Source organism: Puccinia triticina, chromosome 2A (genome assembly GCF_026914185.1).
Source record: "Puccinia triticina chromosome 2A, complete sequence".
Lineage (NCBI taxonomy): Eukaryota > Fungi > Basidiomycota > Pucciniomycetes > Pucciniales > Pucciniaceae > Puccinia > Puccinia triticina.
Window position 1 is genome coordinate 5203762 of NC_070559.1, and position 141610 is coordinate 5345371.

At 45.8% G+C, this 141610-nt stretch overlaps 23 protein-coding genes across 23 annotated transcripts in view; 14 read left to right on the forward strand and 9 right to left on the reverse strand.

Moving 5' to 3' along the window:
• Positions 1–619, forward strand: part of PtA15_2A568 (uncharacterized protein) — a gene marked incomplete at both ends in the record, with an annotated part of 1252 nt that extends 633 nt beyond the window's left edge. The window contains 2 exons of the mRNA XM_053166600.1: positions 1–156; positions 221–619. The exon at positions 1–156 is cut by the window's left edge and continues 273 nt beyond it. Coding sequence (XP_053017806.1) covers positions 1–156; positions 221–619 — 555 coding nt within the window. The remainder of the gene's footprint in view (positions 157–220) is intronic.
• Positions 620–759: 140 nt separating this feature from the next.
• Positions 760–5270, forward strand: PtA15_2A569 (uncharacterized protein; the record flags this gene model as incomplete). The annotated part of the gene is made up of 8 exons (XM_053166601.1): positions 760–985; positions 1049–1262; positions 1334–1803; positions 1887–2747; positions 2833–3750; positions 3818–4153; positions 4223–4588; positions 4660–5270. The coding sequence occupies 8 exons, from the start codon at positions 760–762 to the stop codon at positions 5268–5270; spliced, it is 4002 nt and encodes a 1333-aa protein (XP_053017807.1).
• Positions 5271–27523: 22253 nt separating this feature from the next.
• PtA15_2A570 (uncharacterized protein) lies at positions 27524–44474 on the reverse strand (the record flags this gene model as incomplete). Its single annotated transcript, XM_053166603.1, has 5 exons — positions 27524–27733; positions 27812–28064; positions 28144–28232; positions 28543–28599; positions 44451–44474. 5 exons carry the CDS (start codon positions 44472–44474, stop codon positions 27524–27526), a joined length of 633 nt encoding a protein of 210 aa, XP_053017808.1.
• A 705-nt stretch (positions 44475–45179) lies between these two features.
• On the forward strand, positions 45180–45710 carry PtA15_2A571 (uncharacterized protein; the record flags this gene model as incomplete). The annotated part of the gene is made up of 1 exon (XM_053166604.1): positions 45180–45710. One exon carries the CDS (start codon positions 45180–45182, stop codon positions 45708–45710), a length of 531 nt encoding a protein of 176 aa, XP_053017809.1.
• Positions 45711–47332: 1622 nt separating this feature from the next.
• PtA15_2A572 (uncharacterized protein) lies at positions 47333–50156 on the forward strand (the record flags this gene model as incomplete). Its single annotated transcript, XM_053166605.1, has 4 exons — positions 47333–47459; positions 47551–47599; positions 47680–47952; positions 48014–50156. The coding sequence occupies 4 exons, from the start codon at positions 47333–47335 to the stop codon at positions 50154–50156; spliced, it is 2592 nt and encodes an 863-aa protein (XP_053017810.1).
• A 1151-nt stretch (positions 50157–51307) lies between these two features.
• On the reverse strand, positions 51308–52337 carry PtA15_2A573 (uncharacterized protein; the record flags this gene model as incomplete). Its single annotated transcript, XM_053166606.1, has 2 exons — positions 51308–51627; positions 52124–52337. The coding sequence occupies 2 exons, from the start codon at positions 52335–52337 to the stop codon at positions 51308–51310; spliced, it is 534 nt and encodes a 177-aa protein (XP_053017811.1).
• A 253-nt stretch (positions 52338–52590) lies between these two features.
• On the forward strand, positions 52591–64778 carry PtA15_2A574 (uncharacterized protein; the record flags this gene model as incomplete). Its single annotated transcript, XM_053166607.1, has 9 exons — positions 52591–52789; positions 52857–52931; positions 53033–53143; positions 53210–53284; positions 63337–63410; positions 63562–63672; positions 63745–64072; positions 64156–64479; positions 64573–64778. The coding sequence occupies 9 exons, from the start codon at positions 52591–52593 to the stop codon at positions 64776–64778; spliced, it is 1503 nt and encodes a 500-aa protein (XP_053017812.1).
• Positions 64779–65609: 831 nt separating this feature from the next.
• On the forward strand, positions 65610–66592 carry PtA15_2A575 (uncharacterized protein; the record flags this gene model as incomplete). The annotated part of the gene is made up of 5 exons (XM_053166608.1): positions 65610–65691; positions 65830–65889; positions 65966–66109; positions 66241–66384; positions 66486–66592. The coding sequence occupies 5 exons, from the start codon at positions 65610–65612 to the stop codon at positions 66590–66592; spliced, it is 537 nt and encodes a 178-aa protein (XP_053017813.1).
• A 7063-nt stretch (positions 66593–73655) lies between these two features.
• PtA15_2A576 (uncharacterized protein) lies at positions 73656–78996 on the forward strand (the record flags this gene model as incomplete). Its single annotated transcript, XM_053166609.1, has 9 exons — positions 73656–76541; positions 76617–77017; positions 77103–77298; positions 77378–77524; positions 77607–77679; positions 77754–78279; positions 78405–78569; positions 78645–78809; positions 78900–78996. 9 exons carry the CDS (start codon positions 73656–73658, stop codon positions 78994–78996), a joined length of 4656 nt encoding a protein of 1551 aa, XP_053017814.1.
• Positions 78997–79465: 469 nt separating this feature from the next.
• PtA15_2A577 (uncharacterized protein) lies at positions 79466–80660 on the reverse strand (the record flags this gene model as incomplete). Its single annotated transcript, XM_053166610.1, has 4 exons — positions 79466–80194; positions 80278–80384; positions 80445–80526; positions 80595–80660. The coding sequence occupies 4 exons, from the start codon at positions 80658–80660 to the stop codon at positions 79466–79468; spliced, it is 984 nt and encodes a 327-aa protein (XP_053017815.1).
• Positions 80661–80985: 325 nt separating this feature from the next.
• On the forward strand, positions 80986–85122 carry PtA15_2A578 (uncharacterized protein; the record flags this gene model as incomplete). The annotated part of the gene is made up of 19 exons (XM_053166611.1): positions 80986–81039; positions 81143–81377; positions 81497–81605; positions 81690–81897; positions 81967–82071; positions 82152–82173; positions 82259–82356; positions 82440–82477; positions 82554–82574; positions 82655–82696; positions 82781–82836; positions 82909–83001; positions 83076–83328; positions 83414–83636; positions 83709–84169; positions 84269–84348; positions 84427–84643; positions 84725–84891; positions 84998–85122. The coding sequence occupies 19 exons, from the start codon at positions 80986–80988 to the stop codon at positions 85120–85122; spliced, it is 2607 nt and encodes an 868-aa protein (XP_053017816.1).
• Positions 85123–85466: 344 nt separating this feature from the next.
• Positions 85467–90188, reverse strand: PtA15_2A579 (uncharacterized protein; the record flags this gene model as incomplete). The annotated part of the gene is made up of 18 exons (XM_053166612.1): positions 85467–85620; positions 85717–86021; positions 86110–86161; positions 86233–86356; positions 86432–86549; positions 86621–86834; positions 86922–86950; positions 87032–87986; positions 88057–88300; positions 88363–88420; positions 88500–88632; positions 88701–88824; positions 88896–88968; positions 89040–89133; positions 89205–89373; positions 89446–89518; positions 89818–89927; positions 90044–90188. 18 exons carry the CDS (start codon positions 90186–90188, stop codon positions 85467–85469), a joined length of 3174 nt encoding a protein of 1057 aa, XP_053017817.1.
• A 696-nt stretch (positions 90189–90884) lies between these two features.
• PtA15_2A580 (uncharacterized protein) lies at positions 90885–93305 on the forward strand (the record flags this gene model as incomplete). The annotated part of the gene is made up of 4 exons (XM_053166614.1): positions 90885–91778; positions 91844–91915; positions 93127–93203; positions 93290–93305. The coding sequence occupies 4 exons, from the start codon at positions 90885–90887 to the stop codon at positions 93303–93305; spliced, it is 1059 nt and encodes a 352-aa protein (XP_053017818.1).
• A 2649-nt stretch (positions 93306–95954) lies between these two features.
• On the reverse strand, positions 95955–96544 carry PtA15_2A581 (uncharacterized protein; the record flags this gene model as incomplete). The annotated part of the gene is made up of 2 exons (XM_053166615.1): positions 95955–96046; positions 96106–96544. 2 exons carry the CDS (start codon positions 96542–96544, stop codon positions 95955–95957), a joined length of 531 nt encoding a protein of 176 aa, XP_053017819.1.
• Positions 96545–98172: 1628 nt separating this feature from the next.
• PtA15_2A582 (uncharacterized protein) lies at positions 98173–110117 on the reverse strand (the record flags this gene model as incomplete). Its single annotated transcript, XM_053166616.1, has 3 exons — positions 98173–98190; positions 98295–99014; positions 109191–110117. 3 exons carry the CDS (start codon positions 110115–110117, stop codon positions 98173–98175), a joined length of 1665 nt encoding a protein of 554 aa, XP_053017820.1.
• A 90-nt stretch (positions 110118–110207) lies between these two features.
• On the forward strand, positions 110208–113118 carry PtA15_2A583 (uncharacterized protein; the record flags this gene model as incomplete). The annotated part of the gene is made up of 4 exons (XM_053166617.1): positions 110208–110578; positions 110646–111288; positions 111383–112609; positions 112708–113118. The coding sequence occupies 4 exons, from the start codon at positions 110208–110210 to the stop codon at positions 113116–113118; spliced, it is 2652 nt and encodes an 883-aa protein (XP_053017821.1).
• Positions 113119–113525: 407 nt separating this feature from the next.
• Positions 113526–115401, forward strand: PtA15_2A584 (uncharacterized protein; the record flags this gene model as incomplete). Its single annotated transcript, XM_053166618.1, has 8 exons — positions 113526–114042; positions 114109–114167; positions 114261–114268; positions 114365–114510; positions 114673–114694; positions 114773–114958; positions 115119–115243; positions 115322–115401. 8 exons carry the CDS (start codon positions 113526–113528, stop codon positions 115399–115401), a joined length of 1143 nt encoding a protein of 380 aa, XP_053017822.1.
• A 557-nt stretch (positions 115402–115958) lies between these two features.
• PtA15_2A585 (uncharacterized protein) lies at positions 115959–117747 on the reverse strand (the record flags this gene model as incomplete). The annotated part of the gene is made up of 8 exons (XM_053166619.1): positions 115959–115988; positions 116095–116208; positions 116289–116557; positions 116627–116719; positions 116803–116889; positions 117008–117259; positions 117381–117509; positions 117672–117747. 8 exons carry the CDS (start codon positions 117745–117747, stop codon positions 115959–115961), a joined length of 1050 nt encoding a protein of 349 aa, XP_053017823.1.
• A 1791-nt stretch (positions 117748–119538) lies between these two features.
• On the forward strand, positions 119539–121277 carry PtA15_2A586 (uncharacterized protein; the record flags this gene model as incomplete). The annotated part of the gene is made up of 4 exons (XM_053166620.1): positions 119539–119549; positions 119630–119772; positions 119843–119998; positions 121249–121277. 4 exons carry the CDS (start codon positions 119539–119541, stop codon positions 121275–121277), a joined length of 339 nt encoding a protein of 112 aa, XP_053017824.1.
• Positions 121278–121454: 177 nt separating this feature from the next.
• On the reverse strand, positions 121455–123412 carry PtA15_2A587 (uncharacterized protein; the record flags this gene model as incomplete). The annotated part of the gene is made up of 5 exons (XM_053166621.1): positions 121455–121877; positions 122129–122751; positions 122937–123173; positions 123268–123313; positions 123380–123412. 5 exons carry the CDS (start codon positions 123410–123412, stop codon positions 121455–121457), a joined length of 1362 nt encoding a protein of 453 aa, XP_053017825.1.
• Positions 123413–124267: 855 nt separating this feature from the next.
• On the reverse strand, positions 124268–124984 carry PtA15_2A588 (uncharacterized protein; the record flags this gene model as incomplete). Its single annotated transcript, XM_053166622.1, has 4 exons — positions 124268–124450; positions 124534–124588; positions 124684–124865; positions 124976–124984. 4 exons carry the CDS (start codon positions 124982–124984, stop codon positions 124268–124270), a joined length of 429 nt encoding a protein of 142 aa, XP_053017826.1.
• Positions 124985–132921: 7937 nt separating this feature from the next.
• On the forward strand, positions 132922–133845 carry PtA15_2A589 (uncharacterized protein; the record flags this gene model as incomplete). Its single annotated transcript, XM_053166623.1, has 4 exons — positions 132922–132958; positions 133025–133272; positions 133390–133486; positions 133562–133845. The coding sequence occupies 4 exons, from the start codon at positions 132922–132924 to the stop codon at positions 133843–133845; spliced, it is 666 nt and encodes a 221-aa protein (XP_053017827.1).
• A 7013-nt stretch (positions 133846–140858) lies between these two features.
• PtA15_2A590 (uncharacterized protein) overlaps positions 140859–141610 on the forward strand; it is a gene marked incomplete at both ends in the record, with an annotated part of 1335 nt that continues 583 nt past the window's right edge. The window contains 2 exons of the mRNA XM_053166625.1: positions 140859–141136; positions 141218–141610. The exon at positions 141218–141610 is cut by the window's right edge and continues 583 nt beyond it. Of these exons, the coding sequence (XP_053017828.1) occupies positions 140859–141136; positions 141218–141610 (671 nt within the window). The remainder of the gene's footprint in view (positions 141137–141217) is intronic.

Here is a 141610-nt window from a genome sequence, read left to right on the forward strand (position 1 = left end):
GTCCACAGTACCCCCGGGGGAGTCCGGTCTCTTGCCGAGAAGTGGGAAGAGCGTGCTGCCCCCGATCGGCTGAGCTTCAGCCCCCGGGGCTCGAGTCTGATAGTCTCCACCCGGCTGCTCAGGCTCCCCCCGAAGGAGCCCGAGCCCCGACCGACAGCGCTAGGGAGGACCGAGGGGACCAGCCCAGCACCAGCACCAGCAGCACCAGCACCAGCAGAAGCCCAACCAGGCCAACCTCACGCCAACTCAGACCACCACCACCATCATCAACAGCGACAGCCTGCCCTCGAAGAAACCACCCTCAGCAGCTCCCCAACCTCGTTCACCCGCCATTCTGTCCATCAACAACAGCTCCAGCACCATCAAATCCAGCCGACTCGCTCCTTCAACTCTCCCCACCACCAGCCTGACCGCCAGCCTCTATTCAAGTCCCGCTCGGATCCCACCTCATGCTTGGATGACACTCACTCCCTCCACCCTGTCAGCCGCCGTCATCATAACCACCACCCCTCCGTCATCCCTCAGCCGAACAAGCACTCCGACCCACCCAGGAACCAAGCATCCATGGAGTCCTCCCAATCAACCCACTCGACCCATCAACCGTCATCTTACAACCTAACCGAATCCTCCTCCTCCTCCTCATCCCACGCTCCCCCCTCTTCACTCCACGCCACCTCACCCAGTCTGCCTCCCAACACACCCACCACACCATCAGCCGGATCCAGCCCTCGCCAACCCTGTGCAAAATGTCGGCAGTCGATGACCGGCCAGTTCGTCCGAGCTCTCGGCACCGTCTACCATCTCAACTGCTTCAGATGTCAGGATTGTGGCAAGGTGGTTGCTAGCAAATTCTTCCCTGTCGACAGCGGTTCGCCCGATGGAAAATCTCAGTATCCACTCTGTGAGACCGATTACTTCCGGCGCTTGGGTCTTATCTGTGCCAAATGTGGCGGAGCCCTCAGAGGAAGCTATATCACCGCCCTGGGTAAGCCATTGATGATCATCCTCTCTTGCGACGTCCTATCAACTGACCCGGCCAACCTTGTAGACATGAAGTTTCACGTCGAGCATTTCACTTGCTCGGTTTGTCCAACCGTCTTTGGACCTCAGGATAGCTATTACGAGCACTCCGGTCAGGTCTACTGCCATTTCCATTACTCGACCAGGTTTGCAGTCAAATGTACCGGCTGTCGGACAGCCATCCTCAAACAGTTCGTAGAAATCAACAGGAATAACACGGACGAACATTGGCATCCAGAGTGGTATGTTCATCCATCTGCTGCCCCACTTGCGATTCTCGTCTCTCTTTTATTGAACACCTCTACCTCCACAGCTACATGATCAACAAATTCTGGAACATCAAACTCGCCGTTTCCTCCTCGCACCCTCAAAGCCTCCAACCTGCCGAAAATGATCCTCCACATAGCCACGATACCAACTCTGATTCACACTCAATTGATCCCTCCTCATCTACCGCCGTCTCAACTCAAACCATCAAAAGCTCACAAGCCTCTGGCCAACCTGAATCTCCTGAAAACTGGCGAAAACAGGAAAATTATGAAACACCTCAAACTCTCAAGGAGAAACAGAAACAGATGGAAGAGCAAGTCTATCGGATCTGGACCGTCCTATCAACCTTTGAAGAAAGCTCTGCGGCCTGTATCAGTGAGATGCTCCGTCATGTCAGCAGCGGTCTCTACCTCGAGGGCGTTCGGATGGCTGGCAAGTTTGTCCTGCATGTCGAAACCCTCTTCGCTGCTATCGATGACCTAGACGTGATCTTCCGAAGTAAAAATGCACCGGGTCTGTCCCAATTATCCTTTGACTACTTCTCTCAAAACATCTATTCGGCTGACCGGTAGATTCCCGTGTACATCATCATTCAGAGATCTCCCACGTCCGAGAAGCCAGGATGCTTTGTAAAAAAATTGTCAACTTCTTCTCCCTCTTATCACACACTCATGAAACCGGGGCTCGCAAGATGAGCATCACCAAGGAGCTCCTCTCTCTCGTCACCGGACTGGCGCATTACCTCAAGATCTTGATTCGAATCGCTCTGACCAGTGCACTCAAACTAGAGCGCGAATACTCTGACCGGAATGGTATCTTGCAATTCTTGAGTCGGCTCGACCGTCTAGCAAGAGATCCGGATGCCTCGAAAGCCACGACTGGCCAACCATCTGCTCAACCCGAGCGCACCGGCGCTGCCTCAAGCCAGAACCCCAACCCATCATCGGCAAATGGCAAACTCCGACCATATGGCTATAAAAGCTTGACAAGAGCCGTTGGGACACTGGTCGGAAAGGGCGAAGCAACGACTGACTTGTGTGAGGGGTGTAAGCAAACTGTCGAGGAGGAATGTGTTCGATTCGGGACCAGTGCCCGATGGCATACGGCCTGTTTGAAATGTTCGACCTGTCACCGATCTGCGAGTAAAGCCGACAAGCCCGCCAACCAGCTCACCTCGACCGACCATCCTAACTCGAGCCAACTACCCCCACTTCCTGTGAAACGATTCAAGGCTGATGTCCAACCCCCTCGTGAAGGCACTCGGCTCAAATTTCTCCATATCTACTGCGACGAATGCGCTTCGATGGCCATTCATACTCAGAACCCCCCCTCTATCAACTTGAAGGACGGCTTTGAATCTGTCACTCGTCTCGAACAATACGCTTTCTTACTCTGTGTTGCCCTGAATAAATTGTATGGCTTGCTCAAACAGCGGGGCATTTTACCAGCTTCAGCAGGTGAGCTCTTCCTTTCAATCCTAATTTTACGCTTAAAACCAACTCATCTCATGACTGATCGACCAATGCATCCTCTTTCTCTCAGACGATCCCCGTTTCACCCAAATGAATGGCGACGAGAGATCATTATATGATGCTTATCGGAACTCAACTGACATCAAGCGGATGAAGTCTGTAGATCTAGATCGGAAGCTGTCGACTACAGCGCGTATACCCCAGCGGTCAACTGTAGTAGAGAGCCCGTCAGGACGAGTAGCGCAAGCAACAAGCGAATCACAACAACAGCAGAACGGTGGTGGACACGGCTCGACATCGCTAAGGCCGAATGAACCGACGATTCGGCAATCAACTAGTCGCTCCCCCGTTGGTCCCACCCGTCAGCTTCAGGAGCGACCACGCCCCAACATGACACATCCCACTCGAGATCGTGATTTCGTGAATCTGCCACGGACCGAGCCCCCTCCTCGCCCACCGCCCACTCACCTCAACCTGATACCTCAAGGCAATGGCGCCCACCCAAATTACCCCTCTTCGTCGACCCTGGTGACCTCTCCTCCAGTGTATGGGGATCTGAGTAAGCAACAGTATGCTTCTGATGTCCGTCCAGCGCTTGCCCGGAACCTGACCGCAGTCAGGATCGTCGACGACCATCCGCCGAACGAGTTGATAGTCCGAGATGAACCCCGACTGGGTAGCTCGACCAGTCCGGTCGGCCGAGAGCAGGGGATCACCCTCGCAGACTTGCCTCGGGCTATGGAGGCCGAGCAGTTTAAAGAACAGCGAAAACCTCTGCCCACCCAGGTCGCCACCCTTTCTGAACTCTCAGCACTCGAGTCTGTGATCGTCAAGCACGTCGCCGCGCTGACCCTTGCGAGCGAGAGCTCGGCTATCAAGGACGACACCTCACTCGACGAACTCTTGGAAATCATCGAGGCTCGAAAGGGTAACTTTTGGGGTAAACTGTTCAAGGGTGGTAACGACAAGGCTAAGATTAAGAAAAAGGGTAAGCAAATCTCATCCGAAGTTATTACGAGCAAGTGATTAACCGCAGGTTTTACCGTGCAATCTAGGTGTTTTTGGCGTGCCATTGGACGTCTTGATCGAGAGACATGGGGTAGACTCGCTGCTAGGGGCCGGAGCAGGCCAACTACGTGTGCCAAGTTTTGTCGACGACTGTATCTCGGCGATGAAGCAGATGGACATGTCGGTCGAAGGGGTGTTCAGGAAAAATGGGAACATCCGCCGACTAAAGGAGCTCACCGACGCTATTGATCGCGACGACTCTAACGTTAACTTTAGCGATGACAATGCCGTACAACTCGCCGCCCTCTTGAAGAAGTTCCTGAGAGATCTTCCCGATCCTCTTTTGACCTTCAAGTTGTATCATTTGTTTATTGCATCCCAACGTAAGTCTTTGAGATAATTTTCTTGAATTTATTATCGAGAGTTTCTTATTGACTCTCTTGATTCAACAGGGGTTGACAATGATGCCGCTCGACGGAAGACATTACATCTGATATGTTGCTTGCTACCGAAAGCGCATCGAGATACAATGGAGGTGCTCTTTGTCTTTCTAAAGTGGGTGGCGTCGTTCTCGCACGTGGATGAGGAGACGGGTTCGAAGATGGACCTGCAGAACCTGGCGACGGTGATCACGCCGAATATTCTCTATGCACGTTCGAAGGATCCGACAAGAGATGAATCCTTCCTAGCCATTCGGGCCGTCCATGAGTTGCTGGAATATCAGGACGAACTGTTTCAGATGCCTCCAGAGGTCCATTTGATCATGCAAGACCAAGAGCTCCTGAGCTCGAACATGAATGAGATCACCTCCAAAGACAGTCAGTCATTCGTTTTCACTCGAAGCTTTCCATCGACTGTGCTAACCTAGCCCACTGCTTGATTGACACAGTATTGAAGCGGGTCGAAGCTCTGTTAAAAGCCAACCATGGCAAACTGCGCCCCGCGGGGAAAGTGGGCACGGAACATTACCGGGGTAGGGGAGAAGTGCAGCCACACCGGCCGGACTTGCATGCCTCCTCGGTGCACCCGACAGATGGGACGCGGGCCGAGCAGCAGCAACAGCAGGGCCCTGGCCGGCCGGCCGGGGCCCAGTTTGCCAATGGCCATCTTGCGGAACCGAACGGCTACCCCGGCTCCCCCGCCCTCGGCCCTTCCACACCGAGTCGACCCCTCGACCCCGCCACACATCTCCATCATCAGCTGCGAGAATCTGCCATCAATTCACCCTCTCACCAACGCCTCAGCTTCCATCGCGACCAGACCGCTCTCCCTCCCTCCTCCAACGCCCCCCATCCACCCTCAAACTCTTCCTCTAAACTCCCCTCACCCGCGTCAATTACTAACCTGCCTCACCCTTATCCCCCTCATCCGCCTTCCAATCCCAATTCGAATTCTTCCTTTGTCCCTAACGATCACTCCTCGATTGCGCCTTCTTCTTCCTCCTCCGCTCCTGTCAATCAACGGCCTACCATTCCTCTCGATCAACGCTCGATCAGTTGATCTCCTCTTTCTCTCTTTTATCTATACACATACATATATATATCACCCCCTCAACTCCTTTCTTTTGTCTTTTTTGATGATGATTGGCTACTTTTACTCCAAAACACACATTATATTATTCTTATTTTGTTTCAACTTTATTTCCTCTTTATTTGTATGTCGTCTTTTTTTTGCTCTTCTTTCATAACTCCTTGTTTCCAATAATTTCCCTTCATCCTTGTCGATTTGCCCCTCTTTTTTTGAATAAAATACAACACTGTTACACAACACAACACCTTCCAAGATACAAAACAGCTACACAAATACCTTCTGTTTATGAAGGTTCTTGAATATCTTTTTTTATGGTGGATAATGCTGTTATGAGTTTCCTTGAGTTTAGATATCTACTATCCGTGGTCACCCAGCACCTTTCATTTGCCACTTTATTTGTATGTTTTTGCTGTTGCTGGTCTGTGACACAATCTACAGCCATTCCAAATAAAGCTTGGCTTCCTAAAGCTTCAGAATGAATTTCTGCTGGTAATTCCTATTAGCCCGGTTCACATTGGACTTTTAAGGCCATTGTTATCCATTTTATCATTTTTTTCAAGTTGGTCAGATTCTTCTGAAACCACTTTTTCTGATGATTGAAAAATTTGTCAAAATTTTATGATAAAATCAGATAAAAATAGGTTCAAAGTTGCCAACCTGAACCGGGCTATTGGATTTGCCAACCTGTACATGCACCAGGGGGGAATCTGTTGCACTTCCCACAGAGTGCCATACTAGGACGGTTCACGTAGGGCCGGAATCAGCAAGACCAAAATAAAGTTTATCCCACAGTCTCAGCCAATTTGGCTGGGAAGGCTTGCTGATTTATAACATCAGCAGGGTTAAAAAATCCCTATGTGAACCATCCTACTATGATTTCTTACGGTAAATGTTCCAGAAGTTAACTGCTTGTGCATGTGTAAATGATACCTGAAAGATTTCTCATCTCCTGTTGAACTCATGGTGATGTCTTATCTAACCATCATGGGGTAGATTTGGTTTCAATTGAACCAACCAAACAACCAGAAGATGGGGGAGGATAGGTAAAAGAAAGTCATTTTACATGAACAATAGAAATTTTTTGTTGCATTATCCAAGCCGCTTGTAATCTGAGCCAACAGTCCCGTTGCTAGGAATTGATCATCCCCTTGGCATACACAGTTACAGTGCAAACAATCAACTTCTTCATGATTTACTGTAAATTTCATCTGTTATTTGTGGCATAAGCAGAGAATCTAAGCAGTGTCTGTTACAATCACAAGATTAGATTCAAAGACAAAGGCAACCCTCCAACCTGTTTTACTCGATCCCTGAAAGATTGGGAAATCACCAAAGGAGAACTTTGCCCCAATGTTTTATAGTGTTCATATGGTGGCCATGGTCGGCTGATCTCTTTATGATTGGGCAAAATGACCATTGACCTCTGCCGGAATGCTGCTTTGGTGAGGACAGGTCATGACATGCAAGGGGGTCGCGCCCTTGCACAGCCATGTTCTCTTAAAGTTTGCCATCAGGGGCTAAAGGAGCTCTGCTTCTCAGAGGCATCCTCAGATGTTGTGTGTGTGTATTGAAGGGGAGCTGCATTGACCCTGTGACCTAATCTTGGCTGGCAACAATGTCCAGCATGTGTGGCAGATGATTACCCCCTGGTGAATGGAAAATAAGAGGTTTGGGTAGCTTGGGGGAACCTGTCCCAAAACCCACTGTGTGGCTGTGTGATGGATGTCCACCCTGAAATTCATGCAAACGTCAGGGTGGAAATCAGACAGTGTTCATCAACCATTCAAGCTCCTCCCTGCATGCTGGATCCACTAATTGAGACAAATCCCATGGAATATTGCCGGCTCTCCCCGAGCCTGGCAGCCCACCATGGTTTGGTCCAGCAGGCATCAGTTTGGTTTCAGCCCCCACACATCAATTCATTTGGACCAACATATCTTTCAGCGCATGCATTGCACAGCAGACAAGCTGCATCAGCTTCCCTTTGTGCACAGAACATAACACATTGTCTTTCAGACCAAGGGAAGGCACAATTACAGAAACAAATAATAACCCTAATCTACATTCATGGACCTGCCAACCCCCATGCTACCCCTGGCCGTCATACTGCTGCTTGCAACAGGCATGTTGGGCCAGCAGCACATTTGAAAGCGGAGGATGTGACACTGAGCTGGAATTACACTTGCAGAGCTCTTCAAGGTTACACAAGATGACATCAAGGCCACATTCTGGTGCCTTTTGAAATGGTTTTCTGCTTGTATTGACTTTATTCCAACAAGTCAGACTGTAGCAATCAAGCAGCAAGCCACAAGGCATATTACTTTGGCAGAGCAGTTTGTGTGTATTTGTTGGTTCAATCACAAATCAAGAAGGATTGCATCTTACCCAAATTGGCCCAGAATTGATCTTATCACAACATAGAAATGGCCATTTTCATGACTTGGTTGGGTCCCCTTCAACTGATCACTGATTCAATATTTGATCAACAGAGCAATTGATCATAGGTTAGGCTACAGTTATCCTTGCAATACTGTGGAAAGTTACACAAGAGTTAAGGTCAACTCTAGCTTCACATCAGCACAAGTTTCTGATGAAATTACGGTGTGGCACTCTGTAAGAAGTGTGACAATTTCCCCCATGGTGATGACAGCACTGGTTTGTGTGTAAACAGTGCAAAATTGGCATTTTTCACACGCTTTGTGCAAATGATCTTGTCTCTGGATGTTGATGCTGAAGATGAAAGCATGGATGCTAATGGAAAATTCAGGAATAGTAATTCCAGCACCATTGCTGGCTAGAGAGAGACATGTTTTGCCACTGATTTGTGTGGAAATAGTGCAAAATTGACAATTTTTGCATGTTTTGTGACAATGATGCTGTCTTTGGGTGTTTCTGATGAAGAGAAAAGCATAAAGATCAACTTGGAACCATTCTTCAAGAGAGAGGGACCTTACCCTCTATGGAATTTTGTGTTAATATGTAGTTCCAAACTTGCAAATATCTAATGTTTTTTGAGAAAGATTCTGCCTTTGGATGTTTCTTATGAGTATTCTAGCATTAATTTTGATCAATAATTACATGAAGTGATGATGAAACAAAAAAATATACATGTGTCCTGTATACTTGGCAGAAGTGCACTCACTGCATATATGAAATTCTTGGACAAGACTGTCCAGAAGTGCTTGGAGGGCACAAAAACAAGAGGAATCGCATAAAATAAAGATTGAGAGAGAGACTAACTGGATATATTAATGTTTTTTCAAATATTCAGACCAGCAAACTGCAAAAAAGTTGTCCTCAGGATCCACCCCAAATTTTGCTGCTTGATCCCAAGTCGCTCTGTAAGCTAGGGAAAGGGCCACTTGACTGGCCCTCAGAAAAAATGAACTGATTTTTTTTAGAAAAGTTGCTTGGTCTTGTTTCTAGCTTCCAAATTCAACTCACATACACTGCATAAACTAATTGCTTGTACAGCACTCTCAAAGCAGTTGTTGGAACAAGTATATCCAACAAGTTCCACAAACCAGACCCAGAAAGATTACTGAACTCCTTGGAAAACATCTGTCCAACAAATGATTGCACTGTTTTGCCTGAGCAGTTATACATTTCTGCAGTGATAGGGGATTGGTAATTTGGTTAAGCTTGGGTCCTCCTACCTCATTTCCACAGAGTATATCTGGGGCCCATGTAGGTTAAAAGACCGGCCACATAAATTGATGCAATCATTTTGCTTGCATCTCTTGAGGCTGAGGATACAGGTAAGTTCCAAAAACAATTGATGTACAAAATTGGAGACATTTTCCAGTGTACCAGATTTAAAAATTTATTGTCTGCTGATCCAGAGTCTATGTTGGTTTAAAATTTTTGAGAAATAAATAGAATTATAGCTTGCAATGGAAGGAGTTTCTAAGGCTTGAGTAGATAGTCAAATACACACCTGCAATCCTTTTTTCCCCATCAAGGATGTGAAACTCTTGGTTTAAACATTTTCAAAAACCTCAGCACACAAGTGTTTAAAGCCCTCATCATGCAAGTTTTAGGGGAATACATTAGCAGGTATGACATCATATGTAAAACCAGGAAAAATCAGTGCTTACTAGATATGACAGGTGACATTTTGTACACAACATTGATAATTTATTTTCTGCAGCTCAAATTGCACTGCAACCCAAATAATGCAGCCCTTTGTGTGCTAAAGGTAGCTGAAACAAAGTTGAACTGGACACATAAAGTAATGGGTCAAACGTTGATTTTCCTGGTCATGTGTGAGATTATCTTATGGTAAGTAAAGTTCAAATATATAATACAGAAAAGGGTTTGTATCTTTGACAACCCCTTGTGGTAAGGTCAAACAGGGGCAACCAATATAATATTGGTCTCCCACACCAATATTATGTTGGCGGGACCCACCAATACATTAGAGCAAGGGGATAATGTATTTTTGGGCCCAGCCCATATGACAGTGGTCTAGGAGACTGATTTTATGTTGCTCACCCCCAGTCAACCTTATTGTGGGAGGTTGTAACCTATACAACCCCCTTGAAAATGTGATATCCATCAATTGCAAATACATAGCAATGATCCACCATCAATGCACAATACATTACCTTGGGCTGAAACTGGAAGTGCCAATTTTTATTCTGCCCAAGAGTGAATAGAGTACATAGTGGTAATGAAAATAGGGTTAGGATTCAAAATAGCTCTGTAGTTAACATAATATCACTGCACTACATTTATCTCTTCATCATTATCATCCTCCCTCAGGGAGGGAATTTTCTAGCCAAGATACCCAACCCATGACCAAATAACACAGAAAGATTTTGGTTTTTCTGCAGCTCTTACATAACTAAGGTGTTTCAGCACATATTCCCAGTAAAGGGAATCAGTGACATTCATATGCCAGCTGAAACAACAATATGTTAATGTTTGAGTATAATCTGATAATCCCACCAGTGAAAAAATGATTCAATAATTGAACATTGGTATGAAATCATAGTCCAAATGATAGTCTGGGTAGAGAACGTATTGGGGTCTTCAATGTCAACTTCCACCGGTTTCAGTTTTAATATATCACAGTTAATAATTATGCAGGGATATTTTGAGTTATTCCAGTTTTATGGTCATCTATGCCACAATTGTTTGAGGAAAAAACTGGGCCCCATCCAGGAACAAAACATGTTGTGCTGCTAGCTGTGTCTCAGCCTCACATTTCATCAATAAATTTTGTGCCACTGTCTGTAACTCAGACTAAAACAATTGAAATACAATTTGTGCCACTGGCTGTGTCTCTTTTTCTTTTAAACAGAGTGAATGAGAGGTAAGATTATAAATACCCCTTCAAATCAGTGTTTCTCCCACTCCCAGGGACCAAATCAGTTCCTTTTTACATTTTTCACCCTGAATTTCCAACCAGAAATTCTATCCCTCCAACAACCATGCTACTTGTCAGCCTTGTAGTGGCCCTTCAGGTTGTGAATTACTATAGAGTTTTATCAAAACAAATTATAAGCACTCCAAGTCTGGTAAAAAGAGCCTATGTTGAAGATGAAATTGAACTTGAAAATTTCCATAATGTCCCAAATGGAAAGAATAAGGCAGAAAGTATGTGATTTTGAGGTGGTCTTTCTTCTCAATGGCAGAGTTGTATTTGGAAACTGAAATTATACTTTCTAATTTTTCCAATTCTGCAGCTTTTGAACTAGGTGATAAGGCTGCATGTATGTACTCATTTTCTGCATTTTGCCTTAGTTCCAACACCCAGATTCAAAATTTACCATTTTTTTACCTTTTGAATCCTGATGGGATTCACATTTTTAAGCTTCTACACCAGTTGCTCATTCTGATGAATATGGTAAGTGACTATACATGTGATTGGTTTGATCAGCATTTTCACTAAGATCTGACCTTTCATGCACTACCCCACTCACCAAACACATCAAATCAGCTGAATTCAAGGACTCATTGAACAACATGAATTGTAAGTGGTTCCAATATACATTTTCTTTTCCTGATGAATAAAAGATGTATATTATGCTGATTGGCTTGGAACCACCTTTGAAAAAAAAAACCTTTTTTGAAATTAAAAAGTTCAACCCAAAGAGTCCACTTTTTTCCAGGAATACCATGACCTCAAGAAATATCTTGACAATGATGAAAAAAATTTGTTATGTAGAATTGTGGAAAGAAAATTTCCCATGAATATAGAGTCACCCCAAGATTCTCAAGACATAATGAATGTTTTACTTGCAATTATAAGTGATTCCAAGAAGGAAAGGCTTTGGAAATTCATTGGGAATCATCAGAAGACTCTCTATTTCTTGCCTTCTAAGCCTGTCATATTGCCATCAAAATGCAAATTACCATATTTGCTTAAAAAGTTGCGCAGTGAGTGGTATTTCAATTTCACATATATCTGAAAATGAATCAGATTAAATATAAATTTGATGATTGCATTTAAATTCCTCCGCAAAAAAACAGATGTATTTCAAAAAGATACTTATATAATAAGAAAGATGAAGTCAAATATAACAGAATCAATGAAAGATTTCCTGAAAGAAGTAAATGATTCAGAGTTCAAGATGCTCTCAGATTTGGCAGAGAGCTGTAAAAACTTGAGAAAAACTTTTAATGCAGACTCAATCAAGGAATTCTTGAATGAGATCAATGCTTTGCTGGCAATTTTGAATGATTCACAAAAGAAAAAATTGTGGAAAGTTGGAATGAAAAAAGAGGGGCATTTGATATCATTTGAAGACAAGGATAAGGAAACTCACTTCAACCCTTACCTGAATGAATTGAATGGAACTGAGAAAACCCATTTTTTGATGGTGATGGATGTTATTTTCCCTCAATCATCTAATAAGCTTGAATTTTCAAGTGAAAAGTTCCATAGAAACATGATTTTGTTCCTTTCAGGTTCAAGCAAGGAGCAAGAGAAAATTGTTTTGAAAGGTATGGAACTCTATATGAAGACTCAAGAACACAAGATGTTGACAAAAAACAAAATTGCTGGGAAAATTGTGAATTTTATACTCAATGCCATCTAAAGGTGTAAACACAGGTTCTAGATGGAATCTGATTACCAAATCAGCAAAAGATTTATTTTTGTAGACAGAAAAACAACAATTTTATTCATAAGTATATATCCAACTTTTCAATCACCAGTTCCAATCCATCATCTTTTTAAACCCTCATCCTTGTTGGGGCTCACGCTATGTTTTTTCTTTTGGATTAAATAAGTCATGGTTCACTGGTTACACTTGGTCCTTGAGCTACTCTCCTGGCTCAGCAGTGAATACCAGTCTGATCCATTTTCCCTGAGCCAGGCCAACATATCTTTCTCAAATATTTCTTCTCTTTTCCTTCTCATCTTGCATATGTCAGAGAAACCAGGGATTATCCCTTCTCTCCGAGCCAGCACAATCAAAAACTAGTTTTTGGTTCTAGAGATTTTCCAAGAGTATTGCAAGACCACTCCTCTCTCCTGCTTCTCTATGAATACACCAGTGAGAGGTCAAGATGTTGAAAGGAATGCCTCTCTGTTAGAATGCTGTAAGCTCTCAACGAGGAGAGCTTCACTGTGCGATGACGAGGGCAAGGGGACAAGGCTGAGGACAAGGCTGAGGCCTTGGGAGGACTTCTGGAACCAATGTTTCTTTTGATTGCGCAATCCTAGCTCAGGAGAGATGGAAGGAACATCTCTGTTAGACTATGTACAAGCTGAGAGGAAAGGAGAGAGAAGAGGAAACTGGGCGGACTCACCTAGCTCAGGAGAGATGGAAGGAACATCTCTGCTGAACTAGGAGGGGCGGGGGAATGGTTGGACTAAGTATGGGTCTGTTTGGGATCCTGTGATCCATCTTGTGACACCCCGAAGGCGGGGGGTTACAAATGCTCATATTCATAGTACCACATGCTTCTACTATAGTTTCTGCTTTTGGCTTTGTACTTAGTTTGTCATATCAGCCTGACCCAACCTATTAAGTGCCTATGACCGCCTACTTCACTGTTGGAAGTGTTGTATTTGGGTCTGGGGCCAACCCAATTAGCAAATAGGCTGCCTGAGCTGAACCTGACAATTTTAGAAGTTGGTTCAGGTTGGGTTTGGGTCATGTGATTTTCTTTCAAAATGTGCTTAAACCCAACCTGCTACCCAAAAGGTCTTGGGATGGTTTTGGGTTGGCCCAACCCATTTACACTCTAAGCATCAGTTACAGTATTTTGAGCTGAAACACTTCAAGTGAAGAGGCATAGCAGCCTTGAGCTCTACTCAGAGATATAAGAAAAGGAAAGAACCATTCAAGATTTGAGCTGTATCTAGACTCATAGGATTGGGATTTTTTAGGTAACAGGATAATTAAAAAAAAGAGTAGATTAGAGAGAAACCAATATGAAAACACCACAAATCTCAGAAACAGAGAATGTAAAAAGAACAAACCATCACAGGATATATTATGAGGCATAGAAGAATAAAACAAACAAGAAATTAATCACCACAACACTTGAGTCTTGCAGCAGGTTTATATTGAGGTTTGATGTTGAATGATTCATGATTCTATTGGCCAGCCTTTGGGATGTGATGTTTCTGAGCAAGATGGAGAAAGATGAGGTGAACTTAGAGAATTTTGAAATGGACCTGGGTACCTGTTGCACCGCACATGTTTTTTCCCAAAAATCAGGTGGGCCCTAACTTTATAACAAAAGTCCCCCCTGGTGGGAGGCTCGCTGTGGCTGTCGCAGGGAGGGACTTGCACATTATCCCAAATTTTACGCGGGAGCAGAAAGTTCATTTGGCTGAGAAATTTTCAAAATTTTTATAGCTCCTCCCCCAGCCTCTCCAACAATATGCCCTATGTGTACCCTATGTTACTTTTCTTTATCTACAATTTGGTCTACTCATTTTTTTTCTATCACAATCTGTTGACCTTTTCAAAAGATCAAAAATTAGAGATGGCACTTGGGTACCCGGTACCCGCTTGCAGGTACCTGGAACACCCACTCAGCACCTGCTGGCGGGTGCGGGTGTGGGTATCGAGATTTTGGGAAGGAAAAAAAACGGGTACCCATCCGGGTACCCGCCCCTCCTGGTGGGCCATTTTGGCCAGAGATATTGTGCACAGCACATATGTATATGCATCATATATATACATATTACATAATATGCCCGCCCAACCTGGTCTCGGAGTTCTGCTGAAGCTCACCGCTGCTACATATCAACCTCAGAACCTCGCCATGGCCACCCACACCAGGAAGCGTTGCAAGTCCCCAGGATCATCCAACTCCTCAAGCCCTAGCATTCCTTCCCAATGCCAAAACCTCCCCCACAGGAACAACAAGCAAGGAAGAATCTAGTCGTTGATGATTCTGATGAAGACCCACCAGCCACCAATTGTTCAAAGTCTCAGGGAATGACCAATGAGCAAGAGCTAAGTAGGTTTTATTCTTCTTTAAAACTGTCATTCATTGGAATATAAAATTCATGAAACAACAAATGGTTTTTTTGCAGAAAGGGCACTGAGAGTGCATAGCAACCAACTCAGCTTGTGTTACGCTTCCTATAATCCACCGCAACTGTTGACTCAACTCAACAAAAACAATCACAGGATGATATCATACTCTTGTAAGATGTCAGTAGGTATTTCTAATTGTCTCTGGTTGATCAATTGGCAAACTGAATCTGCTGGATTCCTTTCAATTTGAAGGTGTGGTAGTACCATTCACCGTCCAATCCATGACACGTCTCCGTCTAATCTCTTGAAGCATGTTGCAACTTGCCTCAAGAAACAACAAGATGCCAAGGTTGAACAAAATCTGGCCGCTGTGGGAGTCTTGGGCACTGGTGATATTGATCCGCGGGAGGCAAGTCTGGCATTTTGTTTTATAATCCATTCCCCCATTGAAATATTCTAGTCTGACATGAAAAACCTCACAGGTGCCACAACTCTGTGCAATCTGGTGTGCTGAGGCTGCTCGACCGTTTTTGGCTCTCACTCAAACCTCACATCAAGCTCTCTTACACCCCAAGGTTGTCAAGAATTTACCAACAAGAAAGACAGTATCTTATGAAATTGGCAGGTTATATACTGCAGTTCAGGAATCATTCATCAAAAAGCTTGAGGTATTTTTTCTTTTCAATATTTGCATTTATCTTCCCCACCTGATTTAATCGACAATTCTTTTAGAAGCACAAAGGGGCACTATATTTAGGTCTTGACTGTTGGCAGTCACCTAACGGTTTTGAAACTTTAGGGACAGTTGTATATTGCTTGGTTGAGGATGGCGCAGGTGGTTATGATCTAGAGGCAATGCCTCTTGACTTTGTGTTGTTAAAAGAAAGTCATACTGGATTCTATCTCGCTGAAACCGTCCAGCTTATTGTGGAGAAATTTGGGTTGCAGAACAAGGCAAGTTCATTACTTCACATTTCTACTTGCTGCGCTGCTGACTTTGCAATTGTTGTGTCACAGATATGCAGTTTTGTCATTGACAATGATTCCAATAACCAGAAAATGATTGACAAGATCCGAAAATTCAAATGGCCCCAAATCAAAGGTGAGGGGCAGTGGATTAGATGCTTTGCTCACATAATGAACTTAATCGTTCAGGTGGTATTGCGTCTGTTTGGCAGCTACAAAAAAATTAAAAAGAACAACTACTTATTGATCAATGATGTTTCCAACAAAGACAAAAACAATGAGGCTGACAAGCAGATCAAAAGGTATTCTATTGGTTCTTTCTTCTCACTTGATCTCACTTCATAGTTTTTTGTTTACTCATTGCTCACAGGTTTAACATAGACAAATATAATGATGAAGATGACGACAAACCAGGCAATGACAACAACATATCCGTGGATGACTCAATGCTGGCATGCAATCTTATTGATTATGATGATATTGAATTGGAGGAAAGAAATGTCATCCAGATGAGAGATGAAGATGAAGATGACCTCTACATGTCTCAATCGTGTAGAAAAACCCTAGCTAAGGTAAGTGCCACTAGGGGGGGATGTGTGGCACTCTTCAGAGAGTGCCGGACCGTAATTCTGTCTGTCACAGTGTCTGAAGTCAGTCTGATGTCTGCCCGGCATCAGCAAAAAGTAACTTCTATGCTCATGTTCAAGCATTGCCAAAGGCAGGAGCAATGTGAGTATATGTTGATCTGAAATCAGTCTGAACTCATCAAGATTTTGTGCTGACATGAGATGTGCGTTTAACCAAATGTCATTTTACTTCCAGTGCATTGTTTGCTTCATCAACATCACCCCATTCTGCCATACATCACTCTTTTGTGGTGTGGCGGTTCCATGGTTCAGTGTACTCCTTGAGATGGTTGGGTGGATACTATGATTGACCACTCACCCTTGAAGTGTCTGAATATATTACTGGCAGGTAATTAGGGACAATTCTTGGCAGGTTTAGGACAGCTTTCACCACACAATCCACCATAATTAGGCTATTTGGCTTGCATTCACCTCCAGATCACAGTGAAACAGTTGATAATGTAATGTAACCTGGTAGTTCTATGGCTTGATGAGTGCTTCTCAGCAATGTGAAAACCAATAAAGCCTCTTTGAACTGTGGCCAAAGGTGGATTAGTTAATTTCCCCTGAGGCGGACTGGTTCACCAGATGTCTGGCAGCTCCAGCATATTTTTCATCTTCTGAAGAAGTGTTTGCTTGTGCCACCTCATGAGAGGTGATGGGGAAGATGTGCACCACAATGAACAGGTCATTGGGATTCCCTGTCAACATTGAGTTGTGTGCCCCCACTGACACTTGGGGTGACTTCCACCACCACAGCAGTCATCCAAAATGATACACAAGCTACAAACTTGTCCAGCACATGATTCAACAGCAGGAGAATCTTGCAGGTGGGAGTGGAGCCACTGTGAAAAAAGAACCTGGAGACAATGAAAAAACTATTGGTGTGAGCATGTATTATCAAATTTTGCTCCTGGCATGGTCACAGCACTGCCTGGTGTTTGGTGATGTATGTGCTGTTGGCCAAACAGGAACCTATATGATCCTCAGGTTTGTTTTTCTCCTTGGACCAGATTTTCACTGACTGAGGTGAAGTTTTCAGGCTGTGGAGTTGAACAAACTTCACACAATTTTCAAGTGCCCCCAACACACATATGCCCGACCTGGCCAAGTTTGGGAACTAACATCTGCCACCCCCAACGACTCGGACTTTCAGAAAACTTCCCCAGAGGCCTAGTCCAACCAAATCACCTGCCCAATCTTCAATCGATCTGTAGCCATGAGAAGTTATTATTGTCTTGGACAATTCATCGCACCGGTGTCGCCGTCTCTGCCCTCTTCTTACGCAGACCATCACCCCCAGGTGGGCTTCCTCCAACGAGGTCATCAAGAATTGCATGTGTATCGTGCACCGCGGCAGAAAATTGGTCGCCTCAGCTCTCTGGCGAGTGAGCACCTTGGTCCCTTGCTCGGACAGATATCTTTGTGTTTGACCCCAGTCACAAGTAACAAAGTCTCATCAAGCAATCCCGAGATCATGAAGGTGCGCGCCTTCGTAGTGAGCCGTCGTGGTGTTCCACCTGAGCTGTGAGGTTGTGTTTTCAGCCGTGCCAAAGATATTCACCGTGTCCAGATGGCCTTTAGGGCTGCCAACATAGATCTGACCCCAATATGGAACTACAACCCAAGTGCCTTCTTTGACATCCCGCAGGTTGAGTTTGTCAGAACAGAAGCGCACGAGGTCACAGCTCGACAACCCTGGGTCACGAGAGCTCTCTGCCAATTCCGCACGGCCTTGAAACCCCATCAGCTGACTGCCCTCTTGTTCCTCCGCAATAACGAGACGGCCAATGCAGATCCAATGGTGCTCTGGAACCACCCTACAAACGCATGGATTCGCAGTTGCGTGGATCAAACCGGTTTCAATCCGCTTGGCGACTCAACATCACCAAGAGCCCAAGGATCCATCCTGGCAGACAACATGGGCTTAGGGAAGACTTTGACGGCATTAGCATTCATCCTTTCAACCTTTGATTCCGCTGTGCAATTTATGTGGGAAAGTTGGTCCCACCGGTGTGGTACGCAAAATGTGAAAAATCAAAAGTTTTTCTCATGTACATACAGAAGGCCTCAAGATACCATCCATTGGACACCATAAATGGAATCCACAGCTAAATTAACCCCTATTCCCCACTGGAAGCATCACTGGAGCCCCACTACACTGGAAGTTAGACCCTCTGGACAACCTGTAGCACCCAGTCAACCACCTGTCAGGCGCCTCAAGTCACATTCCCAGCACCATTCTATCCCCACTACATATATTGGTTTGGTTTTGTTTGTTATGTACATGACATCATGCAGCACTGCCCCTGCAGGCTGTGCCCCTTCAACTGAATGGTTCCCCGCATTCTAGTTCCTTCTAACTCCACTTTGTTTGGTCTTATTACATCACCTGATCATTCCCTGCACAGCTTATGCACCCCTTGCATAAGTTATGACATCATCTGGCACAGCCCCTCCTCATGTATGCACCCCTTGCATAAATTGTACACAGCCACTCCCTCTTAACTCCCTCATGTTGTACAGCCCAGGCCAGCTAAAATACCTCACTCAGGGGCTGCCCTGGAGCCAAAATCCCTCACATTTGTCTATATAAGGAGCTCTCTTCCCCCCCCATTTTTAGTTCCTCAGTTGATTACTCATCAGTGATTTACTCACCACCTATACTCACAACACTTACAACTTACTACTACACTCACAACAACCCTTACATAGCAATAAAACCTTATACTGTGTCTCAAACAAACTCATCTTGAGCATCCACTCCTATCACCTTATTGAAACTTGTCAAGCGGAGCTTGGTGTGTCTTGTAGCTGGTAGTATAGAAGGGCAGAGCTTGCAACTCCTTCATACCCTTCTCCATTCAGCAAAAGGGTTTCACAACCACTTTTGAGTCTTACACCGGTCATCTGCAACATTGGTTACCTGCCCACTAGCAACACTGACCAACTGGGAAAGTGAGATCAACATTCAATTTGAAGATCAGGCAATCACCTACCATGTGTTCCACAGACCCCATCGGAACCAACTTACTCAGAAGGACTTTCAATTGGCGCACATAGTTCTTACAACGTATGAAATTATTGGCACTAGTGGGAACAGACACCCAAACCAGTACACCATTGAATCCCTCAATCTCTGCTGGTACAGGATTGTCCTGGACAAAGCGCAGTGAGTCAAAAATGTCCGTTGTACCTCAGACACCACACAATCTGATTGATTTTTATTTTGAAAGCCTGATGAGGAATCCAGCAGCGAACCGCACGCTCAACATCCAGCAACTCAACTACCAGTTTTTGTTGTGTCTAACTGGAACACCGGTCCAGAATTGTCTGACAGACCTCCAAAGCTTGATCACCACATTGAAGATGCCGCTGTGGGATAACGATCTCATCTGGAAGAGTTACCTTATTCCCAGAATGAATGTGGGGGCACCTGAAGCTATTAGGACTCTGTCGTTGCTGATGCAATCACTCTGCTTGAGAAGGACAAAAGATGTTCTGTTGCAGCTACCACAGAAGGTCGAGCAGGCAGTGGTGGTGCAATATAGCGCGCAGTGGGAAAGACACTCACAAGATTTGCATGAAAGCTTCATCCAAAACTTTGGAAGACTTCGAACCTCCAAAGAGCAATGGGACAGGGCCAAATTTTTCCGCCAGTTGACAATCCTGCGTCAATTCTGCAATCATCCAGTCTTTGCACGTGCGGTACTACCCATCCAACCAACATGGCGATGGCAAGATTCTGGAAAGATCGTCCACCTGATTGACAGTCTTTTGGTCTTTTTCAGCGGAGGCTAAGAGATTGAGCATCCAAAGGCAGTTGTCTTCTCAAGTTTTGTTGGTTTTTTGGAGATGTGAGCATACAAGCGAAGTCCTACTGTGCATAAATAACTCATGGTGATTCCTCTATTCATAATGTTGAGTGCGCTCTGCAAGAAAGCCACATTGGATTCACTTGGCTGACCGGGAACTTGAAGGTGCAAAAGCGTGATGAGAACCTCAACACATTTTGAGGCAACAGTAATTGCAAGGTCCTGCTTGCGTCCCTGCAGGCAGCGGGGGTGGGGATTGACTTGCGATGTGCTCAGAATGTGTACTTTATGGCAAGTCCACATCTCTTTTTATGAGCAAGACCCAGGCTGATCAGCCTCATTGAAACTTAGGAGCCTAGTTGGAACCCTGCAATGGATTTCCAAGCAATTGATTGACTCTACCGCTTGGGCCAGAGAAACTCAGTTTGGGTGTATTGGTACTACGTACAAGGCAGCTTGGAGATGAAAATTTTTCAAGTACAAAGACGCAAGTGCAAATTGGCATTGTGAGCTCGGGAGACAATAGGTTGGAGTATTAGGCGGAGCTCTCATTGCGCTCGGACAAGTCCTCATCAACCTCCAAACAGGATGGACGGCCCACCTCCAACTTATTATTTCCCTCTGCCGCCTTGACCTCCCCGGTTTCTCCTGCCTCTTTGTCCAGCAGGGACATGAAAGCGCTCCCAACAGCCACGCCAAGCACAATGTCCAGACTAACCAAAGATTTACGGATGCTCCCTTTCAAGAAAAAAAACATCTTACCACACATTTGTCCCTCATCTTGACATTTCTTGTTCCATCTCCATCTGAAAGAATCTTCAGAAAGGCAAGCACACCACAAATCCTCATCCTGCACCACAAAACAGACAAGGAGAAGAGGCACAAGTCTCTGCCGGGCTAATTAGGTGCTCCAGCATGAGCCCCGGATGGAGATCAAGGAAACCCAAAACCATAGCATTCACAAGAGTTGTTTGAACAATGTTTTTCCCTCATATGGAAGATCCACAAGGATCATTTGTATTATCCTGCCACCAATGATCCAATTAGCTAAGGGTAGGGAATTGATTGAACGCACATCAGGGCCCAATGTGCCATGAAATTGTGAATTTCATGGTCCACTTGTTAATTGAGATGATGGGCAGTTAAGCAGAAGCTGAGAACAACTAAATTTTATGCTTCAGTCTGAGTGTCAATTATGATTGGGGAAAGTTTGAAGTGGAGATCTACAAAATAATGCAACTCCAAGATGTGGAGATCATATCTTTGGGGTTGTGATTTGTATTCCTGAAAGATTCAGGGGGAGCTGTAAAGGTTGGACCCCTGAAAGTTTGGCGGTGTAGCCGCCTTGAACTCTAGTCTTTAATAAATTTGGATTATGTTTCCAAACTTGCAGGCCTCATCCAGGCACAAAACATGTTTTGCCACTGTTGCCTCAGCCTAATCTTGTCACAAAATGTTTTATGTCACTGGATCTGCCTCAAACTCATACCATCAAAATATGTTTTATGTCACTGGCTGTGCCTCTTTTTTCTTCTGGATAAGAAACAGGAGTGAAGCCCCTCCTGAGATTCAGAAAAACTGCCGCCAGTTTTACATAGTTGTAGTACTGTATCACAGTTAAATAAAACTTTTGTGGTGATATTTATTTTGCATGTTTTGCCGACATCTATTACACAATTTCTTTGGTTCTGAACTTGGTCTCATCCAGGCACAAAACATGTTTTGCCGCTGTCTTTGCCTCAGCCCAATCTTGTCACAACAAGCTGTATTGTGTTACTGGCCCTGGCTCAGACAAAAACCATCAAAATAAGATTTATACCACTTTCTGTGCCTCTTTTTTCTTCTGGGCAAGTGTTACAGAGAGGTAACATTTTCATAACCCTTCAACTCAACTTTCTGCCCACTTTTAGGGCCCAAATCAGTTCCTCACTATAATTTTTCACCTTGGAGTGCCAAACATAAAGTCTCTCCCTTCAATAGTCATGCTACTTATCAGAATTTTAGTGGCCCTTCAGGGTTTGAATTACTATAGTGTTTTGTCAAAAAAAACGATAAGCACTAAGTTTCTGGTAAGAAGAGCCTATGTTGAAGATACCATTGAACTTGAAAATTTCCACAATGTCCCAAATGGAAAAAACAAGTTAGAAAGTATGTGATTTTGAGGTGTTCTTTATTCTAACTGGTAGATTTTTAATGGTTGTATTTGAACCCGGAAATTCTACTTTCCCATTTTTCCAATTCTACAGTTTTTGGACTAGGTGATGAGGCTGCATGTATGTACCTCAATTTCTCTATTTTGCCTCAGTTCTACCTCCAAGATTCAAGATAATTGTTTTTCTTTTTTTCACTTTTGAATGCTGATGGGATTTGCATTTTTAAGCTTCTTCACAAGCTGCTCGCCCTGATGAATATGGTAAGTGACTACATATGTGATTTGTTTAATCAGCTTATTCACAAAAATATGAATTGTCAATACACTACTCCCCTCCCCACCAAACAAATAAAATCAGCTGAATTCAAAGACTTATTGAATGATCCCAATTGTCAGTGGTTTCAATATACATTTTAATTTCCTGCTGAATAAAAGATGTAAATATTCTTCTGATTGGCTTGAACCCACCTTTGAAAAAAATACCCTTTCTTTTCAAATTACAAAGTTCAACCTCAAGAGGCCACTTTTTTCCAGGAATACCACACCCTCCAGAAATCTTTTGAAAATGATGAAAAAGTTTTGCTCTGTAGAATTATGGAAAGAAAATTTCCCATGAATGCAGATTCACCCCAAGATTCTCAAAACATAATGAATGTTTTACTTGCAATTCTAAGTGATTCCAAGAAGGGAAGGCTTTGGAAATTTATTGGAAATCATCAGGAGACTCTGTATTTCTTGCCATCTAAGCCTGTTGTATTGCCAGCCAAATGTAAATTACCATATTTGCTTAAAAAGTTGCGCAGTGAGTAGTAATAGTATTTCAATTTCACATATGAAAATGAATCAGATTACATATAAATTTGATGATTCCACTTATATTCCCCCGCAAATAAACAGATTTCTTATCAAAAGATCATTATATTCTAAGGAAGATGGAATCAAACATAGCAGAATCACTGAAAGATTTCCTGAAAGAAGTGAATGATTCAGAGTTCAAGATTCTCTCAGATTTGGCAGAGAGCTATAAACACTTGAGAAAAAATTTCAATCCAGAATCAATCAAAGAATTCTTGAATGAGATCAATGCTTTTCTGGCAATTTTGAATGATTCACAAAAGCAAAAATTTTGGAAAATTGGAATGAAAAAAGAGGGGCATTTGATATCATTTGAAGAGAAGGATAAGGAAACTCACTTCAACCCTTACTTGAATGAATTGAATGGAACTGGAAAAACCCATTTTTTGATGGTGATGGATGTAATTTTCCCTCAGTTATCCAATAAACTTGAATTTTCAAGTGAAATGTTCCACAGAAACTTGATTTTATTCCTTTCAGGTTCAAAAAAGGAGCAAGAGGAAATTGTTTTGAAAGGTATGGAACTCTATATGAAGACTCAAGAAAATAAGCTTTTGACAAAAAACAAAATTTCTGGTAAATTTGTGAATTTTATACTCAATGCCATCTAAAGGTGTGAAGAAAGGTTTTAGATGGACTCTGATTACCAAATCAGAGAAAGATCTAGTTTGGTAGACAGAAAAACAACTGTTTCTTTCATAAATATGCATCTACCTTTCCAATCACCAGTTCCAATCCACCATCTTTTCAAACCCTCATCCTTGTTGGGTTTCACAATAGATTTTTGTTGATTACATAAGTCATGGTTCACTGATTGTACTTATTTCTTGAGCTACTACCTCTCCTGGCTCAGCAGTGAATGCCAGTCTGATACATTTTCCGAGATACACCTGTGTCCATGGACACAGGTGTATCTCAGGGAAGGCCATCCAATTCTTCAGCTTTGAACCAAAGATAAATTTACCATTATCTTTGGTTTGGAACCAATGGGAGGGCGGAGATGGATGGAGCTGAGCAGAGCTGGCTTGGGTCATAAATTCTCCCAAACAGCCCTTGGCAGAAAATGTTTCATAGCCAGCTAGTGGTTCTGAAAACAAGCTGAAAGGCAGGTTGCCTGTTCAATCCCCCCTGCCCACATCCCCCATTTGGGGGTTAGGGGGCAGGTTTCAGGGGTTAGGCGCTAGGGGGGATATGAAAAAAAAACTTGGGCACTACTGGTCAGAAGTGCGTGGTAACCTTGTTTTCCGCGGTTCTGACACAGCTCCTCCCAGATCCATCCAGCTCCGTCCTCCCATTGGTTCCAAACCAAAGATAATGGTGAATTTATTTTTGGCTTAGAACCGATGGATCAAATAGCCATGTCTCCTGAGCTAGGCCAATATATCTTAAATCTTTCTTCTCTTTTTTGTATCATCATGCATGTGTGAGAAAACCCAGGGATATTCATGTCTATCTGAGCCAGCAAAAGCAGAAACTAGTTTTTGGTTCTATAAATTGTTTTCAAGACCACCCCTCTCTTATGCTTCTGTATCAATACTCCTTCAATGGGTAAATATGTTGAAAGGGATGCCTCTCTATCTATATTCTTGGAGAGTACTGTTAGAATGCTTACATACATATTTCCACATGCTTCTACTATAGTTTTTGCTTTTGGCTTTGTACTTAGTTTGTCATATCTTTGATCCTGGAGCTCTTTACCAACTGAATAAAACACCATTGTTTCCAAGTTTAAACAGCTTCCTCTGTCATAAGAAAGTCTGATATCTGCATTCCTGAGAGAACTTTTCCCCTCAGCAAGCATAAGGGACATTCAAGCATTCTAGGCTCTTTCACCTTCTCCACACATTCTGGGCTGACCTCTGCTGTATTCCACACAGCTGAGAATCAATCTGTATCAGAGGTAGTTTCTCAGCTGGTTCAGTGTTTGGGTATTGGCACTGGGCTTCCACAAGCCTATCATGAGTCTTTATCACCAAAAGGTGCTCCAAATAAGGATAATCCTTTTGATTTGAATTACTGGAGAAAGATTAATCAATGAGGCAGAGGAGAATCAGAACTCCAGGGACCCTTTTCCTATGCTATTCTCCCTCAATGAGTCTGGAAATGTTTTCCAGGCATGTAAGGTTTTTGTGAACCCTCAACTAAAGACAACATGGAAAAGCAACAAGGCCTGAGCTTTTGGGAAATTTCTGGATCCAAATGCTGGGCTATATAGGAGAGAATGCAAGAAGGTCCGTCTATGTAATAAAACTAGAGCTGAAGAGAAGTATGAGAGAAGAAGAAAGAAATGTGGGCTCAACTCACTGGGAGAGAATGCAAGAAGTTCTCTTCCAGACCAGGAGATCAGGGGACCAAGTATATGCACTTGCCTGTGAGAGGGGTGCAAGCCCGGCGCGCACCTCGCGTGTTCACAAACCAATCACAAGGAAATCACACTTTCCTTTTGGCTCGAATACTTAAGCCGCCTCGCCTCCACCTCCTTCCTAGCTCAGTAGAGATAAGCGCTGATTCTTCTACTGAGGTAGGTAAGCTTTTCTTTTCATTTCCTCTTTCTCATTTTTCATCATCATCATTGTACATAGTAGAGACAAGCGCTGATTCTTCTACTGAGCTAGGAAATGCAAAGTATTTTTGGGTTCTATAAAATCTCTCCAAGACATTGGTCTTGTCTCAAACCCCGCCTTGGTCCATTTGGTGGACCCTACCCTTTATCCTGAGTCTTGAGTGAAGGGTCATTTCAGACTCTTACAAGGGGTCAATTAATCTGGTTGTAGAACTAATTTTGGGATGAATAGAGATGGAGAGGGAATGGTGCTTTAATGGGCTACCTCTTTGGGGAAAAGAAAAAGAGATAAGAGTATGGATTCTCATGGGAAGCATCTCAACTGCTGGCATTTTGAGTTTTACTTGTAGTGACTAGAGGCCAAGGCGGCTTTGCCGCTGCAAGAATAGTCCCCTGCTCAGATGCTCCCTGCCTTTTAGTAGCCAAAGCTTTGGTTTTTATCTCTGTTAGACACTGAAGGGTTTGTTTTTCTTGTGGAAATCCCTTCAAATAAAGTTTGATGATGTGCTGAATTCATTTATTACTCAAAATTCATCCACAATAAATGAACAAAGTATACAATATAATTCAGTACTTGTGGTTCATAGGAGCTAATGGTGAGGTTGAGTTGCACAAATTTTTCTCATTTCCCAGGAGAGATTTATAAAGTACTTAAGCTTTGAGACAAGCTGAGCCATAGAATAGGCAAGAAAACAGGAAGATGAGAGGCCATCACTGCAGCAGAAAAACAAAAATGGTGAAACCAAATAATTGGATGAAAGTATGAGTGAATCAAGATTAAATATATTTGACCAAACATCAGTCACTCACACTATCCAACTGTTAGATGATCTGACTATCACTGCTTGTCCCTGCACCAGTAAGTAATATTCCCCAATATTCATCACCACTATTAACTCACCTCACATTATTAGTATCACAATGCATCTGCATTTTTTATTAAACGCACTGCTTTTCACAATGTCCCACCTCTTAAACACCAATAAACTCATGGTGCAACACATTTTTCACTTGAAAATCCACAAAATTCATAATTCAAAATATGATTTTTTTTCATTTGTTGCATCATTACCCTCTAATTGACAAGATAGTTAAAAGTGTAAACGCCTGCATCACCACACAGTAATGTGGGACTTGCCATCCCTTCAATCAATAATATACAATTGTGCAACTGAATATAAATTGTTCCCTGCAATGGGGAAGCTAGCTGAATGTCTGCCCCATACTCTTTGGCTGATCTATAATGTCAGGGTTTGCCAGCTGAGTGGAAAGAAATGATAGTTAGCTAGAAAACTTGAGAAACAAACTGAATCAAACATCAGCAAGTAGGAGAGATGAAGGTTACCTTTTGCCAAGCGTGTCTCAATAGTTGATAGATCCGTTGGCTGCTTGAAAATGTTGAATTAGTCAGGAATGTTGAGAGCCACAGGATCTATGGGGGCGAGGAAAGGACCTGCAGAATGGTGCTTCTTGAGTTGCTTGGTGAGACTGGTGTCAAAGCAATGCTGATCCTTGGTGAACCTGGTGCCAAGGGTCCCCGGAACAAAGCCCACATGGTCTCTGTTGTTGATGGAGTTGGGTTAGTAACTGTGGTTGGAAGCGGCAGTACAGATGGATACAACTTGATTGCAGTTTGTGGTACATCGGATAGAGGCTTTGAGTGCGAGGAGTTCATTTGGGGATTGACAGATGACTCACTGTCTAGACGGGGTTTCTTGGGCGCACTTTGCCCATTAGGATCAGTTCTGGATCCGCTGATGTGATTGGGCAATCCGGGCAAGGGTCAAGCGAGCCGGTCTAGGCTTCCTCAGGACCTGTAGGTGGGATGACTGGAGGCAAGGGATTGGCTTTGTTGCTATTGCTAGTTGGGTCAGTTGGGAACAGTGAGGGAGGGTTGTCTGAAGGTTCGGGTAGTGGAAGGTTGGAGATCAACCGTGTATTCAAGGCTGCAGCGGCCCCTGCGACCACTTTGAGTTGCTTCAAGTTTAAACCTTCGAAGACCGCGGTCTACAATAAGGAATGCACGCATTGATAAAGTCAGGGGATTGGTCCCAAGCTTGAGTTGAGATGGTAATAATGACATACCACAATCCCTTTGGCTTTATCACCATCAGCTTCGGACATAGCCCATTCTAGCAGAAACTCAATCGCGGCCTCTCGTGTTCCTTTCCGAGTGCTAGTAGCAAAGCTTTTGTCAACTAATGGTGTGATGCAATCCAGCTGACATCTGGAGCCCGCTCGACCAGCCAGTCGGATGTAAATCAAAACCAGCAGGACACCTTTTTCTTGAGCGACGGCGTTAGAGTCTGTTACAGCTTTATGAGGCCACTGATGATCACTACTTGGAATGAATGAGACACTCAGAAACAATCAGCGCGGCATTCTCGCACGATATCAATGGGGCGAAACAGACGAACCAATTCAATTCAGTGAACACCTCATCATCCTCTGCCAGTTGGAATTGTATGATAAGAGTTTCATATCCGGCGAGACGTGCTTTCCAAAACTACAGAATTACTTTTGGGGAAGAATTTGGTTGTGCAAAGATAATCGTGGCTAGGGATCAGAGTTTTTCTGGGACAAGAGCGATGAATGAAACGGCGGGCCTTATGGTTGAGCTCCTCTCGGGCAGACAAATTTTGCCAATCCGATTCCTGCGGGGGCTCGGCAATTTGAAGAGGAGCAACAGGCGGTTTGGATTCTTGTCATTTTTGCGCTAAGACATCTTCGCCGTTGCAGGGAGGGGAGCAGGTTTGAAGGCCAATGGCCAGGAAGTGTCATGTCTTGACTACTGTTGGCTGGGCATCTAATCTGACAAGGGCCACGTGTATCGACGGTCGTTTCAAATTAAACAATGTGGCTTGTTTGAGAAGCTGGAGGGTTTTGGTTGGGGGGAGACTGGGTGGCATGGCGTTGGCGAGGATACGGTGGCCCTGGCGCCGGATGCGGCTAGAGTCTTTAAGAGCGTCACACAGATGGGCTGACTAGAATATTTAAAGGAGGGGCGCTGGTGTCGATTGTGTAGCGGGGCTCTACAGTAACTGGGGGACTGGTACGAGCAATGTGATAAAAGACGAGAAATGGCACTCTGGATTTCGAGAGGCAAAAAGGAACTGGGGCACAAAGCCCTACAAGAGAGAGCGCCTGATATAGGTGCCTCAAAAGAGAAACGGAAACAACAACAACCACCCCTGAATACAGGGGGACTACCGGCTACAGCCACACAGGGGTACTCCTGGCAGCTGTAGCGGGAAGGAGAAGATGGTGTGATAGCCTAACTCCGGGTCTAGCCCAATCTAGGCAAGGGAGGCGCAGGGGCCTCCCGCCTCTCTACTACGTGGCGGGTGGTAACCCGCCCGTACTATAGTAGCACGGCTACAATTGTCCCCCCAGGGGTTCCGGTTTTGTCCTGGCCTCTCCCTGCAGGCCCCCTACTTCGCTTGGATAGGCCCCTGCTTGATTTTAAAAAATGCTGGCCCTTTTTTGCTTGTTGCAATGTCACAAGCTGGAGGGTCTACCCATGGCACATAGTGTTTGGGGGTAATCTATTCAACAGTGGCCATCATGTGGCTACACGCCAAAACTTAGATTTTTTTTGCCATGTTTTTGTGAATTTAATAAACTTGGATGTCTAGGTTTTTTACTTTTCTACTAATCTAACGTTTTTTACACAGATAAAAAGTGTTTCCAATTCCCTAGTGGTGGTTACTTGGCTAATGATAAGTGAGCCACCAGGGGAGAATTTGACGCACTCTCCAGACAGTGCCTGACTGTAATTTTATGCTGTTCTGGGTCAGATGTCAGTCAGATGTGTATTAGGAAATGATTTATAAATTATTCAGAAGTCAATTGGAAGTCTATCATAATTTATGAGGAAGTATCACAGGACCTCATACAATGTTGTATAGAAATGTTTGATTCTTTAAGGATAACTCAATTACAACCTATAATGAAATGATATTTACTCAATGCCTAATTATCAATCATTGCTGGTGAATTTATGTTGATCAATTTCTCTATGTGCAAGGAGTTTCACACAACATAAATGTGACTAGCTGGGGCTTTAATGGCTTTCTGACCAGTTTTTACTTCTCATGGAGCTGTGAAAGTCCCCTCTGGTGATCTGTCACCCCAATGTACGCGCGTACACAAAGGTGACATTGTCAAAATGCAAAACAGCTCACATGCATGTGCATGGAGACATTGGAAAACAAAAAACCATAAAAACGACTCACAAGCTTATAGGTGTTAAGAAGCCAAGTTGTTTGGCTGAAATCTGGTACCACAAACCTCCAAGTTTGGCTTGAAACATACTTTCACCCTATTTTCATCCTTTTTTGACTCAATTATAGATGATACCTGCCTGTTTTTAGGGAAATATGAAAATTAAGGCGGGCCTTTCACATCATTCTTACCAGTGTGTATGTGTTGTTGATCTGAAAGAGGCCCAGCCTGCAATTTGTAACAACCTTTTATGAGTGCACATGAAGGAAAAATTAGCAAAGTGAAAACAATGAACACCTTCATGAGTATGTGAATAATATGAATTGAACCCCAAGAAATCATCCTGATCAACAACCAGGTCAAATTGAGTTATGATTTAATTGCGGTCATTGTGTCTTAGTGGTTTCAACTGTGTTCTGATTGAGTTCCAGTTGAGTTCTGCATGACTTCTGGATGATTTATGGATGAATCCAGGATCAGTTTCAGAACAGTTGTGGATGAGTTCAAGCATTGTTCATTATTTCTTACACTCTTTTCACCAAAAGCATCCAGCACAGTTCCGGAAAAAGGGTATGGTATGGCACTCTCTCAAGAGTGCGTCAAAATCACCCCTGGTGAGCAGTGATCTGAATTGCTTGGACAGGATTTGATGGGAAAAAATTGAAGAGGACCACCTTCACATTCCAAACACCATGAAAGTATATTAGCCTCATTACTGTGTGGTGGACAGACTGGTACACGCTGTGGAACTACTCTTGGGATGAATAGAGCTGGAGAGGGAATGGTGCTTTGATGGGCTGCCTCTCTGGGAACAAGAAAAAGATATAAGAGTGTGGCTATAGAGGATTCTTGAGGGTTACTTTTCTACTAATCTAATATTTTGTACACAGATAACAAGCTTGTCCAATCTGATTTATTGGCATAAGCAAGGCTAATGATAGGTGACCAGTGATCTGAATTACTTTGACAGGATCTGATGGGGAACAAATGAAGAGGAAAACAACCCAGTTTATATCCACAAGAAAGAGGAGCCATGAGGAAACAAGGATAACCTGAAGGGAAGCATAGAACATTCTACTTCTATAGGATGAAACAGCCATGTGGTCAGAGTAGTGGGTCAAGGAGTCACATGATGGTGTAATAGTGGGTGGGGATGATGCCATCTTCTGGGGGCTATGGTTCAATCTTCCTAGTTAGAGGAGGGGATATGTGAGACATAACAGGGGTAGAATATTCTATGATCTAAGATAGGAGTAGTTAGGCCTTTCAGGAAGTGTTTCAGGAAGAAGTCATCTAGGGATTGAAGATAGGAGGAGTTAGGTGTTTCAGGAAGCGTTTCAGGAAGCGTTTCAGGAAGTGTTTCAGGGAGAAATAATCTAGGTGGGGTTTGGGGCTATGTCTAGTATAATGTGTATCATGTTGGGTTTGGAGGGTGAAGGGTTTCAAGGTTGCTTATACATCTTTGAGCACATGGTTCTAAGGAAACACTAGAAGAAGGGGGTAACATGTGATCTGGGTAGATGTTTGAGACTAGGGAGAGGGTTTATCCAAGAGAGGGGGAGTGTGGGAAGAGGGAATACTATTATCCAGGGTATGACCATTGAGTGGGGATGTTGAGGACCTTGGGCTTTGCTGACAAGGGGGCCAGAGGTATGGGATTTAGTCTTGAGGTGTGACAGCCTTGTGATTGATGGTTGCTGGTTTTCTGGGTAGATCAGGATTGGCTTACCACAACGCGTGGGATCAAGTTTTGTTGCGCATGGCGCGCGTCGGCGGCCATCATTGGGTCCTGCAACTCAATCAATTATGATTAGGTTATCTGATTGGGTCACGTGACTCAATCAATTATGATTGGGTCCTGCGACTCAATCAATTATGATTGGGTCCCGCGACTCAATGAGAGTTATGGCAAAGGTCTCAGCCCTCAAGGCCTTCTCAAGTTCAACGGCGCAGCGCGGCGCATCCCCAAGGCGTTTCAGGATTTCTTTTCTTATTTTTCCTTCCCCCCCTTTGTCCCTGTGTTGGTTTATTTATTTTCTCAGGTTATTTTCTTTTCCATTATGTTCTATTATTTTTCTTTCACTCTGCGCGCTTTGGATAGGTTTTGGATGAGGAGGGTTGGTTGTTTGTTTTGTTTTTGTTTTGTTTTGTCCTGTTTCTGTTTCTTATCTTGTTTGTTGTAGCGCGCGCGTGCGCGCCAGGTTGTGATGAGATGTCTGCTAGATGTCACAAACTCCAAGGTTTGAGTTCTGTTGGAACTCAGGCTTTTATGGTTTTCAAAGTTGGAATTCATGCATGCATAAATGCGTAAATCATAAATTCATAAAAATTCTTTGGCTGGGAAAGCCAAAGATTACTTAAGCAGATTGGTGAGATCCCCTGCAAACAAAGTTTTATGAATTTATGATTTATGCATTTATACATGCATGAACTTCAACTTTGAAGACCATATTTGGAGAGGCATGGACCCACTCTGAACCATAAAATTCTCAGTTTCATCCATCCATAAAATTCTCAGTTTCATCCATCAAAATTCAAAGTTATAAGTCTTGGCAACTGTCTGCCTGAAGTCTCAGCTCAACAGTGGGTCAGCTACGCTAACATAGCTGTTAGCGTAGCGTAGCGCAGCGCAAATGCGCTATTTTTTAGCGTAGCGTTAGCGCAATTGCACGCATCTGCGCTAACGCTACGCGCAAAGGATGCAAAGCTATTTTAGCTTTTAGCGTAGCGTTAGCGTAGCGTTAGCGTAGCGTTAGCGTAGCGTTAGCGTAGCGTTAGCGTAGATGCGCGCAATTGCGCTAACGCTAAGCACGCAAGGCGCAAAAGAGCGCACGCTATGCTGCGCTAAAGCGTTTTTTGCGTCAAAAAAGTGCCTTTTTTCCGCTAAAAGCGCCTTAGCGCAACGTAGCGTAGCGTAGCGCTAACACTAAACAAAAATTGGTATGCTGTTAGCGCCGCTGAAAATTAGCGAAGCATAGCGGCGCTAACAGCGCGCTAACGCTATTCAAAAAAGGTTGGCGCTTTTTGCCGCTACGCTAAAATTTAGGGCTAAAATGGCGTAGTTTAGCGTAGCGGCCCACTGTTGCTCAGCTCCTTAAAGTTCAATTTCCCCGCAACACCGATCTCCTCCAACTCTCTGGTTTAGATCACAACCCCGCCGGCAGTATCCCCGGCTTCGTTCTCAACACAAAAATCGCCAACACGCAACTCCAGCTGTCAGAAAATCACCCCCCCCCCCCCCCCACTCTTACATGACTCACTGCGCTCATTCACGGCCAATCACCCCGGATGGCATACACACCTCAAACTTTCTTTTTCTCATTCCCCTCCATGTGAGCCCCCTCCTTTGGGGTCTCACAAAGATGTCACATAGCTATCACTAGATTAGATAATCCGCCTGATACTCAGTCTACACTCTCTTCCACGCTCTAGCCAGTAGAGATCTTGCCCTTCACATCTCTCCCGGCTAGGTAAGCTTTCCCCTTTTCCTTCTTCTCTCTCCTTTCTCTTTTGATTCCCTGAGTTGTATATACTGAGAGATCTTGCCCTTCACATCTCTCCTGGCTAGATTGTCTCCTTCATCTGAAATATATAGCCCCGTGAACTAGAATCTCATCTCAAGGTTCCCCCTCTGTGCCCCACTTGATGGACAGTGAAGGACTCCCAACTGGAGTCCTTACACTCCACCAACTGCCTACCGCCTGGCATGGTAGGAGTTCCTCAACGGAGGTGGGATTTTGCGCTTGCCCCGCCGCCTAGAGAGTCCAAGAAACCAGCATTTGGGGTACGGCTCACAGCAGTGGCATGTAATGCTTTTGACAATGATGAAGTACCAAACCAGAGGGAAAACTACGGGAGGAACTTACTTTTACATCTCCCAATCTCCGCGGCATACCATAATCCTCCTCAAACGCCGGGGAATAAGACAACCCTCCAGCCTACGGCGCGTCTTGAGGACCGGAATTACCGGGGTTGTCACGCGCGCGGATCATCCTGAAACAAATCCATCTTGACGTTGTGGTGCTCCATTGGTGTGACAATGCCAAAAGCACATTGCAGAGGTATTGGGACATCATAGATACAGCTATCATTCATTATAAGAGGAGGAATTTATATAGAATACAAGCAGAGTATTTTTACATGGGAGGGATGGAGTCATTACAGACGGATGGATGATGGATGGTGTTATCACGGATGGAACAGCAGACTAGGATTATGGAGGATGGACGGCGTGATTGAGGATGGAAGGGAGGACAATGACTAGGTAGGATGGCAGGGAGGTGGAGGGATGTTATCAATAGAAGAGGTGGAAGGTATTGGGAGCACATGTCTCAACCAGGAATGGAAGGGAGGATGGTGTGGTGTATCAAGTAAAGCAGTTTTATAAGGGTATATTACTTGTATAAGGGTATATTATCTTTATAAGGGCGGTATATTACTTTATAAGGGTCTAGGATTCAGTATGATGGGATATGGATGGAAGTATTAATTAGGTGAGGAGGAAGAAGGAATGAAGGAGCAAGGTGGGAGGAGAGGCTTTGACCCCCAATATTCTGGATGTAAAAAGGCAACAGCTGGACATGCAGGCATATGGTAGGTTACGGAAGGTTGTTTGGGTCACCTAGCAACACATGATATCATGCAGTGCAGCATATGCAGGCAGATAAGGGGTTCAAGGAGTTTTCCTGCAGAATCAATTACATCATTGTTTGGCAGGCAGTGCAACACATGCATATATTGCTGTGCAACTGATATCCCCACCTGCAGAATCCATTACCTCATTGTTTGGCAGGCAGTGCAACACATGCATATCTTGCTGTGCAACTGATATCCCCTGCAGAAAATAGCCCTCACAAGGAGTTCCCCTGGGGCTAAATTCCCTCACCCTTCAAGATATAAGGAGGCTTCTTTCCCCCCCTCATCAGATCTTTTCCCCATCAGCCTACAGAGGTTTGGTCACAGTGGTTAGTTTAGTTACAGTGGTAGTTTAGTGGTAGTTTAGTGGTAGTGGTACTGGTAGTAGTAGTGTAAAGTTTGAGTCAGTAGTAGTAGTAGTAGTCAGGAGCTCTGGTAGTAATTAAAGTGCCTTATCAAGAGATTGTTAAGGAAGAGATTATTACCAACTTCATCAACAACAATTATAACAACTAGTAGTAGTCGTGTAGTAGCAACCAGGAGCTCTAGTATTGATTAAAGTGCCTTATCAAGAGATTGTTTAAGGAAGAGATCATTACCAACCTTCTCATCAACAACCCAACGTCAACAACAATTGTATATTACATAATTAATCCCACTGGATTATATTATTCCCCATCATCAGAAGATGTAACAGATCTGCAAGATTAGCAATTTGAGGTATCTAGATCTGAGAGAGATTACTATACAAAAGTAAGATCCATCTTGGAATCAGCCACATCTTTATAAATATTGATTACAAGACTCTTAGTTATTTGTGTAGTACCATTAGAGGGGCAGGTCTTTCAAACCATTTGTAATTTGTAATAGCCTTTCAACCTATTAGCAATTTATTTCCCCCTCAGATGATATTTCACCAAATTATATTTAGTGTCCCACAAGAGTCCCTACAACGTGAAACAAGAGTAGTTTATTCTCTTCTTGGAGACAGGATTGAAACGCTAGTTTATTCTCTTCTCAGAGATGGGATTGAGATGCTAGTTTATTCTCTTCTCAGAGACGTGCCAGATGGGATGAAAGGCCACCTGGAATGAGGAAAGGGATTGGAATGTGGGGGCGGCTCACAAGTGTGGCTGAAGCAGAGTTTTTGACTGCAAAGGCGGCATCCAGCCGGGAGGTGCAATCATGGGAGGAACTTACTTGTACACTCCTATGCCTCCGCGGACCACCTTTAACCTCCTTTCCCGCCTGCCCGCTGTGGTGGCCCCTCTTGTGGCCAGCTATTCAGGATCATCGCCATCGCCAGGATCATCAAGAATCTGTGCTCAAGATCTTATCATCAAGGCATCAAGATGTTGAGGTTCACAGGTTGTATGCTTTCACACATTCTTTCTTTCTGTGACATCCATGTTGTAGTGTAGTTCTGGAGCAGCGGGCGCGGAAGATCTTTTCCTCATCCTTCCTCGCCCATCCTCATCTCAACACCGCATCGTGTCTCGCTGCTCCAGGTTAGTTTCTCTTTCCTTTTCCTTTCTTCTCTTCCTTGTTCTTTCTTCTCTCTTCCTTCTTTTCTCTGAGTGTGCAATGAATGACTATCCTTCCTCTCCCATCCTCATCTTGACACCGCATCGTGTCTCGCTGCTCCAGTCATCCACTGCAACACAAGAACCCAAAACCTCAAGATCCCCTCTCATCCCTTCTCATCATCTTTCCACCTTCAACTGGCTCCCCCTCTCTCCTTTTCCTTCTGTCCATTTTCACATCTCCTTTCCTTCTCAGCTCCCCATCCCTGTTCAGTTTTCTTGGTCCTAACACAGCGCCTGCTGTGGGTTTATTTCCTTGTTTATTTCTGGTTTCTCCCCTTTCTGTTTGGTTTGCCTGTCTTTGAGTGTTTTCTGGCTTTTTCTTCCTTGCTTCCTTTTCTGTCTTCTCTCCGCCTCTTTTCTTTCTGTTTCATTACACTGTGTCTTCCTTTATTTTTCCTTGTGTTGTTTCCTTTCTTCTGTTTCTCTTGTTTGTTGTGAGTGTGCGCGCGCGTAGCGCGCGGAGGATGTGATGAAATCTATGTGACATGTGGCTCTCCCGGAGTCCAAGTGCGCCAAACTTAGATGATGGGGGAGGCATGGCATTCTGATCCCCAGAATACGGTCCATCCTGAGTTTCTAGATCAATCATCAGAGTTCAAACCTTTGAGCTCAGCTCGCCAATCACCCCTTCATCCAAAGCTTCAGATCTGTTTTCCCTTTTTCCTCAAGATCACATTCCCAACTTCCTCAAAACAAACAACCGCCGCCGAGGATCCAAACCCCCCGGCAAACATCTCAAAACCACCACACCCACGAGCTATCCCAATTCCTTTCAGCGCTCTTCTCTACGGACCATCACCCCAAGGGCAGCCTAAACAGCAGCCATCCCCTCACACGACTGCCACCGCTCGTACGGACAGGAGTCCCTCACCGCTTGATTTGACGGACCGCCGCAAGGGCAGCTTCCCAGCACCATCCCCTCAAAGCGCTGCCTACGGTCTGAAACCGTAGGAGCTCCATAACAAAAGAGTCATCATACACCTGCGCGCACAACAATAAGAAAACTACACACCAAGAGAACCAAGACAACCAAAAAAAACAAAAACAGAAAACCAAACTAGAACCCTCCACATGACCTCCCATCCAACACGCGCAGAAAAGAAATTGAAGAACCAAACAACAACAGAAAAGAAAGCCCAAGGGAAAAAAACCATGGTGGCGTGCCGTTGCGCGCAAAGAGGATCCTGAAACGTCTTGACTCTTGCGCCTGTGCTGCACTGATTGGTCTTGATGTTGCGCGCATAAGGATATTGGGTCTTGAGGATTGCTCTTGATGCTGCGCCAGAAACTGAAGCTTGAGGTTTCTGGCGCTTGGAGCTTGACGGAAAAACCTGTGCAACCGCGGCGCCACAAGTATGATCACCACAGCGGATATACCCAAAAAAACATGAAAAACCAGCACCCGCAACGGGTACCCGTATGGCATCTCTACTTTCCAAAAGGCCTTCAGCTCAATTGAGCATAAGTTAAACATAAATTGATCATGAATTCAGCATACGTGGAGGCTCAAGCTCTAGGATATATCTAACAGGGTTCTTGAAAAGTATTGTGCAATGGCACTTTCATGCAAGTGCCAAGCAAACTCCCCTGGTGATCTAGACTCAGAGGATTGGAATTTTTAGGTAGCAGGATTGGAATACAGAGAAACCAAGTAAAAAAATAGAACTATCCACATGTACAAATCTCAGAAAAAGATTAAGTATCACCAAGTGATACCCGTTTGACAGTACCGGCATGGGTGTTGACATTTGGTGGAAAAACTACCAGGTACCTGTGGGCAACACCTGCCACCTAGGTGGATAAATGTGTCACAGCACCCCTCTAAATGACCGGTTGGTGCCAGTCATGGAGAGGATTCATCCCTCTTGATGATGGGTGCAGCCCAGTCATGGAGAGGATTCATCCCTCTTGATGATGGGTGCAGACCAGTCATCAAGAGGACTCAACCCTCTTGATGAATGTTCTGTCCCATCATCAAAAGGTTAGGGTACCCTGCACTCCGGTCATTGAGGGTATTGAGTCCTCTTGATGACCAGTCTGCGCTGTGGTGCTCCATCCCAAGCCACATGTAGTATTTTAGTGTCTTCTTTTACATATCTTCATCATTACATTACCCATTACCCCATAAACCTTCACAAATAATTCATTGTTATTGCATATTCAGATTTTAAGCCTCATTTCACCTAGAGTCAGTCACACATAGTACCCCTTTATCTTCAATGGCTCAATAGTTATAAAGGATATAAGATTTACAGAAAACCTACAGTCTTTGTTAGTGACAATACTCATTTCATTGGTAACTTAGTTAAATCATTGTATTACATTCCTTTTACAGATATTTTCTCACATATTAAACCTTTTACATACATTGCTCATTATGGACTATGCCTATTGTACACATTACATCATTGGGTCTGTGCTTATCTCTTTCAGTAGTGCTCATTATTACAAGTTGTTACTATGTTCACATCACCTTCCCCATTTTGTACAGTCTTTCTTCCCATAGCCAGAATCCTTCCCCATTTGTACAGACTTTCTTCCCATAGCCAGAATTCCTCCAGAGAAGATCAGTGAAGATTTTACAGAAATTATAGCAGAAATTCCTCATCACCCATTGCTTATTGAAATCATTGCTATTGCTCCTGAACCCATTGCTCTTGAAAATTGCCCATTGCCCCCTCTGAAATCACCATTGCTATTGAATCATTGCCATTACTTCCCCTCCTCAATTATTGCACCAACCCTCTCATCCTCAGCAGCCAAACAGTAGTTAAGCTCATAGTACTAGTTCCTAAGATCAAGTAGAAATCAGCCACACCTTTTTCTTCTTTTCTTAGTGTTACTCTCATCCCCTCAGCATTAGTCAGGAAGGCAGCCTCATCAGCATGTTTGCATAGCTTAAATTAGTACTAGTGTTGCTATCCATATCCCTTCCAAGCTCTATTCCCCCTTTTGAGTAGTTCCACAGCTCCTGTCATTGAGAGGGTTGTTTCCTCCCAATGAACAGCACCAACTGGTTGTTGAGAGGATCAAGTCCTTGTGATTTCCTGGTTGTAACAGTCAGCAAGAAGATTAGTCCTCCCAATGACTGGTCTGTACCGGTCATCAAGAGGCTTGAGTCCTCTCAATGACTGTTACAAATTGGTCATTGGAAAAAAGAAATGTTACCTGCCGGCGGGTGCCGGGTGAAGTTGCGGTTGTCCAGAATTGCTGAAAGACACAGGCAGTACCTGCACCCGCCATGGATACCCAGGTTCACTTGGCAATCCTTAAAACAGATACCATAAAGTAAAACACCCATCACAGGATATGAGACAGAGATGCAGAAAAGAAACAAGAAATTAATCACCACAACACTTGAGTCTTGCAGGAAGTTTATCTTGAGCTTTGATTGTGAATGATTCAGGATTCCTTTGGCCACCCTTTGGGATGATTTGGGAATTTGTGAGCCTGAGTCTCTATAGTGACAGCAGGACACAAGAAAGAAGAGGCACCAGGGGAGGATTTGTTGCACTCTCTAGAGGGTGCCAGACCGTAATTTCTTTCTGTAATTCTGCCAGATGTGAACCATTTCCCCTGTGTAACTCAATTGTGGGCCAGCTGTATGTTGATACTGAACTCGTACTGATTTGTTCCATACCCAATCTTGGGTGTTCCGGTGAGTCAAGCTCAACTAATGGATGTCTCTAATAAATTGCTGATATAAGCAGGGACCCTCCGCTGGCCAGTGTGTACTGTACATCAAGTGGAGACACCCTCAACTTGAGTACCAGTATGACCATGCATTGAGTGGGGACAAACTCCACGCAATGGTGGTTTGGAAGGTCATCAAGTCAAGACATAATCCAATTGATCACTCTATGTACTGGCATTGGATTGGAGGCACTTGATGATGATGTATACTGGCAATTGAGTGGAGACATCCTCTGCTCAATGACCAGTTTTTAAGGCCATCATGTGAAGCGTTTCTCCTCTCAATTTCCAATTTGTACTGGCCATCAAGTGGAGACACAGTCCACTTGATTAAAGGGCACCGGGCTGTGAAAATCCCAGCTCAATGACCAGCAAATAATGTTCATTGAGTGGAGCCTTTCTCAGCCTGGTGAACCAGCATGCACCACACATCGCGCTGGGAGAGTCCCAGCTCAACAGCCAGCATGTACTGTCCATTCAGCTGGGCTTTTCTGAGCTCGGTGGACAGTATGGACTGCCTACTGAGCTCGTAATTTCCCAGATCAATGACCAACATGTGCTGGTCATCGCGCAAGGACTTCCCTGGCTTGATGACCAGTATGTACTGGTCATTGCGTTTGAGCTCAGAGACCCAGGGGACTGATGACCAGTGCATGTTGGTCATCAAGCGCGGGATCTGCCAACTCGATGACCAGTTCGTGCTTGTCATCGAGTCGGCAAAGCCCTAGTCCAATGACCAGCACATGCTGGTCATTGATCTGGGCCTATCCAAGCTTGGTAGGCATTTTATACTGCTAAAAAAGCTCGGATAGGCCCAGCTCGATGGCCATCATGTACTGGGCGTCGAGCCGGGACTTCCCTAGCGCGATGAACAGCACACACTGTTCATCGAGTCCCAGTACATGTGCAAGCGACTTGCCAATGTCCACCGCAACGTTCGGCCGAACGTGAGGGTGGACATTACATAAGCAAATATCACTCCCCGGGGGACACAGGGGGATAGGAAACCAATCCAAGTTTCCCCGCGCGGCCATATTTCACTTGTGCCCACCTTCAACCCCAGACACAAGTTTCTTTAACGCTTTTCCTCACATGTGTGTGCCACTCCTGCTGTTCCAAGGCCAAACATTTTGAGTAGTCTGGATACAGTAGGTCTGCAGTACCAAAGGCTTATATAAAATCATGTGCTACTTCAGTGACCTGTGATAAGAGTAATCAACACCACATTGTTTCACCATGCACATGGAAACAAAGGTACCCGTGGTTAAGTAATACTACTTAAAGGAGAAAATTCATGGTAAATATGTATTGAGAAATACGTGAAGAAAATCAATCTAAAAGAAAAAGGTGTACATAACCCAAGCTTAGATGTGCCTGAGAATTTAAGAATTGACTGTTCACCTTGTAGCTCTTAGACAAGCTATTGAATTCTTTCTCCATCTGGTTGCAGAAACAAGAGGATATTGATGCACCAGTTACTATCCATGGATCTAATCCTTTGCCTTGGCAATTTGTCTTTGTGCCTCTAGAACCTGCATTCTTCAGTAAGTTGTAGGTAAAGGTATGAAAATTGTAAAATGAGTAGTCCTGTAATACACAAGGTGTATATTTCCAAATGATAATGTTGGATTTCTGTCTTTCCACTCATCCCTAAAACCCCTTCTTCACTTTCTCCTCACACCATCTCCGCTCACTTTATCCTCCTCTACGGGCTTGTTTTCAGATCAAAGATATTCTACACTTATGAGTCCACATATTATGGTCTGTTTGTATTTAGTGGTCATGTTTGCTCGCCGTACTAGCCTTGTTGACTTTGCTCCTTGCCTAGATTAGTTTGTCAAACTTTCCCAAATCCTTCTTATCCTCTTGTGTGCGCACTCTCTGCTGGGGATATTGATGTACCTTTTGACATGTTACAATGAGTCGAGAAGTTTCTTATTCATTATCATTTTTTATTCATTTTATTCTCACCCACAAGTTGATTCCATGTACATAGTCTATATAACCATAGCCTAGTCCAGAGTAATCAACTCATTGGTTCTCTCCTTCTTTTTCTGCTCCACCTCTGAGCTGCATCCGGTGATTCATCCATCATCACCGCCCCTTTTTCTTGAGCACCCTCAGGAGCTCTTCTCTTTCTCCTCACCGGTGAAAAGTCGAAATCCCAACAGATAAGCTATTCCCACTTCAGAATTTAAAATTCTTCAATTTTCCATAACTTAGTAAAAGATGTAGGGAAAACTGAATCCAGTATATTCACATTTCATATTGCTGGGAGTCAAATTGCATGTTAAACAGGTTTTTGGTTCCTAGCTTTGACACTGTTTGATACTTGAAGAATAAAAATTTTATGTCAAAACAGTTTCCTCCCCAATTAATATCATGACACAAATATTTCACTCACTAGGATTCATCCAGCAGTTGGCCAATCCTCTGAAGTTCTTATACTTAGTATTTTTCATAATGTGGTGTTCTTTGTTTTTTGAATTAAAACAATTCAACAATGCAAAATATTTCCTGTCACTTGGTTAAAGATATATTTCAGAATAAGGATAGGTTTCTTGGAAACACTTTTGTGCATTGACACTTGTTTCCAAAATTGTGATCATGATGAACCAAACACAAAAATTCAACAGAGAGATGTTGATGTGTTGACATTGGGTGACAGATCATTTCACAACAAATTTGCCTACAGTTACCCCTGTAGTTGGGCAGAAATTTTAACAAAGTTACTGCTGACATTGAACTCACATCATACCATTTTACAGACAAAATTACGGTCTGGCACTCTCTAGAGAGTGCAACACATTCCCCCCTGGTGAGGGGAATATTTGGATTTCTTCGGATAAAGAAAATACAAATGAGAGAGAGAGAGAGAAAGAGAGAGAGAAACTGAGCAGATTCAAGATAAGCATATATTCAAGGTTATTCTGGTGGGAATGCACGTCCACTGGCAATGCTACCTCTTCAGAAGAGTGCTGCCAAGCTGTGCTAGAGAGTGCTACAGCCTCCTCTCACCAAAGAAAGGTGGAGGGATCCTGGATTAGACAAGTTTAATCCAGCCACAATTTGTTAGCTTCCTTCTGGATAGTCAAGGTTCTTTAAAGGGAAACCTATGTGGTTTGTTTCTTGCAAAAACCACAGGAAAAGAATGATGTTAAGCAGGGACAGCCCTGTGATCAATGATAAGGCAAAGGCCAGCAAAGAGGAGCAGATCAAGCAAGACACAGAGTTGTACCTCTGAGATAAACAAGGTTCAGTGAAAGAGGTTACTTACTGTCAATATCCTAGGCGCCTGTGACGGTAGGTATACTGGGAGTGTTGTAAACTCTTTGGTGGTGATCCTGGGGTTATCTGGGGTGTGGTTCTGGTGTGCTGAAGTCTGTAGATCCACCTCAGGCAAGGGGAATCCTGACTAAAAAAATTTTCACAGTTTGCTTATGTAATTTACATATGTACATGTGGTTTGGCGCGCCTGGTAGCGCTGACACGTCACAACTGCGCATGCGTGCTACAACTCAATAACTCAGGGAAGGAGTAGAGTTACAAAGAATTGGTGAGTTGTAACTAAGTTTAAAATTGCATGAGGAAACAGAATATGAATTCAAAACAAGGTTATCTCTTAAGATGAAAAAGATATGAAGTAATTCATATGTAAAGAGTAGAAAAAGGCAGACTTTAGGTCAGCTGAGTTGACTCTAAGGCTGACAGAATTGATGTTTCTGAGCAAGATGAGGAAAGATGAGGTGGACTCAGAGGGGCTGGACTAATAAGGGAAGACTGTCAAGAGGGGCTACATAGAAAACAGGAGTGAAGCCCCTCCTGAGATTCAGAAAAACTGCCGCCAGTTTTACATAGTTGTAGTACTGTATCACAGTTAAATGAAACTTTTGTGGTGACATTTATTTTGCATGTTTTGCCAACATCTATTACACAATTTCTTTGGTTCTGAACTTGGTCTCATGTTTTGCCGCTGTCTTTGCCTCAGCCCAATCTTGTCACAACAAGCTGTCTTGGGTTACTGGCCCTGGCTCAGACAAAAACCATCAAAGAAAGATTTATGCCACTTGCTGTGCCTCTTTTTTCTTCTGGGCAAGTGTTACAGAGAGGTAAGATTTTAAATCACTCTTCAACACAGCTTTCTGCCCACTTCCAGGGCCCAAATTAGTTCCTCATTATAATTCTTCACCCTGATTTGCCAACCAGGGTGTCTATCCCTTCAACAGCCATGCTACTCATGAGAATTTTAGCGGCCCTTCAGGGCTTGAATTACTATAGTGTTTTGTCAAATAAAACTATAAGCACTACGTTTCTGGCAAGAAGAGCCTACATTGAAGATACCATTGACCTTGAAAATTTTCACAATGTCCCAAATGAAAAAAACAAGTTTGAAAGTATGTGATTTTGCGGTGATCTTACTTCTCAATGGCAGAAGTTTGATGGTTATATCTGAACACTGAATTCTAATTTCTCATTTTTACAAATCTTCAGTTTTTGAAATAGGTGATGAGGCAGCATGTATGTACTTCAATTTATCCATTTTGCCTTACTTCCAACTCCCATATTCCAGATGAGCACTTTTTTACCTTTTGAATGCTGATGGGATTCATGTTTTGAAGCTTCTTCAAAAACTGCTCATCCTGATGAATATGGCAAGTGACTACATATGTGATTGGTTTAATCAGCTTTATCACCAAGATCTGACTTGTCATGCACTCCCCCACTCACCAAACACATCAAACCAGCTGAATTCAAGGACTCATTGAATAATCTCAATTGTCAGTGGTTTCAACATACATTTTAATTTACTGATAACAAAAAAAACAATGTAAAAATTCTGATGTCATGACTTGAAACGACCTTTGACAAAAAACTTCTTTTAAAATCACAAAGTTCAACCCAAAGAGGCCACTTTTTTCCAGAAATACTGTGCCCTCCAGAATTCTTTTGACAATGATGAAAGAAAATTATTGGGTAGGGTTATGGAAAAAAATTTACCCATGAATGTAGATTCAGCCCAATATTCTCAAAACATCTTTAATGCATTGCTTGCAATTCTAAGTGATTCCAAGAAGGAAATGCTTTGGAAATTTATTGGGAATCATCAGGAGACTCTTCATTTCTTGCCATCTAAACCAGTTATACTGCCATCTGAATGTGAATTATCATATGTGCTTAGAAAGTTGCGCAGTGAGTATATCTTCAATTTCATACATACATATATACAGAGTATTAATCTGCTGAATATTGATGCATCTGAATTCTGCAACAAAAAAACAGATTTGACTCAAAAAGATTATTACATAATAAGAAAGATGAAATCCAATCTAATAGACTCACTGAAAGCTTTCCTGCAAGAATTGACAGATTCAGAGTTCAAGATGCTCCATGACCTGGCCACAAGAGGCAAGAGTTTGCGAAAAAACTACACGCCAGATGGGATCAAAGAGTTTGTGAATGAGATCACTGGATTCCTGGCAATTTTGAATGATTCCAAAAAGCAGAAGTTTTGGAAAATAGGGAAGAAAGCCGAGGGACATTTGATATCATTTCAGGAGAAGTATAAGGGACTTTATCTGAGCCCCCACCTGGATACGCTGGATGAGGCTGGGAGAAAAGCTTTTGAGAAGGTGATGGATGAGATCTTCCCCCAATCATCCAACAAGCTCCAATTTTCTGGTGAGCAGTTCCATAGAAACATGTTTGTCTTCCTCTCTGGTTCCAGCCAGGAGCAGGAGGCAATAGTCTGGAAAGGCCTGGAGCTCTATGTGAAGACTCAAGAATATAAGGTGTTCAAGCTCAAGATCACTGGTCAGATTGTGAAGTTTATAATCAATTTGATCTGAAGGGGTCAACCAAAACAGGTTCTTCAGTAACAGATTTATGTTTGACACCAGCCAACCACCCTGTGTTTTTTCCTCCCTTTAAATTCTTTCAATCTATACTTCACCACATGATTTCCATCACATTGTGATTTGTAGAATGCTTGGACTGATGGTCCTGTTTCTGTGCACAAATCATGGAATTCTGTAATCAATGGTGGGCTGCTACGCAAAACTATCTGCAGCGTGTGCTATCCGCTAGTTTAGTGTTGTGTAGTTCCTGACGCAGTGCGTTTAGCTGTAGCACCTGCTATGGGTCACTATTCTACACTAACGGGCGCTGTGGTGATTAATTCTGGAACATGTGTCAAATTGTCCACGGAGCACGGGCAGAGCGGAGCGCACAACTGAAGGCGGCGTGCAGAGCTCGACGGCGGAACTGGACTCAAACTGAGCAGGCTAGCAGAGGTGGTGATTGGGGGAATCTGTGGCAGCCAGAAGGGCGGCGTGTGGGATCCTGACATCATAGGCTAGACAGGGGTGTGGAAGCTAGGGAGAGGAGTTTGACGGCGTTTGAAGGCAAGCAGCGGAGACGACAGGAGTTAGTGTGAGAGTGGAGCTTGGCGGATGACCTGTGTGTGTGTATAGTGCTTAGCAGATTACAAGTGTGCGTGTGTGAACAGAGTTAGCGGATGGCGTGCGTGGGAGGCAGGCGGAGGATGTCTTTTAGTTCTCTTCCTTTTCTCTATAAAACCATGATGGAGGAGGGAGGATTCTGCTGGATACTCCCCACAGACTCTCTTTTTTACGGTTTTCAGTATGCTTTACTTGGCAGATTGTTAATTGTGCTTCTTTTACTTTTTGTATGTTGCGGAAGCAGAGTTTTACGCTGCGGACTTGCTTTGTGTGTTACGATTGTGATTTGTGGAGTTTTTGTGCTTGCTTTACGGCTGTCTTCTTGTGGTTTTGCGGAGTGATCTTCTTTATTATGTGGCGGAGCTGTATGTTATGTTTTACGTCTGCAGAGTTTTATTATTTTCTGTGCATTACTTTATTTATCCCACTCAGAGCCCTATGTACAATGCGGCAGAGCTGCAGAGCGGAGTTTCTCCAGATCACCCGACTTTACCCGGGAATCATCTTGGAGCGGCGGGGTCCTGCCAGTTGTACGCAGGGACCACATGGAATTGGATTGAATGGGGTTTATATAGGGTACGCACCATGAGACATGGCATTTATGTATGAATTCCTGCTGATACTCAGTTAAGCACAACCCTGCTTGTCTTTTCCCGGGGTGATTTGGCGCCCCATGCAAGTATGAATCAGCCAATTGAGAAAGCCATGTAAGACCCAAATCTTGGGTTTTAAGCCAGCTCTGTCGGGGGTTTCCATCCAGCAAATGTGATTGTCAGTCCTTGATTGGGTTTGGGTTTGTGAGCTGTGTGTTAATATAGTTTGCTCAGCTTCTCTGGCTTGATCTTTACTAGTGATTTTCATCTTTTGGGGCTTGAGTGTCCCAGCCAGGCTGCTTGATGATGTCAGGGTGGGTTAGTCTGGGCGGTGGGGCTGCTGTCTGGGTGTCGGTATGGCTGCTTCGGTGTTTCTGGGGAGAGAGCACTGACCTTGAGCAGCGTCTTGTTATAAAGATGGCTGAGCCGATAGTCCAGCCAGACTCCCCCCTGGCCGCCTACCTCGCATCTGTCGACGCCATGCCCCTCAGCCTGCTCACCACCATCCTCAGCAAACTACGGAGCTTCCTCAGCCTCAGCCTCAGCCTCCGCCGAGAACCAGAAACAGAACAGCCCCAGACCGAACACCTCTCCGAACGACTCAAGTATCTCATCTGTTCCTCCTTCCTGCTCAGCCCAGGCCTCCAGCCAGACTTCTACGACGCCCACCACACCCCCCCCAGAGTATCCGAACTCACACCCCCACCCCCACTCACCCGCACCACCCTCCGCCTCCTCAGACCCCACCCACGCACCATCCTCAGCATATCCACCCTGCTCATCCTCATCGGATACCACCTCTCCCCCCGCTGGGCACTCTGCTCGGCCCCCCTCATCGCACTCGCCCTCTGCCGCCCCAGAACCCACCTCCGACACATCCCCCACCGCAACCCACGCACCCGCCAGCTCCACATCCAGGCCGCCATCATCCCCGAGATCGCCAAGCTCGTCAACACCAGCCAGGCCCTCGACCTGCGCGTCAGCCGGGCCATCGGCGCCGTCAAGGAAATCGAATGCGTCGCACTCGGCCTGCGTCTGTCAGTCTCTCTTGCTCTCTCTCCCAGAAAAACATACACTGACTGACCTCCGCCCATCCAGATCAAACCCCATGCCCCCCGTCTCCCGCCTCGAAACCGCTGCCTTCCCCTTCGCCGGCCCCTCCGCCGACCCAGCCCCAGAAGACAGCCTGCACGCCCTAGGCCTCCGCAAAGTCCTCCAGCGCGTCCTCGACCAGGCCCGCCACCAGTTCGAGAACACCGCCGCCGAGCTCGAAGCCGTCATCCTCAGCCACATCCACAACCCCTCCCCCACAAGCCCCTCCTCCAACCCCTCAACCGTCTCCCCCGCCGCCTCCTCCTCCTCCTCCTCCTCCTCCGCATCCTCCTCCACCCTGGCCGCCCTCATGGAAATGTACGGCTGCTCCCGGCTCGACCCCCAAACCCTCAGGGGCTCGACCAACGAGCGCGCCCGCCGACAGGCCTGGCGCGCCAGCCTCCACTCGCGCATCCACGACAGCGCACCCCTTCTCTCGCCCGTCGCCGCCTCGAACGACCCCTTCCAGCTCGTCTCCACGCCCCCCAGCGCCAAGCGCCTCTCGCTCCAGCAAACCCCGCTCTCGCCCAGCCCGAGCCCCTCGGCCTTGGAGCACCATCTCGAGGCGCGCAGGCTGCTCGCGGCCCGCAAGCCGCGCTGCCGGAGCAGCTTCGGCACGCCCTCCCACTCCCACGAGTACCACCAGCTCAGATCCATCGACGCCAGCAGCAGCAGTCCGACGGAGCACTCCGCCCACCGCCGCTCCCCGCGCCCGGTCTCCTTCCACGCCGCCTCCCACTCGCCCACGCCTGCTGGCCCGGCCACCGCCCCCGACGGCCGCCGGGCCTCGCTGCTCATCCCTGTCGGCCGCTCTCCGAAGCCGAGGCCCAGCTCGATGTCCGCCACCTCCTCCTTCCGCACCCTCGCCTCCTCGAGCCCGATCAGCCATGCGCGCCGCTCGCCGGACCTCTACCCGGAGATCCATCTGCCCAGCAGCCCGCCGACGGCCACCGGCTCCGAGGAGCCCAGCTCGCCCCTCGTCGACCGAGTCGTCCCCTTCTCCCTCCTGGCGCTCCAGAACAGCTTCGAGCGCATGCACGTCTCCCGAAAACGTCTCATGTGCTGTCTCCTCGCACTCGACTTCACCCTCTTCACCCCACACACCCTGCCCATGTGGCAAGACACGCTCGAGACCGTCCAGGGCCTGCTCAAGACCGTCGACGCCCTCGCCGGCGAGCTGACCGCGGGGATGTCGGTCGAGTTCGGCCCGGGCTCCTTCGACACCGCCTCGCCCGACCACCGGCCGGCCACCCGGGACGACCCGAGCCACGCCCGTCGCAGGGACTCCCGCAAGCTGCAGGAACGCGGGCAGGAGGAGGATAGCGGCGGGTCGTGGGAAGGGCTGCGCGACTTCGGCCCGCCGATGGCCGAGGCGGACAAGAAGACGCGCAGACAGAGCGAGCTGATGGGGCAGATGCAGGCCATGGACCTCGCCCTCCGGACGATCGCGGCGAAGATGAAGGTGTGTGTGGAGGCGCTGGGCAAGGAGGGTCCGCGGGCGGTCGGGGTGCACGAGTCGATCCGGGGGGACCTGGAGCTTCTTGCGCGCGAATGGGACGCCAGTCGGGCCAAGATCCGGCTGCTCGTCGACGGCGACACTCCGCCCCCCGCTGCCGCCTCGGCCCGTCGGTCCCGGCTCAGACCGCACTCGCTCGACAGCAGTCTCAGCATCGAGTCGTCCGGCCCCGCCTCGTCGATCTCCTCCAGCGAGGCCCTCACGCCCGTCGGCGAGCACGCCCCGCCCGCGCTCTACGCCTCCAAAGCCGACGACAACGACGAGGAGGAGGAGGAGGACGAGGGCGCGCCGCTGTTGCGCACGGGGCCCCGGGCCTCCATGGCGCCCCCGCCGGGCCTCGAGGCCATCCTTGCGGGCGCCCTCCCCGCCGCCGTCGCCACGCCTCCGCGTCGGAGCCCCGACACCCCCCCGGCGCCGCCGACGAGGACGCTCAAGTTGTCCGCCGCCGAGCTGGCCGAACTCACCCGGTGCAGACGCCGCGAATCCGCCGCCTTCGCCCCCCGCCCCGCCTCCCTCATCGCCCTCCATCCCCCCGCCATCCCCGCCACCCCCCCGCCCGCCGTGGTGACCGAACTCAAGGACGTCCTCCTCGCGCTCAAGACCCGCAGGTCGTCCACCATCGACTCGCTCTAGTGTTTTGTTTTTCGTTTTCCTCGCGGCTGCTTGTGAACGGACCCGAGCCTGCTTTCGTCTTCGCCCTTTCTGCTGCACCCCTTTCTGTACTTACACCCCCTTACATATCCACCCTCTCTTCGCGCACAGCCTCTCTATCCACACACACACATATATATATGCTTATTTGTCTCGTGCACGCGTGCTGCTATGTTAACTTATCCGTCGTCTTCGTCATTAACGTATATATACCCGCGCTGCTGCTGAGTGCCCGACGGCCGTATCCTTGTCTGTCTGTGCGCTCCGATCCGCGTCTGGCCATCTGTGTCCGTCGTCACCCGCAGGCCTGAGCCGCCCGTTGTGTTCTTTTGTTCTCTTTCTTGGCGCGCGTGTCGGGCCCCGGGCAACCCACTTGTCCTGGCTCTTCGCGTGTGTGTGTGTGTGTGCACCGTGTGTGGGGGAGGCCGGCTGCGGCGCCCTCTCGGGGCCTCCGATTCAAAGCGTGTATTCCCACGAGACACTCTCAAAACCATGCAAAAAAGCAGCCTTGCATGCAGAATGGGAGGTGTTTTTATCATTTGTTGGCGGTTTAAGGCTTAGACCGGCCCCCTGAGAGTGCTGCACGAGGACAAACGGCGGCCTGTCGGCGCGCACGGTGTGCCCACAAAGGGTATTCCCAAGCAACACTCTTCGAAACATAATAGGAAAAAACTCTTGCCTTAGATGACTTGCCGTTGGCATTTAGAGAGCTCTAGATGCCCCTCTAGCTCCTAAATTAATACACCTACCAAAACAAAGTACAGCGCACATGAAAGCAATGAGCTACACTGTAGCTCATTGCTTTCATGGCTACAGGCTGATGAAAACATTTTCCTTGTTGCTGAAAATTGAGAGGTTGGGTGTGTGGATTGAGATCTGGGAGGCTCCCAGACTCGAAGAGAAGGCATCCAGTGGCAGGCCATCTTTATCATTTGCTGGGGGGTTTAAAGCTTAGACCCGCCGCCTGAAATCACTGCACAAGTACAATTATCGCACAGTCTGCATCTTCCGCAGCGCCCACAGACACTTTGCAGATGGCAGCCATTTGCAGGGGTTTCTTGAATGCAAAGGCTGCACGAGGTGGCTGTGGGCGGGTTGTGAAGAGATGAGCCTGTGGTGGATTCGGGAGGACGTCAATGGACCATGTTGCTCTGGGCGGTGAACCTGAGGACCAAAGGGAGACCGCGCGCCTCAGCTCCAGGGCGAAGCGAGGCGGACACACCTTCAGCGAGTGAGGATTCTGCTCGCATGGACGAGCCGTCCCGCGGGACGAATGCGCCCGTGCCTGCTTGGCCCGAGCAGCACACCGCCGCAACCCACAGCGCTGCCAGGCTCATGAATGGAGGCCGCATTGCATCTACTTCTGTGATGAACAGGTTGTTGTTTGCAGCAATAGAGCCGAGCTGGGTGGAATTGTAGTAGGCTGGCGTTCTGAGGATGGCGGACAATGATGCTGAGGATAGCGGGACAATGATGCTGAGCTTGTAGGCTCTATTTATATCCTATGGTTCGCCATGGCCTCTTATTTCCGAATGAGGTGGCCATGAAACACCGCCACTCGGGCGGAGCACTTTCCCCGCCAGGTTCTGGCACAATCACGAGCCGAAACTTGGAGAACCGCTTCATGAGGGTGTTTCATAGGATCCCTCGCCAGCCTTCCTTCCAACCGGCTCGATAAGGCTGGGAAGCGGGCGAATGGATTGGATCCCCGGCCGCTAACCCCAACCGTGATTCTCACCTCGGGGAAAACTTCAGTCCCCAATCGACTGATCCCCGGAATCTTCTTGATGTAAGTCTAACTTTGACCCAAGTGCAGACACGATTTTATTCTTCCCACTCCTGATGTAGCTTCATTATGCATAACTACCTGTTTTTTTTCCTTCTCGGCCCTACGGAAGCCGTTGGCTGTACTAGTCACCTGACAACGTGATTTCCCGAATCCTAGGGACTTAGCGAAGTTCGGCGCCATGGGGCCGCTTGCGATCCCAGGGCGCCGGACGGCTGCCGAACCGAATGGGCGTCCCCCTGCCGGTCCGTCCCAGTGACCATGACGGCCCGATGGCGGTAAGGCCTGTTTGCGTCGCGGGCTGACCTCACCTTGGTGGCCCCAAGCCAGGTGGTGACCCGGGATGTGCGTCGGGGGACGTCCATAACCGGTGGCATCCCTGTGTATGACAGGATACTGGATAGGCGCCACCGTAACTCTGGATCATCGTTGCGCACTCCTTGGCGCCTGTACTGCAGGGGCGCCGTCTGGGCGATGGGCTTTTTCTCGATCTGCCTCGCTGGGTAGTCATGTCAGCGCTGGCGGACTGCCTTGTCCGAAAACCGAGTGGTTCCTTCTCGTCATGGGTCCACATAAAACCTCTCCGGATCTTCTCATTTGGTCGGCTCCTTAATCACCTCCTCCCCAATGATGTTCAGCTCCAAGATCAGTGAAATTCTTTTTCGCTTAGCTATTCTGGGACCTCTGGTCACCACCATTGATGGCGAAGCAAAGTTCACCCTTCCCAAGAATTTACTATCACCGCCAACGGATCCTGTTCGTCATGCCACGGTCGACATCCAATGCGGGAACAACTACGGCACGTACCCAATGGGCAAAGGTTGGGTCTGTGAGCCTCCAATAATTTCCATCTGTTTCTTGATCTTTACTGACCAAATCCCTATCTTTGCTCGCAGCATGCACAAATTATGGCGCATGGCAATACAGATGTAAGGAAGAATCGTGTTACGTTGGACAAGATCGAACTAAGTGTAAGTCATTCCTCAGTATTCACTGAGCAATATTGTATGCCACACACAAAAAGAAACTCACATTCATAGGGTGACTTTTATGTACAATTGAAATCATCCAGTGGCTTCCAAGGAGCTCTACTTCTACGACTGCCAACGGCTAGGAATTGAAGAACTTCTTCCAAGGATACTGGCTGTGAGATACAAAGCGGCAAACCTGGCTGGTGCCATCGGTCAGTCATTCAGAACTACTGCGAGGATCCTATGTGGTCACTTATACCGTAACACTTCTCCAATAGAAATTATGGATACAAATGGCCAGGAATATAGCTGCCGATGGGTAAAGCCTACAGATCCGGGGAACGTCAGAGCTTGTAAGTGGAGGACTTTCTTTGGTTGTTGCAGGAAATTGACAGATCTCATTCCTTCTTGCAGCATGCTCACATTGTGAGGAGCACCGTTTCCTCTTTCCAATTCCTCCTCAAAGGAGCGAACTGTAAGGGAAATCCCACACCACAAACCCTCATAATTTTGCCAAAAAATAAAGTGGTTAAAGTAATTGTTTAAAAAATCAAATTCACATATTATTAGAAGACAATTTTTTCCCTTTGGATTTCACATCCTCCCCCCACTGAATTTTCTACACTTTACTTTTGTCCGAAATCCATGCTGATGACTCATTTCTGTGTAGTTCTTTAGCTTAGCTTTGTCGTTTCCATTTCTTTATGTTTTTCATACTTCTCTTTTCTATGTTTTTTTTTTGCTCTTGTTTTGCCTTTCCATCCCTGAATTTGTGTCCAAAAAACATCAATACATCTGCTTAAGTCTCCAAGTTTCAGTTTTGCAAATGGGAGGGAAAACAAAATTATGAGGAAAGATTGTAAATCTAATTCTGCATATAAGACACTATAGGAGGCCTCTGGCAGCATCTCGGAATGAAGGGGAAGGACAACAGAGGATTTAGAGGCAGCAGCAACTCTTCAAGCTCCAACTCAACACACATATCAAGGTTAGCCTTAGACTTGATCTTGTGGATGATCCCAGGGATCAACTTGTTGGTGCGCCACATTGAGTCCACAAATTCTTGCAGGATTAGCCAATATCTTTGGCACATGAAAATTCATGCGCCCATCCAAAGCCCCTAAGCATTGATCCACAATCATCAACACACTGGCAACCAGTCTTTCCCGGCACGGGTCATAATCACCGTTGTCATTGCTCCAGAGACAGCAGGAACATGATCCGCAGTGAGTTGCAAGCACATCTCAAGGAAATTGTAAGCAAATTTTGAACTTGTGGAAAAAAATGTGCACCAGTGTTAGTAACACTGGTTGTTACTGTCATGGGCCATGTGTGTCCGCCAAAAGAAACTTGCCACAGCAATGAAATCACACCTCCTAATCCAATCTCCTCTTTGAAAACATCAGTGATTAGAGCTCAGCCCCATGCTCATCAGAAACTGTTGAGATGATTGCAGCAGGCTTTCTGAGGGGGGTTCACTTAAGGCTGGGTTTGAAATAAGTCATCAAAACCATCACCTGCAGCTTTCACTTATCCTGAGAAAGCTACAAGGTTCTGGTGGGCAGCTCCCCTTTGGAAGCAATTCACCTTGCATAAACCTTCCTGAAGGCTGCATGAGCACATAAAATCAGCAGTGGATTTTTGTCAATAGGGGGTTCACGTTAGCCTGATTTCAAAATCAGTCAAAAAACCTTGTTAAAAATTGATGGCTGCTCATGCAGGTCTATGCAAGGATATTCTAGAAAATAAATAAAGTTCTCAGCAAGACCTCCCCTTTAAAGGCCTTGCTGAAGGGAATGCTTATGCAGTATTTTTTTTAGTTTATGCAGGAAGCGTGCATGAGATTTGAAACCATCCGTGACAAGCAGCCAAAATCAGGCAAACATGAACCCCCCTAATCATTGCTGCTCTTTGCAGCTATTGACAGGCACATGTCAGCTGCATGGTCTCATAAATTTTAAAAGTAAAGTTTGTTGAAAGTTAGGTGTCAAGTTGTTTGGATCTTCTAGCTACATGTGCTTAAAAAAGTTTAAAGGCAAAGTTTGCCTAAAGTCTGGTGCAAGGTTCAAATTAAAGTTAATTGGCACATAGTGAAACCAGAAAAATTGTGAAAAATGCAACAGTTCAACTTATGCAAAAGCTTGTCTGCCCAGGCAAAAAAACAGTTGGAACCAACAGATCAGAAGTCAAGCAAACCATATCTTTATGTAGAGGTATTTAATTCAAGACAGGAGAGCAGACAGCTGACTAGCATTCATTCACAAACCTTGATATTGGAAAGAGTACAAACTTCCCAAGTGATGAAACATGGACTTGGTTTAAAATTGGGTGCCTTTTTTGACAGTCCCTTCCCAACAGCAAATTGCGGAAAAAGGTGTACATATGTACATATGCCCAGGCAAAGAGTTGGGACCCAAAAGGACCCAAATATCAAAATTCAAACAAATCACATCGTTCTGTCAGTGGAAACCTTAACTCAAGACCAATGAGGTCAGCTGACTGGCAAGTTGTTCGCAAACCTTGAGTATAGAAAGAGTGCACACTCTCCGAGCGATTAACCGTGGACTTGGTGTAAAATTTCGTGCATTTATCGAAAGTCCCTCTCGTTCGATTGCAAGTCTTACACATGTATAAGTCCGGGCTCCGCATAGAGTCGGAACTGAATGATCAGAAGTCAAACAAATCACATCTTTCTGTAGAGACACTTGAACCCAAGACGGGAGAGCTCGGCTGACTCGCAATGTATTCGGAAAATCTTAATAGAAAAAGTACAGGTTTCCCGAGCGATTAAACGTGGACTGGGTTTAAAATCTCTAAACTCAGATAGATCCAAGGCACTTGAATCCGGATTCACCCATCAGCCTGAGGTCTGCCAATACGTATAAATGTCTCACTGATTGTTTGATTTTCGAAGACTCCAGAGTCCCAGCTCATCTTCGGCCAGTCACGGTAAACTGCCTTCATTTCCCAGACTTCTACTGGCTCATCAGTCACCCAAATTGGCCCGTAAAGTCACTGGCCTAGCCTCCAAGTCGTATACAGAGCACTAGCCAAATTCCTTGATCTTCAATCGTATCCTCTGAATGCTGCTGTTCCAGAAGTCTCGCCGTGGAAAACTTCCTTGGCTTTTCTCCCTCAGCTTGGCCCTTTTAACGCAGACACTGGGTACAACAGCGATTGAAGTGATCCAATGTGGAAAGTGCAATCTAAGCGTGACTGGTGAGTCGTCAACGATGCCGTGCCCGAAGTTGAAGAAATGTGGAATCCACACGTGCGGGAACATGAATCGATCTGCAACTGCCTGGAGATGCACTTGTGGTTGGTATAAATCCAAACCGACTGGCACATGCAATCAGTGTGGGGCCGAGTGTGCTTGCAAGGTATCCACAGACAGTTATACCAAAAAACTTTCCAGACAAGGTTAGTAAAACAGATCTGGTTCTTATCTATGTATGTTGAAAGTGTTTGAAATCTGGACAATATGTGTCAATGAATTCCTTTCTCCATGGGATGCTCATATTTCACACCAGATCTCTAGAGTTTCAGTGGCTGTAAAATATGACATTCTACAATTTAAAAATGCATTTCTCTGCATAAAAGATGTAAAATTGAGGGCTAATACTGATTGAGTGAACATCTTGACATCTTCTCATAGCATCATCCAGCCATTGGGATTGGGAGTAGAGCTGATCAACACAATATATTCAAGCAATTCAAATGTTTTCAGGAATCACTATCACAGAAAACTCAAGTCCACACATTTTATTCTTTATACAAGTGTTAACTTTTAACTTAGTATATTTAGACTCAGCATGTAAGCAAGTCAAGGAATATTACTACTTGGTATTCACTTACCCCTTCCCCTAAGTGTGTCAGTGAGACTGTTCAACTTCAGTTCAACTTCAAGTCTTTTTTCTCATACTCTTTTTCATAACCTAAGTAGTTATTATTTCTTCACAGATCACCAGAGATCATGATCACTCCTCTGCAACAGATTCACCATCACATCCATCATTCATATCTAGTTTATGATACTTGTTAAATTGCATTCATTCTTCTCATTTCTTAATGGTATCAGGAATTCAAAAAATGAAACTATGAAATTTACCGTTTTGGCACATCATTCCAAGATGAAACTTTCATAAAATTCAGGATGTAAACGGGTTGGTTTTGGGTTGCAAAACAGCGCCCAAACCCAACCCAAAATTTAGCGCGGGTTGGGTTAGGTCGTGGCAGATTTGAAAATATGCTGCCCAAACCCAACCCAACCCAACATCATACTATTTTGGGTTGGGTCTTGGGTCAACCCAACCTACTAGGCACCAAAAGCCCCCAACTTGACTGTTGGAGGAGTCTTAGTTGGGTTGCAGACTGACCTGATTAGAAAATAGGCTGCCCAAACCCAACCCAACAATTTTACAAGTTGGGTTTGGGTCATGTCATTTTCTTTAAGAATGTGCCCAAACCCAACCCAAAACCCAACAGGTATTGGGTTTGTTTTGGGTTGACCCAACCCATTTGCACCCTGAAATAGAATTGAAATTTTGAATTTTTGGGCAGAGGATTGACTGGTACCAGTTTTTGCCATTTGGGCACTCCATACAAACATGTTGTATTTTCCCTGCATGTATAGTGGTTAAAACTTCAGAGACATTCTATAACCGCTCCTCATAAATCAGTTGCAATTTTTTGAAATTGCTTCACTTCATCCAATTTTATTGAATTCACACAATCATGGCACCTCAGAGCATCTCCAACGGATAGGGTTGTTGACGCCATGGGGTGAGGCGCGCCAAGATGCCCCCCCCCCCCCTGGGGCCCCAAAAATCTCAAGAACTGGGGTTGGCGTGCACCTGACTTACCTGTGAAAGTAGGGTAAGTCACCCAGGAACCCACTTTGAGAGAATGTTGCAACAGCAGTGCCTGCCACAGGAAGATGTGCCAGCTTACAGTACCAGGGGGGAATGTGTGGCACTCTCTAGAGAGTGCCATACCATATTTTCTTTCTGTAACCCTTTCTGATATCACCTGTTCAAACATGTTTGATTTTGGCTTCAAATAATTTGATGCTATGTTCAACTGAGGCTGAACTTTGATCAAACCAATGGTGGCCACAGTCACACTGTTAATTGAGTGGAGGTTACATCCACTCCACGGTTGGCGCACATTGGGATTCTACACCAACAGGGTTGTACTGGCAAATATATTCAGGGTTTGGACTCCCCTCTGCCAATTCAGGTTCAGTTTCATCACACTCATTTGTCTATGTTTTCTTTGGTTCTCTCTTTTTCTGGTTATGTTTTACTTTTCTCTCTCACTCCTCTTGTCTTTCCTATGCTCTGTGAGCTGCCTCCGCTTTGGGAGTTCTGTTCTCTGGCTGTTGTTTGGTTTTGGATTGTTGCATGGTGGTTGTGTTGGTTTTTCTGTTTGTTTTTGGTGCCTTTTTGTTGTCATAGCAGCAGAAATTTGTGTCAGACACAAGGGTCAGGCGCACACTGCTCATCCCTATACTGTATTTCAAGTTCTGCTAGAGCAAGTACAAGGTCCCCCATGAAATTCCATCCAAATCCAAGGAGGATACCCTGATTTTCTGAGAATTATTGATCCTGAACCTGAATCTTCCTGAGTTTGGCCAAGTTTTTGAGCCTATTCACTGATCCCTTTCCACATCTCTGACCTCCAATCCTGCAATCTTCATAGTTTGAACCTTGTGCCTCCCTTCTCTGCCTCTCTGAAATTTTCTTTGGCTGGGTATACTCAGTTCAGCTCAGTTTTTATTTCTGATAGAGATGGTCACTTTGAATCCAGAAACCTGTGCATGTTTGGATACCCGCGAACTGTTTTAGTCTTTTCTGGAAATCCGCATCCGCATCCAACAGCGGATACCCGCCCCTCAAAACCCGCTTATCAATGTTTGGTGTACAGGGGCACGTACACCAAGAAACCCGGTCCTCAGTATTTGAAAGGGTTTGAATGGAATTGAAAACCAGCTCCAACTTGACTCTATTTATTTCTGGAACTATTTTAGAACACATTTACAACTACCCTGCAAAGCAATGGATGACTTCCCGTCATCATTTAGAGAGCTCTAGATGCCTCTCTAAATCCTAAATTAAGACACCTATCAAAAACTCAACCAGTGCACATGAAAGTAATGAACTGTAGGGCTAGGAAAACATTTCCCTTTTTGTCGAAAATTAAGGATTTGGGTGTGTAAATTGAGATCTGGGAGGCTCCCAGACTCGATGGGAAGTCCTCCAATATAGAATACTTGGCAGAAACAGGGGATTTTCCATTCAAATGATGTATTCCAATTTATCATGAGTTTCATAAATTCCAAAAAGTCCAAGATATTTCAATGTGTCACAAAAACATGCACCTCTACGTTTGTGTGACACATTCTCTTGGCATGATATGTCTGTGTGATGGTTTACATGTCACACAAATGTGCGTGTGTATGTTTGTGTGACACAATCACTGCCAGAATAATTGGCTGGGCTGAGTTTATCCCAGTTAAACTGGGATGCACTCAAACAATTTAAACTTGGGTGATCTCAACTGATGAAATATAAATCCAAGGTACCCCCCTTGGGTTTATATTTGGTTGGTTGAGATCAACCAATTTTAAATCGGTTGAGTGCATCCCAGTTAAACTGGGATGACTTCAACCCAGCCAAATATGCTGGCCGTGAATGTGTCACACAAACCTGCACATTTTATATGTTTGTGTGAAAGTTGGCCCCTCAGCCAACGCAAGCCAAAGTCAAACTGCTACCAGAGCAACATCAGACCTCCAGCAGTCTCACTACACTCCATCCTAAGTTTTAACCATGTGTAATAGAAACAATTTTAGAGGAGCTTGAAGCTTTTTGGTGTGCACCCTGAAAATAAATAAAAAAACATCTTCAGAGAAACCTACTGGGTATGGGCTTACAAAGAGGTCAAAAATCATGATCATCAAAACATGAGGAACTTTGGTATAGATTGAGGATCAAGTAAACCTTAAAATTGACTTGGCCTTGTTTCCAGCATAGGTATGGCATAAATTTTACACATACATTACACATTACATCTAAGTAGTATTGTTCCAGGTCTTATCAGGTTATGTTGTGGCAGATGTAAAATTGCCTTCAAACCAGCATCCAACTGATATCCATCCAAATCTATGACAGAACTCCCCCAGCTTCAAGTACTGAGAATTCCTGCAGAGCAGAGATTCCTCAGTTCAGAATTTACCCAGCCCATTACTCTTTTGGCCTTCAATACCATCAAATACTACAACCAGGGCTTTCTGGATTCCTTTCCTTTTTATTATCATTATTCCCCTTCACAGCTCAACCTTGCCAATACCGGATAGGTTTGAGCTGCACACACGCGCTGTACCTACACTAGACCTGAGACTTGTTGTATCTATCACGTTCCACAGCTTCCTCCCATTTGGGGAATCCGGGGAGATCCTCACACTCTCCCCATCTAGAAATCTACATGGTTTGCAGTTGCACCTATAGACACAAACCTTCTCTCCCGACAACAATCATAACACTCTCTTCCCTCATCTTAGGAGTCATTAGACTTTGGTTGCAGAATCCAACCAGCCCCTCCAGATGGAGGCTGTCATTGGAGGCGTGGTTTTTCTCTTCCTGCTAAAAAGGCAAAGTGGTTGTGATTTGCTGTTAGTCAGCCGTTACCCGTTAAGTTTTGTGTAAGGTACCATCACTTTAGAGACGCGCCCTGACAGCGCACAAATAGCGGGAATAAAGTGTTTTGGCACTGCATTATTTTATAGCAAAAGTGTGGCTTTTTGCATTCTGTGAGCTACATTTAGACGTAGTGCAGCGTGTTGTGGCTGTGCTACCAATTTTTGGCAGGGGTACGAAGCGGGTACTCAGTGAGTACCCGCTTTGTACTCACTGCCACTGTGAAAAAAACTCAAGAAACTGCTGTCAATTGACATGCAATATTACCAAGGCGCCTTTGTAATATTGCAAGTCAACTGGCAGCAGTTTTCACAGTGTGCTCTGCGCTGAAACGGGCGCTTTTTGTCACGCAGTGTACTAGCCTTTCACCGTTGGCACTGAGACTGCAGTATTCTTGAAGAAACAAAATGCCTGCCTCAGTGGCCAGCCCTGTCAGTGTAAGTCCCAACAAAATACTTAGCACACCCACAATATGAGATTTGAAGATGAAGGCTATACAATATATTGTACTTGAGCTTTAGCACCAAGCAAAGGAACGATTCGCGTGGGGTGATCCACGACAAAAACACAATTGTATCAGCACCGCAACGTTACCAAGGGATTGTAGTTGCATTTTTGGTGCTATGTGACGCATGACGCCAGTCGTCCGACTCTCTTGTCAATATTCAAAGCTGAATACTGCTGAGAGAAGGGCAAAATAATGCGTCATTCCAATTCGCTCCACCCTCCAGCAGCTAAAGATTAGAATGGCATCCAACAGAAATCTATGCATCAACTGCTATCACCCGACCTCACTTTCCCCTGAGACGGAAATTACGCGCGAAAATAATTTCTCTCCGCGAATGCAACCGGGACACATCAATCCAAATATTGGATGTTTATCCAAAGATACGGGGACATAAAGCAAAGTGTCGATGTTCTGTTGCACTGCTGAGCACGTACAAGCACATATTATGTGTGGTGCAGTGTCTACTTATTGTTGGACTGAGGTTCTAGAAGAGCTAACAAAAGTAATGGCTCCACTTTACATCTTGCCTGACTGAAGTGGTTTCTCTCACTCTCAGACTCTCAGTCGTCGTCGCTTGGGTCTAGGCGTACGAGTACCACCTGATCTAAAGGTATAAATAATACTCCAGTGGGACTTGAAACATTTTTCCCCCATCCAAGTCACTCACTTCCCTCCAACTCCCCCGAACAATATACTCACATACCTATTACATCTATACAACTCCATCCGCTTTCAAGAACCCCTCCTTTTCCCCTCACAACAAAATTATACCACAATAATAAAATGGGTGAAGTGAGCAAGGGCTCTGCTAGATTCAAAGATTCTCAATAATACCAGGTTGAAAATTGATTTGTTTTTTGTTAACATTTCTTCCTCCGCCCAAACAAATTTTGCCTACATAGGTTATCGACTTGTCACAGTTTTGTGGGCTGATAGACCTCGACGACGGCGGAAATTTGGTGGAAGAGGTAATAAGGATTTACCTGGAACACTCGGCTGAGTCAATCAATCAAATGAAGGAGTTCTTGTAAGTTTTGCTCCAAACTGCTCAACTTTCCACGCTTCTTGCATGGCTTCAAGCCACGTACTTGATTATCGATCGTGTAGAAAAGGATATCAATAAATCAGCAGGGAGCCCAGTGCTGACTAGTTCGTCATTGTCGAACCTATCTTTCGAAGGGAACAAAATGATTATCTGAACTTAGGGCAAGAAGCGCTAAGACTGCGAAACTCGGTAAGCCAAAAACACAGCAAAAGCAATCGAAGGGCTCTCGTTTGTATGACTGATTGACTTTTGATGATTAATACGACTTCAAGGCATGTGCAATGGGGGCCATCCAAGTAGATGCACTGTGTGATCAAGTGCATGTCCAGTGCAGGTTGGGGCCGACGAGTTGGAACAATGGGCACGGCCAACTCGAGCAAAAGATTAGGCGTCTCGAACAAGAAAACAGACGCGCTCAACTCTGGATGATGGAATACCTAGAGCTCCGGCACTGACCATCTCAATCAGACATCAAGTTTTCTCCAATAAGTCACAACTTCTCACCTTAGAGCCTTGGACAATTCTGTCCTTGTATTGGATGAATGTCCTTTTCTATGGGTAATTTTGCCTCGTGATGTAGCCTTCTTAGAAAATATTTTTCTTGTATTTATGCCCATGTACCACCGGATACGAAGTTTAAAAGGAAAAGTATAACTCTGGAGTAGCTTGGAAGGGTGGTCCAAAAACTCGGGTGTTTTTTGTAGATTGTCGTGGAAATTCTTTGACGCGAAGTAGGATATAAACCTGTATATCTGGACGAAGTGCCCATTAAACATTTGAGGAACAAGTGAGCGTCTCACATAGCCAAGTTCTGGAGTTTCAATCATAGTTTTAAGCGCGCTATTTTGGCAAGGCGCATTATCCGTGGGAGGGAATAGTGATGAGTGTAAATGACTGGGGAAAAGAGGAAGCAGCAGCCTTAATAAGAGACTGTGGCGAGGGTGAGAGGTCCAACACCACACACCCTGTGAGGTGAGCTGTGCAGTGTGAGTGCGATAAAGAAAACCCTGCCTCCTTGAGCCTGGGGGCATGGAGCTTGCGTAGCTTGGTTGTGTTTTTTAAGGGTGTGCTTCCGGGGCAAAGAACAGCCCAGCGGCTGACACCCCGTGGCCCTAGCCCCGCCTATGTAGCTCTCACTTGCTCCACGACCACCAGCCACCGCACTTGCACCACATCCATCTCGGGAAGCGACTGGGACTTGTGACCGTCAAACATCATCCATCAGCATGGTCAGTCATCCTCCACTGAACTTGCTTCCTTGCCTTCCAAAGACTTATCTGACATACTTGCCCCAGCCGCTCTGACGATCATCCATCTATCTTGCTTCCCGCCTCTTTACTGGCCACCCTTACCCCCGTGCCGAACGTCCGACCGATTCAGCATGGCGTCAAGAGGAGCAAGGCGGCCAGTTCGCAGCCCATACCAATGACGGCCGAGGAAGACGCCCAGCTGGCTGAATACAAGCAACTGAACCAACAGCTACTAGACCGAGTTCAGTGCCGTTCCCCACCCCTTGTCTATTGCCCTACACTTATTCTCCGTGGCGCCTTCTATCTCTGACAGCATGCACGCAAAGGGTACTCGGAATCGGACTCTCTCTCGCTGAGCACCATGGTACTGAGGATCAACCCCGAACATGCAACCGCTTGGTCGTTTCGTAGACATTGTCTGCTAGCCCTTCGCTCTCAAGCCGATCCCGATCAAGACAGTCAGGCATTTGACCATGCGCTCCGGGACGAGCTCCCACTGACACTGGCCTCCTTCCAGCGCAATCCAAAGGCTTACCCGATCTGGGAGCATCGGAAGTGGGTTCTGGGCCAGATGGCTGACGCAGACTGGCAGGCAGAGTTGGCCCTGCTTGAAAAGTTGTTTAAGCTCGATGGCCGAAACTGTGAGCGGGCTGGCCCACTCAGAACGCGTCTGGCTAGCCAGCAACACTCACACATCCTTTACCTTTTTCCTCCATCACAACAGTCCACGCCTGGGACTATCGGCGCTATGTGATTTCGAGAATCAAGCAGAGCCAGCCCTCGGAGACGCTCGACGCCGAAGAACTGGCCTTTAGTGGACAGCAGATCGAGGCGAACTTTTCCAACTTTTCTGCCTGGCACTATCGCTCCAAACTCCTACAATCCCAGCTGGATCAGTACGACCAAGCTCATGATACGGATGGTGGTCAGGATCGAAAGAAGAAAGAAGACATCTTGGTAGCCGAGTTGGAGTGGGTTCGCGGTGCGCTCTGGATCGATCCTAATGACCAGAGCGCATGGCTCTTCCACCGCTGGTTGCTGAGCCAAAGTCAGTCGGCCCGCCCCGCATTATACCTACCCCGGGAATCTCGAGAAAAAGAATCTAATTTGAATTTCCCATCGATATCCGTTGTCACTCTAGCACAAGACGAGCAGATCCTGGCGGCCGAGCACGCCTCAATCGCTGAGCTACTCGAAGTCGAGCCCGACGCCAAATGGGCCATCGCTGCTCTCATCCGGGCTCGCCCCGCAGAGCATGCCCACCTACTTGAACGTCTGATCACGCTCGACCCGCTCCGCAGACAACGGTATCTCGACCTTGTCCAGCCCAATCCCAAGGCGGATTGACCTCTCTTCTTCTCTTTTTGTATACGGATAAGCTCCCATTGGTGTTAAATTCCTCAGATAATCTTGTCGTTTTGGACGTTTTTCTTGTTAGTTCTCTTTTTGTCTCCTTCATATTGTCGTTGCAAGCTTTCACCTCAACTATAATCACATGCGCAAACCATCTCATCACTCGATTCTCTCTCTGCAGACTTTATAATCCATCTTCAAAAGCGCATCAACTCATGTGATGGAGAAGCTCGGTAAAATATAGTTTCAATCTTTCCATAAGCTGCATCACACCTTCCTCGACATATCGAGAAGCAGCTCAAGTGAATTGATGAAGAGGATTTCTACATTCTCATCTACTCTCTGACTTAACGAAGTCCCTCTATTGGAGGGGGGCGCCGTCCCGCAGAAACCCTCCGAATCTACTCTGTTGGCGCTAGTTGATTTCTATTAAAATTGAACCTGTTTACATCTTGCCCACTTGTGTAAGGGATGTCTGTTGTCGCGATTTGAGAGAAGCCTTCGACCACGCGTCCTCCGTTATGAAACGGCAACTGGTGTTGTTGTACATACTTTCCCTCAGGGTGGTCGTGGGCATTCATGAGTTTACACACCGCACACAGCGAGAATCGTTGGCAATTCGACAGGAACCGGAGAAGAGGACTCAGAGTGAAGGTGGGCTGTTTGATCCGGATACTCCCACGATGGAGTGGCTGCGGGACAGCATCCCCCCTTAAGGGGGAGTGAACAACTTCGACTCTCCGTCTTCCCGAAGCAACCACACAACCTCCGATCCTCGCTTGTTCAGCTCTACATACCCTCGACAAGATTGATCCCCAGATTACGATGGCTTATTACTCGGCTGGTGGCCGAGATCGGCTCTATCTGGGATTCTTCTTGATCCATGCCATCAGTGCGATTTGTGTCGGTCAGTCTCTCCAACCCGCGAAATCAAAATGTTAGACCGGCCTGATTGATCTGGTGCTTTGACCCTTGGGACGGGCGATCGGCCGATATTATGCTGCTTCTTTCGAATCCTGCCGCATCGTCGTGATTGGACCGGTAGACGTTCAGCCGCTTCTTCCACCAGCGCTTCAGCTAGATGTGTTTAAACGACTTCTGGACTGTAAGCACCCTACTCCACTAAAAATGACGCCTAGTAAAGAATATTTGCTAAGAAAATTCATTTGGGCGTGTACCAGTCTACTTGGAGAACACCTCTGACCCCCTGATGCTCAGCGCACGTTTGCAGGATCCCAATTACCTGTGGTTTCGATGGTTCTTAATCCACGAGGCTCTCTTTTTCATGCCATGCTTTATCTTAGGCATTCGAGGCTTACTCAAAGGTTCATCAAACTTCCGTTTGGCATATCCTATATCCTGCTTGAATGATTTTCTCCCGCTCTTATCAACATGGACTGCAGCAAAGCCAAGAACCAAGCATCAATCTAACTTTTAACCCCTAAACAAACCTCAGGTACACCGAGCATTTACCCCATTCTCTTAGCCTATGCCGCTGCCGCCTCAACTACGACGGCAACATGCTTCGTGGTACTTGTCTTAGGCGACCATAAAGTTCCGCTCACCCCGACACAGTTCATGTTTCTCCTAAGTGCTTATGGTGAGTGGTATAAGCGCCAGCTATCTCGATTATGTCAAGACTGAATCCTCCGTTTGCCACAATGATTGACTCGGTGTATCGTCATCGACTCGACCTACAAGGCCCCTTCTTTCTGATACCTGCTGTCATGCTCGTCGACATGTACCATCGAATCCATCGTCTGATCGGCCCCGATCCTTCCAAACTCAAGGGCAAGAAAAAAGCATGACCAAAAAAACTCAAATCAGGTCGTTAAAAACGGAATCAATCGCCCCTGAACCTTATATACCAAGGCTTGAATAAGGAACAACTACGATAGTAACTACTTGCAAAAATCAGAAGACTCGATTATGAAAAGGAACATGATCTCAGAACATACTTGGGATATATTATAACTTGAATACTGATCATGGTGTACCACATGGATTTCAATTGTGATTATACTATGAGTTTCCTGATATAAATTCACAAGACTACATGCCTGAAATGTTGGGATGGAGGGGCCATGCTTGTGGAAATTAGAACAACAAAATAGCATTTTTGGCGGGGCCCAGTTTGGGTTGAGTGTTGCTGCACAGTCACAGTTTGCCAATAGCAGGCACAATTTGATGGTAGTGCCAAATCTACAACCAAGGATGAGCTGGGTGAGGAAAGCTGTCATGTGAAACTTTGGTGTGATCTCTTCAATTAAGCAAGCTGTGCTGAAGGTTAAGAAGACACATAGGCCAATTGACCTGAAACTCCTGAAGATTGGATTGATATACAATCCAATCAATCAGAAAAGACTCACAACTGGCTTTATGCTACCACTTTGTTGGCAATCAGCACCTGCTGGTGTGGTTTACACTTTTGTTCTGGATGGAAAAATTCAACAATTTATGGTTGGCATAAATATAGCCATTTGGACTTGGGTACCAATTTGAATGGTTGGCACCCACACTGCCAGCATATTTGGCTGGGTTGAAGTCATCCCAGTTTAACTGGGATGCACTCAACCAATTTAAACTTGGTTGATCTCAACCAATTTAATATAAACCCAAGGGGGGTACCTTGGATTTATATTTCATCAGTTCAGATCACCCAAGTTTAAATTGGTTGAGTGCATCCCAGTTTAACTGGGACAACCTCAACCCAGCCAATTGTGCTGGCAGTGCCAGGTACCACCAGGTGTGTTTTTGTGCAAAAAAGGAGACCAGTCACCAAGTAATGCACCTGGCTAGCAGGGCAGGTACCAGCAGTACTTGTTCTTTATTTTTCAGTTGAAATCACTCTCAATGTGACCAACCCAACAGGAGACCTCTTACAACAAGCTATGCCCAAGGTAGTGTTCCTAATCCCAACTGCCCCAGTTTGGGCCAACATGTATGATCCAAAAGGGAGTCCCCTGATGATGTACAACAGCTCCAAATCAAGATACAAGACCTCTGTGGACCAGTGTCTCAAACCAGCCATGTAGGAGGCCGGCACACTCCAGTTGGGCTTTGGAAGCAAGACCCAATCCAGCCCTCACACCTTCATGATGCCTCCCCAGCAGCAAATTCAGGGTGGCTGCCCAGAGTGGCTGCCATGGAGCCACCTGAAGAGGATGGCAAATTTCATTCTGTGCAGGAAGTCAATGATCAATGCAGAAAAAATGGTGGACCTGATGGCAACACATGTCTGGAAACTTCACAGAACCCCAAAGACTATTTTCTCCAACCAAAGAAGTGTATTCATTTCTCATATCACCTGTGAATTAGACAACTGCCTTGGGATCATGCTCCACCCCAGGACCAACAGACAGTCAAAAATTGTAAACAAGGTGGCGCAGCGGTACCTCTGCCGGAATGATTGGGAGCCACTTCTTGCAAAAGCGGAGTTTGGTTACAACAACAAATTGACTGGAGTATCCCCATTCAAGGAAACTTGTGGGTTCAAACTAACATATGACGGAATGCCATTGGCAGAGCAGTGTGTGCCGGTGGTTGCAGAGAGACTCCAAAAGCTTGAAGAAGAGAAGACAGAGCTCAAAACCTGTCTGGAAGTGGCACAAGAGGCAATGAAAATCTAATCTGACAGGGGAGTGAGGGACACACTGTGAGTAGAATGTAACATTGGCAACAAACTTTGGCAAGCTACCCCAGCCCCAAACTGGAACTCTGCTGGCTACAACCATTTCTAATAGCTAGCAGAATATCCATGTCTGCTTACAATCTGACCCTTCTGCTCTCCATGCAGGGAGTACACCCAGTCTTCCATGTTTTGGTACTCCACAAACACAAGTTAAATGAAGTCACAGAATGGCACTGGCAGACTCCGGAACCAGTCACCAGGGGAGATATGTTCCCACTCCCCAGGGAGTGCCAGAGCTGAATTTTATGTGAGTTTTGGTTGAATGTGGGCCTGATGCGGATTGGTAACTCATCCCTAAATGAATTGTAAAGTGGATGTAGAAGTGATTCAAAAGTCAGTCAGAATTAATTTGGGACTCAACACAATGTTGTGTAGAATTCTCTTGTTTTCTGGGTACAACTGAAGGAAAAAATGTGATGAAAAAATATTTCACCCAAATCCAGCTCATCAATTGCTCCTGTTTACTGATTTTGAAGGATAGAAAAGCAAAATTGACATTCTCAAATGTAATTCCTCTGAAAAAATGGGTTTCTTGTTATTCACATTATATGCCCTCATGTACAAAATTAAAGTAAAATTCAACTTGGCACTATTGGGTTCAGAATTTTGGGATGTGATAATGCTGAAGTAAAATTAGTGACACCCATTTTCTTGGAAATGCGGGAATTAATTTGAATTTGGCTAAAAAAATGGTGAAAACCTTTTTTAATAGGGTGAAAGTCTGAGTTAAGGTTGGACTGCGGTGCCATATGGAGGCCCTGGCATGCCAATAATGCCAACAAAAAATGAAAAACCACATTTCACGCCCCTGAAACGTCAAAAGTGACACGATTCTTTCAAATTTTTCCAAATTATGCTCCTGGCCTGCCATACTTGCCAGGTACAAACTGATCTCAACCGCCATAAATGCCAAGTTTCAGGATGCTCCGCGGTCTCATGGGTTTGGCCCGCCAATTGTGCCACAACCATGCCCCCAAGATGCCAGATGTGCCATTGTTGTTTTTAACTTGACCATAGCATGTGGTGTTTCATCCACCCCCCTGCTCCGATGCACAGTTATGGCACAGACCATACATTAAATGAGAATATGCCCCTCTAGCTACTGTTACGCTCTGCCAACATGGCTGCCTGGTCAATGAGTGGGTGATGGGAAGAGCTCTCCCAGTGGTCCAGAGGTTTGCCCTGGTGGCGTTTCAACCCCCTAGCATGCTCCCACAAGCCCTTGTTTGTTTCAAAAGCAGGCTTGCTTCTCGAATCTTCCCAGGGGGGTCTGCTTGCCAGACTCAAGTCATTCGTCGGACTCTCGGACTACCAAGCCAAATGTCCCAGTGGCTGGCTCTATCTGAGGTATGTGAGCTTCCTCAACTCCAATCTCCTCTTTTTTTTGCTGAAGCTGAGCAGCCGGCCCGGTGAGCCTCCGGGTCGGCAACACCCAAAGCAACGCCGGTCTTGGATTTATTGGTGCTCTAATGAATTCTGGGGAGGGTTAACATCGTCCACAGGGGTTATATATGATACTGCAATAGAACAGAGGTTGTATATGATGGCCAGCCACAACTAATGATTATATCATACGTGTCTGGTAGGGGGCCTTCCATACGCAATACACTGCTGAAACCATTGGAAGTTGGGGAGGGATCAGAATATTACAGGCTGTTTTTGTACCTGTATGGCAAATTTGGCGCTTGGATTCATTCAAAAATGGATTTATCATTTTCAAAAATTTATTTTTGTTTTTTATTTGTTTTGGCATGATTGGCGTGTCAGGGCCTCCATAGTGCCACTCCAGTTTGGCCAGATATCCTTGCCTCCTCACAAAAATGATCTGATGAATTTTGCTTTTTTTTGCTTTTCAAAATTCACATGTGCACATGCAAGTGAACTTTTTCACACTTTGCTAATAGTCACCCTGATGTACGCGCGTACATTGATGTGGAAATATCACAGGATGGGCCTTTCACAGCCACATGAAAAGTAAAACCTTTGTGTTGAGACACCAATTGTCCCCCTGATGGCGAGTACATGAGGGGGACAATATCACCTTTCACATCTCCATGAAAAGGACACACTGGTCATGGAGCCAAGAAATGCCTATATTCTGGATGAGTTCTGGATGAATTCTAAATGAGTTCTGGATGATTTCTTGGCAATTTATGGTTTATTTCAGGATGATTTCAAACTGATTTCCGCAGCTGACTTCCAGTCTTTTTCATACCTATCCAATTTTTATTTACCAAAGGCCTGCAGCACAGTTATGAAAAAGGTATGGTAGGGTACTCCTTGGGGAGGGGGAAAATATCTCCCCTGGTGAGTCACAGTAGAAAGCAAAAACAAGTGGAATTTGGATGGGATTTTGGATTGTAGGCTGAGAGGGAGGATCCTTCAATAGCTTGTTAGTTGGAGCAGATTTGGACCAGAGGAGAACTTGTGGGAACCAGAGGTAAGCTTGAAGAACAGGGATCCTAACTGTGTGTTTGAGCTCCAAACTGGGGGTTATTGATCATATGGGAATACAGGATTCAAGGGTTTCAACATTTGGGAGAAATGTATTTGTATTAGTCAATTCAACATTTGGGAAGTGGCAGGATTCTATTGTACATAACTGGGCCAATGCTGGAACAGATAAAATAAATGGAGGGTATATGGTAAACTTGATGGCTAAAAACAAATAATTGTGGTAAAATTGATGGCTAATTCACCAGGAAAAAAATATAGTCACTTGATGGCAAGTGACATGATGCAGCTTTGGTTTCTGCTCCAGAGCTGCTCCAAGTCTGCTCCACCAGCATTTGTAGAGCTTTCAGGACTGCACCAGAGAACTCAATGTGGCACAGTTAGCTGATCCTAATTTTTTCCCAGGAACAGCTGATGCTCATCAAATGCTGAGCAGTAGGCATTGGCTGAGCCTGGGCCACAGCTGAGCATTGGCTATTCTCAGCCTGATACAAAGCCAAGTGTCAGCTGGACCAAGAATATTCCAAATCTGAGCATCAGGTTAGCCAATAATAGTCCAAAGCTGAGCATTGGCTGAGCCAATGATAGTCCTAATCTGAGTCTAAGCTGAGCCATGACTGGACTCAAGTTGAGAATCAGCTGGTACAGGACTGGTTCAAACATGAGCATGAGCTGGACACCAAAGCTGAGCATGAGCTGGCAGCCAAAGCTGAGTATTGGCTGACAAGAAATGAGGATTAGTGGTGCCCAGCCAAAACTGAGGATCTCCTGTGGAAATTTTGAAATGTAAGTAGATGGGGGGGGGAGATGTGGTTACACTGTGAAAAAAAAAAAAAACGGAAGAAACTGCTGCCAGTTGACATGCAATATTACAAAGGTGCATTTGTAGTATTGCGTGTCAACTGGCAGCAGTTTCTTGAGTTTTTTTTTCACAGTGGTTAGATGGTGGGTAGCCCACTGGAGCTGGCATGATGTAACTTGTCATCAAGTGACTATTTTTTTTGCTAGGGTAAAAACAAAAAATTGGACATGTAGGTATGCATCTTCAATGAAAAATGTTTACCATATACACTCCATGTATTGTATTTGTTTTGGCATTGCCTGGGCTTCCATAGGCACATGCTACATGGTGTGGGAACATGTTAAGTGGTCCAGGCACATGTAACATGTGTGTGCACAATGTGAAATTTGTGTACACCTCAGGTATTCTCTCTTGTTTCCGGTTGAAATTGAATGCCTTTGGATACTACCAAAGCTGTAACAGATCCAATACAATACAGTATTGCTTTTTTATCTGTATCATATTGGATAGGAAAATACACGTTTCTTGCCAATTGTGTATTGTATCAGGTATTCCAACACATGTATTTGTATTGGATTGTGTGCCAATCCAATCAAAATTACTCCAATACATCATGTATCTGTGTGTATTGGAGCGCCAATACACAGAAATTTATTTCTGTGTATTTTATTGGTTTTGCAATACAATACAGATACATGTATCAACAGCAAAAACAATTACAGATACAATACCAATACCTGTATCGTATCTGTTACAGTGTTGATACTACATAGTTTCCCATTGTTTAAATTTCCAATAGTCCCTCTGTAAAAGGAGGGGGGATGCCGGCCCACAGGGATCCTCCAAAGGAGGGACTTTTGTGCTAAGTCAACCCTGTAGCCTGAGAGAATTAGGAAAATAACATTTTTCAACTTGCTGACGTAGCAGTGTCATTTCTCATTGGGTGATTAGTTGTGGGGGGAACAAATGATGCACAAGACCTTGGAAAATCTTTCTACATATTTCTCAATTTTTTGGGGGGCCTGTGGTGGCACTCAACTTCCCTTTTTTTGATCACCCTTAGTGCTGCTTAATCCCATATTACACAACTTGCACTTCACAGAATCCAAAACTCACAGGTTTACAACAATGATTTTAGATCAAGGAAATGGGGTGAAGAGGTGGGAGAACACTACAGAGATAGGGATAGGTTGGGGAAATGAAAACTACTGGAAAAAAATCAAGAACAGGTGAGTGAGAGGGATTGTAAAAAGGGGTTCACCAACACTACAAGAAAAAGTAAAGCAAGTGCCACCAGTTGACATATGAGAACTCTAAGCAATCTGTTAGTGGAACTTAAACCTTTGTCATAGGTTGCCTTTTGCCAAGCTTCAATGCACGGTCACCGTGCATGATGCACAGCCGCAGTGACTGTGCAAAAAAAAAACTGATGTTTGCTCGAGCGCAGCTAGAATGGAAGTTACAGAGGATTGTGTTGCATGTCAACTGGTGGTACTTGCTTGACTTGTTCTTCTAGTGCAAAATCCTTAATTCTCTCAGGCCGCGGTGCCGGTGTCCACAGTTTGTAAGTCACTCCGGTTGGCACAATGCAACATTTACAAGTGTTTTACCACTCTACCGGTAGGAGGGAGGTACTCAGTTAAGTTAGCCCACAAAGGCGCAGCCACGTTACCACAATGTATTATTTATGTAATTCATCAATCTAATCCTGATCATGGTGGTGTTTGAAAGTTTCTTTGTCTGAGCTGAGCCGCAATTTTAAGTCAAAGGAGGCGTCGGAGTGCGGGTGCGGTACCCGAAACCCGCAAGGTCGGGGATCGGCACGGTGGAGTATCAACCCGTGACGCGCCCACTTCCACCAACCTAAAGTTCCCACCCTGCATGTCGCCCTCCCTCCTACCACCACCTCATCTCCTTCTCGAGCATGGACTTCCCAGGATTTCATCTAAGATCGCCCGACCGACTTAGGAATCGTTTCGAAAAATCCGACGAAGATGAGGAAGCTGTCAGTCTACCAGGCTTGCCTCCCGATCCTACTTCATTCGCTGAAAGCGTCGACGATCGCCGTCCTCGCGATATATATGACGTTGGCATCCCGATGAATACTACTATCTACACTCCTGCCGCTATTCGTACCCAACAGAATCGTTCTGAAACCCAAAATCGTCGCCCAGCCACTCAGAATCATACCCACCAAACTTATAACAGGTTTACACCTAAGCCGGGTCCATCAAGACATCAACCCACCAATACTGACCAGCCTCAAATAATCATCGAATCTCCACTCACGTCAACCCCAGCTACCGCCCACCCGCCCCGTCACGCCCAAGATTGGCTGCGTGCTAACTCACCCAACAGCAGCCATATACCTCAGACCCAAAGTCATCCTCCAGACGTAGGACTTCTGACTAGCAGCAGTGAAACGGAAACAGACCAACCTCCACCTAACATCCTCGATGATGATTCTTCAGATGACGATCAGGGCCATCTTTCGTCAAAATCGCTGGGAGACTTGAACCTATCTGCGTTGGACGATCTAGAATCACGATTCGATGCCAGCCAATCTCCAGAAAATCCGCGTCAGAAGAACCCTAAAGTCTATTCGCAGAAGGCGGCATCAACCGAAGCACCGAAACCGAAATCGTGCTTATCATCCTCATCAAGCTCACACTCCACCCTCCAGGCTCATCTATCGCGTACCAACTCTCACGACCGAGATCTTGCGGGCAACAAAAGCCCTCATGATCCTTCGGGCAGCCAGCTCACCAGTCCCGGTGTTGGACGCCGGGATTCATTTCGGGTTGAGGACTCATTGACTCTAGATGAGATTCGTGAAAGTTTCTCGCGAGAGATGGGTCCTGAGTTTACCGGGTCCAAGAAAGCTTTGTTTGGGAAATCTCCTGCTTTTCAGCCTGAACCGGTTCCTGACCGAGATAACCGTCGTCCGCAAAGCATCTTGAAGCCATCTAATATCCACAACCGCATGGGAGCCCTTTTAAAGACCGATAACAAGTCCATGCAGTCACAGATGCCCTTCCGCTCCGCACGGCGCCCTTTTACGCCCAAGCGGTTGACTGAAGTTGCCGACGATACCACCGACTTATCTGTACGCCCTAGAAATCAATCAAACCATATCAATCATACTCAACCGGCCCACATCGCAGAAAGTGAAAGTGAAGCAACCTCATATGATCTGACCACCTTTCCGGGAGCTCGCCAGCAGAACGGTAATTCTTCGCTATCATTCGCGGAACCATCTCACAAATTCAACGGAAACAAACTGAACTCCTTCCTGCACAATCTCAATGGTCATTTGTCGGAAGAGAATCACCAAATGGTGAATGCTTTGGCTGAAACAAAAGCACAGCTTGCCCAACTGCAAATGGAAAATCAATCTCTGCGGAGAGGTGTGATCCCACCTCATTCAGATGATGACGGCGTAACAGATCGCAGTGGCGTGATGCAGGATCACCTGCAGCGCATGATTGACGTCCACGAGAGTATAGCCGAACTCCAAAGCAATTTCAATCCAGCCCAACTCGAAGGCGATCCCATGTCTCAGTCGGAGTCTGCTGCTCAAAACCTGCTGTCTGAGCGCCGTATTCACCGGCTTGAGAATCAACTTCAAGAACGAGACGAAGAGATAATGGACATTCGAAAACAGCTTCTAAATAGGTCTCCGCCCAACTCCTCGTCACTAACGCAGATTTTTGACTTGAAAGATTGCATCAAAGATTTACAAGCAGAGCTAGCAACGAAAGAGGACGAAGTCGATCAACTCAAGGTCCAGCAAATCCATATCGCAGGGCAGCATGCCAGTACGGTGGCCGAGCAGTCAGCCAAGCACGAGAAGGAATTAGCCGATGCACAAGCGACATTTGATTCGAAGCTTGCAATGCTGAAAGAACAAGCTACGGCACTCATACAGGAGAAGGACAAACAGCTTTTCGATATGAATTCTAGGTATAAAGAAGTTCGTCGCCTGACTGGCGTCAACGGAAAAATCCCGGATGAAACGAAATCAAATCAATCCAAGAGCCAACCCAGCTTTGAAGCTCTCGTGACAGTAAAAAGTGAGCTGGAACAAGTCTTGAATGGGAAAGGGGATCAATCCGTCGGCCGATCTGCTGAACGCCGTATCCGAATGCTTCACTCTTGGATTCAAAGCGAGATCTCCAATAACGGACAACAAACCAGTCAAGATGACCCGGAACCTGCCAAGCAAAAGGAAGTCAGTCGCCAATTGTCTCAAGAAAAGGAGGAACTTCGGGCCAAAGTTGAGGAACTAGGCCTAGAGTTATCCGAAAAAGACCATAGAATCGAAGCATTAGAGGTCTCTTTGAAAGATTCCGAAGAGGCTCGCAAGGCTGTAGAACTTGATTATGCCCAGCTTGAAGCTCAATTTGACGTCTTGGAAGCAGAAGCAATAGCCCAGCAATCGACCATCTCAGGCCTCGAAGCCAAATTATCTCAAGCCCTAAAATCCACCTTCTCAGATGTCTCATCCACACCTCGTCAACGCAGCCCTGGGGGACAACCTGCTAAAAACACTTCTGAACTTTCTAAGGCGCAAGAGGAAATCAATCGGTTGAAAAGCTTGATCAGCCAATTGGAGAACGCTGCTACGTGTGAAATCCAAAACATGAAGATCGAAGCTTTGGAGACCCACCGACGCGAGCTTGAAGAAAGGCTAGGCTCGCTGCGCAAGCAGACATCTGCATTGATCAGCACGCCAAGTCGGTCATCATGCCACTTTCAATCGATTATTAGCATGCGTACCCCTAAGACACCAGGCAAAATGCTAGGAAATGTACGGTCCTCTTCCCCTGTTTTCCAATTTTATTTGACTTTGGTCCCAATATCTGATTTATTTTATTCGGAACAGATGACTTCGATACTGGCAGGCGATTCAGGGGATGAAACTATTGTACCCATGCTCAATCAGATCCACGAACTTCAGCAACAAGTTGAACAACTCCGACATCAACTCGATTTGGCCAACAAGAATGTCGACCACAAGTTGGTTAAGCTCGCTGAAGCCAGCGAAAATGCAGTGAAAGTGTCAACCGACGCGATAACGGCCCGAAGGAAAGCCGATGATTTTGAAGAAAAGGCTCGGAAACTCGAAGAACGATTGGATAAGTTGATTGCGGACAATGGTACCATCGCTCAAGTCAAACATCGCTTATCAAACATCGCTTGCCCTGACTGTGGAGAAAGGTTCGACGCAAATCAAATAGTTCGCTTCAGAGTCATACCTGAGACGCAGGAATTGGAATTCACCGAGTGAGTTTTATCATGTCCAACCGGTTGACTCAATTGGTCATGTTCATTTCAGTGCTAACCAAGGTGTAAATAAATCTTCCTGAAGGCCACCCACTGAAAATGACACAGAGGACCACTCATCGAGTTTGAAAGTCAAATTGATGGAGCTGGAGGCCAACCACCAAACGTCTAAGAGTGAGATTATAAAGTTGAAGCGTGATCTCGATTCAAGACTCGATCAAATTGAGCAGCTTGAATCGGACCAAGCAAATCGGGACCAGGAAATCGAACAATTGCAGAATGTATGTGATCTCCCTTCGCATCTGCTGACAGATACGCATGCTTTACAAATTATCTGAACAATATTGGCTGTTTCAATAGCAACTTTCTGAGGCTCAAGATGAGATTGAAAGGGTTTTCAGGAAATCGAAAGAAGAGCAAGAGCGACTGCAAGAGAATGAAAACCAGCGGGAAGCTCTATCCAATGACAAGCATGATCTCGAAGATCAACTTGAAGCAGTAAATCTTGTGAGTCTTGAATACTTTGGTTATTTCCTTCCGTCCATGATGGCTGTTTCTGATGTGTATCTGTATTTGACACCCCCTTAAGAAATTGCACGAAACCGAAGCTCAGCTCTCTCGAGTTACCGAAGCGCGCGACTCGATGGATGCTGAAGTCCGAGGTAAGTCACTCCTGTGATAGATCGGCAACTGCGGGGTGTGTTTTTTGTCTGATTTTCTTTTGTTCTTGTTGCAGCTCTTCACAAGCAGCACAAAGACTCCTCTGCTTCGTCGCTTCAAATTGACCAACTCCAAGAAACCATCTCGAAACTCGAGACTGACAATGCAGAATTCGCCGAGCAACATGCCTCGCTCACGGCCGAAGTTCGTCAACTCAAGACTGAGCTCGAGCGGAAGGCACACATGATTGCCAATTCTGAGAAATCGTACCACCGGATCCAAGCGACTCTCGAAAAACAGACGGTTGACTTCGGGCAACTACAGGACGAGTTGGAGAGGAAGAAGAGCGAGATTATCGGCCTGAATGGGACGAACAATAATTTCCTGAAAGATACCAAGGCTCTTCGAAAAGAACTCATCAAAGTTAAAACCGAGGCTCAAGATCTTGACCATCATGTGCAAGAGTTGAAAGATCAAGTCGATCGTCAGGCATCAGCTGCGACCAACTCCAAAGAAACAACAAAACTTAAAAACGAGTTATCGCTGTGTAAAAAGGAGTTGAACGAATTGAAATCTCAACTATCACATTGTGACCATGGAACGTGAGTATTCCTTTGTGTCCGAGCCTAAGTCACTGCGAGACCCATTCAAATGGATTGAGCGATCAGCAACTAATTTGAATGCTTTTCCTCTTGCTGCCTGCGACCCCGCCATCAATGACAACCAGTGAAACCAGACAGGAACTTGACCAAAAACATAACACTGAATCCAAAGGATTGTTACTCAGGATCAGGTTCTTAAAACTCATGTTTACTCGAGAGAGTCTCTTCAGGGCCGATCTGGCTTGTCAAAAGAAGCTAATCATGTTGAAACTACGTGAGACTGAGATTCGGTCAGTCGCGTCCTTTTTTTCTGGTCCTTTCTATGAAAAAAAACTGAACTGACTCCGTATGACGACAATTTGCAGAAACGAAGCGATCCAAGTCGCCTTGTCTAACTTCGGCCTACCATGCTCGCTATCTTCCGGCTCTGATGACAACCAACACCCAGGAAATTTCACTTTACATCCGAGCTCGACTGATCGATCATTTAAAAGTGTCGCACTCGCTGTTCGAGCGATATGTAAATTGAAGTAAGTAGCTTTTCCCTTTTTTGCTCTATCAAATCGATTTGAAACTTACTGTTGGTGTGATACACATGAAACTGGATCGTGTAATTACAGAATATTATCGAAGAATTGGAATAAGGAAGTAAAAGTAAAAGAGAAACTCAAAGAGGCCTATCGCGAAGTCAGAGGTAAAGACTTCATCGGTGATTGAATTCCATTTGAAGTCTCTTGAAATGAGAATTATCTACAAGATCTTTTGGCGCTTCATTTTGTCTCTCTATTTTCTCATACCCCAAACAAATTTCACTTCACCTCCGGTTGTTCCCGTCTTGTTTTTCTTCTCAATATTGCGACCAATACTTCGTAATCTTCCTTACATACATACCTACTTTTCTCTCTCACTCTGTATAAGTGCTTTTCATTGGGGACTCAATTTCGAATCCTCTTTTCTTTTGGGTGGCCCCTCATCTAGATACATATAAATACATCACATATATCACTTGGCAGTTGTGTATTACCTTGTATTTTTCTTTTTTTGTTTGAGTTGGGTCAACTCACTCACATTCCAATACACAGTAATCATGGTATTTTGGATGATATTTCTTATCATGTTCCTGTGCCATACTTCCAAACAGATGCGGTGCAGAGCTTTGATAGCTTTGAGACAGGGAAAGCGGTTCTCAGTCAAATGGTGTAAGTTCTGAGACGGTCTTAAGCGTTACCCGATGGATCAATGGGCTATCAGAGGAGATGATTTGAGGACAAAATGATTTGATAGCAGCCGACAGGATGTATTTGGAGTCTGCCCCTGGGCCTGTCCATACCGCACTCCAAAATTTCCAGGTCCGATCCTCCTGGTCATTGAATGAAGCTACTAGCTGAGATGATCTGTCAGGTAAGATGAAGCCCTGCTGCATCATTGTAGCGTCGGCGGACTCGAGAGGGCCCAGATTGATTTCCGGATGGCTAATTAGATTACTGAGACTGATCGAGCAAAGTTCCATTCTTAATCCACACCCTAAGGCCTTGATGATCGACTCTTTGAACGTCCAGATTTGAAGTAACCCATCCAAGACAGAAGCCTCTTGGATATCTCTTGGATTCAAGTCGGCTGTTCTTTGGCCGATCAGCTCTTTCTCCTTTGGACTCAGATGTTCTTCTAATAATGAGCGAAAGTCTTCTACGGTTTTCTCGCTTCTTGGGAGCTTATATTCCATCACATCCACCCCTATCTCGTGGCTTTCTTGACGAGTATTAATACAATTACTACTACCCCGAGACAGTCGAGTTTCTGGTTGATCACTCTTGATCGATTGAGTCAATAATTCTTGACTGAAACAGCACGCCACCATGCACCCATCGTGGGAGATATTGAAATGGAACCGACAGTCAGGCGGGAGTTCTGTGTCCTATAATCCGACAAGGAGAATCTTTTTTTTTAAAAAAACAGAGAGAATGAAAAACTATCCAAGTTGGCCAGCGATAAACGTACCAAGTACGGCTTGCCATCCGAATTCGTCGAGAACTTGATTCGACTCCAAGGGATTGAATAAGCTGAACAGACGATCTTGTGCACTAATAATTTCCCGACCAGTGATCCTACAAAACCCACATTAAAAAAAAACCAACTACCGGACATGATAAGAACGGCTCACTGACTTTTGGCATCGATTCGATGATGATAAGAACGAATTTTGGCTTGGATTCCAGCAGAGAACAGGTTCAACGTGTTGTCCCATTCCTACGCGTTTCACAGTCTGTCATTAGCGCATTCAGATTTCAGATGAAGAACAAAATATGTACGCTTACCATTGGATCAGGATCCCAACCAGATATATCGACGATCCACGTTGATACACGAAGCGGGGTGACCATTTGCTCAAATGTATTTATGTGATGTGTTTGACGATTGACGACATAGGCGGCCGATGATGTCTTGGCCGGGCCGGGCCGGCAAGGCCCACGCCACCAACACCCAACTCCATTTACCTTCCGCGCATCACACTTCCGGTAGCCACCCATCAGCCATTGACTAGTCGAGCTCTACGCAATAAATAAGGAAAATATACCTGCTGCTGCATCTTCGGTGCTCTATAATTTTTAATCGGGCGCCCACCACCGAACCCCTGGGAATCCCTCACTGTCGTTTGACCCGTTTGCACTAGGGTGGGCCTGGAATATTGGATGCACCTACGAATCGATGGATCTGGGATCACTCAGTCCTGAGCTACGATCCAAGTTAAAGGAAGTCCAGGTGAGCTAGTATGGTCGGAACATGTAACCAGTCTCAGAGCTCTCGGGCGTAGATTGGGTGAGCTGGGTGCCGACCGTCAGGGTGCATATTTTTCTACGAGCAGACCATCGCAAGTCGAGCCACCCGGCAAGAGACTCAAGGAGACTATGAGCAGGCATTCTCCCTCTACGTGGATTCGGTGCAGAAATATCTCTTTTTGATACGAGCCCTCCAGGATGGTCCCTTGAAAGAGCAGCTTAAAGCCATCTCCTCAAAGTTATTGAAACGAGCCGAACTAATCAAGTCGTCCCGCCCCCAATTAAGCTTAAGAGCGCCCGTTCGGGACCGAACCTCTTCAGGTTAGTTGTCCAGTTTGTGCTCTGCGAGTCTGACGCTGCTAGGATCATTGGTGATACGCGCTCGGAGAAAATGTGACACTTAATTTCTGGATCCACGGGTCAAAAAAAAACATATTCAGAGGAGCAAGATGCAGTTCTTCAAAGATCTCAAAAGATCAATGGCCTAAGCTTTCCACCCTGGCCGCCCTCCCATTCAAACCAAATGAAGGACCCTTCACATCAGTCACAGTCAGTTTGTCAACATATGGCCTCGAGGTTTCAATTGAGTTGATTGTCACAAGTCTGACTTACTCTCTTTTCGAAACGGAATAGATTGGCCTCAGTGCAACCAGCGTTGAGCCCTGTCCAGCAGCAAGCGTTTCTCGAGTGGAGATCGATCAAAGAAGCGAATCCAGATCTCCAAGTTTACAAGGCCGATGCGCTGGATCCAACAGATATCGTTCAGGATGTTGTCACTGATTGCTCCTTGATCGCCGCTTTCTCCGTTCTCATCAACCACGCCAAACAGTTCCAATCTAAAGTACGCCCATACTCAATTAGCATCCCATCCCCTCTGTGCAGATAACTCACATCAATCGTGCGACTCCAGCTTCACACTGAATGCTTGTATCCAAAGGGACCAGACGGTTCTCCGCAAGCGTCTACAGACGGGATTTATAGGGTCAAATTGTTCCTCAATGGAACCAAGAGAGAGGTGAGTTGACGAATCCCCCACCAAAAGATAAACAACATTAGGCAGAATACTTACAGTACCTTTTTTTCTCATGTTCCTAGATCTGTGAGATTTTTGGACTTCGTTAATCTTTGGCGCATGTGCCTAATAAAACGTGGCATGATTTCTTTCTCCCAAAATGATCCAACACGAAATTCGGCACATTTAGTGGTAGATGATAAAATCCCAATTGGCACCTCCGGAACGAGTATGTGTGCTAAATCGCGTCAAGGCCTCTACTTCTGGCCATCTCTGGTGGAAAAAGCAGTACGTAATGGTTCTACGCGAAAGTTCCACAGAATCCAATCAGGGTGAAGGATTTATTTTGTATTTAATTCGTTCTGGGGTAGTACATGAAGGTGATGGGTGGATATGATTTTGTTGGATCGTGAGTCCCATTAGACTGCATGCTTTCTGGGGGGGCTCTCACATCCTAGTTGATCCGATCGTATCGCATATTCCAGAAACTCGAGTGTTGACTTGCAGTAAGCCCTTACTACTGTTTCCAAGATCGATCACGCGACTTTCCATACTAATTGAAATATCATCATATCTCATCATCAAGTGCGTTGACGGGCTGGATACCAGAAACGATTTTACTGACCAGGTATGTAAAGCAGCCTTTCTTGCATTTTGCTATTCATCTTATCACATGATTGTAATTTAAGCGCTAATTATGCTATCTTTCCAGCCAAGAGTACCGAAGTGAACGCTCTTGGAATCGCGTCTACTCCGGCTTTTCCCAAGGTAAACTCAGACCCAACGGGCTTTCTACATTTTCGCTAATGCTAAGCAAGCCGTATCTGTTCATACAAACAGGCCACTGCCTAGTCAGTGTAGGTACCAACGGGAATAACCTGGATGCCTTGGAGAATGTGGGACTGGTGCCGTTTCATGATTATGCAGTTATCGGTAAGTTGTTTTCACTCGCTTCATTGGGTTGGTTCCCCCGGGTTGATCCCACCAGGAATGTGCTTTTCGCCTAGACATCCGGCAGGACACCAAGGGAAATCGGTTGGTCACTTTGTATAATGCCTGGAACGTTGTTGAGCCGCAACCAGCACCCTCGACTCAGTGGACGACTCAGTTAGAAAACGCCTTGCCTAAAATCCCAATAAGTCGCCGACCTGAACGAGTGGGAACGTTTACTATATCTTGGGAATCACTGCAGATGTACTTCGAGACAGTGTATCTTAACTGGGACCCTAGTCCATTCAAGTTTCAACGCATGGTCCATTTGTCTGAGTTGATGTTTCTGAGAAACGGTTTGCAAGCTTTACGGGGCAGCTTGTGTTGATGCTTCTCTCGACTTGATTGATTTTAGCTTCCACCATCCGCTTCCAGCCTTTGAAGTCAAATTCGATCATGGGCCCGCCCTTGAATCCGATCCTGAAGTTTGGATCCTTCTCACTCGTCATCTTGACAGTCAAGTTACAGACAACAAGAGCTATATGTCCTTACAAGTCTTTTTGGACGATCAGGAAAATACTTCTCGGGCTCAGAAAAACTATGATTCGTTGGACCATGGTCTTCCCCCATTGACGGCGGTAAATATGTACTGTTCCACTGCCAGAGTAACACAATAAACCATCGTAGCGAGCTAACATGAAGGCCCGCAGACTCCTCTTTCGAATTCCACTCATCTTCTAGCTAGGTTTTCGTTGCCTAATAGACGAGCGACGTATTTGATCAACTTTTCATTTCACGACGACCGGGAAACTAGAACTCAAGCCGACAATTCAAACGTTGTGTCCAAACCGGTAGCATTAACATTGCAAATATTTTCTCCAGTGTCAATTAGTCTATCCGACTCGACTCCAGTCCCGTTACCATTTTCAAAAGAGCTCGAGGGACAGTGGACACCAAAGACCTCAGGCGGAAATCACGCGCTCGCGACGTATTCCATTAACCCGATGTGGAGGATTACCATCGAGGAGAGATCCAGCTCGGAGCGGAATGAGTCAGGAAAAGGCAAGTTCAGGGCAAGCTTAACCACGATTGATGCCAGCGGGAGTCTAGACACGAGGAAACCCCTGAACGTCAAACTCATTCGATCTAGTGGCGATGGTCGAGTATATGAGTTAAGCACAAGGGTTAAATTTTGTGCTGCCTTGGCTCTTTTGCAATTGTTTCTCTAACATGAAGAATTATTGTTGCTCGATCCTAATGTTTTGAACAGGGTCGAGCGACGTGATGTATTAGCGGACTCTGGAAGCTATACTCTTGGTCGAGCGCAGTTACGCGTCAATCAACTTCTACGTAAGTTTGCGAACAATGGCCCAATAAATCTACGAAGATAAAATATGTTGATGATCATCGTTTCTTCTATCATTATAGCGGGAAAATATACAATTGTGCCTTCAACTTACCAAGCTGGAGTGATTGGATTATTCAAACTTCAATTGGAATGCGACTTGCCTCTAACTAGAGTAGAGTCTATCCCTTCAGAAGGAGCTGGCATGTACAAGCGTGTAGGGTGTTTGAGTTGGGAAGAGGAGAAGCGAAGGGCCAGCTTCTGGCGTCTCACTGGCGGCAAAGGCTTGGTAAAAACCAAGTAAATATACTTTTCTTTCATCATACCTTGGGAGGGGCAAGCTGAATCGCGAACACAATGTTTGTTGGGAGGAATGATTAGAATCAAGCTTCAAGCTACACATCAGCCGGGCGCCTATCCGATCAAGTTGACTTTGATTCAGCACGAATCTAGTCAAGACGAAGGGAAAGTAATTAGTCCGGGGATCTTTACAAATGCGCTCAGTGGAGCAGCCATCGGACCTCTCCAGCTATCTTTCTCCCAGAATTGTCAGTCAAGAAATTTTTCCTCCGTTCCTATTTATTGCCGTAGTCGCCGAAGCTAGCTGTATTAAATGGCGATTTTCAATCATTTATTCGCATATCATCCACTCAGTTGAATATACTATCTTGGTCGAAGCGTTGGGCGACTCCTGTGCCACAAAGGGAGAGGGCTACGTTTTGACAGTCTACGCTGACCAATCCTTGAGCTTGGATAGAATAGCAAAGGAAACAAGGTGAACATTGAAAGCTATCCTGAAGAATCGAGGTCAAGGACTTGGTTGGACGACTTGGTGATATCTCCGCGTGGTTTTTTCTGCTTCTCGTGTCATTTGCTGCATCCGATTGTCCATTTGTCTTACAACCAAACAAGTTTTGCATTGTACAGATTGTTTTTGTGGAAAGCTTCTATTCTGATAGTTGTACATTTTTCCAATTACAATCAACATCCATCCATTTACAATATGATCAGCGAGCTGCAGCCTCTACTTACAAACTGGCGATTTCTTGCAAGAGACTTCTACATCCTTGAAGCTTATCACACAAATCAAACATGTGCAGTGGTTGTATCTTATTCTAAAACGCTAAACAAAAAGATTGAGCCTGGAAGAGTTGTAAGGTGGGTGATGGGTGTCGATAGACCCGATTCCGCCCTCAAGGATTTTGTCCACCACCAATTCCAAGCCACTGATCTCGGCTCCATCTTCATCGAGCGCCCATAAGGTAAGAGCAAAATGGCTGTAAAGAAGATCACTCGTGTGATTAGTGTGGCAATCTGATAGGACAAGAATGGCAAGTGAAAAAGCAGCCAGAAGCTTTATGTTTTGGCTTAACTTGTCGCCTTGATAATTCAAGATGCCTTGGTGGACTGGGAACCTCGTTTGGGGACCCAGATGAGAGGCAAATTTCCCCATGTGCCAACCGTTGACCCAAAACTCGACTCGATACCGACCTCGGTCATATTGTGGTTGCTGAAATTGAAAACTGACGATCACGTCGTATCCTGGCTCCAAGTCTAATTGGAGAGTGGTGCGATAAAACCCAATCCCAGCAGTCGTCAGACCATGGCTCATAGGTGAGAGGGCTGTCCATTGAGACTCATCCGGCTCATCGTAGTCTGGCAGATGCCATCCTGCTCGCTATTATGAAAGAACGCAGGCACACAATCATCTCAGACCATAACACTTCGAAGGATAGTTTGACATGTTATCTGGCGGGGGCACTCACAATACCATAGAAGCCATTTTCATTGTAAATCCCTCGATCTGGATCCGGCAGCCTAATGATGTAAACAGGTCATTTCTTGAGAAAAAGTACGTACCCTAGAGTTTTGAATGGTTGCCGACTTACTTGTAGAATCCACCTAGATGACCTTGCACTTTCCAGGAAATCTCTTCAAAGATATCCTCAGCACCTGGTCCTTCGAGTTTATAGCCCAAGATCCCTCTGGGATGCTTGACAGTATCCGAAAAGCCTGAGAGGAGATCCAAATCATGAGCAAGCGCCGTGTTTCAGCTTCCAAAAGAACATACAAGTAAAACTTGCTAACCGTCCTCAGTTTGGTCCATCCCCATAGAATCTTGCACGACTGTGATAACGTTAGATCCACATTTGTTAACCGAGCCTCCAGGAAAATAAAATGTGCTCATGTGTGTTTTAGAGTAAAACTAGGGACAGGGAATCGAAGATCAGTTCATCTGTTACCTGGTTCAATAGAACATTAGACCGGATGACGTACCTTGGGATCGGATTTGGAAGTCGAGTTAGGAACGCTTCCGAGAAATACATCGTTCAACCAAAGTGAGGCAGCAAAAAAATCACCACCTGCAATGGTTAAATTAATTCCCATCGGAGACTCCATCTGGGCACTCAAGTGGACTTGACTCTGGTCATGAAACAATGATCGACACTTGTGAAGAAAATGACCCCGCCAAATTGTGGCACCATTGCAGCTTTCGTGCGGAAGAAGCACCCAACGGTTTTTCTTTTATGTTAGAGCAGAGTCAAACTTCATGGTGATGTGCCTGGCCACTACTCACAATCCATAATCACAGGCATAGAGGTAATACTGTATTCAAATTGATGCTTATCAGCAGGGACGAGTTTGTTTTGAGTGATGGAATTCTGAGTGTGTAAATTTCAATCTAACCTTTCCATAAAGCTTTTTGTAGTGATTGTTGCTTTCCTCGATAGTAGCCTCAGTCCATTTTACATCCGAAAACTTGCTCTCGATCTCAGGAAGACTATCCCGATAGCTCCAGTTGAGTGTTCGAAAATCTATTCGACTGCCCACTTGACTAAGTTGGCTATTGGGTTTATTTCCCATAAAGCTTTTAAACGAGTTTGGGTGGTATACAAAGCTCAAGAAATTGGACTCTGGAGCTCTGGAAAGATTCCGAATCTTCTTCCCGTTCCACTCTACCCCTTCAATAATCAAGCCGCCAACATATATAATTACTTCTTTCTTCAAACCCTCTTCAAAGTCTCCCCAGATGCACAAAACGTTCTTGTTGGGGTTTTCGGTCGTTCCAATTGTCGCGTTCCGGACAAGCCAAGGACCCCAGATGAGAACACTAGTTGATGGGCTAGACGAATCGGGTTGGACAAGAATTGGATTCCAAACTTCGCCAGCCATCCGTTTGCTGGTCATCAGGACGACTGAATTCTGAGAGCCTAGGGCAAATATGGCACCTTGGTCACGAATGCGCCAGCGGATCTCCCTGTAACCATGTGAGCTGTCCTTTGTAGAAATTTGGAAGCTCGGGGGCTGGCTAGCTTTGGGGAAGCTCCTCATCCAGTAGTCATTTTCTAAGCTGGGAAATTTGAGCGAACTGACCTCCGCTTCAGCTATGTTCTGTGATATTCGCTCATCACCGCTCGAAAACATATAGATGACTTCATGACCGCCTATACGCGCCGAGAGCAAAACACTCGATGTAGTGTAAAGCAATTTGATTGGGCGTGGGTCGTGGGGGTTCTCGCTTCCAGCGGATGTCTTATAGTCGGTGACCAATAGCCTTGACTCTCGAGGCGATAGAGTAATCTGAGGAAGTTGCTTCAGTCCAACAGAAGTCAGAACATTCAACCTGAACTTCGTTGGTCCGCTAGATAAATGAGATCGTTCAGCAACGCTCCGTAGACATATGACTAAGCTGAAATAATGGGATAACACACGTTGAAGTAGAATTTAGCGCCCTGACAATGTAAAATCCTGCCCCAGATGTCGGATTCCTGAGCTCAGTGACAAATGCGCGACAGCTACTTTCGCCCTCGAAATAATTTGGATCATGCTTGCTATCGCCGACTACTTCTGTCTCATAAAATTCCTTGGAAGATCTGAGGAAAAAGCTTTGGCGCTTCAACTCTGTATATTTCTCGTTCCATGTTCTGTCTTCGGATATTGCCGCACCGTAATCATCTGAATCCCTGCGAAGGTTAGTATCATGAGATTCAGTGGATAAAATAAGTTACATGACAAACAGCTGGTATAGGTTCCTGGGAAAGCTAGCTGTCCCCAGTTAGTTCCACCGTAAATCATCTGTATTCAGGGACAGATGATGATTAGACTGAAGATATTGAAATGTAAAAAATGAAGAATTATGAGTCCTATTTCTCACATAGTAATTTATCATTTTGATGTTGGCAGCCAAGTTATTTAAGTAAAAGACCGACTCAAACTCGGGCCCTGTCAGTTTTCGACAATTTTCATATCCTGATGCACCCCACGGATCATAAGCCCCTGCTTGGAACCTGCATTGACCTGTGTGAGATTTGCTTGAAGAAATTGTATCCAAAGAAGCCGCATAAACAAGACGTACTCGGGGATAAAGAGGGGCGACTGCAGGCCTAAAGAATCTTGGTAGTTCCTATATGTCTCGACGACAGGCTTCCATCGGGTAGGTTGGGAGCAATCAAACGATTGAGGATATGAATCGAAGCCGTCTACCAACCAATGTGTCATGCACATCAGAAAAAACAATAGCCAACAATTTGAGTTTGCTAAATAGTCTGACATATGTCCACAGCTCCCATCCCGGTGGCGTAGTTTTTGTCCATGCCCGCATCATTCACAGTTAAAGGGACTACCTATTCAACAACTCAATCGGATCAGCAAAAGATCACGCCAATCAGGTTGATTTAAAAAACGGGTGACGTACAATTCCCTTGTCTACCAGTGCATCTGCCAAATCCTGCATGTATTGATCCTTTCCGGGAGGCTGGCCCTGGGATGAATGTGCGTCGGTTAAATATCTAGGAATTCTTGATCAGTTCAAATGACCTGAGAGAGTTAAGATTGCAAAGAAACTTATGAATTAGCGAACTCGTTTTCGACCTGGACGCCAATGATAGTACCATTTGGCAAGCCAACTTGATTGGGCACAATGCGATCAATCATTTCTTCCCAATATTGCCTCCAGGATTTATCAAAATCGGTGGCGTTTGTGCGAAGGGGGCAAGAAAGAGTGGTGACCCATCCAGGTATCCCGCCGGCTAAATGACCCTCCCATCATAGATGATCAACTTGAAGCACCCTCGTTGATAACGAAGCAAATTGCAACGTACCTGTTGTTTCGGCTGGGATGAAGCATTGGTTGTTAGCGTTGACATGAACGTTTGCATGAGCGTTGAGTGTGACCTATAATTCACCATTAATGTATGGCCCGGGACGGACTATGACGAAGAGGCCAGCACTTCGAGCAGCGTCAAAAAGAGGTTGAAGAGACTTAAAGCCACTCCAGTCGGTGGTTCCGTTCAAAGGATTGACCAGTCCCCTGATAGGTTCAGGTCAACGGTCACTGAGTGCTTACAGGCAAGTTTTGCCGTGGAATCAGAGTAATCCAACTCACCAGTGCACTGCGAAAACGAAATGATCGGTCCAAATTAGAAGTAAATTAACATGAAGCACAGCGATAATTGGCCCTTATGAAAGTTTACCCTCAAAAACTTGCCATAAATCGATACTGTATTGAGCCCCGCAGCGGCGAACTTCTGAAGGATATCGGTCCACTGAGACACGACTGGCAACCTCCAAGTATGAAATTCACCTGGCAAGGACATTGCATAAAACACTTCAGTTTGAAGAAGCTTTCCGATGGCTCCGATGGCTTTCAGGATAAGACGAATGGCACAAAACAGGTTGATGTGTCAAGTGGGAACTAACCAGATTGGATAAAGATGCGCTCTCCACCGACCAAGATCGAATGTCGATCCCAACTGACGACCGATTGACTTTGTGAGATACCCTCAGACACAGTTGCCGCACATTTAAGGAACCCGAGCGTGAGTAGAGAGAATCGCAGCTTCATCTGAGGACCACTCTGATATGACTTGCTCCTGTTCTTGTCGTTGATCGGCGAAGGCTCTGAAGTCGGATTCCGACCTGGTCACGCGACTGCGGCTCCCAGCCGAGACGCGAGGAGTCAGTGGCACCACTCCAGTCTCCAGACCACTTCCCTCCCGAGTCTCCAGATCTACCCACACAGTGGTCGTATGTATAATGAGTTTTTTTTTAAAAAAACTTTGCATCGATTTTTTTGTTGCACAAAATTTCAAAACTTCTCTGCCTTTTTTGGCTTTGGCACTGTATGTGCTGCCAAAAGCCGCTCTCCTCCAAGATGGCTTGGACTTCAATTGCTTGCAGGCTTGAATTAAGCAGGCGCATCACAAGAAGAAATGTCCCAAGAAGTTGCCAAAAGGATTAGAATGCCTGGGACCCTTTTCAATACATTCTAATTTCTGGGGGAAGATTCCCTACAGAATGCGCAGAGAGCTTTTTCTGCTCGCGTCAACGCGAATTGTAAATGCTCCTTCCAACACTAGGACAGTTCATCAAGAGTTCAGCTTCAACGTTCTGGAGGCTATAAAACAGGTTGGGTTGCGTCGCGAGTCCACCCCATCGCCTGCACCTCCACGTCTGAAAACAGCTCAATCCAAAACACCGCTTTCTCTTCCCCCTTACACAGTTCTCGTCAGTGACACCCAATCTAACGAACCTAAATAAAATGAACCGAAACTATAATCCTACCGACTCAGAACGTGCTGAAGATCAACTCCGACAATGCCCTGGCGGCGACCGTCCTGTCGAAGAACCTGTTGCGCCTCAGCCTTCCCCCGTGACGGAAGCCGAAGTAAACTCAGAGCGCGACGAAGAGACTGCCGCTCCGGACAACCCTCCGCCTCCTCATGCTGAGCTTGAGGAGGATGGCCATTGGATAGAATTGCCTGCAGAGCTTGATGCTCACTTTGAGGCCCTCTTTGCGCGGCTTCAAGACGGCCCTGTAGCTCTCGAAGTCGACGCTGATGGAGTCGCCAGAGTGCACACAGATGACATGGATCCAGCAGTTGCCGAAGAGGCTTTGGCCTTTGTCCGCCAACTTGAAGTACTACCGGAGTCCACCAATTCCCAGCCTACCGAAGATGACCGCACACGCGCCTGGGAACAGGCGATGGAGACCCTCACACCTGAGCATCAAATTCTCTTCCAAAATTTTGCACATGATGCCGTCAGGATACTCGAGCATTTGAGTGTAGATCCCAACCGGACCGTATTGACAGCGGATGAGAACGACGCCATAAACAATAACTTGGTGGAACTCCGCCGGGCCACCGAGACGTTGCCCCTTGAAACCCAAGACCGTATCTACGAGTTTTTCGCTGGTGCAGACCAGGAAATCCAGCGGCTAATTAGAGAGGGTGCCCAGATCACCATCGCAAGACAACAGGCAGACTGCTTACTCGATCGCCTGGTCAACACAAACCTGCCATCTTTAGTAGCAGAGGCTCGCCATGACAGCCCCCCCAAGTGCACAATATGCTTGGAGGAATACGTCGAAGGAGATGCTGTGGTGGTGCTACCCTGCCATCCTTCGCACCACTTCCACCGGGCCTGCATCCATGTGTGGCATTCTGCTTTTGCTCATCTTTTGCACTGCGCGGCTGACTTACATTTTGCTTCCTGCAGGAATGGTTGCAAGCCCTGATCCCCGAGCCCAGCACCTGCCCAAATTGCAGAGCCGATATACTATTCCGCATGGTACCCTTGCCTAATCCTCAGTAAGTACTGTTACGCATTATATCCTTGCCTACCCTTCAGCAACTACGCGGTGAGCAGTTGTCCTCTTGTTTTCAGATCATAAATAAACATATGTAGTTAAACTACACATGTGAACCAGGCTGTATATTTATACACCTCATGACGTGAAATACATATTACCAAATCCTCTCAATATCTTCTTGCCTCCAAATAGGCGGGTATAGGTGCCAAAGCCGAGTGGGAGACCTAGGCGCTACAAGCTGCTGATTTTTGGCCGTCAAGTGGTGTACTCGAGTTAACAGAATTCTTCAAGATGAAGATGTTTTCCCAATGTTATGGGGGGCCAACAGTGGAAGGAGTAATAATCTACATCATGAGGGTGCCAGACTCATTAGTTTTGGACAATTTCAATTCTGTCCCAACCACATCTCGAGTGGCAAGCTGAGTCCTGCGGCCCTTGTTGGCCAAACTTCTCAACAAAAATGCGGTGGCGCCTCAACAGATTCTATTAATCAGGCAATTGCTGATTGCACCACAATGTTGGACACCGGGTTTTCAAGACCTGTCGTCTAATGGTACTCGAAGCAATTTACCACTTTTTCGGGCATGAAAGTTCTGAGCGTGCCCCATTTTTTTTCTTCTCCTTTTCATCTTTCCGTGAATCTGAAATTTTACCGGCTAACAAGCTTAAAACAAACTCAATGCCAGCCTCGTGCGATGACGTTGCTCCCCCGCCCAGCCTACAATTATGGTGTTCAAAGTTGGTTTGCATAATTTTATGCGTGCATAAATCATAAAATCATAAAATCTTTTTTGCAGGGGATGTGACTGTCTGATTATGTAAAACAAAATTTCCTCACCAAAGTATTTTTATGATTTTATGATTTATGCATGCATAAACTCTGCAGACCAACTTTGAACACCATAAATGTGTTTAGCATCAGTCGCACTCTTCAAAGGTTTCGGGCTGACTCGTGGTGTTGCGATAATCTGCAACTTATTCCTCACATGACCGTCCCACGCCCAATTAACCGCTACACGATTGTCAATGGCACTCTCAGCAATCACATTTTTCCGCCGAGAACTACAGGGGCGTTTCCTCGGTGATCCATCGGTAGCAGTCGCGAGTTTCAACTCTAAGCTGGAGTTATTCACCGTCGGCCTCCTGGAGACAACTGACACTTACCCCTGCTCTCTTGCGGAAAAATCAGACCGAAATCGGTTACGAGCAGACTCAGACTGAGAAACGCAAAAGTGGTCACGTATTGCATACCTCGCTCAGCGACTCGTGAGTCTATTTGCTTATAAAATGGCCCCACCTTCCTGTTGGCTCATTGCCATTGGGCATTTTCCCCCTCGGTATTTTTTTCAAAGGATTGCTCTCCACTGAACGCTCTCTTGCCAACCTTGAATTTTTGATTTTCAATCTCATATCGTCTTGCACCAACAAGTTCATCCTGAAAGTCTTTCAAAATCTGGACCTCTCCCGATGCAGCAGCTCATATTACTTTCTTTACTTCTCTGTGCAACTGCCCTTAGCGTATTGGGCAATGATCCAAAGTTCACTGAAGTAGAATTCAAGTGCAACATTCCCGGAGACTCGCATGTAGATGCATGGTGTGGCACAAAGGATGTTTCTAGAATGAGTTATACAAGTGAGATTTACCTTCTAACCACAAGGCTGTAGCACAATTAAAAGCTGATGCAATGTGAATGAATATGTTGATACTCTGTCCAATCTCCAACGGTTAGTGAAATTGGCCAATGTGGTGACTGACCCAAACAACAATCAGGTTATTCTTGGTAATAATTGTATTGGCACGGACTCAGAAAGCAAGTGGTGTTGTCAAACTAACTTGAGAGATAAGAAAGTCAGTAATATTTCTTGAAAGGAATTTGATGAGTTGACAATATTTAAATGTTGATTCTTATGAACAGGATCCAAATCTGACTCCCATTACTTGTGACTATGGAGCTGTTGAAGGTTTTTTCTGTGTTATGAAGTAATGGAAATGGACAAAAACCTTTCATGTTTGATTTCTTTCTTAAAAAAACAGTAAATAATCAAAAAACATGCGCATAGTATCTGATTTACCGTGTTCATTACATTCAAAGAGATTTTATGGAAATTTATTTTTGTAAAATCATTATCCAGCAGGTTGTTATTTTTCCGTCATCCAGAATCTCTGTTGTTTAGCCTCTCTGAATTCCAATTGAACAGAAATACAGGCTGTTGTTGGAATATGCTCTATTCCCCACTCATTCCCTGTTATGAGCTGTAGTGCAGGCTCCGTGGTGTAGACTCACGTGCACATAGCTATCACCATGTCACAGAACACACATTCATGGTTTGAACTTTGAGAGGCCGGAGTTCATGGCTCCTTCCTCATCCTGCAATCTACCCTCAAGGATACAGGACCCCCAGAGCCCCAGATCCCAATCACATATTTTTCTCCACAGACATGACCATAACATTCCCACTGCAATCATTTGCAATTGTGTGCTAAGGAAAATCTGGTGTTTGGGTTGTGGAAAATGGCATATTTTGTTGAACCAAATGGCACAGCACTAAAAATTGAGCTCTAAAACTGAGCTAAACTAATCACACTTAGCACCACTCCAAAACTTGCCAGAATGAATAAAAAACCAGTTTGGTCAGTTCATGATTTTTTTCTTCTGAGCATGCTCAGTATAGCTGAGTTTTTACTTCTGGAAAATATTTCACCCAAAGGTCACATTTTGTTTTGAGGGAGAGTTGCAAATGATACAAGTCTCCTCAATCCCTTGTCATCATTTGTTTTTCTTTGAAACTAGCATTTCTTGTTTAAAATCAAATCAACTTAAGTTAGAATAGAGACTAGCATCTTGAGTCACCTTTTTTTGTTGTCTGAGCACACTTTATTGCCTATGACCCATAAGTAGTCTTGTCTTCACCTCATCTCTCAGGCTCTAAAACTGTTTTCTTCTTTCTAAATAACTTTATGCATTTTACTTCAAAGCATTTGACCAGTTTTTGCATGTAATCTATGAAAACCTAGCCAGTTACCAGCAATGAAACCTCATTGGTTCTTCCTCATTTGCCCATTTTTATTTTTTTTATTTGAATCATCTACTAGAGCACTACCATATCATTCCAGCACATTTCATAGCTTGAATATACTTCTATCAGCAATACAAGGCATCTTAGCCCTTGTCAGGTTGGATGCCTGGTCACTCTCATCTGTCTGTGGGTAGTGGATTGTAGACGGTTCATTGTTAAGGTTTTGGAAAACATCAGCTTGTCAGTTGGCTGTACTTGATGGAATGAGATTAACAAGCCTGATTAGTGGGCTAATGTAAAAAATGAGGCTGTTTTTGACCGTTATGTTATTGATGACCAATGTAAGCGCAGAGCAATAATTATTCAAACTTAGTAGACAATTAAGGTAGAACAGTAAAATATGGGTTAGACTGATCAGCAGATATTCGAAATGGGTTTTTTTGTTGGACTAGTCATAGCATTGCGGTCGGAAAAGAGCTGCTGACGATCTGTAAAAGATATTTGTTCGAGGCGGGACCATTTGCAGACGATTGTGTTTCTTGACTATTGCTAGCAGATGGTTGAGCTTCTTGGGCTTTGAGACTGGAGACGATCTTGCGCTTCTTGAAGAGAAAGAATTCTTTTTCATATTTGTCGGTACACGTGGAGACATCTTTCTCCATGATGTCAAGCTGTATGCGTTCGTACTCGGTTTCTGCTTCCAATCGCCGAGCTTCAACTTGCAGGCGAGCTATCTGTTGGTCTTCTGCTTCAGCGTGGCTCGTGACCGTTGATTCGCGACCACTCTCCGTATCCAGATCACCCGTTACTTTCTTGCCTCGCTGGGGCTCTCCTAGAAATCGAGCGATCTCCTGTTCTTCCGATTGAGCGTGGCTCGAGACTGTTGATTCGGAGCCATCCTTTGTATGCAGATCTGCCCTTCCTTTCATGCTTGCTTCCAGTTTCATCCTGTCCGCGTCGTTTGCTTCTTCCTCGATCCCATCAAATGACCGTTTTCGTCTAGAAGGTTTGATGCCGGTCGGTGTATCGGAAGTCTTTAAGACAGCCGATATGTCTTCCGACTGGATTTTCGCGCAAGGTGGTCCGGTTTGCTTTTGGCTAACAAACTTGCTATCAGTCGGTCGTGTTTGTGGTTGGAAATCAGATGTACGGGTATCGGACTGGTTGATGTCCAAAGGTGGTTCACATGGAGTCGGGGGCGGGATAACCGGCAAGATTCGAACAGGTAGTTTGATGGTCGATGGTTGGTGTTTTGATTTGGATACCTTCGGAGTCTTACGAGGTTTTCCCCATAGACGGTTTGACGGCCTTTCTACTCCCTCTGTCCCTTGCATCATCCACTGGGGATGGTGACGAAGGACATGCCAAGCCGATTCGAACTGGAAGGGTTTACTCATCTGGATGCAGTATTCTACCTTGGCGGCTTCGACCAAGTCAGCCTCCGGAGTATTTTTTCCGTGATTGCGTGAGGTCTTTTTCATCTCATTAAATATCGCCGAGAACTCGAGGGTCTCCGTGCAGATCAAACGGAACCTTTTCCTCAAGTGCGTTCTTGTCAGAGTGATACCAATCTCTGCGAATTCATGCATAATATGAGTATATCCTGCAAAGTAGAGGCGGGTGTCGGCATCCTCGCTTCGAGGGCTGGAGATCCAATGGTTAGCAATCTTTTTGTCATGGTCTGGTGTGAAATTTGGAGCCGGTCGTAATGGGTGTCCGATTGGCCGGGTATTTTTTGCTTTTCCCTGGGCTGTCTTGGGCGGCGTATTTCTTGCTGGTATATTTTTGCCTGGGGTTGGTGCTGGACTTGCTGGAGCTTTGGTAGTTGAATTTCTTCGTTTTTCCGCAGGGGTGTCTGTGTGGGTGTCGGTGTTCGTGTTCTGTGGGCTGTTCTTCATTGATCTGGTGATCATTTTGCGGGCGGTTGCGCCTGAAGCCAAGTCCATTCTCGAGCTCTTTAGCTTGGCGAGGGCCGTGCGCGAAGTGCATGCGAGGCCAAACTTAACAAATCCCCTCTGCTGCGGGGTGTGTGATCTTGCGAACGGAGCCAAGATTAGGCCCCAATTATAAACACTATTTTAAGATATTTTTGAAATGGTTTTGAGATCAAAACAAACTTCTGTTTGTTTTCTTTTCATTTCAAAAATACTTCAAACCTCTGCAAACACACCCGTGATTAGATCCCAGAAATTGAACTTTTGAAATGGCAGTGCGCCTGTATGGGTGCCAGGCCACTGGTGCCTCAGACCAAACTCGTCGCCCGGAAGGGATCCCTAAGTTTGGGACAACAAGGTTGTATAGCCTTGTTGTCCTGAAGAGATTTCTTCTGGGAAACAAGGCCAAAGTACCGCCGGTACGTCACCGCTGGTACACCGCTGGTACACCGCCGGCACCCGCCGGACGTTGCCAGATGCGCTGCCGGGTGTTCGTTTTTTCGAGAAAAGCGGTGCGGTACCCGGCTACCTCTCGCATCCGGGTCCGCCGGCACATTATCTACCATAAACCAATTTTGAACATTTAAAGAGCCTGATTCATGAGCCATTGTGAAGAATGAGGCAGGTCTTGAGCATTATGCTATTCATGACAAAGGTAAATGCAGAGCCAAAAAAAAAAAAAGCATGGGCAATCAATGTCAAACAATACAAGATTAACTGATAAATAGATTGAGAAGGGGCTATTTTTGTCTATTGGACCAGTCATAGCATTCCGGCTGGGGGATAACTTTGAATAATCTACTTAGGGGATTTGGTTAGGCCGGGGCCGTTTGCAGACGAATGCTGTTCTTGCCTAAGATGGTCGAGCTCCTTGTGCTTTGAGACTGGAGATGATCTTCCGTTTCTTAAAGAGGAAGAACTCCTTTTCGTATTCGTCGGTACACGTCGAGACGTCTTTCTCCATGATATCAAGCTGCATTCGTTCGTACTCGGTTTCTGCTTCCAATCGGCGAGCCTCAACTTGCAATCGAGTTATCTTCTGTTCTTCTGCCTGAGCGTGACTTGTGACTGGCGATTCGCGTCCATTCTCTGTATCCAGATCTTCCGTTAATTTCTTGCATCGCCGGGGCTCTAAATGCAATCGAGTAATCTTCTGTTCTTCCCCTTGAGCGTGTCTTGTGACTGTCAATTCGCGTCCGTCCTTCGTATACAGATCTGGCATTACTATCCGGCCTGCTTTCAATTTTATATTATCCGAGTCGTCCACTTCTCCTTCGATCTCATCAAACGCCCGTTTCGGTCTAGAAGGTTTGACATTGGTTGATATATCGCAAGTTTTCAAGACAGTTGGGATATCTTCCGACTGAGTTTTCGCGCGAGGTGGTTCGGCTTGCTCTCGGCTAACAAACTTGATATCAGCCGGTTGGACTTGTGACTGGAAATCAGTTGAATGAGGTGGTTCGGTGCGCTTTCGGCCAATAGACTTGGCATCAGTCGGTGGGATTTCTGATTGGATTTCAGTTGAATTAGTATCGGAATGGTTGGTGTCCACAGGTGGTTCGCATGAGGTTGGGCGCTGGCCACGCGGGGGTGGTTTTATAGTGGATGGTTGGGGTTTTGATGTGAATGCAACGGCAACATAACGTGATGTTTGCGATGGGCGGTTTGACTGGCTTTCTGATTGCTCTATCCTCTGGTTCATCCACTTGGGATGATGACGAAGGACATGCCAAGCCGACTCGAACCGGAAGGCTTTGCCCCATTGATCGTAGTAGTCTTTCATGGCGGGTTCAATCAAGTTATCCACGGGAGCATTCTTTCCAAGATTGCGTGAGGCCCATTTCATCATATTGAATATCGCCGAGAATTCGAGGGTTCGCTTGCAGATACGCTTGAATCTTGTCTTCAACTCATCCCCCGTCACAGTGATACCCATCTCCTCGAATTCATGCACGAGTTGAGCATAATGGATCAACTGGAGGGGCGCTTTGGCTCCCTTACTTGAAGGGGTGGAGATCCAGTAGTTAGCAATCCTTTTGTCGTCGTCTGGCGTGAAATTATGAGCTCGTGGTGGTTGTGTTGGACTCGGACTTGCTGTAGCTTCGGTTGTTAAATTTCTCAGTTGCTTTGCTGGGTTTTCTGTTTGGTTGTCGGTGTTCGTGTTCTGTGACTTCTTTTTCATTGATCTGGTGATCATTTTGAAGGTGGTTGCACAGTCAATTCAAGGTGTGGGTCGCAGTCTCGACCCCGTTGGGCCGGGTTCGGGTCGGGGTTTCCTTCAAAAGTTGCAAAGCCCGCGGCACCGCCAAGCCGGGGCAAGCCCGAACTTAACGCGAGTCTCCTCGAGGGAGCGCAGCGACCTCCGAAGGAGGGACACCCCGGGCAAATCGGGGTCATGAGAGCTGTACAGGTTGCATGGTCCTGTATGCATGTCAGGTCATGCAGGTCCTGTCACATATACATGACAAGCTGTCCGGATCATGACATGCAGTTCACATCTCCAACATGTCACATGCACAGTGACTGTGCAGAGGCTATCACAGACCTGTTAGCTACAGCTCACATACATGAAAGCCTGTCCTGCAAATAATGCATGACACAGGGCGCGGGAATTTTTTATGTGACATGCAGGACTGTGCTGTCAGAATAAGAGCCTGTCCGCTCTCTGTCCTCTTCATGTCCTGTCTGGCCATGTGGCCTTTATCCTGTCCTGTCTGGCCATGTGGCCTTTATTCCTGTCCTGTCCGATGTAAGACTCAAAAGTGTTCCTGAGAACCTTTTGCTGAATGGAGAAGGGGATGATGGAGGTGCAAACTCTGCCCTTCTATACTATCAGATAACAAGACCCACCAAGGTAAGCTTGGCAAGTTTTAATGAAGTGATAGGGTTGGTTGGTCCAAGATGAGCTTGTTGATGACACTGAATAATTTGTTGTTTATTGTTAATGTAAGGGTTGTTATGTATGTAGGTTGTTAAGTATATATAAGGCTGTAACTGTAAATGTTGGGGTGACTGTGATTGGTGAGTAATGAACTGAGGAGCTGACAACTGGGGAGGAGAGAGCTCCTTATATAGACAGAAGTGGAGCCCCAGAGGGCTTGTGGGTTAGGGTTTCAGATAATCTAGACAACAGGGTGAGGGATTTTAGCTGGTGAGAGTAGATACAAATGATGTCATAATGTGTCAGGGGTACATAAATGATGTCATAAGAATGCAGTAGGGCCGCATGAAGGCTGCGTAAAGTGACAGTAGACTGCATGAGTTGACAGGTGGATGCAGGGGGTGCATAAATGAATTCTGAGGCTGCAGAGTTAGTGTGTGATGACATCATAATATGGAAATAGAAGAGTACTTGATAATATGTAATGACTGTAGTCTGATGGGGAGATGTATGTTTGTATCCGGTGATGTGTATAAGCATAATACTGTGATCCTTGACTTGAGGCTGGTGACAGGCTGGTGACAGGGTATGTTGAACGTGTGATGGGTGTCCAGTGTCCAAAGAAGTGTAGGTTCCAATCCAGCGGGGTTCAGGTGATGCTTCCAGTGGTGACTAGGGGTAAAATTGGCCGTAGAATCCATTTATGAGGTCTGTTTGATGTTATCTTGAGGCGTATTGTGAGTAAATATCTGTATGAGAAAAAACTTTTGATTTTTCACTTTTCCGTCTACCACACCGGTCCTATTCACAGGGAAAAAGGACGGAAAGTTACGCCCGTGTTTTGACTACCGCAAGCTGAACGCCCCCACGGTAAAAAATAAATACCCGCTGCCACTTACCATGGATCTGGTAGACAGCTTACTGGACGCCAATCTGTTCACAAAACTTGACCTCCGGAACGCTTATGGGAATCTGCGGGTAGCTGAGGGCGATGAGGAGAAACTAGCCTTCATTTGCAAGGCAGGCCAGTTTGCGCCGTTGACGATGCCGTTCAGACCAACGGGGGCGCCTGGCTTCTTCCAGTATTTCATGCAGGATATACTTCTAGGGAGGATATGGAAGGACGCCGCCGCTTACCTCAACGACATTATGGTTTACACTCAAGAAGGATCCAACCACGAAGAGGCCGTCAGTAGCATCCTGGAAACGCTCAGCAAACACCAGTTATGGCTCAAACCGGAAAAGTGTGAATTCTCCCGGTCAGAAGTCGAATACCTTGGCCTGCTTATCTCTTGTAATCGAGTGCGAATGGACCCCGCCAAGGTAACGGCCGTCACTGACTGGCCGGCTCCGCGAAATCTGACGGAGCTGCAAAGGTTTATTGGCTTTGCGAATTTCTACCGGAGGTTCATCCACCAGTTTTCCTGCACGACACGACCACTGCACGACCTTACTAAAGGTCATACTAGGTTCGCCTGGGACGATCAATGTCAGGCCGCGTTTGAGTCACTCAAGACAGCGTTCACTACCGCGCCAGTCCTCAAGATAGCGGATCCGTACAGGGCATTCATACTTGAGTGCGACTGTTCGGACTTTGCGTTAGGAGCGGTCCTGTCTCAGATATGCGCTAAGGACAGGGAGCTACACCCGGTAGCGTATCTCTCCCGGTCACTCATCCAAGCCAAACGTAATTATGAAATCTTTGATAAAGAACTTTTGGCTATTGTAGCGGCGTTCAAGGAATGGCGGCACTATTTGGAAGGAAACCCCAACAGGCTCACAGCAATAGTGTACACCGACCACCGCAACCTAGAGAGTTTCATGACTACGAAGTCTCTCACCCGCAGACAGGCCCGTTGGGCGGAGACCCTTGGATGTTTTGACTTCGAAATTATTTTCCGACCCGGCCGCCAGGCCGCCAAACCCGACGCGCTATTGCGACGACCAGACTTAGCCCCCACGACCGAGACCAAACTGACGTTCGGTCAAATACTTTGGCCATCTAACATCACGGCGCGTACATTCGCGGAGATATCGGCGCTGGAGGAGGTCGATAGCTGGTTTTTGGACGAGTCAGTCAACCTGGTTCGAAGTAGATGTGCTGGGAATGGACGATAAAGAGGGACAAACCCCGGAAGACACGCAGGACGACAAGAACCCGTCCGATGCGGAATTGATAAGTCGTATTCAAATTGCTACGCAATCTGACAGTCGTCTGCTGGAAATTTTGGCTGACAGCCGGGGTGACGGGGGCTCAGCGCGGAGTGGCGAGCCGTCAGTGTACACGGTGCACGAGGGAGTGGTGTACAGACGGGGAGTAATTGAGGTGCCTAACAACGACACGATCAAAGCGGCCATCCTTCGCAGCAGGCACGACTGCAAATTGGCTGGACACCCGGGTAGAGCAAAGACGCTAGCGCTAGTACGGCGATGCTTCAACTGGCCCTCGCAAAAGCAATTCGTGAACCGCTACGTCAACGGCTGTGACTCCTGCCAGCAAACCAAAGCGGTAACTCAGAAACCGTTTGGCACGCTAGAGCCATTGCCGGTCCCAGCCGGCCCATGGACAGACATATCATATGATCTGATCACAGATTTGCCGGAGTCCAACAGCAGCAACAGCATTCTGATGGTGGTGGACCGTCTCACCAAGATGGCCCATTTCATCCCTTGTAAGAAGACCACGGACGCAGAGGGATTAGCAGAGTTGATGCTGCGACACGTGTGGCGACTCCACGGGACCCCAAAGACAATCGTGTCGGATTGGGGAAGTATTTTTGTCTTGCAGATCACGAAGGAGCTTAGCCGACGACTGGGTATCCGCCTACAGCCGTCAACCGCCTATCACCCTAGGACGGACGGGCAGTCGGAGACCGCTAATAAAGCTGTCAAGCAATATCTCCGACATTTTGTGGGATATCATCAGGACGACTGGGAGCCATTACTCGCCATGGCCGAATTCGCCCACAACAACAACCACCACGAGTCAACCGGGATGTCGCCGTTCAAGGCCAATTACGGCTTCGACCCAACGTATGGGGGGATCCCGTCAAGCGGGCAGTGCATCCCAGCGGTGGAGGCGCGGAGGTGCAGCAGGAGTTGGCGGCAGGGCTGGAGCTAGCCCAATCAACTATGAAGACTCAGTTTGACCGGGGGGTGAGGGAGACCCCAAATTGGGATGTTGGTGACGCGGTATGGCTCGACAGCAAGAACATCTCCTCAACCCGGCCATGTCCCAAACTAAGCCACCGATGGCTTGGGCCATTCCCAATCTTATCTAAGATTTCTGATTTGGTATACAAGCTGACGTTACCTCTTTCGATGAAAGGGGTGCACCCTGTTTTTCACGTGTCTGTACTCAGGAAACATACAATGGACACGATTGCAGGTCGCGCGGTGGGGCAACCGGGACCGGTGGAGGTTGAGGGATCCAACGAGTGGGAAGTGGGAGGAATTCTGGATTGCAGGAGGCGAGGGAAGCGCGTGGAGTACCTCATTGAGTGGAAGGGGTACGGGCCGGAACACAACTCGTGGGAACCACTCAACAACCTGAAACATTGCGGAGATCTACGCGCTGAGTTTGACAAAAAATTCCCTAACGCGGCGTCAAGGCACAAGAGGACGAAAAGGTTTTGGTGAATAGAGAGGGTAGGCTTTTTTGCCCACAGGGTTTTTTATTGCCGCCCGGGGAGAGAGCGCAGAGCCGGGGGCTTGGGCGTTAAGGGGGGAGTAGTGTTATGAGCCGCTCCAGTGCGCGCCATGGCCTGCGCCAGGGACATGTCACACCTGTACATACATGTCACGGCTCTCTGCCTTAGATGGGAGCCGGGGGAAGATCCTCACTTCTTCCCCACCTAGCAATCAACCTACAAGAGCTAGAAGACCCAAGATCCGTCCCTCCCCCCAAGCCAAACCATAACAGTGTAACAATTTTTGTTATTGTGTTATTTTTTCATTTCATCATGTTTCTGGTTCCATACATAGTATATGACTAGCTACGCATAGGTCAAACACCAGGAAAAAAAAATAGTCACTTGATGACAAGTGACATCATGCCAGCTCCAGCGGGCTACCCACCATCTACCCACCATCTACCCATCATCTACCCACCATCTACCCATCATCTACCCACCATCTACCCACCATCTAACCAGTTTAAGAATTTCCACAGGAGATCCTCAGTCTTTGCTGGGCACCACTGATCCCCATTTCTGGTCAGCTGATACTCAGCTTTAGCTCCCAGCTTATGCTCAGCTTTGGTGCCCAGCTCATGCTCAGCTTTGTTTCCCAGATCAGAACCAGTCCTGGCCCAGCTTATTTTCACCTTTATTCCAGTCATGGCTCAGTTTAGACTCAGATTAGGACTATCATTGGCCCAGCCAATGCTCAACTTTGGACCAGTATTGGCTCAGCTGATTTTCAGCTTTGGATAAATCTTGGCCCAGCCAATGCTCAAATTCTGAGTCTGACCACTCCTGTAACAGCTTATGCTCATCTGTGGACCAGCCTTGGCTCAGCTGATGCTCAGCTGTGGACCAAACTTGGCTAAGACAATACTCAGCAGTGGACCAGCCTTGGCTCAGCTGATGCTCAGCTGTGGAACAGCCTTGGCTCAAGTGATATTAATCTTTTGAATAGTCTCACAAAACCTGATACTCAGCTTTGGAACAGCCTTGGCTCAGCCAATGCTCAGCTTTGTACCAGCATTGGCTCAGCTGATGCTCAGCTTTTGAAAATTTTTGGCCCAGCTGGTGTTAATCTTTGGAACAGTATTGTCCCAGCTGATCCTAAGCTTTGCACAAGCCTTTTCCAAGATGATGCTCAGCTTTGGACCATTGTTGGCTAAGCTGATGCTCAGATTTGGAATATTCTTGGTCCAGCTGACACTTGGATTTGTTTCAGGCTTGGAATATCCAATGCTCATCTGTGGCCCAGGCTCAGCCAATGCTCAGATTTGGACCAGGCTCAGTCGATGCCTACTGCTCAGCTTATGATGAGCATCAGCTGTTCCTGGGAAAAAATTGGGATCAGCTGACTGTGCCACATTGAGTGCTCTGGTGCAGTCCTGCAAGCTCTACAAGTGCTGGTGGAGCAGACTTGGAGAAGTGCTGGAGTAGCTCTGGAGCAGAAAACAAAGCTGCATCATGTCACTTGCCATCAAGTGACTATTTTTTTTTCCTGGTGAAAATGAAATGAAAGATTGTCTAAACTTTTCACTGAGTGTCAGCTAGCTACTGTATCAGAGCTAGCTGAACAATAAAAAAACACATGAAAAGTGTTTCATTTACGCATATAAAAAATCTAAGAATAAAATAAGAAAAACTACTTAAAAAGAAAGGACGTGCCTCCTTGAACAAAAGTAATAAGGAGGCACAACTACAAATTGAAAGATTACATAAGCCAAAGAGTTAAAGGTCTGTGACTCAATGAATTAGGTTTAATCTGCCAAGTGTGTAAAGTATTGGGGCCCGCGACTCAATGAATTATGATTGGGTCCCGCGACTCAATGAATTACAATTAGGTCCTGAGACTCAATGAATTACAATTAGGTCCCGCGACTCAATGAGAGTTATGGCGCACATGCACATTTGTGATGTGGAATTGCTACCAGGTGCTCCAACCACTTGCACATGTGTAATTATGTCAGCAAACTTGTTTGAGATATTGCGACTAGAATAGCTGAATCACAAGTGCTCATCCTAGTAGGAAGTGCTCATCTTAGTAATTTGTGTTGAGAAGATGAGCACCCGTCAGAGAAGAGCTCATCTTCGTGACTGAAGGTATGACAGGAAGATGAGCTCCCGTAAAAGTCACGGACTAGCCCTAGAGACTTAGACCTCTACGGTAAAAAAGACCCAGACCGCAGAGTATAAAAAGCAAGAACTCTTTCAGCTAAGAGAGAGGCCAGCATCTTCACCCAACCTGACAAACACGACCCCTGTACCTATTTGACTCAAAAAACTTGTTCAGCCTACACCCCCGTCTTGTCCAATTTGCCTGAAGTTCCAATCTTCCTCCTTGTGCGCTTTTCAACGCGCCATCTCCTTCTTCTGCTATCCTGCGCAAGAGAACAGCTTCTTTGACCTCCCTGAGAGTTACCAAGGAATTAAAAGTCCCTTATTTAGTTCTCGAAGTTTCTCTTATTCTTTTCTTAGATCTTCTCTTAAAGATCTATCTTGGGGTAATCCCAGCAAACCAAACCTGAATACCAGGCTCCCGCTGCATCAGGCACTCTACTACCCCTGTTTTACAGGCCCTGAATATCTACAGAGGGCACTTAAATACCCTTAGCTCTCAGAGTTAAGCCCCTCCGCTTAAAATATAAATATATCTTCATATTTTCTTCTTTCTGCTGGTATTCTATATTAGAATCCGTGCTAATTTCTCATCCTCAGATACCCTTCTGTATTTTTGCAGCTGGTGTAGCTAGAAGACCGTTGTCTTGGTATCACCACCGCTGACACCGAGGGTTTTGAGGGCAAAAAAACAAAAAAGTACCCGTGGTACCCGCCGGCGGGTGCTGGGTGGGATTGCGGGTGTCCAGAATTGCTGAAAAGCAGTGGCAGTACCCACACCCGCCACGGGTACCCCCGTTCACTTGGCAATCCTTATTGGAGGTGTGAAAGTTCATTGGATCAGCACAAGAAAAAGTGCTATCTTTGGGGCTTGGAATCCCATATTCACCCCAAAAATCTGGCTAATCCAAAGATGCTGGCAGATGACCACTTCAACATGAAGTGGTCAATCTTCTGTTTGTAATTTCCTCATCTGTCTGGAATTGAAAAAAAATCTGTGGTCTTGCTCTCTATGTGTTTAGATCTTGGTATTATCAACATCAAACACTCCCTGACTACCTCATCAAGAACAGAGACAATAGAATTGGCTTTTCACATCAAATAAACAATCAAATGACATGCGCTGTGAGTGGCTATGTTCAGGTGAGACGTGGTCCAGGTGAATTTATTGGTTGATTACAAAACCAAAATTGAAAATTTTCTCAAGCAACAAAATATTTCATTCCTTTCTTCTCATGTTGAATGAATTTCCCCCTCCTTTCTGGCCATTTCTTTCTAACTTCTGTCTCAGCAATTAAAATGGATCTGAATGCAGCCATCATTTTTGTATGCCTTACTTGTAACTTACACAAGCTTACTCCAAGTCACTAGTTAGAGTTGTCATAAGATTTATTTGAAGATAGGATCAACAGAAATCAAGCTTGTATGATACATGCCTCCATAGTTGAGTTCAACAAGAGTTCTGTAAAGAAATCATGGTATGGCACTCTCCAGAGAGTGCCACACATTCCCCCCTGGTGTTTCTTCTTGTTTTGTTGTGGCTGTTTGTTTCCTTTCCTTTGGTTGTTGTGTATTGTGTGCGCGAGATGATGACACATCTGTGACAGGCCTCCAAGAATCCAAGCTCCTTGCAAGCTTGGAGGATGGCGGGCCATAGCATTCTGTTCTGATCCCAGGTGGAGGTTATCAAGAAATTCATTGATCCATGTTCCAATTCCTGATTCCACGCATCAAGCTCAATGGCTTCCTCTTCTGATCTTTCCCCAAAACCCACCAACAACAACCACTGGCAAAATCTGAACTTCTCCGTGCCTCAAAACCCACCAACAACCCAGCTAATCTATCCACAATGTCAGACAACACACAGACGGACCATGCAAGAGGGTAGCTCCCAGAGCACATTCTTCCCTCCCAGTGCTGCCCACCCCACCAAGTGGAACTCCATAATGTGTTCTTTTTGATGCAGACAAAGGCTTGCCCCTATGCAAAATCCTCTGGGGCCCAAAAGGCTCTACATTTCAATTTGAGCAAGTATTTGATTTTATTCAAATATTTGAGCAAAAATATGCCCCAGAATTATTTGACTCAAATCAAATTTGAATACAAATACTCAAATCAAATCAATTTAATGTGCTATGCCCTGGCAGATGGTGTTTGGCTGAACCTTTGTCATAAGTTACTCACTGTGCAAAGAGACATTGTTATGTAGTTTGGTGGAGTTTGAATGGCCATTATCCTGGTGCATCTTGCATGTCAACTGCCAGAAGTTGCACAACTTTTTCCTGTAGTGATTATCCATCAACAAAGCTGGGTCAGCTACACTATCATTATTAGGGCAGTGTAGCTTAATAATACTAGAAATAACAGGATTTCCTCTTAGCTGTTAGCGGTATTAGGCTAGCGCTAAGCCGCGGAAACCAGAAGCCACGCCCGTAACGCTGTGTTATTCCGCTTGTTAGCGGGTTTTCCCGCTAAAAGAAGCATAATGTAGCGTAGTGTTAGCGTAGCGTCATTAACAGGACGCCAACCCTATGACCACAGCACACTGCGCTAAAAGCGGCTACATTAGTGCAAGAGTGCCATTTAGCGTAGCGGCTCACCGTTGGCACCAATGTGAACACTCTGAAGAAGAGAATCTTATCTTAAACTCAACTCTATTACTCTCCAAGTATCTTCTTCTTTTGAACTCCAAAGTTTGAACAGCCTTTCATCAGCAATACAAAGTATTTTAGGACTGGTCAGGTTGGATGTCTGCAGACAGTGGATTATAGACTGTCCATTGCAAAGGGTTTGGAATATAATTGCTTGTTGGTGTGCTGGATTTGATGGAATCAACAAGGCACTGATTCAAGAGCCAATATAAAAAATTAGGCTGTTTTTGAGTATTATGCTGTTGATGACAAAGTCAATTGCATACCAAAGAAATTACACAAATTACATGGACATTCAATGTGAAGCTATACAATGTTTGTTTAACTGATCATTATAAGATGTATAAAAAATGATTTTGTTTTTCCTGCCGGATTAGTCACAGCATTCCGTTTGGCAAAGAGCTTTTCACAATCTACCCAAGAGATTTGGTTGGAGCGGGACCATTTGGAGATGATTGTTTTTCTTGGCTGGTGCTGGTATAAGGTTGAGCTTCTTGGGCTTTGAGACTTGATATGATCTTGCGTTTCTTGAAGAGGAAGAACTCCTTTTCGTATTCGTCGGTACACGTCGATACGTCTTTCTCCATGATATCAAGCTGCATGCGTTCGTACTCGGTTTCTGCTTCCAACCGCCGAGCTTCAACTTGCAGGCGAGCGATCTTCTGTTCTTCTGCTTGAGCTTGGCACGTGACTGGTGATTTGCGTCCATTCTCTGTCTCCAGATCCTCCGTCACATTCCTGCTTCGCCGGGGCTCTATTTGTAATCGAGCCATCTTCTGTCCTTGTGATTGGGTGTAGGTTGTCGCTGTCGAATCGCAACCATCCACTGGATTTACGTCTTCCTTCATTTTCCTGCTTCGCCGGGGCTCGATACATATTGAAGGAATTTCTTGTTCTTCCGCTCGAGCGTGGCGCGTGACTGTCGATTCGCGCTGATTGCTTGATTTTGCTTTTATCTTATTCGAGTGGTTCACTTCTTCTTCCATCTCGTCAAACAGCCGTTTTCGTCTAGAAGGTTTGATGTCAGTCGATTTATCGTGAGTTTCGGAGAAAGATGAGATATCTGCGGAGTGGATTTCCTCGCGAGGTGGCTCGGTGCGCGTGCGGCCAACCAAATTGACATCCTTCGGTTGGGTTTGGGGTTTAAAATCGGTTGAACGAGTACCGGACTGGTTGGTGTCCGGAGGTGGTTCACATGAGGTGGGGGGCTGGCTACGCGGCAAGATTGGAACCGGTGGTTTGATGATCGATTCTTGGTGCTCTGATGTGGATACAGTCGCAGCGTTACTAGATGTTCCCGATGGACGGTTTGGCTGGCTTTCAGAGTGTTCTGGTTTCCGGTTCATCCACTTGGCATGATCACGAAGGACATGCCAGGCCGACTCGAACTGGAAGGGTTGACCCCATTGATTGTAATAGTCTTTCATGGCGGCCGCGATCAAGTCGGCCTCGGGAGTTCTCTTTCTGAGATTGAGTGACTTGCTCTTCATCGCATTGAATATCACGGAGAATTCTAGGGTTTCCTTGCATATACGGCGGAATCTTTTCCTCAAGTCGTCCTTCTCCACAGTGATACCATTATCCTCCAATTCGTTGTTGAGACGAGCATAATCGCCCAAGTTGAGGTTGGCATTGGCATTTCGGTTTTGAGGGGTGGTGATCCAATGCTTAGCTAACATTTCGTCTTCCTTTGGCGTGAAGAGATGAGGTTGTGATCGCTTGCTTTTGGTGGTTGCCTTGCACGGTGTCTTTTTTGCCGAGTTTTTTTTTGCTGCAGATGTCGTTCCAATCGCTGTAGCTTTCGTTGTTGACTCTGCCTGGTCTTTCGCTTTCTCTTCTGGTTTTTCTGTGTGGCTGTCGGGCTTCGTATTCCGTGGCTTCTTCGCCTTCGATTTGCTCATGCCGGAGGGGGTTGTGCTTACAGCCAAAATATTTAAATGAAGATCATGTCCAGCCACCTGTGTCGATGATCGGAGAGATGCATAATGAATATGGGATATGCAATACGGAACACCGCCTTAATAAAAGTTCCCCAGCCATCTCAACAAGTTTACTATCGACCCTACATCCAGTTAATTATGGCCGACCTCATCCTCAACTTCGAAACCGACCCAGCACCATCTCACACCAAGACCCGCCATATCCAGACCACGCCGGGAAGCTGGACACACAAACACAAGCAGAAGCGCCGAGCAAAACATCTTGACAAACTCAAAGCTGTCGACGTCCAGCCTAAGGATACTCCTCAGTCACAGCCCCAAAACTTAAAGCGAAACCACAATCACGATCAGGATACGAGCCCCAAGGATATCCAACCCAGCACCGATACCCCAACCCAGCCAGAATCACGCAAGAAAGCAAAGTAAGCCTGGAACCGCATCTTATCAAGAACTACTGCAATACTAATACACATGATGTAAAAACGGCAGACTAGACCACGCATCAAACGTTTCCAAACCTTCTGGGAGGCTGCAGATCATCTCCTCTCTGTTTTCATCTACTATCATCCCTACAATCAAACCCATCTCAAATGACGAACAATCCTCCATGGTGGTCTATGCACCCTCGAATGCCTCGCTCTCAGAAATCCAAGTCACCTCCCCTTCCCTCAAACTGCACCCTCAAATCAGCAAACATCTTTCGTCTAGTGCCAAAGTCGGCCCAGTCAATTCGCCCACGGCCATCCAGTCCATCGCTTGGCCACTACTTTGCGCCCAGTCGAATACAACCACAAGAGATATCATCGTCCAGAGTGAAACCGGCAGCGGGAAAACACTTGCTTATCTAGTACCGATCATCCAAGACCTTTTGACTCTGGCCCAGAATCATTCGGAAATCGGTTGGAGCCGGGAAATCGGAACACTGGCGATAATCTTGGTGCCTACGAGAGAATTAGCAGAGCAAGTTTATCACGTCGCAATCGATCTACTCTCCTTTGCCCAGAGATCTGGGCCAAGTTCGAAAGACCTCGAGGGTAAAGAACCACAAGCGGAAGATGCCAAGTCTACCGAACGCGAGATAGCAGTCGACGGCCTGAATCCGCGTTGGCTGGTCCCAGGAACGCTACATGGTGTCAGTTTCCTTTGAAGAATACTTTTGATGCTGAATTTGCCCTTCAGGTATTTACTTCGCTTGCCTTTATTTCTTCCTGTGGTACGTGCTCTAGGGGACCAACAGAACTCATGAAAAGGCCAGACTAAGACGCGGATTACCTCTATTAGTCTGTACACCTGGTAGACTACTCGATCATCTGGAAAAAACTGTTTCACTCCGGATGGCAGGAGAACCCATCCCGCCAAGCAACGATCCTAAGGCCAAGCCGAAGGTCGATTCACGAAGTATCGGACACCTGAATCTGCGTTGGCTTGTAGTTGATGAGGCAGATAGACTTATGGATATGGGCTTCGAAGAGCAGATGCGAGGAATCTTGAAACATTTGACCGACAGAGAAGCGAAATCGAACAACCCCAACAAATCTTCCTCGAACCCCAGACGGACAATTCTATGCAGTGCCACCATGCCAGACGGTGTGAAGAAATTGGTCGGGTTAAGTTTGAATGATCCGATTCTTCTGAGGGCGGCAGGTCACCACCCCGACCAAGACCAGGCCGAACATAGCTCAGGAGACGCAGCAGCGACCAAAACAGAAAACACCACATTCTCCGCCCCGACTCAACTCTCCCAATATTATGTCCTCACCCCGCCGAAGTTGAGACTAGTATCACTGATCGCTCTGCTACGTCGTATTACCGATTCCAAGCAGAAGAAACCAGCCGAAAAAGTACTGGTCTTCATGAGCTGTACGACTTCTGTCGATTTTCACTTTGAGGCCATCGGATCTCCGTCAGCAGAAGCGGCACAAGAAGCAACAGCAGCTGCCGATGATAAAAAAACCGAACCCAATAAGCTGGTCAAGCAATCGAAATTCCTACCTGGCGTCAAGATATTCAGACTCCATGGGAATTTGGATCTACAAACCCGGCTGGCATCTCTCAATGCATTCTCGAATTCGGATACAAAGTCGGAAGGGTCGTCGATCTTACTCTGTACTTCATTGGCCGGAAGAGGGCTCGATGTTCCGTTCGTTTCCCACGTGATCCAATACGACTTGCCGACTGAGGGAGGGGTGACCGAGTATCTCCATCGAGTCGGGAGAACTGCTCGAGCCGGACAGGCCGGAGAGGCCTGGAGCTTCCTGCTTCCCAGCGAGTCCGGCTGGGTCGATTGGTGCGAATCTAATCAGAACGAATCCGCCGCTGGCCCCAAACTGAAAGAAGTCGGCGTGCAGAAAGTGTTGAATGATGGCTTTGGTGGTAAATCTCAGAAGGAATGGGAAGTTCGTGCAACTGATGCTCAAATGATGATCGAACGATGGGTCATCGGAAATGAAGAGGTAATCTACCACAATCATCACTTTTTATATTCCCGACAAGATCCAGAACAGATTATTTTTGCTAATTTGCTGTTTTTTTTTTCAAACAAAATGAATAGAATCGGAACTTAGCTTCGATGGCTTTCAGCTCTCATATTCGAGCATATGCGACCCATCCATCCCAAGAGAAGCAATTCTTCCATGTCAAGAATCTACATTTAGGACATTTAGCCAAATCGTTCGGATTGCGGGAACCGCCGAAGAAGATCACCACCATGTATCCCCAGCAGACTTCCAAAGCAACCGACCGGCGTCAACATCAAGCTCAAATTTCGAAGAACACTACCGTGAGGAGAAAGAGTGCTGCGAACGAGGCTCGTGATAGTAGTGGTTCTGACTCCGAAGATGACGATGGTCATCAAGACCATCCCACTTCTTTCAAAGCTCTCAGCCAGTTCAAACATGCCAAAAATGGCAACACTTTGAGAGGACCCATCTTCAACACTATCGATGAGTTTAACTTGGGATAATTTAGTAATACCTCATTCATCCAAATATCATTTGTGCTCAAGAGCTTTTGTTTTGGTTTTTATTTGCGCCCAAGTCTCTGTCTCATTAAAAACTCATATACCTTGTATTCATTGAAAGCATTTTTCATTAATCTTTTATGATTACCGCTTGCATATTGACTTTGATGTTTGAGACGATGAAGATCCACAAAAAAAATCCTGAGATATACAAACTGTGTACGTCATGAGCCGCCCCACAGCCCACGGCCAGCTGAGGAATGCTACTGAGGAATGCTACTTGTTTACCCGAGGTGGACGGGTTCGGGTCTGAGGATGTATGCAGGCATGTGCAAGGGAGGGGGACGAGAAGAGTGTTGATAATGAACAAATTAAAAAAGCTGAGCCAACGGAGGGGCCAAAGACAGACGATGAACCATCCAAGCAGCCTTCCAGAGTCGAAAGTCAACCCAGTCTCGAGCCAGCCGGCCATCCTGACGACCACCAACACGTTCCGAGGCGCGAATGAGTCGACGAGGATGGACGAAGCGGTGGACCCGTTCGTGACGAACACGCTCGAGGGGGTGCCGGAGTTCGTGCTGGAGTATGCCCCGCTGGTCCATCTGAACTCGAAGGAGCCGTTCTGGCCGGCAAGCTTAGAGGAGCATCTCCGCCACACCATTCTCCACGAGCCCGATGGCCAAGCCAGTCGTCCGCCGGAGGAAGACCCCTGCTCGATCCTTGCCCAGCGGAGGTTCAACCACGAAAAGTGCTTCCTCACCGCCGCCGTCGATGTCCGTCCTGCCCCTCTCGATCACCCTTGGCTCGTCTCCGAGGAGGGAAAACCCGGCTCCGATAGGAAATCTCCCGTCTCCCCCGTCATCCTCATCCTCGTCGATAAATCCAATATCACGGGCGTCCCCGGCACCCTGGATGCCTTCTGGTTCTGTAAGTCTCTCCCAACCCTTTGCGCCTTATCCCATCGATGAAAAAGCGAATGTTCTCTTCTTATAGTCTTCTACTCCTTCAACCTCGGTCCAACCGTCGCCAACATTCACTTCGGAAACCACATTGTACGTGCAGAGAGGCTCGCTCCACAATACAAGTCTACGCGATCTGACCCGTCTTCTCAATAAATCCGTGAACGGCTTCATGTGCATCCGCAGGCAGACTGGTAAGTAAAGGAGACATTTCCCAGGAATATTCCAAACATCGTACTCCTATTGGGTTAGACGCTTCCGCTGAACAGCGATACGCAATAATTCCATAGGGAACATTGTATGATGAGGTTTGAGAATGGCAGACCGAAAGCTGCGCATCTCTCAGCCCATGCGGACGGGAGATCCTACACGTATGAATGTCTTGAGAAGCTCGGAGACGGTAAACGCCCCGTGATTTTCTCTGCGCTTGGATCTCGTCAGTCTTGTTTCTTTTTCCCCTCCTGATTTGCTGTTTATGTGTCTCTATTTCTCCTCAACAAATATTCAAATCAACTGCGCCCTCCACCAAAATAAAATAAAAAATGAGAAACATGGTGACTTAGTAAAATGTGTTTTCTTCTTCTTCTTTCTTTTGCAGATGCAATGTATACCAAACCAGGGTAAAATCATTTTTTGATTTTTTTTTTTGGTCGAGACACTTACTAACCGGGATGTGATTTTTTGAATGATTGATCAAGCACCCACGATTATTCACCGGTGAAATATGTCGGCCCCACGGACCACACCGACAGAGGTCCGCTCTGGGACCCCACTTTAAACTTTGCTGCTTTTCAACATTACCCGTCTCCAGCTCGGGACAAGTTCCGAGCCATCGACGAAACTAAGGATGGAAAACTGGTCCCTTGTTTGAAATTCCGTGGACAGTTTGAGTCGTCTCAATTTCCTTTCTTCCACTTGCCTCCCATTCCCTTTTTTTCGTCAGATGCATCCCTTTCTTTTTCAAGAAATTGGGATTGTGGAATGGCTCACAGTACCTTGCCCATTTTTGTGGTGTTCTTTGATGGGCTTTGGATTGAACCTCAGGTGGGGAGACCAGTTCTCAAGTCCTCCAATAAATCCGCATAAACCAGGGGGCTGGATCGCGAATATGAACATGCTTCAACCTGTGAAGAGGACAGTATCTTTACAGAGCTTGCGATGGGGTGATGGTGTGTACAACCATTTCAACTTTTCAACTCGCTTCCACTAAGGACATGACCATCTTACATCTTCCTTCTCCCATTCAGGAGTCACTGGACCCAGAGATAAGGATTTAGACCGAGCTGGGATGAATCGGTATAGCAATAAAATTCATACTTCCATTTAACGACTTCTACGCCTATTTTTTGTCCCTTTTTTACTTCTTACGTTATATATACTGTCTTGTATGGAAGACGTGTATCTTTTATATTGTAGCATCACCTAATGATAGAGTCGTTTTCTTCAAAGCAATTGAGCGACCAATGGGCTCATTCGACAACACTAGTTACAGATATCTCATCCCTGGATGCATTTCACACAACTTCACTGCATCCATCACTACTCATCCCGCGAGTCTTTCCTTCCATCCACGAGCTTGACATTACGCCGAGATGGTCTGACATATCCTCTTGAGCCCTCAGCTTGGTTGAATCCATAATCGACTTCATTGGCCTAAATGCTTTTCTCCTCACGAGCTTTTGAACACTTGGACATTTGACATGCGTTCAATCCAACAGAGAACCAGGGTTAAAATTAAGTATTTCTACAGTCAAATAAGATTTGTGGGTACATGGTATGTACATATTAATGGCTACACTTGTTCCAGTATGCAAACTCTTGAAGAGAGCCAGACTCTATGTTCTTAATAAACCCGCCAGTTGCCGATGATAGTGATTCGGTGCTTTATTGGTATAGCTTCACGGATGCTACTTCCTGGATGGGATGTAAATTTTAATATTCATAGTTTGAGGGTTGATTAGCATCACCCGGAATCACAAGCACGATTAACTATTGCATAAAACTTAAAAGGATGACTTACCCAATAGGCATCTTTGAAAATGGAAGGATCCTTGACGACAGCGGAGCAACTGCCTGAGCACAACCCATTTGCATTGAACACGTCTGCAGCACCGGCCCAATCGCCGCATAATGTCTATGTGCAATTCAGGAAGTGATGAGGATTAGAAGATTGGTAGGTGAAGAGATGGAAATAAATATATATGAGGTGCTTACGATGTCGAAGACAATCTTATGTTCAGAAAAGCCTCGACTGAGACTGCTGCAGTCCTCTTGGTCCCAGTGAGCGACCGGAGGGGTACTCCACTTTGAAGGTTGTGGGTTCTCTCCTTTGGCGAGATCTTCAGGTATCTCGGTCCGATTGAACCGCCAGATAGAAATCCCAGATTCCGTCCACTCCATCGCGAATACTCCGCCGCCGTTGTCATTGAAAGCTTTGCCTAACGAAGCGCTCGATGGGTCGGCCACCCCGCATCCAACGTTGCCTGAGACGAAAAATAAGGATTGGGTCAGTCTTCTTGATGCACTCATCAAACAACATTCTTCACACGAACCCGAGCCCGTCGCGTCGCAGTCGGTGTGCAAAACTTTTCCCGAGGCACTTCTCGTCATCTTGTCTTTGACTTTGCATCCGGGTTCAGAATGAACTGGAAAATCAATGACCTTTGATCAGAGCTCATGTACACGGTGCAGAATGGGTTTCTTCATGTTCATCAAAATTAAATCTTACGTGTCATCTGGTTGATAACGCCCATGTTGACACCTTCCACGATGTCAATTTCGCCACCGTGGGGCCAGTTCTCCCCAACAGTCCAAACTATACGAACGCAAGCAAAAAAAAACACAAACAGAATGACAAGAACCAATGAACGGAAAATCAGGATCAACGTGATGATCTAGAAAATTCAGAATGATAAATATTTAATCTTGCGTACAAGCAGGCCAAGCCGAGCACCCAAAAGGCATCTTCATTACGTCCAGAATTACCAGGCCGTACTTGAAAGATTTCTTAGACGTCAATCGGATCGAATTTCGATGCTGTCCATCGGCTAAGTAAGTATAATTGTCTACTTTCATGATGGCTGAGGTGAAGTTTTTGTCCATCGAACTTGGCTGGAGGATTACTAATCCTTTCGTCCATGCCGCTTCCGATGCTTGATATTCTACCATCCCGTGCGTGGGATCAGCTGTTTTTTTGAAGATGAAAAAAGTCAGCTGTTGTCCATGACAGTCCGCGGTGCGGAAAGTGCGGTTTAATCAGATCTGGAGGGAAATAAAGAGAAATTAGTTCATGTGTTAGTGCTTCACCTTCTGAAAAGAAATCCCATTCATCAAAGAACGTTTTGCCGATGGATTGAAAGACCAATTGGTAATTCGCTCCTTTTCCGATGGTTTTTTTGTGATCTGCGGAAGGGTCGTAGAACTTGAGCGAGCTTTCTAAGAGATGGGGGTTATGATGATTTGTATCATCCCGAGGGTAGAGGTGATTATGGTGACTGTGCCCGTGGCCGTGGTGGTTTTGGCTGTGGTGGTTGGGATGATGATGGTGATGGAGATGGTTTGAATGAGTAAGAGATTCCGCAAAACAGCCTAGATTACTTTCCTGCCCCAAGAAAGCCTGGAGCAATGTCAGCACATAGGTAGATTGGATAAGAGATGGGAGTGGTGAAAACATATTGAAATATGTTGGTATTATGATCAGGGGAAGGAAATTGAGATGGCAAGAGAAATTAATGAGGGAAAGTAGTTTGTGCCGTGGCATGTACTCAAGTCTTGGAGTATGTCGACTTTGTTGCTTTTGGTCATGAACTTCTTTTGACTGATTGCTGGCTTTTGCTTTCCAGATCTCGGCTCGGAGGTGGCAAGACAAAGGAAACAAAAGACGCCGCCAGAATGCGTCGTCAGAATTCAAGCATTTGGAGATGTACCGGAAAAGCTTTTGTTTTCGATGGATTCTTTCTTCCCCTCTTTGTTCTCTCAACATACCTCTGTCACCTGTGCTCACTCGCCTGGGAAGGTCACTGTGTAAGAATCGGCAGCTCCGGGACCAGTAACGATTGTGATATGCTTGATGCACCACTTGAGATCCGATTGTATGGCAGATTTTGCACAAGTCCAAACCTGCCAAGGGTAGTCTGCATCCATGATAGCAGTAGTGCAATGTCAGGGGGGAGATCTACTTTACGGGGGGGTTGAATTTTACAACCCTTTTTTTGCAAGGCTTATGCCTTGTAAAGCTGATCCCTTGTAAAATTACATTCCATTGCGGGTTTATTGTACTTTTACAAGGGTTCTTCAAATTTTGCCTACTTTGTAAAACAACCATTGTAAAACATACCTTGTAAATTTTTGGCTTGTGGGACTGAAATATAATTTCACAAGTGATTTTCTCACGAGGATTTGCCTTGCAAAAAAAAACCCATGCAAAAAGGTACGTGAGGCACAATAATCTCAAATTTCTGAGGTTTAATTTACATGGGATCCTTTTTTGCATTCACAAGGGTTGTAAAATTCACATCTGGTGGACAAAAATGAGAATTTTACGAGGCAAACAACTATTTACACAGGATACTTGCCACCCCCAAAAAGACAAAAAAAAAGAAAGTTTAGACGGCCTGCCTCATCAAAAACAGTGTGTCTTGAGACTCACCACACGTATTCAGCATTGGGAACCCTGGGAAACCTTGTGGGTGCTTGATTGAGTGGCCAAGCATTTGGGCTCAATGGTCTTCTGTGTTGGGTCGCTGGTTTCCTTGACTTTGTCCGTCTTTTGCTCTTTGATTTTTGGCTTGATAGTCCTCTTGCTTGCGTGCTTGCTTTCCTTTGCTTGGACATTTCTTCTCTTCAATGTTTGAATATGTGATTGTCAGTTGCGGATTGTTAGTGTTGTGATGCTCGCTGGTTTCAAGAGCAGGGAAAGTATGAGCAAACTTATTTCTCATACCATTGCAGCAAGTCAGAGGCCTTTTTATGTTGGAGGAGAACAATAGGATGTTCAGCAGGTCGCTAGTGAGAGAGATACAAAAGAGAAGTGATGAGTCCCATCTAATGGGACTCTTGCAATACGAGAAGACCAAGTCTGAAGAGAAATCTAACGGACAAGCTTCTGCAAGGCAGGTCGTAGTAGGTTCTACAAGAGGGCCGCTCTCAGCCTATATATATATAGGCTGAGAGCGGTGGTTAAGAGAATGAAATATGTACAAGGCGAAGAGCAGCACCCAAACAGGAGAGGACCAAGAGCGGTCAACAGACAAGGAACAGGTGGCAGGAGCCATTTAGCCAGAAAGGAGATCCGAGGCGGCTTCCATAGCCGGGAGATGGGAGTCTTTGCAGTCTTCAAGACTTTCATTTTGATCCTCAACTCGCCCAATGTATCCAAGTCTCCTCGCTTACAAACGGGGGTCATCTCTGATCATGAACCGCTGTCCCAACACTTTGCTCAACTGACAATGAGAACATCCAGCGGATGTTCTCATTGTCAGTTGATTATCTCCAAAAAAAATACACACATTTTTCCTTTCTTTTGAGTATGTCACTGAGATACTCGAAACACGCAGTGGCCTGTACAAGGAGATTCAAGAATTCAAGGAAGATGCCGAGAAGGTTGCAGTGAAGATTGCTGATGATAGGCTTTGTGAACGAATCAAGAAGTTTGTCGAAGCACCTCGAGAGATCCAGGAACTTTGCGAAGAGGATGCCAGTCAGTAGCCAATCTTCCGCGCGCTGATCATCTTGCTTGTACTCACTTCTCCCATCTTCGCTGTCCTTAGAAAGTGAAAATGTCAATCTGATGGCGGTCATCTTGAGATCCCCCGAGGGCCCTAAGCTCGACAAGGTAGCCTACCAACGTATCCAACAAGCCTCTCAAGCCTATGAACGATACAAGACCTACTGTGACGGACTGGATGACCCAGCGTTGGATGAAGGTCCTGATAACGATGATGCCTGGCTGTTCGAAGATCTGAATGTCTACATGAAGCTGCTCAGAAGGTGTAGAGATAAAGAACAGCTGGTTGAGCTGATCTTTGAGGTCAGTCTCCTCTAATTTGGTTGAGCTTATCTTTGAGGTCAGTCTCCTCTAATTGGCGTCCTCGGCTGCTCCGACCTGTCAGCGGTTTTTGTGCGGTGACGAGTGAGGGTTTGGCGAGCTCGGGGGTAGAAGGAGTGGCCTCGGGATGGTCCAGCCACACCAGTGTTTGTCCGCCAGCCTACACAAATACATAGCCAAGAAAAAATCAGAACACGACAACAAGGTATCAGGCCCAATATCAGAGGGGGCGTAGGTACCTGGAGCCAAGAGACTGACCTCGGTCACCTGACACTGTCAACGTAGACTTGGACCTGTTTGAGAGCAGTGGTTTCGGAGGTGGACGAGTCTCTTTGTTTCCGGTAGCGGCAAAGAATTTTTTTAGCCATTGATTGGCTCGTTATTGGGGTGTATGGGAGAGGGATGGGATAAATCCTCAAGGTCATGGCTTCTGGCTGACGTGTTCAATGTAATCTCACCAGCTCACGGAGATCGGCTAAAGCAGAATGTGCTGAGAGAAAATTAGCGGATGGAGGGAACGGTGAGGGGGGCGGGACTCCAAACAACAAACTTACAAATAGGGGGGCATCCTACGGAACCGAGGCGTTGAGGCATGTAAAATTGTTGTTTGACCTTGCGGTGATAAATTTTTCCAGCGGAATCAAACAAGCCTTGTATTCTGTACCGCGTAAAAATACAGTTTCAAGTTCAAATATTGAAAATACATAGGTGTTATTACAAAGTTTGTAAAACATACTTTGTAATAATACGCAATACCCCTGTACACAGTATTTTTCCACCGCATGTTTCACAATGAATTATTTACATGGGCTAAGAAAAGTCCAAATCCCTTGGAAAAATATGTTTTGTCCTGTGCATGTAATAAAATTACAAAGGACCACTTTTACAAGGGTTATGCCTTGTAAAATAAGTCTTGTAAAACTCACGCACCCGCTACTTTACTGTTACCCCATTCCATTCCTTCATATAAATTAATGAGTTATTTCTTGAGTGCGGATTGTGCCACTCTTGACTCCCTTTGGGGCCCCGGAGCTAGCAAACGAGCATTCTCTTTCATTTCACTATTAGCGATTGTGACGCGAGCAACTTAACATTACGCGCGGCGTACTTGTGATTTCAGGAACATAGCTCTGAAGTACGACAAATGGAAGCCCTAACAAATCCCTCGCGAAGAGGCAACACCGACCGCTGGCTTCCTGGCACCGCTCAGCAAGCCATAACCCGGCTGAGATTAGAAAAACAGCGACTTTTCATCCCAGGGAAAATTTCACCAGGTGTGTGCATAATTGAACCGGGGAATAAGAGGTAGTATTTAACTTCAAGAGAAAGATCATTTACAACACCCAAAACTGCATCAAAATACGATCAAACTTTCTGTCGATGATCGGAGAGTGACTGTGGCCTATTCCGTAGTGTTGATTGCAGACAATCTTGCCAATTATTGCTCGGATCTCGACCAGATTGGTCTCTGCTACGGTCGACTGAGACAGATTGTTGGAGATGCTCTCCAGCAATTCGGCCAAGATGCCAAGCGCTTCCAAATCTTGAGGTTTGTGGCCAGAGGTGAAATAGATGCTCTGCATCTTACCGAGCAAGTTTTTGATGATACTGAATTGGAAATCGCCGGTCCATCCACAAGATTGTCTGATTACATCGTTCGCCGTGTTTTGCAGTTCTTCCCGCAGGACTATCATGTTATCCGCCTCAAAGCTAACTGTTTTCGAGCGGCGGTCGTCCCGGAAGTACTCTTCTAACCTCTGGCAGCAAAGTAACATAGTTGATATCATTTTTTCAAAGAGTGCCTCAACCTAAGCAACGCCAATAAAAGACATGGGGCCGCAATTAGCTGTGAATCCTTCGTACAAACAAACTTAATTTGGTTTGGTTGGCTTTGTGCCTACGTGACACTGCCCGAGGCAGTGTCCCGCGCCCGGGTGATCAGTTTGCAAGAGACATTAATGCCGAGCGCTGCAGTTCGAATGCTAAGAAATAAGATAAACTACTCAACGTTTTGGTAGATGAACGGCAAAGTCGATTGGCTCCACTTGGCCCTAATTGCTTCAGTCTTACCCGAGCTTAGCATTGAGAAATGTTCTGGAAGAAAGAGAGGGCTGAGTGCCGAGCTGATCGACTGAGTGATTAAATGAGTCGCTCGAGGGATCGTCGAAGCTGTTAATCTGCGCTTCTCAAACACCTGCCGGCTCGTTTCGTGTATCGATTGATGCAGCGTAGTCAACAAACCCACAGCGGCTTCCTTGATAGCTTCTAGGGTTAGTAAGTCTATCTGAATTTTAGGTGGAGGTTCTGAGTTTGAAGAACGGAGAAGCTGATTGAGTCGGATAATCCTGCTCAAGGTGTCGAAGGTTGAGTTTCCGGCTGAAGAAGAGATCTTGTCACTTGGAACTTGGGAAGGTATGCCGAGAGTCGATGGCGCTTTCTGCGGCTCATCAAACCGTACCGTTTTCTTCGCCTTTCCAGGTCCTTTCTTTTGCTTTTTCTTCTCCTGGTCCACAGTCATCTCGATCATAGATTGAGGTCGTTTCTGAACAAGACTCGATTCGACTTCCGCTTCAATGCTACTTCTCGAGCCACCCCATCTCTCGGCAAGCTCGTGTCTCAGTTTAATGATTTCTGGTTCGCGCAGGCAAAGAGCATGGTCAGCTGGGAGGTGACCAGCCGTACAGTGAAAAAAAACGACATGCCTCGCCGTTGGAGCTCGTTCACCTGCTTTAGATGCCTATTCTCAGCTACCCACGTTGGGCTTGCTCTATCTACAACGTCCACTTCATCATTGCCCGCATTTTTCTCACAATTACCAATGGTGTTTTCGGACTGATCGATGGTACTCGTAACTTTGAGCTGCGGTTGAGATTCGGTGACGACGGTATTCTGATTTGTTTCGATTTCCACAAAAACGGAATGTGACCCAGGAATATTTGGTCCGGTGCTTGTAGATTTTGCCGTGGGTGAGTGAATGCTATTCTCCTTGCTCATAGAGGACTTCTCGGTCGCTGAGTTGAAGAGGTTGCGACTTCTCAGTCGATCCAGGCATCCTAGATTATTCCCAAGACATACATATCTATTTAGAAATCTTTTCGGTTATCTTGTACCAGCCATTAGGCCTCGAAGACAAAATCTGCTCCGCACCATCGATTTCCACGTCGGAGCCAACAGCTTTCGCGATCGCTATCGCCTTTTCAAACCAGTCCCCAAAGATGGTCAGCCTGAGGAATGGATGGGCGTGATATTTTCATCGTACCAGCTGCAGTCTTAATTTTGCCTTGTTGACCATTGATGGATGATGAACTGATTGTGGCCTGCGCAACTGTTGGAGGAACAATTTGAGCTCAAAGCTTCTAGTCCTTCTACTCACTCCTCATCTCTGTTCACAGCAAGCTTGCGAGCACTCGCATTCGTCGGGTTAAATTGCTGATTTCTGGCAACTTAACCCGGCTGGCAATCCCATGCCCGGGCGAGCCCCGGGTCAAGAAAACTCGGGTTGATTGGAGGACTTCCCGTCAACTTAAAAATTAACACAACCAAGCTACGCAAGCTCCATGCCCTCAGGCTCAAGGAGGCAGGGTTTTCTTTATCGCACTCACACTGCACAGCTCAACTCACAGCGTGTGTGGTGTTTGACCTCTCAGCCTCGCCACAGTCTCTTATCAAGGCTGCTGCTTTCTTTTCTTCCCCAGTTATTTATACTCATCATTATTCCTTCCGATGTTTAATGCGCCTTACCTTAATAGCACGATTAAAACTCTATATGAATGAAACTCTACGTAGACCTGGCCATGTGAGACGCTCGATTTTCCCTCAAATGGTGTAACTGGTACTCCGTCCAGGTATATACAGGTTTATATCCTACTTCGCGTCAAAGAATTTCCACGACAACCTACAAAAAACGCCCGAGTTTTTGGACCACCCTTCCAAGCTACTCTAGCAAAGCTATATTTCTCCTTTTAAACTTCGTATCCGGTGGTACATGGGCATAAATCCAAGAAACATATTTTCTAAGAAGGCTACATCACGAGGCAAAATTACACATAGAAAAGGACATTCATCTAATACAAGCACAGAATTGTCCAAGGCTCTAAGATGAGAAATTGTAACTTTTTGGAGAAACCTTCATGTCTGATTGAGATGGTCAGTGCCGGAGCTCTAGGTATTCCATCATCCAGAGTTGAGCGCGTCTGTTCTCTTGTTCGAGACGCCTAATCTTTTGCTCGAGTTGGCCGTGCCCATCGTTACAACTCGTCGGCCCCAACCTGCACTGGACATGCACTTGATCACACAGTGCATCTACTTGGATGGCCCCCATTGCGCATGCCTTGAAGTCGTATTAAACATCAAAAGTCAATCAGTCATAAGAACGAGAGCCCTTCGATTGCTTTTGCTGGGTTTTTGACTTACCGAGTTTCGCAGTCTTAGCGCTTCTTGCCCTAAGTTGAGATAATCATTTTGTTCCCTTAGAAAGATGGGTTCGACAATGACGAACTAGTCAGCATTGGGCTCCCCGCTGGCTTATTGATCTCCCTCTATACACGATCGATAATCAAGTACGTGGCTTGAAGCCATGCAAGAAGCGTGAAAAGTTGAGCAGTTTGGAGCAAAACGTACAAGAACTCCTTCATTTGATTGATTGACTCAGCCGAGTGTTCCAGGTAAATACTTATGACCTCTTCCACCAAAGTTCCGCCGTCGTCGAGTTCTATCAGCCCACAAAACTGTAACAAGTCGATAACCTATGTAGGCGAAATTTGTTTGGGCGGAGGAAGAAATGTTAACAAAAAACTAATCAATTTCCAACCCAGCGTTATTGAGAATCTTTAAATCTAGCAGAGCCCTTGCTCACTTCGCCCATTTTATTATTGTGGTATAGTGTTGTTGTGAGGGGAAAAAGAGGGGTTCTTGCAAGCGAATGGAGTTGAATAGGTATGCGAGGTATATTGTTTGTGGGAGTTGTAGGGAAGTGGGCGACTTGGATGGGGAAAAAATGTTTCAAGCCCCACTGGAGTATTATTTATACCTTCAGATCAGGTGGTACTCGTACGCCTAGACCCAAGCGACGACGACTGAGAGTCTGAGAGTGAGAGAAACCACTTCAGTCAGGCAAGATAACGGTAAAGTGGAGCCATTAATTTTGTTAGCTCTCCTAGAGCCCCAGTCCAACAATAAGTAGACACTGCACCACACATAATATGTGCTTGTACGTGCTCAGCAGTGCAACAGAACATCGACACTTTGCTCTATGTCCCCGTATATTTGGCTAAACATCCATTATTTGGATTAATGTGTCCCAGTTGCACTCTCGGAGAGAAATTATTTTTGCGCGTAATTTCCGTCTCAGGGGAAAGTGAGGTCGGGTGATAGCAGTTGATGCATAGATTTTTGTTGGATACCATTCTAATCTTTAGGTGCCGGAGGGTGAAGCGAATTGGAATGACGCATTATTTTGCCCTTCTCTCAGCAGTATTCAGCTTCGAATATTGACAAGAGAGTCGGACTCAGTTCATCATGGTCTGAGTGCCAGTGGCGAAAGGCTAGTACGCTGAGCTATAAGAAGCGCCCGTTATAGCGCAGCGCAGCGGGTACCTTCGTCATCGTGCCCCTCCCAAAAAGCTGTAGCGCAGCCATAACACGCTGCGCTACGGCTAAATTTAGCTCACAGGTGCTTTTTTCCCCGTTGAAAAAGCAAAAGTGCAGCGTAAAACGCCGCCCTTCTGCTATAAAATAATGCAGTGCTCCAACACTTTATTCCCACCATTTTTGCGCTGTCAGGGCGCGTCTCTGAAGGTCGGCGCCTTGAATGAAACTTTAATGGGTAACAGCTGACTAACCGCCAATCACAACCACCCCGGGTTGGAACTCAACTCCGCTTTCTTAGAAGGAAGAGAAAAGCCACACGTCTGTCTGGAGGGGCTGGTTGGACTCTGCAACCAAAGTCTAATTACTCCTAAGATGAGGGGAGAGTGTTATGATCATCGTTGGGAGAGAAGTTCCGTGTTATGGAGCTCCTACGGTGTCAGACTGTAGGCAGGGTGGTGAGGGGAAAGTGCTATGGAGCTGCCCTTGTGGAGGTCCGTAAAATTACAAGCGGAAAATGATCAAAAACAGTGATAGCAAGCGGCGTGGGGGTGGATTTGTTTGAGAGACGAAGGGAATGGATACCCTTGGCGGAGGTGTAGAATCAGAGAAAAAGGTTCCAACAAACAGTGTTGGAGAGGCGCAGAAGGGATGCACAAGGTTCAAAACTATCAAGATTGTGGAATCGGAGGTCAGAGATGCGGAAAGGAATCTGGCAATATGCTCAAAAACTAACTCAGTGGAACTCAGAAAAATAATAAATTGAAAAAGAAACAGGATCAGGATCAATGATGATCAAAAAGTGATGGTATCCTCCTTGTGGATGGAAATTGCATGGGGGACTTGCCCAAGCTCAGGCGGAGCCTGAACTATAGTATAGGATGATCAGTGTGCGCCTGACCCTTGTGTCCAACACATGTCTGTTGCAAAGACAACAACAACCATTGGAAAACAACCAACACAACCACCGCTGTGGGGACTACTCTGTGGGATAGAGATAGCTGTGGAGGGGATGGGTGTGTGCAAAGGCTGCCCTCCGGGTGAAATTCTAAAGATTAGAAGACACCAATAGAGTAATAAAACTCAAGAAAAGTTGTGGCACAGAAGATCATGATGCTATCGGGGTAAAGTGATAAAATGGTGAAGTGAATAATGCTCTCATGCAGAATGGTTACTGGATGTAGCACAGGTAAGGAGATATACTTGTCAAGGCAGAATGGTTACTTCAATTGAATATAAGGGTAAATATGAGACTATATAAATATTGAAAAACTATTGTCTGATGAGCTGATGGGGGAAAAAAGTGTGGAAAAAAGGGGCACACTGCAAAAAAAACTTGGTCAACTGCTTTCAGTTGACATGCAGAGAACTCAAGCCAAGCTGCCATTGTAACTCCACCTGAATGCACAAGTGTCTTTGTTGGCACAGTCACTTTGCAAGGTGCACAGTGACTGTGCATTAAAGCTTGGGTTGAGTCAAACCTTGAGTAAGGCTGGTGTAACACCACAAGCTTCCTCAGAGTTACCACATGTCAACTGCTCACAGTTGACACAGTTTTTTTTGCAGTGGCAGTTTATATAGACAATCTGACAGGTGATTGACTTGTGGTTGTGAGAAATATGAAAAAGTGAAAAACTTTGATCAAGGAGAAGTGTAAGAGAAATGCACAAAAGCAATGAGGTGCATGAAGATGAGACAGATACTTAAAGTAGGTGCATTATTGTGAAACTGAGAGATAAGAAAAGTGGTGTTGAGTTGTTGACCAATGCAGATTGATGTTTGATGCATTTCTGTATTTGGTGATGCTGGAGTTTTTGAGGTTGAGGCTCCTGGATCCTGTGTCTTTGGTAATACCCTGGCGCTCTATAGGTTGACTCTGTCCTGAGCTCCGCATTGTTTTCCTACGTGGTTGGTTGCCCTAAATATTACAAAGGCAACTTTGTAATACTGCATGTCAACTGGCAGAAGTTTTTTGAGTTTTTTTCACAGTGTTTTGATGAGGCTCACCACACCGTGCAACATTCCACAACCAAACAACAGCAAGAGAATGGAACTCCCAAAGTGGAGGTAGTCTGCAAATCAGAGAAACATGAGAAGCATTTAATTGAGTGAGAAAGAATAAGCAAAACATAACCAGGGAAAGAAAACAAGAAGAACCATAGCCAAAAGAATGTAATGAGACTGAACCTGAATCAGCGGAGGCGGAGTCCAAACCTTGAATATTGTTGGCTGAGGCAGAGCTTGAGATATCAATCCTGAAATTTCTTGAGTGCCAGTCCACTATTCCTGTGCCAAATCAATCATTCTGCTGCATGTACCTGTCTGAACACCACAGCGTCTATAGGTGAGACTTCAAAATATGTAGATTGCTAGATGGGGAGAGTGTGAGAATCTCTCCCTGGCTTCCCCTAATGGGAGGAAGAGGTGACAAGTGATAGATACAACATGTCCCAGGCCTAGTGAGCGCGTGTACAGCTCATAACAGAGAGCTCAGAATTACTTGGTATTGGCAAGGTTTGGTGGAGGAGAGTGATGATAACAGAAAGGAAAGGAATTAAGAAAGTCCTGGTTGTAGTATGTGATGGTATTGAAGGATTTAAGATTAACGGGCTTGGTCAATTCTGAACTGAGGAAATTGAATCTCTGCTCTGGAGGATTTTTCAGTACTTGTCACCAGGGGATTTTGCTCAAAACTTGTGTGCAAGTGACATTGTTGAAATCAGTCATATATTTGGTTGGACTTCAGTTAGATGCTGGTTGGAAGGCAATTTTACATCTGCCACAACATAACCTGATAATACCTGGAACAATACTAGATGTATTGTGTAATGTATGTGTAAAATGCAAACCATACCTATGCTGAAAACAAGGCCAATTGAATTATAAGGTATACTTGATCCTAAATATTTACCAAATTTCCTCATTTTTGATGATCATGATTTTTGACTGCTTTGTAAGCCCATGCCCAGTAGGTTTCTCTGAAGATGTTTTGTATTTATTTTCAGGGTGCACACCAAAAAGCTTCCAAATCTTCTTAAATTGTTTCTGTTACACATAGTTAAAACTTAGGATGGAGTGTAGTAAGACTGTGGGAGGTCTGATGTTGCTCTGGTACTGTGGTTTGGCTTTGGCTTGCATTGGCTGAGGGGCCATCTGTCACACAAACATATAATGTGTGCAGGTTTGTGTGAAACATTGTTGTTGGGATTTGAATCAGAACACAAATACCAAGACAGAGGCAAATAGATGAGCCGGGAGGCTTGAGAAAGAGGGCAGTGAGAAGCTCACCAGATGTGGCTTGATGATGGCGCAGAGAAAAATAGAGGTGAACAGATGGGTTGATTGCTGTATATAGACAAGTACAATGCATCAACTTGGGTGTGAGTGAAAATGAATAAGAGGAGAAAGTAAATGGAACACAATAGAATCTGAGGGAAGATATCACAAGATGTTCACTATCTGTCACAGTCAGAGAAGGAGTGCACACAACAAATAAGCAGTATAAAGGAAAGCAATCAGTCTAATCTGAGCAGGGATCAAATTCAACATGATCAGTAAGAAAAGATGCATGACCACATATAAAAGCTAAACAGATGGGTGATGTGGTATGCTTTATGGTTACCCATCTAGCCCATTTCAAAATTTCCTTTTTTCTCATATGTACACTATCAAATCAACCAATATGGCGGCACCACTGGACTCTAGGGCCAAAACTACACAGGACACCATGGAAAACACCCCTTACACCCCTCTGGATCAGAAGATACAACCCCTTCAAGACACCATCATTCAGTTACATACACACAAAACACCATACTCAGGTCATGTAATCCGTTACATGAACCACACTTACCCAGGACATGTAATACGTTACATGGACCACCCTGACAGTTTGTCTACCCTTCACATATCCTTTACCTCATCAGCTGCACTCATTTCATTGTGCTATGCACATGTCATGCAGTGTCATGCAGTCTTATGCAGGTGCATGCAGACTAGTGTAATAGGGGCTGCAGTCTGACAGTTGACAGATGTCATCATGAAGGTGTCAAGATAGCAAAAACCCCTCATGCAGCTTGCAGATGACATCATTTGACATGCCAGGCCAGCTAAAACATCTCACCTCCTATTTCTCACTAGGCAAATTCCCTCATATGACATCATGACTTCATGTGACCTGTCAATCACCAGCCAAAATAACTCATTGTAGCTTTCAGGGCAGCTAAAACCCCTCATTCTCTTGTTCCCCTGGAGCTAAAATGTCTCACTCTTTTCTATTTAAGGAAGCTCTCCTCCCCCCAGTTGTAATTTCTCTCAGCAAACTACTTGCACTCAGCTTATAACAGTACAATACTTGCTCACTCTACAGTATTAGCCCCACTCTATATTGTGGTTTTACACCCTTACACATAAATTACAACCTCATTACAACACTTACAAATCAGCTACATCACCATACCCCTCAAGCCACCTGCTCAAAGTAGGCCATCTTTTGATACACCTCCACTATCACTACATAAACCTTCCAATCGTAGATTGGGGGGCTTGTTTTAGTGTCTAGTGACCCAGGAAAGGCAGAGGTAACCTCATTCATCCCTTTCTGCACTCATCAAAAGGTTCTCAGGAACACTTTTGAGCTTTACAGCAAGGTGAGCATAAGAATGTGAGGTAGAAGGAAGAAGAAAACCCAACAATTGTGTAACATGTGTGACACGTAAACCATCACACAGCCATATCATGCCAAGATGAGTGCCCCTGCAATACACAGGGTGTAGGTGAATCTTTTACAAATTGTATCTTATTTTAATCCATCAGTATACAAATACTTTTCCAGGAGATTTTCTGAAGTCATTCACAAACCCCGGGTAATCTGAGTCTCCCCTTGACTTGTCCCAGAATTCTAAGACCCATGGGACAAACTTTAGGATCTGAAGAATGTGTCACACAAACTTACACATGTGTGCTGGTGTGTCACATATCATCACTCAGCCAAGTGATGCCAAGCTGAGTGCTCCTGCAGCAGCAGGGGCTTAGATGGAACCTTCACAAATTGTGTGCAATTTTCAGCTGTACATACACAAATGATTTGGGGGATATTTTCTGAAGTCATACACAACTCCTGATTAATCTGAGCTTTTCTTGCTGGAATTGTCCCAGAACTTCAACTATGTTGTGAAAAACTTCAGCAACTGAGGAATGTGTCACACAAACATAAAGGTGCATGTTTTTGTGACAAATTGAAATATCTTGAGCTTTTTGGAATTTATGATAAACACATGATAAATTGAAATATATCATTCCCATCAAAAATCCCCTGTTTCTGCTGTATTCTATATGTCTTTGCAGGGTAGTTGTAAATGAGTTCTAAAATAGTTCCAGTAATACATAGATTCAAGTTGGAGCTGGTTTTCAATTCAATTCAACCCCTTTCCAACATGCCTTCAGCTCAATTGAGCATAAGTTAAACCTATATTCATCATTAATTCAGCATACATTGAGGCTCAAGTTACAGGATATATCTAACAGGGTTCTTGAAAAGTGGTGTACAATGGCACTTGCATACAAGTGCCAAACAAACTCCCCCGGTGTGTACTCTGTCAATCTCTTGCTGCGTTTGGGTAGACTAGCGGGTTGGACCAAGTCCAGCTAGCATGCTAGTCTTTGGCTGCAGAAGAATAATAGAGATTTTGGTAAGTTAGCTGTTGTTTGATTGATGAACATGGAAGATTCACCTTAAGGGGAGCTTCTAGCCAACAATGATTAGGGGCTGCAGCTATTGGTGCAGGCTTAGAATAAGTTACCCACATCTCCCGCGTAAGTTGTACAGCTTCAGATGTCCACTCCAGTTCCCAGTTACCTAACTCAAAATACTTGTCCCAAAACAATAGGTGAAGTACTTGAACAAGCAAAATGCCTTAGTTGAAAATGAAAGAGGTGAAGCAAATGAAAAAGGTGCTTACCAATAGCTATCCTGTAGAGAGCAGAGGCATCCTTCAAGCAGTAGTATTTGTTGGTGATTTGTAAACCAATTCAACAAGCATTCTTCAATGCAGTCAAATAAATCTGGAATTCCAGATTTTGCAGGGGTCTGGAATCTGGAACTCTGGATCACTTTTGGCAGCTTTGGGGTTTTACTGTGAAATCTGAAATCTGTTGGCTCAGATCTGGATTTTCAGATTGACAGGAAGTCCTCCATTTCTCTGCAATATGACTTATTTATGGTCACAACAAGGGATTTCCTGTTGAATCTGGAGACCTGGAAATTTTGATTGGTTGGGACCAAGTCTAAATTTGCGCAAGAAGATTTAGCTCTTGAGACTCCAAATTGATTGTGGGGGGATACAGAATTTGTCGGCAGTCCTCCAATTGGCCCAATGGCGGACTTCCCAATGTACCAAGACTTCCCAATGTACCAAGACCCAATGTACCAAGAAAGCTTGGCATGCACTTCAGCTGACATACATCGCCTCCAAGTTTCTGTCATCATCATTCTGAATGTGTAACCGGCCTCCCAGAGAGAAAGACCCGCAGAATTATGACTAGATGATGTTGTACAGCATGGGATCTTGTCTGCGGGCCGCACTGGGCAGTGGCAGTGCGGCCTCGATGACCTCGATGCCCACCTCGCACTAGCTCGCACTTCCATGCGGAACACAACTTGTTTGTGTTTCAGAATTGGTGATTCTAAATTGATCCAGCCTCAGAGAACAGTCAGATTCCGGACGTCATGTTTCAAGTCCCCTGGATGTTACAATACACAGCAGCCCAAAAATCGGGGGGGAAAACCCCTCTGTGCTCCTGGACCTCACCACTCCCAAAATTCATTTCCGCTCACCACAAGACAACTTCGGCTCGGTGGTCAAAGGAGATGTGAGTTCACCATAAATACGTGTTTGACTTTCAGTACGCGTAAACTTGGAGGCGGTGGCGCTCACAGCGTGTTCACTGTTACAAAAAATGTAGAAACCGCCTCTCCATCGGAGGATGAAGTGTTTCAAACGCCCAAGAAAGTTGGACGTGTCTCTAGATCTGTATCAACAATCAAAAGCTGTTTCAAGTCTGGGTATAGGGACCATCCGAGTACTCAAGCCAGACGGTGAAAGCTATAAAAAGGACACCTCTACGCCTTTCCAGTCGGCTACGCCACTCCTTTCCTCCAACACTTTTTACACCTGCCTCCAACATTTATATTTATTACTTCATCATCTGAAAATCATGCGAGCCTTTGCCATTATCCTCGTCCTAGGAATTGGTAAGCAATCACGAAGCTATGGATAAAACTACCTCCATAGACTAATTTGTCACATATGTCCCACAGCCCTATCAACCCAAGCGTTGAGCTCTCAAAGAAAGCTCATTCCTCGCTGCATCGATGATAACAAGCAGCTTATGAAAGGCGAGGTTACTGTCACTCAAGTATACGAATCCTGTACTGTTGCCACCAAAAGTGTTAAGCAGAGCTGTGAATCCAACGATAGCCTCAAGCTCCAAGAATCCGTCTCCAGCGTTCAAGTCTATGTGGTCCAGCTGAAGACTATCGTCGAAACCTTCGATGACCATCACGCGGTAAGTTCCTCTCTTTCTTCTTCTTTTCTTTTTTCTAGGTCCTCTCTTTCATGCAGTTAAGCTCCTCTAAGACACACGATAGGATACTTAAGCAGGTTCTACTTCTGTGGTAAACAGGTCATCCACAAAACGACTGTGGTTGAGATCTTCGCCACATACTTCTCGATGATCGACACGATCTCAAAAACTAAAGACGGGAAACAAGTTTGCAAAAGTGAGTGAATAAATAGGGTAATTGGCGCGCACTTGATTAAAGCTTGCTGATGGTAAACAAAACATTCTTCACCAGAACAACTGGTTCAGATCAATGAGGCTTTCCTATCGATCAGTTCAGTGTACATCGCCATGGGAATAGATCTTCGAGGCGAATTCAAAGGCGACTCGAACTACAATGAAGATGCCTTCAAACAATTGGACTTGTCCCCCCCCTTTGCTCAAAACGACCCCAAGCCCTCGAGTGCCCACGCCCAAGATACCTCGCCAACTGATGTCCAAGATAATGACGCCGCGCCTACCGATGTCCAAGAAAATGACGCCGCACCTTCCGATGACGAAGAAGAACAGGACAAGTAAGACACTGAAAAGCCCTAGTTTCCACATCCGTCAGGTCAGGATCAGTTGTAGTGTCCCAAACTGGTGCACAGCGATCCATGTCCCCTTGCGCCATGTTCATCATATCCAAGCTGCCTGTATAACGTTCTCCTATAAATTCCCTATCAAATTCTTCATTTCCAATCCAAGCAAACACGCCATAACCGGGCCTGTAAAGAGTTGTAGATAAAACCACAGGTAAATAACAGTTGTATATAGAAACCTCAGGTATATATCCATGTCAAGTATCCAATCTCCGGGGACACAAAAAGTAGCTAAAAAGAATCAATCATGAAATATTGGGTGTCTGATTTTATATCTCAGGGTTATTTTTGTGTCCAATGAGTACTACTAGTACCGTGTAACTGTAGCTGTGGGTGTGATAGTGGTGCTCAAACATATCAATCATGAGTCGCAAAAGTACAGTGATCCAAGATGAGTTTGGTCTATTAGGGGGGTTCACAATTGAAATTTACAAAACTTTGGGACACATTTTAAGGTGTTTATGAACATTTTTTAAAAAAATTGATAAATTGCACTGATTGATCAGTATCACCTGCTGCTGTGCATTTTCCCAAAATTTTAAAACTTTGTTCATAAAGGCCTTAAATTTGGCTCCAAAGTTTAGTAAAATTCAATTGTGAACCCCCCTATTGGACTAGACTGAGTGCAAAGGCTGCTGTTGAAAAAGGACAAGACTGTTCACTGGCACCAATATTATACTATCACAGGCGGACCAAAATTCTGAAGAAGAACACCCTTGTTTCTCAGGCACAGGTAAGGGCATTTAATTACCACCGGGTTAAGAATTCAGTAATTTCAAAATCCGGTTACAAAACTTCCGGTATATGCTTGTATGAACCACACACTTCAGTTAATGGTCAGAAATATTCAGGAAGAAAACAACATCTACCTGATGTCGGCAAAGAAGTATTCCTGAAGGACTTCATCTGATAATAAATAGAAAGCTAGGGAATGAGCCATGCTGTACTACTTCCCACTAAAGCAGTTTGGTGGGTTCAACTCAAAGTCTGTGTCCACAGGTTGGCTTTGATGTCAGCCGGCACTCTCTTGTGGAGAGCTAGCTGGACAAATTGTAGTAATATATCCCACTTTCTTAAATCCACAGAATTCTAGATCTGTAGATCTAAGTTTTGGGGTGTTTTTTTGTCACAAAATGGGGCAAAACTTGCCCCTTAATCTCACTTGGCACGTTGAATATCCCTGAAGACCCGAAGGCCCTATGGATGACCCTCCAGCTGTGCCGGAGCAACGAGCAAAAGTGGGCCGGTTGGTAAGCTGTCCAGGGAGGGCCTAACCAAGCAGTTAGGGGACTCCCAGGGAGGGGGCGGACAAAACCAAATCCCCTGCGGATCAATGGTCCCACTTCCCTCCCCTTATATACCCAGCACCACCGCACCACACCTCTCGCCACACCACGCCTCGCCAACCCGTAACTGCCACGGGGACGCTACTGATACCACGCCCGCCCATTGCCCTGGCAAAACACCAACCAAGAACGCCCCACGCCACGCCTTCAGCACGCCCCTCTGTCCAAAAAAGGCCACCCTGTTAGAGTCCAATATGCACTAATGTCAACTTTAGCTAGTCTCTATGTACTTACACATGTTGTACATAGTTGTTAGCTCCCGTCAGTGACAGGTCCAAACCCTAACCCTGTCACTGCCGGGCACGTACAGTCCGGCTCTTGCACGCCTGGTATCCCTTCTCTTTCCTCACCAAGATTGGATACCGGGATCGACACGTGGAGAGCTGACCGCCGCCGGACTGTACCGTGCAGGTTAGTCAACTCATGCTTAGAAATATTACCGAGATTGGATACCGGGATCGACACGTGGAGAGCTGACTGCCGCCGGACTGTACCGTGCAGCTTCCAAGCCTTTATAGGTTAAAAGCCGCTCTTTTTCCAGGCCACGTTTGTCTTAGGATAAGGTTCCATTTCTACGGGAGGTCGGTTGATGAATAGGTCTCAGCAGGATATTGAGATAGACAGGATCTGCTTAAGGGACGAGGGAATTCCCGAAGAAGAGATTGAAAGAATTATACAGGAAAAATACTCACAAGTTCCCCTCATCCCGACCGACATGGCTGCCAACCCCAATGATGCGCTCGCCGCCCTCCAACAGCAAATGGCCAACATGACGGCTGAGTTGAATCGTCTGAAGGCAGCTCCACCCCACGTTCATGATCCAGTGACTGCCGCCGCTCGTGCCCAAGAACATTGACAAGAAGTCATCCTGAGCAGCTTCCTAAAATCCCCTCTCAAGCTACACCAAGAAGTGAACCCCGATCATGTGGTCCTGTCCTACAACTCGGCCAACTATGCTCAGTGGGAGGAGTCAATAGAAGCTACTCTTCAATACGCCTTCTCCGTAACCAAACCGATGATTGCGAAAACAAACACCTTCTCTGACCTGGCGACTGAATACAACCATGTGATTGCCAGCCTGATGAAGAACACAATTGACAAGTCGCTGCTTGGGATCATCAAAGCCGCCGGCCACAAAACCGCCAAGATGATCTTTGAAGCGTTGAAATCCAAGTGTGAACGATCTGATCGTCGCCACAAGATCGATTTGATGTCGTCTCTCATGGAGCTGGTTAACAATACAGGCTTGGCAAACGAAGTGACGATGTCAGCATGGGCGAAAGTTATGAGCAAGCTTGAACAGTCAAAACTCACCCTGAACGAAGCCGTTGGAATCCTCCTTCAGATGAATTTCAAACCGGTCACGGGTGCCGCGTTGACGAAGTTTGAGTTTACGGTAGACCAGAACCTTAACGACAAGAAGGCCCCGTCTTTTGCCGATGTCGCCACCGTAATCCAATCAGCAAGAAAGTTGTGGATAACATGGCAATGGACCTCGATCGAATCAACGCGTTCAACCAAGGGAACCGCGGGAAGTACGTTGCCCCTCAAAAACGTACACTGGACGATAAATTGTCAAAACTCAATCACCCGCGTTTTGCAGTCGAGCAGGCCGAATACTACAAGGGGAAAGGACCAACGGAGGCGCAAGTTCAGCGCTATGGTCTCGATTGTGCCTATTGTTCACAGCATGGCCACTGGTTCGCCGACTGCTCAGAGCACTGGCGTGCAGTGGCTATGAAGAAAATTGCTCCTCCTCCAGTGGATTTCGAAGCGAAGGACTCTAAATACACATCGCCAAGGCGTTCTGAACACCACGTACGAAAGGTCAACATTCCCGGAATGACCAAGGGTGTCCTGCTTGACTCCGGTGCTTCAGCACATGTGAGTGGACACTTGTCACTTTTCAGCCCGACCCGCAAGCTGACGGCCCCGTGCACGTTCTACCTTGCCGTGACCGATTGCAACGTTACCGTTACCAACGTTGGTAGGGTGAAAATTCCAACACCGACGGGGGAGATTGTGATTGATGATGTGTATTTCGTGCCTGGGGTGGATGGAATAATCTTATTGACCGGCCGGTTAATTGCATCTGGGTGGAAACTCCAATATGAAGGGACCGAGGCGACGTTAGTTGATCCGTGTAATAACCGCTACTCAACAATTTTCCATAATTATTGTTGGTCGTTAGAAACCCTCATCACTCACCAACATGTCAATAAAGTCACGCAAATACCGTCATTTGATCCCTACAAATGGCATTTGCGCCTTGGACACGTGTCTGATGAGATAGTCAAGTGTTACCTGAGATCAAACTATCCGGAAGTCAAGTTGAAATGGTCTGAGTTCTTCTGTGACCGCTGCGCTATTTCCAAGAGCACCAATCGAAAATCCATGGGTGTCGAATCTCAGATCATCCGCGAGAAACCACTCGACCTGATGGTTTCTGATGTTGCTGGCCCATTTGAGACCGACCTGCACGGGATGCGATACTGTGTAACACTTCAAGACCATGCAAGCACCTTTTCTTTTGTTGGCGCAATTGAAGCAAAGTCGGACGTTCCAAATAAAATCATGTCATGGTTAGCCCACATCAAAAACTACTTTGGTCAATATCCCACCAATATCAGATGTGATAATGCACCTGAATATGTCCATGCGCTACGGAAACGACTCGACGTCATTGGAGTAAAAACTGCACCAAGCGCCCCGTACACACCACAACAAAACGGGGAGGCAGAACGGTTAAATCGAACAATTGCAGACATGGCTCGCACAATGCTTCATGAGAGCTGTCTACCGCGGCGCTTCTGGAGTTATGTGTGGTCAACGGCTGGTCACATACACAACCAAATACCCAATTCAAGGACAAAGGAAAAATCACCGGTTGAGATCTTCTACGGTGTCAAGCCTAATCCTGACGTGCTCTATCCGTTTGGCGCAAAAGCTCTAATCCATATCCCTAGCAAATGTCGAAAAAAGCTAGACAAGAGAGCACAGGAAGCTGTTTTGATTGGATACCCGGATGCCGGGGCGGGATGACTATTCTTCTCACCTTGGGAGCGGAGGGCGATACACTCAACGGCAGCGATTTTTCCGGACTTTCAGAACTTACTGGTCAAGAAACAAGTCAAGAAATCCAACCTGGATTTTGTCCTGAATCAGATCATGCTGAAGTTGGGTGACGAGAAGACCAACGAGATTGCTGCTGAAGAAGAGAAGGCCTTTGCCCAACTTAACCCTAACCCGGAAATTGACTTACCAAAGCACATCAAAGCGGCACTGTCTGGACTCGACTCGACATCCTGGCGGAACGCGGCAATGTATGAGATGGATAAGTTTGGCGAATTGGACGTATGGGAGGCGGTGGATCCGTTTAAGGGCGTGCGAGTCCTTGGCGCACGGTGGGTGTTTTCGCTGAAAAGAAGGCCAGATGGGATGATCAAAAAGTTTAGGGCAAGATATGTTGTGAAGGGCTTCAATCAGCAAATGGGTGTCGACTGCAATGAAACCTATGCTCCAACTGCATCTCTGAATACACTTCGGTTATTGATCTCAATGGCAAACAAGTTCGGTTTACCTACAGCATCTTTCAATGTTAGCTCGGCTTACTTGTATAGCCCGATTGAAGAAGACGTTTTTGTTCAACCACCGATCAAAATCTTTCCTCACCTGAAAGGTAAAATAATGAAACTAAAGAAGGCCCTGTATGGAACAAAACAAGCCGCTCGCTGTTGGTGGAAATATTTCAAGCTGACAGTAGAAAAACTTGGTTTCATAGCTAGCGAGATTGAGCCTTCACTTTACCTGTTCAAGAAGGGCACCGGTTTTGTCATCATTTGGCTCCATGTCGATGATGGATTTGCGGTGGCTTCGGATGTTTCACTTTTACACCAACTTCGAGACGGAATGATGAAGGATCTCGAGATCAAATGGTCGGACAAGGTCAATCGGCTCGTTGGGATCAACTTTGAAAAGCGGAATGACGGCGTATACCTGGATCAGACTTTGATGGCAACAAAAATTGTGGAGAAATACCACCGCGTAGCAGTTCCCCGGACAGTAGCGCTGAGCAATGACTTGCTTGAAACCCATGCTGGTGATCCTGTGAACGCGACGGAATACCGCTCAATCATTGGCTCACTGATGTACCTGTTCAGCCGTACACAACCTGATATCTCCTTTCCAGTAAACCTACTAGCAAGATTTAGCTCTAACCCTAGTGAAACGCACTGGAACGCTCTGGACTTCTTGATTGGTTATGTCAGGAAAACAGCAAAAAAGAAACTAGCTTACCGGGGTACTGGGGAGGGACTACAACTTTGGACCAATGCGAACTGGGGGGGTGAACACGAACGATCGACGACTGGGTATGTGATGACAATCAACGGGGATGTCATTGCGTGGGGCTCGAAAAGGCAGACGGTAGTTGCACTTTCAACGTGTGCAGCTGAATATCTGGCTCTTTCAGAAGGTTCGCAACAATTGGCGCACATCATGAAAATCCTGGATGACATCAAGCTTTATCCTGAAATGTCAATACACGTCGACAATGAAGCTGCTATTCTCATTGCATCTGATAACGCCTCAAAAAAGAAAACAAAGTATCTACAAAGAGCTTTCTACTTTGTTGATGATTTGGTGCGGGCGAATGGAATCAAGTTGGAATGGACAAGCACGGTGAACCAGGTGGCGGATGTGTTGATGAAGAAACTCGGTGCGACAAAGATGGTGGAGGCGAGTATCAAGCTGGGACTAATCGACTAAAGTTTACATGCGTGGGAGGGGGTGTTAGAGTCCAATATGCACTAATGTCAACTTTAGCTAGTCTCTATGTACTTACACATGTTGTACATAGTTGTTAGCTCCCGTCAGTGACAGGTCCAAACCCTAACCCTGTCACTGCCGGGCACGTACAGTCCGGCTCTTGCACGCCCGGTATCCCTTCTCTTTCCTCACCGAGATTGGATACCGGGATCGACACGTGAAGAGCTGACCGCCGCCAGACTGTACCGTGCAGGTTAGTCAACTCATGCTTAGCAATATTACCGAGATTGGATACCGGGATCGACACGTGGAGAGCTGACCGCCGCCGGACTGTACCGTGCAGCTTCCAAGCCTTTATACACCCAGACAGAGCCCCGAAGCGCGGCGCCAACTGGCAAGAGTTTGTCGACAAAGGCCGCAGGGTCTCTGTCTCACAGAGATTGGAGGCTTGCGCTTCGCGCGAGGGGCCTTCACTCTCCTGTAGGGCAAGCGCAACTTCTTCTCCACTCTCCTCTCGCGCGCCTTGGGCTCCAACTCCAACCCCACCTCGCCCGGCCCCTCCTCGTTTGCCGGATCCGCAAGTCGCAATCCCTTTGAATCCACCTTCAACCGTCCCTCCAATCCCGATCACCACAGTCGCGCTCCAAATCATCGCTCAGGCTTCAAGACCTATGGCACGTCTAATCAGGCCACGGATCCTGCCCATTGTACGGCCTTCAATCAAGTTTATATCCTTCATCTCATCTAATACCTATCTGTTCTTTTTTTCCGTTCAGCTGACAGGACAGCTAGCCCTGGATTAAATCCCTCATACGCCACCGCATCAACCCTGGCGTCTATGAACCTGAAACTGACCCCCTTGACGCCCACCCTGCCTGTCTCTCGAAACTTGCAGCTGCTCTGCGGTGCAATCCTTGACGACAAGTTCCTGCTGATCAGAACCAACAACGGGCTGGACTTTGTCCCACTTACCGCCTTCGCCAAGTCCTCCAATAGCTCGGATCGTTCCCGTGGCTTGGTCCATACCGTCAAGCCAATCAGCCTGATCAAAAAGACCAGGTTCAAGAGCTTGAAGGTCCTCGAAGTCAGGAGCAATATCTTGCTGGCCATCGCTGGGTGGAATGATCATCTGAGAGGTGAGGATATCTTTTTAAAAACATATATATTGTGGGCTCACCCTCTTTTCTTTTTGAACAGTCTATGCGCTCGATGGGATCAGAGCGATTGTTGCCAAAAAATTCAAGATCTGGAAGAAAAGGAGGATTTCGTTTGGCTTCCCAAGACGTTGGCCCGAGTCACCCCGCACAAGGGCAAGGAGCGCGTCTCCAATCCTCAAGCACAGCCCACTGCATCCAACTCACCCCAATACTCCCCGCCTCCGCCCTATGGCAGTAAGCTGGGGCCTGGTCAAACAATGGCCAAATCAAGCTCCTGCCAACCTGCCTCCCCTGCAAACCATCAGGCAAGCCCGGCATCCCGATCCCCAGGAAAATCAGCCCTGCGCCGTAGCAGCACCGTGGGCAGTCGACTTCCGAGCGCATCAGCGGCTTACAAACTACCCGACACTCGTCGAAGCAGTTTGTACAGCGC